General features: G+C 36.6%; 2 protein-coding genes across 2 annotated transcripts; one reads left to right on the forward strand and one right to left on the reverse strand.

The window, feature by feature from the left end:
• Positions 1-24,277: 24,277 nt before the first annotated feature.
• On the reverse strand, positions 24,278-114,653 carry LOC131050857 (phosphatidylinositol-3-phosphatase SAC1). The gene is made up of 16 exons (XM_057985156.2): positions 114,343-114,653; positions 114,005-114,209; positions 107,037-107,202; positions 105,524-105,746; positions 103,947-104,023; positions 65,506-65,693; positions 65,271-65,368; positions 48,407-48,540; positions 48,161-48,328; positions 29,080-29,404; positions 28,810-28,931; positions 28,389-28,502; positions 27,962-28,174; positions 25,324-25,515; positions 25,057-25,168; positions 24,278-24,964 (listed from the first exon to the last, which is right to left on the reverse strand). The coding sequence occupies exons 1-16, from the start codon at positions 114,439-114,441 to the stop codon at positions 24,716-24,718; spliced, it is 2,685 nt and encodes an 894-aa protein (XP_057841139.1). The 5' UTR covers positions 114,442-114,653; the 3' UTR covers positions 24,278-24,715.
• On the forward strand, positions 99,129-100,485 carry LOC131873863 (uncharacterized). Its single transcript, XM_059216952.1, has 2 exons — positions 99,129-99,985; positions 100,095-100,485. The coding sequence occupies exons 1-2, from the start codon at positions 99,724-99,726 to the stop codon at positions 100,175-100,177; spliced, it is 345 nt and encodes a 114-aa protein (XP_059072935.1). The 5' UTR covers positions 99,129-99,723; the 3' UTR covers positions 100,178-100,485.
• Positions 114,654-144,179: the final 29,526 nt, after the last annotated feature.

Genomic DNA, 144,179 nt, shown 5'->3' on the forward strand with positions numbered 1-144,179 from the left:
TCTTCTGGAGTTTTCTTCTTCACAACCACTATAGGAGACTGATTTAGAAGATGCACTGCAATGTTAACTGCTTCAGCCCAAAACTTCTTTGGAACACTCTTCTGTTCAAGCATAGACTAGGCCATTTCAATAATCGTGTTGTTTCTCCGCTCAACGACATCATTTTGTTGAGGGGTCTAAGGTGTAGTGATTTGGTGTTTTATGCCATGTTGTTCACAAAAATGGGAGAAGACTAAAGAATAGAATTCTACCCCATTATCAGTCTGAAGAGTAACAATACATTGACTAGACTCTTTTTCTACTAATGCTTTGAACTTTTAAAACACAACAAACACCTTTGATTTCTGATGAAGAAAATACACCCACATTTTTCTACTAAAATCATCAACAAAAAGTAAAAAATACCGCAAAAGAGAAGAAATCTATTGGAGACAAAAATCTAGAGAACTTTGGTTGAAAGAATGTGATAGGAACACAAAAAATTTCATGCATTTGCGAAAGCAAAAAGAGCAGCAGCTACTATATTTTGAATTAATGATGCTAAGATAGGTAAAGTCCTTACTAGTGCGAAGGAGTTACATTTTTCAAGTCCTTATTAGCTCCACTTTCCTTTGCAAATGCATGTTAATATGGCCAATGTCAATGATCAAGAAGTCTTAGCTCCCATTCCTCTTTTAGTATCACAACAAGATAATGATATCCTTATGAAACCTTTTAATTTAAAAGAAGTGTATAAGGTAGTTTTTTCACTATCTCCAGACAAAGCTCCGAGGCCTGATCGATTCACGACCCTTTTTTTTCAAAAATGTTGGGATGTAATTTGTTTTGACCTAGTGGCTACTCCGGAAGAATCAAGAAGAACCTCTTCAATTTTAAAAATGTTCAATATCACAAATATTGCAATCATTCCTAAGGTTAAGGATCCAAATACCTTTGTAGAATTTAGGCCTATTTCACTATGCAACACTATTTATAAAATTATCACTAAGGCCACTTATCTCAGACTGCATTATCTAATTCCAAAAATTATATCTCTAGAACAAGGAGGTTTTGTTCCTGGAAGGGAAACTTCTGAAGGTGCTTTAGTTGCTCATGAAGTTCTGCACTCAATTCATTCGTCTCAATTGACTTCTTTTATTGTTAAAATTGACATGATGAAAGCATATGATAAAGTGGATTGGAATTTCCTTTTGAAAGTACTTCACAAATTTGGCTTCTCAGAAAAATGGTGTAGATGGATCAAGGCACGTGTTTCAGGAGCAACTTTTTTAGTCATCATCAATGGGTCCCCAATGGGGTTTTTTTCAGGGACTCAAGACCTTAGACAAGGGGATCCTTTATCCCCTTTTCTATTCATAATCATGGTTGAAGCTTTTAGCAGATTGATCAACTCTAAGAATTTCAATGGAAATTGGTAGGGGATTCTAATTCCAAGAACTAATATTGCTGTCACCCATACTTTATTTGCATATGACACTCTTCTTTATGGTAAATCATCCATTTCTGAAGCTAAGCATATGACACAATCCTTGGAAGCTTATCTGTCAGTTTCAAATCAGAGGATTAATGCACACAAACCTAAAATATTCATATTCAATACAAGGACAGCTGTAAGGAAAAAAATTATTAAAATATTTGGCTTTAAGGTTGAGGAACTTCCCTGCACCTATTTAGGCATTCCTTTTTTTATGGGAGCTAATAGGTCTTCTTACTGGAAAAATTTAATAGATAGAATTAAAGACAAAATTGCAGCTTGGAAAGTTAGATGGCTCTCTCTTACGCAGAATACTCCTCATCAAAATTGTCTTAACTGCAATCCCTAATTATTACATCTTTGTACTCAAGGCTCCTAAATCTGTTATAACTCAGATAGAGAAAATTATTAGGAATTTTCTCTGGAAAGGAAACTTATCTCAAGGAAACAAGATTCCTCTTGCTTCTCTATCTAGCATGTCGAATGATAAGAACTCGGGAGGGGTAGGACTACATGATGTTTCTAAACGAAATTTGGCTTTTGGAGGTAAGTTGGTCTGGAAAATGTATGCTAAACCTAATACAAAATGGTGTCAAATTATGCAAGCGAAATGCCTTGACTCTTCACATCCCAATAGAATCTTTACAATTTCTAATCCTCCTAAAAGCTCTGTTATGTGGGACTTCATGATGTTATCCAGAGAAGTGATCACATCTTATATTTCTTGGCAAGTGAATAATGGTGAATCAATCCTTTTTTTGGAACGATTTCTGGAATGGGTATACTCCATTATCTCAACTGCAAATTCTACAAGGTCTAATACCATCTGCTTCTCAAAAGTGGGGAGATAAACTTATTGATTATGTAGATGCAGTTGAGTTATATTTATGTAAGGTAATTTGGAAAGTTTTTTTTGAAATAATTGATGATAACAATGCTTTGGGGTTAGTACTTCAGTCTTTAGCTCATTGAGTGATTTTTTTATCTAATAAGGAAGATAAAGTAATTTGGGCTCCTTCTAAAGATGGTTCTTATTCAGTTAAGCTTGCTTAAAAAGCTCTTCAACAAAAGGTGACTCAACAAATTAAACAAAGGCCTTTTTTCTTTTGTTGGAACAATATAGTTTTACCAAAAGAAGGATGTTTCTCATGGTTGGCCCTTCAGAAAAAAATTCTTAGTAGTGACAAATTGCATAAAATACAGATTGCTCAACCTTTTTTGTGTGTTTTATGTGGCCAAGCCAATGAGGATGTTGATCATTTGTTTCTCCAATGTACTTTTTCTCGTCAATGTTGGTGTTTCATCTTGAAAAAAATGGGTCTTTCTATGCCTCTTCCAAATTCCCTTTGGGAATTATTTCAATCATGGCCAATTTTATTTAGATCCTCCTTTTTTTCTTGCATCTGGTTGGTTATTCCAACGACAATTCTATGGTCAGTTTGGTGGGAGAGGAACACAAGAATATTCAGGAATCAATCATCTTCTATTGAGTCTTTTTTTGAGACTTTAGAATCAGCAATCTTAGAACTGGTTAACTCTTATGTGCAGAAGCATGCTTGTTCGCTATTCACCTCACGGGATGCAAACATTCTTAAGGAATGGAAACAAGTTTTTTTTCCTACTGCTACTCTACCATCATCAGATAATAAAATCAAAATTGATAGGGCCTCTATTATCTGACAACCTCCTTAGACAATCTTTGTTAAAATAAATTTTGATGGCTCTTCACGAGGGAACCCAGGTACCTCAGGTGTTGGATCTTGCATTAGAGATGATAAAGGGAGGCTAAGAGCTTAGAAATCATCTACATTGCCTCCAAGTACTAATAATTTGGTTGAATCTCAGGCTTTACTTCAAGGGTTGATTCTAGCGAAACAAATGGGATACGCTAGAATTCATGTTGAGGGGGATTCCTCTATTATTATTAATGCTTGTAAATGTAGGAATTCTTTTAATTGACACATTCATTATGTTCTTACTCAAGTTTGGAACTTATTAGATACTTTTGAAAAAATTCATTTGTCACACACATATAGGGAAGGAAATAGGCTCGTGGATAGACTACCTAACTTGGGTTGTGATGGTGTAGTCGCTGACTCAGCAAAAGATGGTTTTAATTTAAATTTCATCCTTTCTTACCTGGATGATAGCATAAAGTCAGATTTCGTCCTTGTGGAAAAGGTCTAGCCGTTAAAAGAATTTCCTAATCATTATTTCAAGTGTTTTGGTTTGCATTGATATGAGTTTTTCCAAGACATATATTACGTGTATTGTGATATTATAGATAAATCATACGACCGCATGTGCAAACAACTATTAATGGCCTTTTGGCGACTGCTTTCATGGTAATAAACTTGATTTTTCTCTTCAAGCATGCGAAAACATAACTCCATGTACCAATATTTACTGCCCTCAAAATTCAAGGCTTGAGCTGATAGATTGCTATTATTTATCTTCTCCATCAATTTATTGGCAGTTTTATCCTAGTCTTTAATCTACGAGATTTTCTTTTGGCAAGTTAATGTTTTCTTAATGTAGCTAGCTAGGGACCTTAAAGAGATAGGCGATATGCAGAATTCTTCAATTTTTCATACATGTCGTAGAGAGCACCTTGACTACATGCCTCGAAATTACAGGGTTAAATTTTTGTGCAAGAATGGGAGCAACCTTTTTCTGAACATCTCAGATGAACATCTTGGTTCGGTCTTTCTCTCTCATAGCTATCAGGTGTGGAAGAGTATTAAAAGGATTATCGGTGAGCATATTTTGTTTGCCTAATCAAGGATAATCATATTCCCTTCTCAATTGGTGTCAATATTTCTATCCAATGCTCTCGACCTTCTTCAATCCATGCCTCTTTTGGAGATTATTGCTGCTAAAGTGGTCAGAGATGTTTTTCTTCCAGACAATAAGCTATTGCTTGCAGTGCAAAGGTATGCTTTATGGGATGGCGCAACTTACATAGGTGGCATTTTCTCGTGGAAATTCCTCCTTAACATGCATGTTTTCCTCTCAATTTACAACAACATCAAATACTCACTAGAAATGCAGAATTATGCTTTTATTCAGAGGGTTTTAGACAGACATTATAGGGACATTGGGCATGAAATGATGGTTCTAATTAAACAAAAAGTTAACGCTCATCTTATTCTCCTTCATGCTCCTCATGTTGATACAAGAGATTCGAATGTTCAATCAGCTACTCTGCATGATCCCGTGCCAGACCTCAATATTCCTCCTCGGCGTGGTTCTATTCAGGATGGTGGTGAAATTGGCTCCACTTCGTTGCAGTAGGATACTGGTGGTATGAATTTGCCTGTCGATCAACATGATGACTTGGAGAGGTCTCCAGTGGTAATGGAAGAATAGCTCTCTAAAGGGTTCTGGTTTAAAATTTTGATGTGATAAAAATACGATGGTGCCTTCAGTGGGCTTTTTGTCATTTTTGATCAGCTAGCCTTCGAACCTTTTTGTAATCTATATTTGTCGGGATCACTTGGGCCTTTTTGGCTTTTTATGATAATGCATGATTATCAACTTTGTAAAAGGGTTATTGGCCATGTTTTGGTAATGAGCTTTCTTTATTTCTAATTTGATATTTAGATTTTAGGTTTTAGGCTTTAGTCCATAGTTTTTCAGGTTTTTTGTTGTGTCGAGTCGAGCTATAACTGAAGGTTTTCTCTCCTGGCTCTTTCCTGCTGGTATGCTCGTCGAACCAAATTTTTTGTAACTATTTTATTATTTTAATATATATAAGTGGTCTTCTACTTTTGCCAAAAAAAAGAGAGTAGAAAATACCTAGACCCAGTAACAAGAGTAGTCATAGGTTCACAGATATCAACATGGACCAATTGTAGTACCTTAGAAGCTCTCTAGGAGTCACCATCCAAAAATGGTGTTCGATGTTGCTTGCCAACTTGACATGCTCCACAAACTTGGAGGTTTTGGGTCTGGATCTCTGGTAGTCTGATGACAAGATCTTATCGAACAAGCTAAGAAAGATAGTGCACATTTAAGTGCCCATAACGCTAATACCAGAGTGTATTAACAAAGGAGCGCTTGGCTTACATGGCAAGCTCCTGAGAATCACCATAATCAACTAGTCTGAATAGACCATGATCCTCAAGACCCACAACAACAATTGACTGAGTCTCTCGATCAATGATACTGCACTGATGTGAACTGAAGGTCACGTCGAGCTAAGGATAATGTCTCAGAATTTGACTGATTGAGAGAAGGTTGAGTTCCATTCCTGGAACATAGTACATGTTGAGGAAAATCAATTTCCTCCCTCTAGACTAAAACTGGACATTTCCTTTTTTGACAATGGTGTACTCTTCCCCTCCTCCAAAAATGACAGAATCTGAGTAAGGTTGAAAATCAGTGAACCAATCTCGACGATGAGTGAAGTGGTCTGAGGTGCATGAATCAATATACCAGGTAGAAGATTTGACATGGTATGCAAGTCTTTTAGCCATGAAGGCATAAAAGGCAAACTCGCTTTGTTCAGTGTGCTTTGCTACATTTGCTTTCGACTGTGAACCACTTTGCTTAGCCTGTGCAACCAAGCATTTACAACATTCAAGCTTCATGTGACCAAATTTATGGTAGCAATTGAACTGAACATTTTTCTTCTTCAAGCCTTCTTATGATGGAGCATATGGTTTCTGCTAAGAAGACTATGATTTGTCTTTATCCTTATGAAAGGATTTGGCTGCAAATGCTTGTTCTGTAGAGGATGAGTTGGTACTATTGTCGAATTGTTGCTTCCACTGGTCCTGTTGTAGAAGTTTAGTGTAGAGATCAATGAACTTCATATCAACACCAATTGAGGTGATGTTGAGTGTTTCAACAAAATGCTCATAGGACTTTGGCAAACTTTTCAAGGTTATGACAACCATGTCCTCCTCCTCCATATTTCGACTGATGGCTTCTAATTGGTCATAGATGTCCTTGATCCATTTGAGATGCTCTTAAAGGGATTTTCTCTCATCCATGACAATAGAGAAGAGCATATTTTTCAGAAAGAAGGCTCTGCTCATATTAGAGGTCCCATGCAATGTCTTGAGATGCTCCCATATCTCGGTAGTTGTTTTGTCGGAAGGTATCTGAGGAAGTTGATCATCAGTCACTGAGAGCTTGATGAGCATGACAGGTTCACGATTTTGTTCATCAAACTTGGTCTAATCAGGACTGACTATAGAAGGACGTTTGGTCTTTCCAAGGACCAATTGATCGATGACACGATACTCAAATATTATGAGCATTTGCTACTTCCAAGTATTGTATTTTCCGTCATTGATTTTTTGGCTCCCCTCGAGCAGAATTCTCGTTAGAGATGCCATCGAGAAAAACTAAGGTCAAAGTTGATCGAATGCTGGCATGAATATTGAGGTAGAAGTTGGCAACACATGAAATCGCATAAACGTGGTGCACGCATAAAAATGGGACAAAAAAATTGACATAGATTTCAAGGTTGAACAAAAAAAATTCGGCATGGACCCCAATGTACGAATTATTGATGACCTAGAAAATTCTGAGAGATACCCAGATGAGATTTTGAAAACCCTGAAAAACCCAGATAATAATTTTTTGAGAAAATTTCCAGAAAACCCTACCCGTTGAAAAAATCACTGAGGGTTCGTAAAAACCCTAAGTAGTATGTACGAATTGAGAAAATCTACAGAGAACCTCACTGTTATCGATAGAAATAACACTAGGGCACAAAAAAAATGTTGTAGAAGGTTGTTGAAACATAGAAGCCGAGGCAAAAAATAATGTCCACCAAAAAAAACACAGAATACTTTTGTCACAGGTCGTATAGGCTGCAGATAATCGTGAAGTAAAACTTCACATGAGTGTAGAAAATACAGACGCGAAAATAAAAAATTGTGTGGAAAACAAAAAAATGTAGAGGCCGAAGTCGCGTGAGTGTAGATGGAATCACGCCACAGATTTGTAGACAGTCGCGGCGAACAGAGAAAACTCGGAAGCATGCCACGAAAAAGAATACAAAAGGAAAAAATCATGTTTTGAGCACCCACACAGATCGAATTTTTGACAAAAAAACCCTAGACGGGTTTGGGAGGAAAATGAGAATAATTTTGAAAAATTTCACTAAAAATTAGGATTACAAAGTTTTTGAAAAAAATCTCCCAAGTTTTGATACCATATTACAAGAGGTAATTGGTAAAAACTTAATTGAATTAATAAATGATCAAGCGATCATTATAAAGATTACAAGAGATCAGAGTTTCTAATAAGAAACGGCTGATAACAGATGCAAAATTAGAAACTACTAATATTTACAATATATTACAATATGGACCATTAAATAACTGAATAAAGATATTATTCTAATAGGAGATAGAGAGAAAAATAGAGATATAGATCAAGAGAGATAGAATAAATAGGAGAGGTAGAGATAATGAGATATACATATCGAGGGGGAGATAGAGATATATTGGGAAAGAGTGAGAGAGAAAAGGTGACAAAGACAAGTAATAGAGAGAGTGGTATCGAGAGAGAGAGGGAGAGAGAAGGGAAGATACATAGATTGAGATGTATATGGAGAAGTTGGGCGTGTGTGTGTGTGTGGAGAGAAATAGAGAGAGTATAAACATATTAGATATAAAAAGAGAGAGAGAGAGAGAGAGAGAGAGAGAGAGAGAGAGAGAGAGAGAGAGAGAGAGATAAAAAAGGTGGAGATGGGAATAGAAAGGAGAGGAAGAGATGGATGCAAATTGGGAAAGATAGAGGAGTGCAAATGGAGAGATGGGAGGAGAGAGGAAGAGGGAGAGAGAAATGGATATAGAAAGAGGTAGACAAGGAGAGAGAGGGAGATGAAGAGTTAGAAAGATAAAGGTATAAGAACTGATATACAAAGAGAGGTTGAGGGGGATATATAGGGAGAGAGAGAGAGTATGAGAGATAAAATGAATTAGAGATATATATAATGAGATATAGATAGAGACACGAAGGGAGAGATAGAGGGTGCAGTTGAGTGAGCGATCTAAAGATAAAGATAGAGAACAAAAACAAAGTGTGTGTGAGTAAGAGAGATATTGAGATAGAGATAAGGAAGGAGACACATGGAGTGTTGGTGTGTTTGAATGAGAGAGATATGGAGATAGAGAGGGAGAGGGAGGCAGAGATAAAGAATACATAGGAGTAGTGAGGCATGTAAAGAAATAGGGATAGGGAGAGATAGAGATAGAAAGAGGGAGAGATAGAGATATAAAGAGGGATAAGAAGTTAGAGATAGGGAGGAGAGAGAGAGAGATCAAATGAAACTATTTTTCTTCTCTGAACAATATTTTAGAATTTTCTTTGGATTATATCATTGATGTGTCCTTTTAGTTCACGTCATGAGTTAGTAACTTCTTATAGATAAGATAAACCTCAAATGTGCTACAAAGAGAACTAAGGTGAAAATTTAATATCTATATATTTGTATTATCTAATTATGAATCTACTCTATGTATTGAATACATGGTATAATTAAATTAATTGTTATACGACTAAAACTCTCTCTAAATAATTCTTCTAAATTTGTAAAGATTAATTTCAAATAATATCAAAATTTAATATCTCTATGTATATGATTAAATTAAGTAATATGTATTATATAATATAATAAATATAATTTATTAAAAATATTATTAATTATCAATTATATATTATATATATAATAATTTTGATTATAAAATATAATGTATAATAATAATAATTATTATAATATCATTTTAAAACTAAATTTAATAATTTGCACTATATAAAATATAGTAAAGACATAGCTTACATCATATCAAATATTATAAACAATAATAAGTATAATTATAGTATATATAATTTAATTCGTATTATATAAAAAATATTATATACTAATTTTATTAATAATTTTTATTATAAAATATAATATATAATATATAGTATCATTTTTTAAATAATTTTTTAAAAATTTCTTTTGTTTTTTCTAACTTATAAAAAGTATATAATTTTTTTAGAATATAAACAACAACGTGTTAAAACTTTAAGTGATAAATGAAATTACTTATTTTTATTTATGGTGGTGTAGGTATAAAAATAGTAGAGCCTCAAATGTCTACCACATTTGGCTTCCTGCTATATAAGGTTAATATCTATTTATTATTCATGTCAATTGAAGTTAAAAAGGTATGTAGAAAAACGGCGGGTGGAAGCAAACAGAACGAGAAAAACAAGACTGAAGTAAAATCCATGAATAGGGAAAAAAAAATCGACACTTACAAATCATTCAATCGTCTTGCACCGTATTTAGATAGTGTCAGTCATCGATTGACACAATGAGCTCGTTCCGTTCAAAATAGAGATGCCTTCAGCAAGTGATATCCTTAGGCACACCCCACTACACTAAGAGACGAACACAAAGGGATTCAAACACACTCACAAAAATAAGGGGTATGGAAACACTCACACAAAATACACATGCATAAAACAATAATACAACATACAAATGCACTATGCAATATTCACATGATACTCACAATACGATCGTGTAACAATATTGAATATAAAATCCAATGAAAGGCAAAGAGCACAAATCCTAGGCATAAGAAAAAGAGTGTCAACATGCTCACTCAATGGTGATGTAAAAAAAATTGGGATTAGATTATTCTCAATGAAGATACTCATGACATTTATCAACACCCAAAGTTGTGACATGTCCCTCATCACTAGATTGAACCTTCAAGAGTGCTTTGATCCTAGCACAAAAAAATCTAATTATTCATTCAATTAATACAAATGTTCATTATATTTTCACTTGGTTAAACTCTCCACATATTTACTCTTGCAATCTCTTTGTACCATGAAAATGGTGAAAGCCACTCCTTTCCTGCTTTAGACCTTAGCCCTAAAGGCTCAACATTCTGAACTTGTGATTTGAGTCTGACATGAAAATCTATACACAAATTCACAACATAATTATCAAAGATGCATAACTTCATTTTACATTAAAAACCATTCAATCTGCAAATTAAAACACTCAAATTAAATCTTAAATTGTAATTATATATATTTTAACAAAACGCCAAAAACCATAAAATTCATTCTTCCTCTATCCATTAATGAAGTGCACACAACCTTGAAATTTCTTATTTTTAATTAAAAGAAATATGAAAAATCTAAAAATACCCTCTTCTCCAATAAAAACAAACTTTCTTTATTTTTTATCTCTAAGCCATATGAAAAAACACATTCAAAAAAATACTTCATTAGAATCAATAACAAGAACAAAGAAAAGGCAATTCCCTTACATCCAAGCATATATTAGCAATCTTTCTCCAAATAATTTCCACACACTACAAACCACCACTTCAATCTTCAATCGTTTTTACTATTCAAGAACTTATCCTCTCAAATTGCCTAATAGAAAAAGGTTAGAGGGGGATTTTGAGAACAAGATTGAATAATGAATTTATTCTCTTTTTATTTATAGGTCTTTTTCCTTTATTTATTTTTCTATTTTTATTTTCTAAAATAGAAATTTAGAAGAATTTAAATAAAAGTATATTATTCATCAAATTTCAATTCTTTCTTTAATAGATAATAATTCATCTATTTCTTTGAGGCAATTAAATAAAAAAAGTTCTTTCATAAAAATAAATTAAGATCATATAAATTCTTTATTAGAAGTATAATTAGATATCATTTTCATAATTATAATAAACACACATTTTAATATAATATTGATATTTCATATATTAAAATAGAAACAAATGCATATAAAAATTCACATACATTTATATAAATTTTGAACAAAATTTTAATTTTATAATTGTCTGAGGTAACAAAGGGATACACAATATTTGTCTCATACTCGAATCAAGCGAAATAAGAGTTAACAAATAAACATGTAATAACCCAATTGTGAATTCTCATTTATAACCACCATTGGAGATTAACTTGTATCTACACATTGATCATGTCACATAATAGGTGTACTTGCTCATATATAAGGTAGTTAAAATAAAAAATAAATATCTACTATGGCATCACATCATATAAACCATCTAAATACAACATGTAGTGTGAACCACTTCCTTACAAGCATAATTAGATATAATTTTCAGAATTATAATAAACACACATTTTAATATAATTCTGGCATTCTAGATATTCAAATAGAAACAAATGCATATGAAATACTCATATTCACTTCACAAATTCTGTACAAGATTTGAATTTTAGAATTTCCTTCAATTCAAATATAATCTATCATAGGGATACACACAATTTATCTCATACTTGAATTAAGAAAAATAAGAGTTAACACAGACATATTATAACTCGATTGTGAAGTCTCATTTATAACCACCATCTGGGATTAACCTTGTATCTACACATTCATGTCACATAATAGGTGTACTTTCTCATATTTATGATAGCTAAGGAAAAATAAAGTACCTAAGATGACACCATGTCATATAAACCATCTAAACATTACATGTATGAATCATCAATTAAAACTGCAATGGTGCAATAACTAATAAATGGTTAATCACATATAATCCATTCATGATAAACACACATGCACAACATACATATATATAAATAAAAAATAGTGGAATGGTAATATTGAAAGATATCACCATAAAAGTCACAACGTAACATTCATAGGCCATTTTCTAAATAGCAATTCAAAATCTCATAAAAAATATCTCGATGGCACAAGAAAACATCATTGCTAATAAAAAATATAATCAAAGAAAAATAAATGAAGAACAAGGCATTAGCACCAAGACCATTACATCCTCCCCTCCTAGAATTAGGTGTTTCCTTGGAAGCCCCTAAAAAGATAAGGACAAAGCACTCTTAGTCATGTGACATCCTCCCAACTAGCTTCATAATCATCCAAAGGGTACCACTGAACCCATACCTGATCTAAATTGTGACCCCAAAGTGTCAACCTATGATGTTACAATATATAGGTAGGTTCTAAAGAAATTTTTCCACCCTCCTAAACCTACAAGGCACCCTAATCAAGCATGCGTCACATCTAGAATACATTGTCTAATACCTTAAACATGAAATACATAATGGATAAGTGAGAGACTAGGTGACAAGGCAAATTGATAAATGAGTAAACCAATCCTTTCAAGGATTTCAAAAGGCCCTACAAAGTGTAGTGTGCTCTTTTAGAATCTTCTTGATGTAGAGTCAAAAATTGCATACCCCTTTGCAATTCCACCTACACTTTTGTAGCCACTTTAGTGTCCATTCCCCTAGCATTTGAGTAGGCTCATTTCAGCGCTTGCATCAGCGTTTTCCCTCTCAGGATGCTCAAGACACCTTTCAACAACTATCCTTCAGCTTCTGTTTCATGTTAGCTACGTGTTTCTCTTTCCACTTGTTGTTTTTGAGCATGATTCATCTGGACACTAACGCATCGCGTGTTAGTCCCGCGACATCTTAACGTTCAAATGTCAATTTTGTGCATTCTAACACTTGTCACCTATCTTGGTCAATGGAAACGGCTTGGAATCTTCTAGAGGTCTCGTCGACCTCTTTTTTCCCCTCCCCTTCTCTCTTTTTAAATCAATATTTTCTCTCCGTTCAATCTTTCTGGTTCCTCCATGCATTCTCTCTTGTTCTCTTGGCTCTCAAAACTTTCTCTTGTTCTCTCGCTTGCTACAACAATCTCTATTTTGCTAAAACACTCTCAAGCTCTCACAATAATCTTTTGCAACTCCTTTGGCTTTCTCAAGCCTCTTTGGTAATATCTTTCTATCATTCTATCTATCTCATCTTTGAGTATCTTGGCATTTATCACATCTCCTATCTATTTAATCATTTAATCATTTTATCTATTTATCTTTTGATCTATCCATCTATCTGGGTTCACTGTGGAGGTGGAAACACCAAAACGGGGGTCTAACTGAGGCAAATTCCAAAACACAACCCCCAACATTTTCCCTCTTGCTTGTGTACAGATTCGCGATTGAAGAAAGGAGATTATCTTGCTGGAGGCTTCAATCGTGGACCGGTTGTAAGCTTCCTTCAACTTTCCTTTACCTTCTTTTAACTATTAGCATTCTATCCCTTTTATTTTATTTATCACAACGATTTTAATTTAGCTATATTATTGCATTTGCATCTGTTGTATAGATTTGCACTATGTCCATACAGGACAATAGTGCGCCATGCTGGTGTCCCATCTCTACGCGTTCATCCCAAAGATAGAGGCTTCACGGGATCATTTAGAGGTCTTCTCTGTGGCATGATCGCCTAGTTATGTTGTTTGTATCCCCTGGCTCACCTTTAGCGCCAGTTTAAATGAGGTGGCGGTGGATAGTTTGTTCTCTGAGATTCATCATCTTAGAGGTAACAAATTCCCACCTCTACACTTGAGAATGAATTGGGCTCCTATGAACTGTCACACTCACAAAAACACACAATCACCCATTGAAAAATCTTGATCCAATATCTTAACATCAACATACTTCTCTTGTCTATCTTAAGTGATTAATAAATACTATTTGATTTGAACTATTTGCTACTTCATATTTTAAAACATCTTAAGACTGAGAATAACTCAATCCTCTAGTCTCTCAACTCAAGGGAGTATCATATAGATGTCCATACAAAGCCTAAAATGGTGACATACCTAGAGAGCTATGTTAACCATTATAATAAGAAAACCAAGTACAAATAGTTCTTCCAATGGGACTACTGGTCCATTACATACATGTGAAGCATGTCTTCTAATGCTTAATTTATTCTTTCTATCTCACCATCAATTTTGGGTTGGTAAATGTAACTAAAATTAAGTCACACACCCAACACGTGCTGTAAAGATTTCCATAACAAGAAGAAATGATCCTATGAGGTACTCCATGCAAATGCATAATGTCCTCCATACATGTGTGTGCCACTAATGTAGCATTATAAAATGCCTTCATGGGTGAAAAAGGTTCAACCTTTTTCAACTTTCCTACTAATCACCATGATGACATCATGGTGATGAGAAGAAATAGGTAAACCAACAATAAAATATACTAAAATCATGTCTCATCTCCACTCAAAGAACCACGAGATTGCAAGAGACTTGTTGGATGTGTTGATGCTCAACTTTCACTTTTTGACATTCAAGACATCTAGCAACCAATTTGTGACGCCATGCCTAATTCTTGCCAAATAGAGCAATTGGCACATATTGGTGTACATTTTTATTTAAACCTAAATGTGTTACATAAAGAGCACCATGGGCCTCAACTATCACAACCTAATAAAGGCCAACTAAATCTACAACATAGATATGGCCAATATGTCATAATAATTGATTGGACTTCAAGGAATAACTTGAAAAAGTTTCCTCTAAGGACCCTTTGAGACTCTATCTCTTCTTTAACCTCTTGATACCATGAGTCATTTGGGATGCTTTCCAAAATATGCCCTCATAAATCCATGCTTAGTGATAAAGACGAGATCTTGTGCTACCTTCTTTAAAAATGATCAACAATAACATTCTCCTTTCCCATGATGTAGTAAACACCAAAATTATATTTGCACAAAACTACATCCATTGACATTGTCAAGCATTTAGGTTTGGTTGTGTGAACGTACTACAAGCTACGATGGCGAATATGAAACTCAAATTGATGACCCAAAACAAAATCTCCACTACAAAAGTACATGAACAATTACCGCTAACTCCAAATCATGGGTGGGCTAGTTATGATATTTAAGATTATGCGACTCATAGGGACCACCCACAAACTTTGTAATGACACATTTGTACAAACCACAAAATCAACTATAGGATCAAGCATTGTAAGGATTGGTGGACTAGTTAATTATTCTTTCGAACCCTAGAAGGATTTATCACACTATTTTTATCATACAAACCTCTTCTCTTTCCTTTATAAAAAAATAATTAACTAACCCAATTTAGAAAAGTCTAAGCAATATTAGTGGTAATAACTAGCCAACCTCATGAAACTGTAGACCTCAAAAACATTCATGGGTGGCAGTCAATCCACAATAGAATAGATGTTTAAGGGATCAACTAAAATACCCCCACGAAAGATGAGTGATCCATGTACCTCACCTCAAACGGTAAGAATTCACACTTTTCCAAGTTACCAAAAAGTTGGCTATCTCATATGCAATGTTAAAGAACCTACTGCAAGTGGACCTCATGCTCCTCTACTTTCCTCAATAAACTTAAATATCATAAATAAATATGAGAATAAATCATTCAAGGTAGGTATGAAACACTCCATTCATCAATCTCATAAACATAGAGGAAGCATTAATTAGTCCAAATGGAACTATAGTGAACTTTTAGTCTCTATAATAAGTACAAAATGTAGTGCAATGGATATCTGCCTCATGGATATGAAGTTGGTGATATCCAAACTTTAGATCAATCTTTGAAAACACTTAACTAAATTCATCAAATCAAATAGATCATTGATTTTCGAAAAGAGATATTCATTCTTCACCATCATCTTCTTCAACTACTAGTAATCAATACACAACCAAAGAGATCCATCCTTTTTCTTCACAAAGATAACTTGTGTACCCCAAGGGGACACATTGGGGTGAATATGCCATCTCTTTAACAAGTTTTAAAATTGCAATGAAAGCTCACTAAGATTCTAAGTAGTCATGTAGTATGGCACACATGAGATATGCTATCCTCCTAGGACTAGATATATGCAAAAGTCCATGGCATACAAAGAATCACACTAGGAAACACATAAGCAAAATCCCTTAAGAGAGGATGATTGTCTAGAGATACCACATGACACTCTCTAAAAGGTCATTAATTAAGATAACAAACATTTGACACCCCTTTTGTATATCTTGTTTTATATACATAGAAAAAATCATGCAAAGATATATGAGTCTAGGCACCCCTACTACCTCAACTAGATGGCCAAAGTCATCAACACAATTACAAATCTTATGATGACAATTGATACTCAGTGCGCTTCAAATCAATCCATACCCAATACAATTTGTAGGATCCCAATGTTAAAATTCACAAATTCATGGTGGCGGTGAAGACCCCAAGTTCCAATACATGACCACTTATGAGGGAATCTATAACCACCTTAACACCAGTAGCTAATTCATCATATCATTCATCACCTTGCCTTGTAGCCTCAAGCCTACCACCTCAACCAAGGATGGGAAAATGAAGCACTAGAATCAAATAAAACCAAATGTATCAACTACTATTTCTTGATGCTCCTCTACTTTCCTCAATAAACTTAAATATCATAAATAAATATGAGAATAAATCATTCAAGGTAGGTATGAAACACTCCATTCATCAATCTCATAAACATAGAGGAAGCATTAATTAGTCCAAATGGAACTATAGTGAACTTTTAGTCTCTATAATAAGTACAAAATGTAGTGCAATGGATATCTGCCTCATGGATATGAAGTTGGTGATATCCAAACTTTAGATCAATCTTTGAAAACACTTAACTAAATTCATCAAATCAAATAGATCATTGATTTTCGAAAAGAGATATTCATTCTTCACCATCATCTTCTTCAACTACTAGTAATCAATACACAACCAAAGAGATCCATCCTTTTTCTTCACAAAGATAACTTGTGTACCCCAAGGGGACACATTGGGGTGAATATGCCATCTCTTTAACAAGTTTTAAAATTGCAATGAAAGCTCACTAAGATTCTAAGTAGTCATGTAGTATGGCACACATGAGATATGCTATCCTCCTAGGACTAGATATATGCAAAAGTCCATGGCATACAAAGAATCACACTAGGAAACACATAAGCAAAATCCCTTAAGAGAGGATGATTGTCTAGAGATACCACATGACACTCTCTAAAAGGTCATTAATTAAGATAACAAACATTTGACACCCCTTTTGTATATCTTGTTTTATATACATAGAAAAAATCATGCAAAGATATATGAGTCTAGGCACCCCTACTACCTCAACTAGATGGCCAAAGTCATCAACACAATTACAAATCTTATGATGACAATTGATACTCAGTGCGCTTCAAATCAATCCATACCCAATACAATTTGTAGGATCCCAATGTTAAAATTCACAAATTCATGGTGGCGGTGAAGACCCCAAGTTCCAATACATGACCACTTATGAGGGAATCTATAACCACCTTAACACCAGTAGCTAATTCATCATATCATTCATCACCTTGCCTTGTAGCCTCAAGCCTACCACCTCAACCAAGGATGGGAAAATGAAGCACTAGAATCAAATAAAACCAAATGTATCAACTACTATTTCTTGATGCTCCTCTACTTTCCTCAATAAACTTAAATATCATAAATAAATATGAGAATAAATCATTCAAGGTAGGTATGAAACACTCCATTCATCAATCTCATAAACATAGAGGAAGCATTAATTAGTCCAAATGGAACTATAGTGAACTTTTAGTCTCTATAATAAGTACAAAATGTAGTGCAATGGATATCTGCCTCATGGATATGAAGTTGGTGATATCCAAACTTTAGATCAATCTTTGAAAACACTTAACTAAATTCATCAAATCAAATAGATCATTGATTTTCGAAAAGAGATATTCATTCTTCACCATCATCTTCTTCAACTACTAGTAATCAATACACAACCAAAGAGATCCATCCTTTTTCTTCACAAAGATAACTTGTGTACCCCAAGGGGACACATTGGGGTGAATATGCCATCTCTTTAACAAGTTTTAAAATTGCAATGAAAGCTCACTAAGATTCTAAGTAGTCATGTAGTATGGCACACATGAGATATGCTATCCTCCTAGGACTAGATATATGCAAAAGTCCATGGCATACAAAGAATCACACTAGGAAACACATAAGCAAAATCCCTTAAGAGAGGATGATTGTCTAGAGATACCACATGACACTCTCTAAAAGGTCATTAATTAAGATAACAAACATTTGACACCCCTTTTGTATATCTTGTTTTATATACATAGAAAAAATCATGCAAAGATATATGAGTCTAGGCACCCCTACTACCTCAACTAGATGGCCAAAGTCATCAACACAATTACAAATCTTATGATGACAATTGATACTCAGTGCGCTTCAAATCAATCCATACCCAATACAATTTGTAGGATCCCAATGTTAAAATTCACAAATTCATGGTGGCGGTGAAGACCCCAAGTTCCAATACATGACCACTTATGAGGGAATCTATAACCACCTTAACACCAGTAGCTAATTCATCATATCATTCATCACCTTGCCTTGTAGCCTCAAGCCTACCACCTCAACCAAGGATGGGAAAATGAAGCACTAGAATCAAATAAAACCAAATGTATCAACTACTATTTCTTGATGCTTTGCCTGGTGGTTTTCTATTGCTACAAACACTCTATGAGATTTTTCCACATCCCCCATTGTTGGCTCTAATGTTGTTGTATTCTAAACTCCAACGACTAATGCTCCAAAGGGTATGTTCTTGTATAGTGGCCTTCCTAACCACAATAATAACAAGGTCTGACAAATTGGGTGGGGGTTTCTTGAGGTGCACTAAACTATTGGCATGTTGAGAAGAAATTGTTCTATATTAAGGGAACCTATATTGAAGGAAATGATTAAGAAGAGATAGTAATGATGGTAGGAAGAAGATGTCTATCAAGTATTGTTACCCCACAAACTCTTAAGGTATTGGGTTCCCTTAAAAAATAAAAGGTAACAATATTGATTGACTCTGGGAGTGCTCGTTACTTCAATGTTGAGCAAACAATTAAATTGTTTTGTTTACCCAACCCCAAAATTTTAGGTTATAATTATAGATGAAACCTTGGAGGTATAATTAGTTATTCAAAGAAATGCCATAGTATTAAACTCATGATGGAAGACTACATGCTTGATTGTCCTATGTAATTTTTCCTAGTTGCTTCCCTCTTCATCCAAATCAAGAAACTCTGCACCTCAATTGGCTTCGGCATCTCCAGACACTCCTTTAGGAATTCTATCCCTACCAAAGCTTGCACCCTCCCATCATCTTCATTCATAGTGGTACCCAATATAAAAAAAGATTGCAGTGAGTTGTTAAATCAATAATGGAGTCGAGGCCAACACCTTTCCTCTAGCCTAAAACCCCCACCCTAAACTGCCCAATCAAGAAACATATTCATATCTGCTCAACATCTTGCCCAGACACTCTTCCATAACCCTCTGAACTTCCTCCTTGCCCTCAAATTCCAGCAACCATGCTAGGAAAATGGACGTGATGTATGAGTTAGAGTTAGTGCAGTACTTATAGTCTAAGCTCAAATACTTATCGCCCAAAATCACTTTGATTGCCTGCAACTTCATTGAGGATTGACAACAAAATGCATTCCCGAGTCTTCCGTTCGAAATTCTTCTCCTAAAAGCAATCTTCATCACCCGTGCTCTCAACCCAAATGTTGCTGCCATTTTTGATAGCCCACCTCACCTCGTTGAATCCTTTGTATGAGTGTGCACTTCATCACCAGATATGCACTTGATAACATAATTTTTGAAATATGAAAAGACCCTTTGGTGAGACGTTGAATCCTTTGTATGAGTGTGCACTTCATCACCAATATGCACTCGATAACATAATTTTTGAAATATTAAAAACCCATTGGTGAGGTGCACACTAGAGCACACCTATATGTTGTGATCTTTTGGAAAAAAATGAGTATTGAATTTCAAAATGAACTCTCCTTTTGGAACATATGCCAACATTTCATTTTGCATTTGAAAATTGATTTCTTTGTTTTTTATTAATAAAGCAACATTAATTAGGGCACTGACCTTTAACATAGTAAAAAACTATCAACTAAGAACAAACAACACCAAAAAACATGATGTTGGCAACAATAAAAACTGCCTGAAGGCAGTAAGAAACAAAACACAGACATATAGGCAAGGGAAGCCCAATCAAACAGGAGAACACTCAAAACCCCGATCAAGGAGGGGGAGAGACACCCAAACCCCTACAAAGGGGGGATTGGGGAGGGGGAGAAGACTTCCCCTTCCGTATGCGAGCAACCATAGTCTAGGCGATGTTGTCATTGGGACCATCAAAAGAGAGATCAATCGGGAGGGACCCCACAGGGTTATAGTCTGTGGAGTTAATAGAGTGCTACAACAAAACGAGTTGCTGCAGAACATCAATAGGCTGAGACGAAACAACACCAAAAGCAAGTCCAGTAGGAGTAAAACATGGTTGTAGAACTAGAGAAGTTGCAATGGGGACCTTGAGAAATGAGGCCACAAAGGGAGGATCAACATGAGCAATAGTACTCGTGAAGGGTACAACTATCCTCATGAGAAGAGTCAGGGGAAGTAGAGTCGGGACCATTGACTATTAAATGATTAGCAGTAGCATTCTTCCACCAAGTAGTAACACCTTTGTGGGGTGAAATAGAGCAGTTTGAAGCAAGATGACTCGTAAAAGAAGCATCTCCGACAACGAAAGGGGAGGCCCTCAAAGTCCAATAGTTGTGACCAAGGCCTATCCCCCACCATAAGAACCACATCTCCCAGGAGAGGCGAGGAGATGTCAATGTCCACAAGGATGCGGGAAAAGGTAGTGTGGTCCATAGAAGACATGGCTTCATTGACCTTCAAGAAATGGCCAACAAAGTTTCCAATAGCTTCATACCAAAAAATGAAAAGGGAGATTAATAAGGCGAACCCAAACTGGATGCACAATTAGCGGTTCAGTGAGAGGGCTAAAGGAGGTTGTCCAAGGCTTAACAGAGAGGGTGCACTCCCCAAGCCCATAACATGCCCAAAACCAAGTCTCGATCAGCTCAAGATGTGAAGGAAGCAACAAAAAAACCTTTAGCATGGGGAAAAAGCTCAATATTGTGAGCCACCAAAGGCCGCCAAGAGTCGCTTACCCAAAGATGAAGGTCTAGTAGTGAAGCCCAGAGCCTTGAAAATCTGCACACAAGAGCACAACGTTGGTAGAACTCAATGTTGTCCACCACATCCTGTCCACAAACCATCACAGGGGAGGATTTGGCACAAGGAAGAGGACGAACCCCCTTGGAGGGCTGGGCAGTAGGTTTGGCCACATGAGCAAAGCTACGATTGCCAACAAAGGAAGGTTTGGACTTAGCACCAACAATATCAACACCAGTCAACTAAGAAGCATCACAAGAAGCTAGAGAGCCAACACCAACATCACCCCCTAGAAGAACCAGTGGGGGTGGACATGAACTAGTGACACCCACCACGAAGGGCAAGTCCCCAACAAGAGAGTTCCCTCGGGTAGCACCACACAAACCAGCAACAGGCGCCGCGAAGGGAGCACCACTTGCAGTACCAACAACCTCAACACGAGGAGGAAGGGGCAGAAAGGCACCAACATCAAAGGAGACCACCACAGGAGTAGATACAACAGAAGGAGACCTACGCACAGGAGAGCCATTGCAAAAATTTGAAATCACCATGTGGGTGGAAGCTTCCAGAATTTGATTGCTTTGTTTTTGTCTATGTACCTTTACATGTATTTGTACATTGTTTGAGCACCCTCACATGCGTATTCATTCAAATGTTCTTTGTATAGGAGCATCATTGTAGATAGGCACACTCTTTTCTTTTTCTTTTTTGACTTAGATAGGCACACTCTTACAATTGTAATCAATACATTTTTGAAACTTGTTTTTCTTCAAGTGAGCACACTATATGCCATGCACACTTGACCATTAGATACCTTCGTTGTGTCGACACATCATTCTATCAAGTGTGCTTGAATACGAGTTGACAAAAAAAATCTTGTGTATTTGTGTTTGTTGGCAATATGCTGGATTTGGTTAAGTGTTGTCATTGATGTCAACAATGTATCCCGATTGGAGACTATCTTGGTTAGATCTATCCCGGTTAGTCTTGGTGATCCTTTTGATTATGGCTGTGATTCTGATCCGATATGATTAGACCTCTGGAATCGGTTTTGGATGCTTATTTTGATGGTTATATGCTTGCTATATTCTAGTGATTTCATGGTTTGGTTATCGTTTTTGGTATTTCTAGTTACCGACTCGTTCTTGGCTTTACCAGCTAGGTTTTGCCTTTACCGGCTTCTGCCGTTCCCGGTTAGCTTTAACGGTTTGCTGTTTTGGTGACTTGGTCAGTGGATTTTGGGTCCAGCTTATGGAATCAGTTTCTTTCATGTTGTTAGTGCTTCTTGATCATATCCTGAGTGTTTGGTGACTTTGCATTGGACGGTGTGCTTTTATGTTGGTCCTATTTGGATCCGGTTGAACTTTCACTGAGGGTTTCTACCGACAAGTGAAGCGTGTTGGATTTTGGTCTTAGCGGAAACGTTGGGGGATATAATTGTTTGGTTACTTGATTTAGGTTCAGGCTATGTAATGTAAATCATAATATTGGTTCGGTGGTATCATATGATGTAATTTTTGTAATTATGGGTTTAGGGTTTAGCCGACCTTGCAATAAGGTTGATGATCTATATTTATAGGTGACATATTCATGTTGATGGACATGCGATATCGATGGTTGGTTAAGTATGCATTATCTGAGAAGAATCAAGTGTGAATAAAATCATATCATTCAGGTGAAGATTGGAAAGGTTTTGTATTGCAGAGAAGACATTAGTGCTTAACCGAAACTGTATCAGGTATTAGTAGATGCTACTTCCACAGTTCATTGCTTTCCGGGTTGTAGTTCGATGATTTTGTAAGTCAACGAGACTTCCCTTTGTGATGAGTAGTGCGCTCTCGATTGTTAGTCTTTCTACATGTGCAGACCCCATTGTAATTATTCACAATACTATTACAGAGTATTCATCTGATTGTGGGTAGGGTTTCCCATCGTGGTTTTTCCCTTTCCGAGTTTTCCATGTCAAATATTGGTGTTATGTGTGTTGTGCTTTCATGTTATATTCTTCATTGGGTTGTGCTCCGGTTTAAGGTTTATAATTGAATTGATTGTTGTTATTGTTAGTCAACTGATTCACCCCCTCTCAGTTTACTGCCAGTATCAATGCATTCCAACAGTGTTTGCTTGTGGCTAGGCGCACACTTGTACACTAATGAAAGTTTTCTATTGGCCTATTCCCTTCTAAATTTTATTGTTTTTGGATTTTGCTAATTAAAAGCCCACTAGATACAAAAAAATTATCTAGTCAAAACAGTCCATTTTCCTAAAAAGGTTAATAATTAAATCAATTGTTCAACTTGATTGGTACCAATAGTACAAAATTCTTGGACATTTGTATACAAATATTGGATCAATTGTGCAATTTTTTTGGTTGTCAAAGCGAAGAGGTAATGAGGCAATAATAAATATGTTTTGGACAACACTTTATAATGATCACTTTTTGACCCTTGTGTATGTAATAGATCACACAACATTTGTCTTTACTACTTACAAGTTAGAACAATATTTAAATCTCATATGAAGACAACCAAGAAAAATCATTAGGCTTAGGGCATGCAAAGTTAGCTAGCACTCTTCCCTTTTGTTGTTGACTAGTACCCAAAAAAAACCCTACCCTATTGTTGTTGTTTGCAACTCAATAATTTTTCATAATAATTTATTTTTGTTGCCCTTAATATTTGTATCCTTTTTTTAATAACCTTTGCTTATTTAAATTATTTGTGCAAAATGAGGTGGAAATTGATATTAAAATAATAATTAATAACACTTCAAAACCTTTTGGTCATCAAATGGCCCTTTAGTGAAGTGTGCCTTTAGACCCTAGGTGCACGCCACCTTTGTATCAGCATGTTCTTGAACTCCCGCCTTCATGAAATTGGCCAATTTTTGGACTTCCGTCAAGACGGGCATCTTCAAGAGCCTTTCTTTTTCCATTATTTTGCAACATTCAAAAAATACAAAAGATGAGAACACAGTGTAGATTACAAAAGACTTCGACCATAACTTTGTCAGATAACTACAGACTTCACTTTTAAAAACTAGACACAATACATAAGAGATGATCAGTAGATTACACAAGACTTCGACCATAAGTTTGTGACATAACTACAGACTTTAGTTTTAAAAACTAGACACAATCCACAAAGAGATGATCATCCTTTCATCAAACGTTGGCCTTGACTTTTGATCCCAAACAGATCCCTTTTTCTCTATTTCCCTATGGCCTAGACTTCCATATTTACTTCTAAAATGTTGGGAAATTTTAAGGCTAATTGCCATTGGGAGTGTTTTTCGGAAATTTTGTTGTATTTCAAATGAGGCTAGAAACATAACTTGTTGCATTTATGTTAAGCTTCGACTTTACACATCTTCTCTTCCCCAAGAATCCATCGCGTTACACTGGTCGGGTCTTCCAAAACCAGTTTAGATGGAATGATGGTTCCAAGATCTCGGCCAATTTCATTATACTCATTAAGTGCAGCTTCCATCTCTGAAACTACAGATGTATCATTTACATCTTTAATCACCTGATGTAACGCCTCTGAATAGTATAGTTCTTTTTCAGCATCCTGCCCAAATGGATCCAATGCTGGGCCCTGATTTAAGACAAACAAGGAAAATTTTCGTGAGTTTACTAGAGACAATACCCTGAATAATCTTCATCTGTAAGGAATACAACAGAAATAACCTGACAACACTCAGCATAGTGTTTGTAAGCTTCACTATCTTCAACTGTATCAAATAGAAGCCCACTGCCATACCAGCTATCAACCTCAGTTGTTGACGCAATGGTAAGGTACCTTGAACAAAAATAAAATAAAAAAGTCAATTCTGACATAAATGCGAAGTCCTACAAAACCAATGTTCAAGGATCGAATATGTTGCGAGACAGATAACAGAAATAATCGGCCAAGATGTATTGGGTAAGACAGAGAAATCATTCATTCATCATTACCTTTCAAATATCTCCCGCTCACATGAGTCTCCGGAGGATGATAACCATTTGTACTTGTAGGAATCATCAACTGCCCCCTCTTGTCTTGTCTTGTCTTGTAAGCTACAGCATGCAACATTTCTTCGCATTTGCCCCGTCCCTTCAACTTTTCTCTGACCAAAGAGCCAGTTCGGACTTTTCAACTGTATTTCACTGTGTAAAGAATAACTATTAGACTTTAACTGAACGCTACCACTTTTTATTTCCTGAACAAGAGCCTGACCTGAACAGAAGTCCTTCATTCAAGGTTGATAAGCTAGATATTCAAATTGCATTAGAAAAATAAAATCAATTGCAAAAACTAGTTTCCACTTATAATGAGATACCTACCATTTCTTGCTATACAGACACTTTCTCTAATAATGATTGATTTCTGAAACTGTCCACATCTGTCTTTTTTTTTTGTGCTAATCATGGAATATTGACCTTCTTAAGAGACCTATACAATGAACACTATAAATGATCCATGAAGGGAACAGTTGGCTAATAGTCAATGAATCTTTTATTATACCAAGCCAGTCCTGCCTATTTTAAAATAATCTTCTGCTAGAAAATAAATTTGACTTTTGGGGATATTATAGAAAGCACGTTACATTTAGATGATATGTCCTTCGTGAAGAGTTGCTCACAAATAACCACTAGCCCAAATGCCCTATTTACCATAGACAATTTTTTGGTTCAGAAACACATTATTTACGGATATTAAATCCATTTTGAACTGGACTCAATTTTCAATACCGTAACTTTTATCTTTCCAAAGATAGGATAAACTCGTGGGTTTAATATGGTTAATTGGCTCTGAAAAAATGGAAATCTGTGGAAAACCTTTCAGATAGACTAGTCTAATACGGGCATTGTTTGTGGGTAGAAGTAGAATGGCTCTTGTGGATATCAAGTTGAAACAGCCTTAAAAGTACTAACTGCAAGCTTTATTGTTCTTGATTGGGATGAAAGTTGAAACAGGATTGTTAAGGAAGCATTTGTGATATTCATTTGTGATCAAGAGGCCATAATGTCAAAGTACAAATTGTTTTTTTATTGAGGTAAGAAGGGATTTTGAAAGGGCCCAAACCCTTGAACAAAACACGAGGAAACAAGGTTCCAACCCAATACAAAGGCAGCCAAAAGACTCGATGCAATAGGGCCTAACAGGCCATAAACAGCTGAGAAGCAGCACAATCAAGAGAAAGAAGAACAGCTGCAGCGAAGCTGCCAAACATGCCTACAAATGAATGCAGGGACCAACAGGGTCCCACTTAGACATGGCAGCTGCCAAACATGCCTACAAATGAATGCAGGGACCAACAGGGTCCCACTTAGACAATCCCATGTCAAGAGTGAGTTGACCTTTCACCCACAACTCGATTATGAATTTGGAAAGAGGAAAAGGAAATCCAAAAGACCTTTCCTCCATCTACTAACAATAGTCCAAGTGATACTATCATCCCAAATTACATTACAAGGGGGCACAGGAGAAACACCCACAGAGGGCCTGACAGCACACATGGAGTGAGGAAAAAGGCAGTCATCCACCTCATGAGAAATCAGGAGCTGAGCAGAAGCTACGGGCAAATCAAGTTGTGAGCACGGAGCAGGAGGTTCCCCAATAGGGTCCGTAGGGCACGATAAGGCCACACCCGAAGCTAAGGACTCATCATTATCCTAAGAGGAGTCATCTGACAGAGAATCAGGAGCCTAGACAGTCAAGTGATCACCATTAGCATTCTTCCACAAGTAGCAGTGCCTTTTCGATATGAGAACAATTTATAGCCAAGTAACCAATTGAGAAGCAATGACGATATCTAAAAGGGAGGCCCTCATAGTCAAGCAGTTGATTCCAAGGCCTATCCCAACCATTAGAACCACATCCCCATGAAAAGGTTTGGAGATGTCAATAAATTGTTGACTTCCTTATGCATAATTGTCTTACCAAAGTGGGAATATGTGGAAAGCCTCTGGGATGTAGCTGAAATCACTGAAAGAAAGTTTGAAGACTTGAAATGTCTTTGGGATCTCTTACTGAAAAAATATTACAGTGAGACCTTTGGATTTATTGCTTAACACTAGGTTTGGTATCATACTCCATTCCAGAATCTGCCTAATCTGAAAGGATAATTTGAAAATCACAGATGTCTATTAAACTGAAGACTGTTTTCCCAATTGGTCATTCTGGAATCTGAAATCGTAGAATATGCTTTTCTGGGAGGACCAAATAATAGTCATCTTTCTCAGATATAATACACTATACAGTAATGTTGTCATAGCCATTGGATTGAAGGAAAATATATAAATTGCATTGGTGCAGCACAAAGAGCAATGCTCTTAAGTTTTCATCCAGGCATCAACCATCAACCTGTACATGCTTAAAATTTAGGAATCTGCAGGTGACTGAGACAATATAGCCTACAGGTGAACCCTGCAAGAAGAAGCTTGGTTTGTATATGCCAAACTATGCAAGAATTTTAGCAACTGAAGTATGTCATATCTTATATCAAACTGAACATGAAGCTACAAGGAAAGAGACAAACGGAACCACTAAATCACAGAAATACTGCTGCTAAGAAGTTCTAAACTGAACATGATGGAATCGGATCATTACGCTGCATCTGGTGCTGTACCAGTGTTTCCTGCTGGAAGGCCCAGCTTGGAGTCAGGCTCACTAAAAATGCGGACATTCTTTATTGAACTGCAAGTAGCTTGCATTAGTTTATCAAATGAAGTCAACTTTATCCGTGAAGAATCTTCTTTGCAAGCTGGAATAGGAGCAAATGTATTTGATCGTTGCAACACTCCTGAGCTTTGGGTCTGTAACCTGCATAAAAGTGATTGACTTTTCTTATAATATAATGTTTTCTTCATACAAAGTTTGTTATGAAAAATTGTCAAGCTCTGAAACTCAATCTCGCCAACATTGGGAACTGGACATTAATATTTTATACTGTCTCTATAGTTAGAATATAAAAGAATATGATGACACTAGATTTGAAAACTGAACAGGGGTCTGAATGCCTAACATAAACACTCACAATGGACTATCAGTGAATGCCTCATCCCCATTTCCTCCAACATGAAGATAGTAATCAGAATCTAGCTCCCATAATGCTGGTTTTCCCTCTTGTGGCTGAAAGTAACCTAGGAATCTGTTTTTTAACACAGCAGAAACAAATGAGATTTAGACTACAGATATGCCTGGCCAGCGAAACCATGCTCACATCAATTTTCACAAATAAAAAATGGTTGAAATGGAAAACATGTGTGATCATGAGATACCAATGACCCAATAAATTTACAGTTCCATAGTTGTGGAGTAAACACAATACGTGCAAGAGCTTATAGGAAACCCACAAATGAAGAAATAATAAGTAGAAAAGGTGACTTTTCCAAATCCAGTTACAAAGTTCGAATTATTTGCTTTCAGAGAGCAGAACTTATAATGGTGTATCTTACAAATTTATGGCATCTTGCTTTTCACCATCAGTGTAAGCATTGCTGTAATAACGTTTGATCGATTTCAAAAACTCACGAGATTGTGTAGTAGCTTTCCATTTTCCTTGCCTCTCTGTGAAAACCTGAAAAGTAGACAAAAATCGTACACCCCAAAATTTTACTTTAGATCATACTCATTTTAAAACATCCATTATGTGCCACGGACAGCAAAAGAATACTTAGTCTTTAAAAAAGAAAAATTGCTAAGTACATTTCGGCAATTAAACATACAGTATTATGAGCTGCAGAACCACCATACTGAATTGCAAGAGCATCTCCCATACTCTGGTACATATCCATAAGAGCAGCAGCAATGCTGCTATCTGTATCCACTTTGGGTAAATTTGACAAACCCATAGCATGCAACTGATGGCCTAAAGCTGCTAGACCATATGCAAATTGGGCAACATTTGTGCGATCCAAACAATCAATGCAGTTTGTACGAAGTACACCACTCTGGAATCTGGGTTCTCTCGCATTTTCTTCATCTCTGGAATCTGGGTTCTCTGGATCCAGGATTGAGGAATTGCATCTGAAATCGCCTACAGAACCATCTCTGCAATTTACATGTCAGGCTTAGAATTTGGTAGAGATGGCATCTGAATTTGAGATGTGCATGAAAAAAACAGTAATTAGGTATTACTCTCTATTGAAGGAAATCTGAGCATGACTAGAAAGATAATAACTCAATAAACTTATCAAGAAAGCAGCTTCATACAAACTAGCCACACTGAAAAAATTGGATACTACGTTAGTTTTTGACCATGGTGCACTGCTTTACAGAAAGTTATCACAAATAGTTTAGGAGTACAAAAGTGCTATGATAGGCCTTCTTGAAAATAGTTTTGAACTTTTTAGAACACCAAGAATACCAGACAGCACTGATATGTCATACATACATTTGAATAAGGTTTTTCTAGTTAGACTTGTTAGAGTTGCTTAAATTGAAACTTGGGATTGTTGATGTTTTAAGATACAGATACATTTTCACTATCAGTTACACTCTGGAAATAGGTGGTGGAACATTGCATATAAATTATTTCTAGGGAGCATCATATGGCCAGGGATCACACTAATCAAAATAGGATGAGCACCAATTAGGAAGAGCATGTAGAGAAAATCAATATATATTTTCATCAAAAATGTTAAAGGGGAGCTCTTCTTGTGCCAGTAAACAATCAACTCTACTGAGCATCACATGGCCAGATACAACATTTGTCGAAATGAAACAAGCTCCAGTTAGGCAGAACCAGAAGTGATAACCGATATATATGCTCATCAAGAATATTAAAGGGCAACTTTTGTGCTGGTAACCATTTTGAATACAAGCTTAGGCACTTCATTAACATCATACTCCAAAATAAGAATTCCATCAAGATTGATTAACTTAGACATGAATTAATAATTTAATAACAAACAACGAATAAACCATTCTGATCTCAAAGTGAAACAGAAATCCTAGGGTGTAAAGGACAAAAGCAAGAAATCTTGCGCATCCCAAGACCTTAAGACATCTTCACATAAAATATGCAACTAAAACCTATGGAAACCCATAATATCTAAAGATCCAGAAAAAGGTTTAATGCAGAAACCCCTTCAATCATAGTGTGATGAGCAAGCAATTCACATGCTAGAGAAACTTACCTAAGTATTGCATCGCTTATTCATCCTTCCTCTCCCATTGAATCTCTATACCTTTTGGGGACCAAAAGATACCATATAGGAGAGATGTGATCTGTAAAAAGATCTAGTTTGTACTTCACGGCATGTTCCAGAGAGGTATTGAAACAGGGACAGACTCACAGAATTTGGAGAATGTGAAGAGTGATACAGAGAATCAAATGTGTAGGCTTTGGTGGGAGAGAAATGGTTAAACTAAGTATTTTTAGGCTCTACTGTGAAACTGTCAGTTGCAACAATTGGCAAAAGCAAGTTTTCTGCAGCCATTTCAAAAGCACCAAGAGATCACTGATCTACCAGTAGTGAAGAATTCATTCTGCCCAAAAAGACACATCCTGTGATGTTCCAATTTCTAGTTTCTCTTTGGTTTTCTTGATTTTTTCAACTTCCTAATGCTTTGAATGTTTGAAAGGCTATGTATAACCCATTGTAACATGAATTTAAGATCTAGAAGCATTTTGCGAGTATATAGAAGGAATTTAGAGTAGCAAATTGCAGGTTTTCTTCCTAAGTGACTGTTGCAAGTACAGTAGGGGAGTTAAATAGTGAGAGATTTTAGGGTCATTTGAGCTGATTCTAGAGCTCGATCATGCTTCATTATCAACCCCAAGAGGCTTGGACCAATTGTGAATGTCATTGAAGTATTTTTAAGTGAGATTGTACTCATACTTGATGTAGTTTCATTCTCAAATTGGCTTTCTCCAAGGTATATCAGTCTTATACTCTTTATGGTGATTGTTCTCTTGATTTTCCTACAATCCCTTGTGTTTCTTTCATGCTGCTTGATTTCAGTCTTATTCCTTTCTAGATTTAAAATATAGTTTTGAAGAACTAACATATGGCATAACTGAAAAATTGATTGAACAACTAAATTGGATAATTACATTGAATGATATACACACGTATATATAGAGGTTACAAGATGATGTTCTATAAATAGAACTAGTCGTTAAAGTGAAATCAAATTAGCTAAAAAGATTAAAAGGCTAAATAATAAAAAGCTAACTTAACAAAGCTAAATAAGTCGACTAAAAAGCTAAATAGCTAAATAAGTTGACAACTAAGATGACCGCTAAAAATAGAAGATGACCATTATAGAAGATATTAATACTATTTTAACACCCTCCCTAATGGTCATCGTACTCAATACCCTACAGTAGACATTGCAGGTGCTATGATCACAAATGCAAAGACCATCTGCTGCTACGGAGACCCTCCCAGGATCTGCAGAATGTAAATGACCAAGAGTACCAAAAGCCATCCAAGCTAATGTAGCCATCACACGCGAATTAGAGATCTGGCACACGTGAATTAGTGAAGCCTGAAACCATGATTTTGAGGAAGAAATCAGCAAACCCTTTTGCAAAAGATTACCAACTCCAAAACTGACTGCAAGTTACCACGGTTGTAGATGTTTGCCTTGGCAGGTTTGACCCAAATTGACTGCAACAAAGCACGATTTTTGAGGAGAAAAATCGATCAAAACCAGAGAACTTCCGGAATCACAAACCCCACGCGAACTTCGCGTATTACAAATGATTTTTGAGGAAAAAATCATAAAAACCAGCAAACAATTTTTGAAGAAAAAATTATGAAAACTTAGAAATTTCACACAAGCTTTGCGAATGACAGATAATAATTTTAAAGGAAAAAATTCTAAACCCTACGAACAATTTTTGAGGGAAAAAAAAGTGAAAACCAACCAAACAGGAAATTTGCTTATCACAAAGCATAGAAGGCTAAATCCTCTCCAGAATGCTCTGCAACATGAGCCTGCTCCTGTTCCTGAGACCCTCCCAACCTAGATTGCACGGATGCCAACAATTTCTTGCAATCTTTCTTCATATGGCCAAACTGGTGACAGTAGTTACACTATACATTTTTCTTCTTCGAAGACTGCGGATATTGACCTTGCCCCTTCTGCTGGAAGGACTGACCTTTACCCTTGTTCTTATCCAAAACTTCAGCTGTGAAGGCCTGTTCAGTGGACGAACTAGCTTTGCTTCCATTAATCCAGCTGTAGAAGTTTGTTGCAGAGATTAGGAAACTTCAGATCAACACTAGTAGATGAGATATTGAGAGTGTCAATGAAATGCTCGTAGGATCTGGGAAGGCTTTTCAGCATGATCACTACCATATCCTCTTCCAGCATGGTTCGGCCTATAGCTTCCAACTGGTCACGGATCTTCTTGATCTTCGTGAGATGTGCTTGAGCCTTGGATAGAAGACTTCTCATCCATCATGATAGAAAACAACATATTCTTCAAAAAGAAAGCTCAGCTCTTGTCGGATGTTTCATTGAAGTCCTTCAAAAGATCCCAAATCTCTTTAGTTGTTTTACCTGAAGGCACTTGAGGAAGTTGATCATCTGTGACTGAGAGTTTGATAAGCATGACAACCTCTTGATTTTTCATATCATGTTTGTCTTGATCTTCACCTGCTGCTGTAGGACGAGGAACCTTGCCAAGAACAATCTGATCAAGGCAACTGTTCACCCCAACAATAAGAATAATAACTCTAATTGAAGTCTCAATCCGAAGTTTGAACATTCATTTGGTAAAGTCACTATTTCCATAGCTAGTGTTCATTTGATTGTCAACCCAGGGACGTAGTACTTGAAATGGGTCTGCATTATATATGCACTAAGTTCCTATAACAGTTATTCTGCATTACTGTAGCAACTAACATTATGCGGAAAAAGGTAAAAGGCTACATGAAGAATTCTGCATAAATTCTTAAAAGCGATGCTGGATAAATTCAATATGGATAAACAGGAATTACTCTGTTCTGGTTTGGCTGCAGGAATAGTCAATGGATCTATTTCAAGTGGCTGCAGGGACAGTCAATGCAAAAACTTCTACTGCTGCCAAAGAAAGAAAACTAATTTTAACAAACACACAGGATCGCTCGCCAAGTGGGCTCCCTTGGATGATTGATACCAGGCTTCCCGAAAAACAACTCTTAACAGATCAAAATAACATAACTTTTATTCATCCTTTTCTGAAAGTGATTACATAGTTTTAAAAAGAAATTCAAGAATGACTATCAAAAATTCTTTGCTCTATTCTTCTCCTTTTCTGTCTAACTCTTGAGAAGAAGAAGAGCTCTTTATTAAAAAGAAATTAACTACAAAAGACCACACAAATCACGTCCAAAAGAAGAGGCGGATGATTGACTGATAAAGAAGATAACTGGAGCTAAGCTGCAGGAAACGTGGATCTAAACCACACCACAGTCTTTACATGCCGCAGCGGTATTTGCAAATTCAATGCCCACTAAAGTTAGACATTGGTAATGTCGCTTGACTACTCCGCTTACGTCGTACCTTGCGCTTGCTCAAGTCCTCTATAGTTTGATCTTCAGTTATCTCATACGTATCCTTTCCTTCATTAGGCACGATATGAGAACATCCACAGTGGTATCATTTATTACCTGCACTACAACAGAAATAACATACAAGGACATACATACGCATTTTATTTAATTAACACATCTATTAATTCACATATGATATTACCCTAAATAATCCGCATGGCTATAAGAATAAATCACATGGCTGCAGGAGTAAATGACTTGGCTGCAGGAATAGACTGGCAAAGGTAGAACATGATTTAATAAGTTCAAGCTTAACATATGGAATACATATAGTCAACTTCCAATACATTACTACTACAATGCAAACCAAAAGATAACAAAAACTCAAGAGTTCTGAGGATAAAAATATAACAAAGTATCAACTCATCATGCCCCCCAACTTTAAGAGCCTGCTGATCCTACAGCAAAAGGAAATTTTTTGACTCTTGCACTAACTCTCAAAACACCAATGGTGCCCTAACCTGTCCCTACTGAAGCCAAATTCCAATAAAATCCTTTCATTTTTTCCAGCCTGGACCATCTGTATGATTCTTCTGTGAGTGCATCATAGGGCTGATCTGTAGGCTGACATCCCAATAGTGGCCACATGAGAATAGGAGGCTGAAAGATCAGTGGTAGCTAGTTGTTGGTTTTCTCTCTGCCTAGCTGTATATATCTGGGGGCTCTTTGCATAGCTGCTTGAAAATTTTGCAATGAAACAGGTTCCCCCTGCTTTAATTGATCTGGTAAGTTATTCTAGTGTTGAGTTAACCCATCTATTGCAGTTGCTCTGTCGGTCTGAACTAGATGCTCATATGCCTGATAGATTTCTTCTCTCATTGGAAGCACTAGTTTTCTAACATCATCCCTCAACAGTAATTTTTGCCATTCATAATAAAGAATTCATGGTTCTTTTGATTCTTTCCTTAATGGCAATGGACAGTCAAACTCTAAATCCTTATATGCTCTGGCTTGTATCCCCATGCTGATCTCATTCTGGATCCATGACATTAAAGCTTTGATATGGATATCCCCAATATATAATAAAGGGTTCCACTCACTATCTGAGGATACAACATAGTTATGTAAATAGAATTCACATAGCAAATTCTTCACAGCTGGTGGAGAGGTTTGGTAAGCATAAAAGAACTCTTCAGGGGTTTCTAAAGAGGGGCTAAGATCCCTAACAATGCGGTTCAATTTGAAATTTAAATACCGCTCCTTCAAATGCACAGAATAAACCCTTGGAGGTGCCCTACATTGCATCAATTCGGGGACCATGCTAGCAATTGTTTCAACTTTGGCCTCTAATTCCTCAATTTTGCTATCCCTCTTTTCAATTTCTTTTTGCTGTTTATCATAATCCCTTGCAACCTAGCCCTCTCTATTTCCCATTGTCTATAAAATGTTAAAGCAATGGATAAACTGCTTCGGGATGAAGGAGGTCTAATAGGTGTTACCTCAGGTTGTGGGATTTCTTCAATAAATTCCTCAAGCTGTGCTGGAATCTCTCCAATATTTTCCTCAAACTGATGTGAAGTGTCTCCACCAGTTTCTTCAAACTATTCTGGAATCTCTCCAATTATTTCTTCAGGTTGCTGTGAAATATCTCCAACAGTTTCTTCAAACTGCTCTTGATTCTCTTCAATAGTTTCCTCAGAATGATGTGAAGTGTCTCCACCAGTTTCTTCATTAACCTCCTCAAGCTGTTGTGCCACAAAAGCAAGATTTGTCAATTTATCTTCATCAACTTCTACCTGGATTTCAGCATCCGCAAGGCTTCCTTCTTGTAATTCGATATTGGCGGGGCTTCCTTCTTCTGATGTTTCCACTGCAATAACCTCTTTTGGATCACCTGCTGGATGAGCCTTCTACGTCCTACTTTGTGTTCTTCTTACATAAACTTTTGGAGTGGCTGCAGGAATGGTTTCAGTTGCTGCAGGAGTTTTTCTTTTTGTCCTACGTCTCTTGGCTACAAGAGAAATTTGAGTTGCCTGCGACTGCATCATGGGTTCTTCATCTGTTTCATTCCTTTCCAACTCCTTCCCTTTTCTCCTAGAAATTGGTCTCTCTTTGAAGAGAGGTAGAGGGTTGTTCCACGTTCATTTCGGCTATCTCTTCCTCCACAATAACCGCAGCTCCTTCAGCAACAAGCAAATCATCCTCTGCAGCAACTATAGGAGAAGAGGGTTCTGAAACATTTTCTTCTTCAGCCGACGGATTCTCTGCAATAGGGGCATCTTCAACCCTAAACTGTAGTATATCCTCAAATACTCCCCATTCCATCTGTGAAACATCTCTAAGGGAACGTTCTACAAGCAGTTTAACCAATCCATGATGGCTAATGGAACGATTTCCATTTTTCCGTGTCTCCTTAGCGCTTGTAGAAATGAGGTGGTACAGAAAATTAGGGACATTCACCCTCCGGCCATGCCGTAAATGACTAAGTAATTTAAAATGCGGTGAATGTAAATTTGAATATCTCCCTTCACAAGTAATGTATTTCATAACATACAAAGCTACCTGAGGCCACTCTGCTGGCAGGGAAACCCTTCTAGTTCCTTGCTTGTCCACTATTAGAGGTCCATATGTGGGAATTGTGAACTCTGCTCTGGCGCTCCTTGCGTCTTTTGATTCCGGATATAGTTCCCCTTCCTATAGCAACCCTGTTACTTCTGCTATTCGCTGCTCCGTTGCAATAACCCTTAAGCCTTTAACCATAGCTTCTCCTTCATTGAAGGAATGCATAAATTCTGCAGCTATTTCTTCATTAAAGTCTCTGATTTTCAAGAAGTAATCCGGCCAGCCATGGTGTCTAAAATGATGCTCACAAAGAGCATCCTGCAGCAGCACCTCATGAACTATTGGCTCATGGCGGATTAGATCACCACCCATCTCTTACTTTGCTAGTATTGAACACTATGCAGCTGAGAAATAGAGAACCAAAATATCCGACAGACTTGCTAAATTGAAAATTCCATAATATTTCAATTCTAGCGGCAGAATTTATTATTTGCTTGCGTGAAATAATAACTTGATAAACAATGATGGCATGCAATCAATTCTAAGTACCAAAAAGGACGGATAATCAATAACTTTGGAAACCGAATCGTAAAGCACCCCTCCCAACTTAACCTAGCACGTGTCCACACAAGCTGACGAGATTTCGGGGAGTGTAGTGGATTTTTAAAAAGGAATAATCATAATGAAATAATAAATGCGTAATTAAAACAAAACACAATATGCACATACCTGCAGTCGTACAAAAAATGATGGCGAAATGAAGTGAAACTATAGATAAGAAAGTGGGATGGAATGACGTGGATGGAATTTTATTTACGGAGAAGAATATTCCCATAAGATATGGAAATATTTATTGTGAAATGATGCGAGAAGAATTATGAAGCGGCAAGCATGTTCACTGCAGTGGCTGCAAGAGGAACCTCACCGTTATTACTTTGCTCAATTGCAGCAGGAAGTTGATCAGTTGCTGCAGGATCCTCCGTAGTGGCTGCAGGAACCTTTGTTTCATCTTTTTGGTCAAATTGCTGTAGGAACTCCTCTTTAGTGGCCGGCTTATGATACAGCCGCAGTCGGTGACCATTCACTAAAAGCTTAAACCGAACAAGATCAATTGTGGTCAAACGAACTGCTCCATTATTGAAAACTTCTTCTATCTCATATGGACCTAACCACCTGGTTTGCAACTTCCCCATAGCATCTTTATATCTGGAATCATATAGCAGTGCCCACTCACCTGCTTTGAACTTCTTTTCTTTGATATACTTATCATGCCACTTTTCTCTCTGATTTTGAATTAGTTTTGTCTGCTGGACAACTATTTTCCTCCATTCATCCAGAGTATTCAATTGCTGAATACGTTCTTTTTGTGCTGTAGACAATGTCATATTTAATTGCAAAGCTGTCCTCAAAGTTTTATGCTCGAATTCAATAGGCATCATTGCTGTTTTTCCATAAACCATCTCAAAAGGTCTAAAACCAATTGGTGTTTTCCAAGTTGTTCTGTATGCCCAAATTGCTTTTGAAAGCCTATGAGACTAGTCTTTTTTATGAACTGATACTATTTTGGTAAGAATAGCCTCAAGCTCCCTATTTGTAACTTCTACCTGTCCATTAGCTTGTGGATGATACGGAGTAGATTTTCTGTGCCTTATATTGTATTCATTGACCAAAGCTGCTATTAATGTTGAAGTAAATTGAGGTCCGAGGCAACCTCTCTTGGCATTCCATATCTTGTAAATATCTCTTCATAAAGAAACTCAGCCACCTTATTGTCTCTTGCATGTGTCATGGCATGAGCTTCCACCCATTTTGTTACATAGTCTGTACATACCAAAATGTAGGATTTGCCATTAGAAGGTGGATCAATTGGGCCAACAAAATCTAAACCCCATTTATCAAATGGTGCTACTGATATTTGTGGATATAATGGCATTTCATCAGATTTTGTAGGTCTTCCCATATGTTGGCATCTGTCACATTTCCTTGTGTACTGTGTTGCATCCTTGTGTAATGTGGGCCAATAGTATCCTGTTTTTAGTACTTTCAGTGCTATTCTTTTGGCAGCAAAATGTCCTCCACATGGCTCATCATGACATGCACGCAGGATATCATATGTTTCATCTTCTCTCACACATCTTCTCATGACTTGGTCAGGCCCAATATAAAACAAACAATCAACAATCCATGAGAAGTTAAAACTTTTTTCAACTAACAATCTTCTTTCCTTAGGAGAGAAATGAATTGGCATTTTAGCAGCAACTAAATAATTGGCAATATCAGCATACCAGGGAGTATGAGCTTGGATAAGAAATACATGTTCATCTGGAAAAGCATCATCTATCACTGTAGAATTTTCTTGTAACTGAAGTCTTGAAAGATAGTTTGCAACCACATTAGACTTCCCTGACTTATCAACAACTGTGATATCAAATTCCTGCATCAACAATAACCAGCGAGCCAATCTACCAGTTATTAAAGGCTTATTCATGAGATATCTTATTGCAGTATGATCTGTATGCACAAATATAGGATATCCCGTGATATAGTGCCTGAATTTGTTGAGTGCATATATAATAGCTAACATTTCCTTTTCAATGACTGTGTAATTCAACTCAGGTCCCTGTAAGTTCTTGCTAATATAATATATTGCATTTTCCAATTTGTCAATCTTCTGTCCTAAGACTGCCCCTATTGCATAATCAGATGCATCGGTATGGATTTGGAATGGTAAAGACCAATTTGGACCTTTAAGAACTGGTGCTTGAGTCAAGGCATGCTTAAGCTTTAAGAAAGCTTCATTGCATGCTAAGATCCATTTAAATTCTATATCCTTGGTAAGTAGTGAATATAAGGGACTTGCAATTTTGCTGAAATCCTTGATAAACCTTCTGTAGTATCCAATATGACCAAGGAAACTTCTTACATCTTTTTGCTTCATAGGGGCATTCATATTCTGAATGACTTCAATCTTTGCTGGATCCACCTGTATTCCTTTTACAGAGATATGATGACCAAGGACTATTCCTTCTTGCATCATGATGAAGCATTTCTCACTATTTAATGACAAACTATAGTCTTCACATTGCTGCAAAACTTTTTTCAGGTTCCCTAATGCTTGTTCAAATTCAAAACCATAAGTTGTAAAGTCATCCATATAGATTTCCATAATGTCTTGAGAAATATCAGAAAAGACACTGATCCCTCTTTGAAAAGTGGCTAGAGCATTACACAACCCAAAACGAAGAACAAAATATGCATATGTGGCCCAAGGACAAGTGAATGTTGTCTTCTCTTGATCCTTCAGGGCTATCTGAATCTGATTGTAACCACTGAATCCATCAAGGAATGAAAAGTATCTTTTACCAGCCAAGGAATCCAATACCTGATCCACAAATGGTAATGGAAAATGATCTTTTCTTGTTGCTAAGTCCAAGGCTCTATAATCAACACATACCCTCTATTTTCCTCCTTTCTTAGGGACTATGACCAAAGGTGATACCCATTGGCTATCAGAGATAGGATAGATAAACCCGGCCTTTAACAACTTCTGCAATTCTTCTTTAACTATCTCCTTCAAGGCAGGATTAATTCTTCTTTGAGGCTGTCTGAGTGGGCAACACTCTTCTTTTATATAAATACAATGGGTGCAAACTATTGGATCTATTCCATGCATATCCTTGTAATCCCATGCAAAAGCGTTTTTATGACATTTCAACAAGTCCACAAGGGCCTCTTTTTGAGTATCTGAAAGATCTCTATTGATATTCAAACATTTATTCAAATCAACTTCTATCTTGATAGTAAGATCAATCTGGTTTATATCAGAAAAATGAGAAGATACTTCCTGTGGCAACAGAGTATGCAATATATCAGTGGCTGCAGGAAAGTCCAAACCTGCAATATTCGGAACCAACTCATGCAATTGTTGTTCTTGTATCAATTCATTTATCAGAATTTGATAAAGAATTGAGTCCTCATCATGTAATTGCATGAATGGCCCTCGATTAATCATCATATTCTGATAAATGATAAAGAATTGAGTCCAAAGATGATTAATAGAGTCAACTCCCTCAGATTCTTCTCCTAAAATAGGCCAAACGGCTTCTTGTTGATCAAGCTGGGGTTGTGTAGGAGAATACAAGGCTAATGTTTTTGTAGAATTCCCATCTGAAATAGTCATATCGCCTGATCTACATCCAATATATGCATCAATCGTGGCAAGCCAAGGTCTTCCCAAAATCATCGGATATCCTCCCAATGTTGCTTTTGGAGATAGAATCATAAAGTCTGCAGGGTATTCCCATGAATCCAAAATAACCACTACATCCTCAATGATACCATCAGGTCTTACTGTAGAACTATCAACAAGTTGTAGAACTGTGGGTGTAGGCCTTAGACTATTGATTTCAAGCTATTTCATTACTTCTCTTGTCATCACATTAATGGCTGCCCCTAAATCAATTAAAACATTTCTTATCTGGTTGCCATTAATGACTATACTTACAACAAGACTACCTGGATCATAATATTTTGGAATTGCAACCTTGCCTAACATAATATCTGCCAATTGACCCATAACATGCACTATTTGTGGATCCTTCTTCTTCCTACCAGGTTTTTTTAAACATGCTTCTCTCAGTGCCTTACCATATATGGGAACATCTTTTATTGCTTGCAACAATGGAATTTTAACACAAATATGCTTCAGTTGATCTACAATATCAAAGCCTTGCTCTTGTTCTGTGGGAACTTCCTTTTCTTGCAATCTCTGGGGAAATGGCGGTGATACCTGCTTCTGAGGGATCGCATTTGTTGGATCAGAGATTTCTTGTTCTTCTTGTACCTCAGTGATAACTGGAGGAGATGGATTAGGTAGAGTTGTCCCAGATCGAAGGTGAATATCACTTAGAGATAGAGAATAGGTTAAGTATTGATTAAGATCTGCTGAATAAGCTTGTTGTTGTTGCTGAGGCTTAATATTAGGATTTGGCAGTGGTTGAGTAGGCAACTGCGTTGGCTTAGGTGGGACTGCAGTGACTACAGGAGGAGGCATTATTGCAGGAGGTTGTGGCTGCTAAAGACTCCCCCTCCATTGAGAAGTAGGTTGCCAATTGCCTTGAAACTGACTTCCTTGGCTTTGAGGTGGATACCAATTCCCTTGTGGCTGCTGCCACTGTGGTATTTGATTACCAAAATGCTGCCCTTGGGCTTGAGAACCATACCAATTTTGATAATTACCAAGATTTTGAGCATAAGTTGGTTGCCATTGATTATTTGATACATAAGAATTTCCACTATAACCAAAAAAAGAAAGTGGATCCGAAGGCATACCTTGTCTTTGGAAATTTGGCCTTCTTTGAGCAACATAGAAGACTTGCTCAGTTTCATGTTGTATTGGCTTGAAGTCAGGAACTTCCACATTTGCAACCATTTTGCAACGACAATCCTTCTTTCGTTGTCTACAATTTGGGCAAAATTCTACAAGAAATGCATCAGATTCTTCATGCTTCTTCTTAGCTACAAGTGTATCCAACTGGGTAGCCATATTATTTATAATGTCCTCCTTAAAGTCCTTCAGTAAAAGGCTAAGTTCCAATCTAGAAACTCCAGTACCAAATGCTGATGATGGTGCTCCTGGTTTGAAACGCCTGTTCTTCTTAGAAGCAGATCTAGAATACTTCTTACGAATTTGTCCTATTTCAGCCCAAGTGGACTGTGTAATGTCACCTCCTCCCATTAGATCCAAAGAATCAGTGCATTCATCACTGATTCCCCTCAAAAATATCAACTTGAGGGAATCTTCATTGAGAGTACTATGTTTAGACTTTTTGACACTAAATAGGAATCTTTCCAGATAATCTTCAAGACTCTCATCTTCTTTTTGTGTCATTCTAAAGATGTCATCCCCATGACGATCAGTGCCTCTACAATAATCTTTGTATTTTGCAAGAAACAATCGTTTCATCTCATCCCATGTATTGATTGTGCTACCACCCAAGCTCATAAACCATCTCAAGGAAGACTCCTTCAAGGTGGCAGGAAAAACTTTGAGTCTATGGGCATCTGTGGTATAGTCAAAACTCCTACAAAGAACATCAAACTCAAACAGAAATGTGTTTGGGTCCTCTGTCACAAATCCATAGAATTTAGGGAGGGAAGAAGCTGGAATGTTCTTGAGATTGGCATTATCATGCTGATCAGACATGGGGAACTCAAACGTTGGGTCTGGTTGTGGTGGTGGATTATTTCCACCATGAGGTGGGTTTCCTTGCATTGGACTTGTGGGGGTTGTTACTATATGCAATTCTTCTTCTTAAGGTTCAAAGAGGAAATGAAGACTACCTTTTGGGAATTCAGATTCAGGGTTATTCAAATTCTCTGGGGTTTGATAAAGTTCAGCAAAAGGATTTATATCTGAGAAATTATTTTTTGCATGATTAGGATGACTGGGCAGAAATCTACCTAGAACATCTCTTTTTCGTTTCTGCATGCAAATTCATGAAATTCTTTTTCAAACAATCAAGTATGCCAAAAGAACAATTAACTAAAAACTGAAAAGATAATAACCATAACAGGTTCTTAGCTTGACACCATCCCCGGCAACGATGCCAAAAATGTTCACCCCAACAATAAGAATAATAACTCTAATTGAAGTCTCAATCCGAAGTTTGAACATTCATTTGGTAAAGTCACTATTTCCATAGTTAGTGTTCATTTGATTGTCAACCCAAGGATGTAGTACTTGAAATGAGTCTGCACTATATATGCACTAAGTTCCTGTAACAGCTATTCTGCATTACTGCAGCAACTAACATTATGCGGAAAAAGGTCAAAGGCTACATGAAGAATTCTGCATAAATTCTTAAAAGCAATGCTGGATAAATTCAATATGGATAAACAGGAATTACTCTATTCTGGTTTGGCTGCAGGAACAGTCGATGGATCTGTTTCCAGTGGCTGCAGGGACAGTCAATGCAAAAACTTCTACTGCTGCCAAAGAAAGAAAACTAATTTTAACAAACACACGGGATCACTCGCCAAGTGGGCCCCCTTGGATGAGTGATACCAAGCTTCTCGAAAAACAACTTTTAACAGATCAGAATAACATAACTTTTATTCATCCTTTTCTGAAAGTGATTACACAGTTTTAAAAAGAAACTCAAGAATGACTATCAAAAATTCTTTGCTCTATTCTTCTCCTTTTCTGTCTAACTCTTGAGAAGAAGAAGAGCTCTTTATTAAAAAGAAATTAACTACAAAAGACCACACAAATCACGCCCAGAAGAAGAGGCGGATGATTGACTGATAAAGAAGATAATTGGAGCTAAGCTGCAGGAAACGTGGATCTAAACCACACCATAGTCTTTACATGCCGCGGCGGTATTTGCAAATTCAATGCCCACTGAAGTTAGACATTGGTAATGTTTCTTGACTGCTCCGCTTACGCCGTACCTTGCGCTTGCTCAAGTCCTCTATAGTTTGATCTTTAGTTATCTCATACATATCCTTTCCTTAATCAGGCGCGATAGGAGAACATCCATCGTGGTATCATTTATTACCTGCACTACAACAGAAATAACATACAAGGACATACATACGCATTTTATTTAATTAACACATCTATTAATTCACATATGATATTACCCTAAATAATCTGCATGGCTACAGGAATAAATCACATGGCTGCAGGAATAAATGACTTGGCTGCAGGAATAGACTGGCAAAAGTAGAACATGATTTAATAAGTTCAAGCTTAACATATGGAATACATATAGTCAACTTCCAATACATTACTACTACTATGCAAACCAAAAGATAACAAAAACTCGAGTTCTGAGGATAAAAATATAAGAAAGTATCAACTCATCAGCAACGATATTCAAATATCGATAACATGCATTGTTTCCAGGTGTTGTAGTTGAGGCCGTTGAACTTTTGACTGTGTTCCAACATGATGTTGGTCAAAGACGCCATCACGAAAACCGAGGTTGAACGAGGTCAACCGAGTGAAAGCAAGAGATAGAAGAATCCGATTTTTTTAAAAATCAGAATAGAAGCAGCTGCAAAAAAAATTTGAAACTTTGGAGTGGAATTCTTGGCATGAATCCCAATGCACAAATTGCTGAAAACTCAAAAATTTTCTTGCAAACCCTAGGTCACAGAAAAATAATCAGCAAAAAAATTGGCACATATCCCGAGGAATGTATGCTGGCACGGATTCCCAGGCACAAAATTCCGAAAAATCAGAGACTTACTGAGAGCCCAAAAAAGAATCCGCTAAAAACCCCTACTATAGATTTATAGTAGAAAACAACTCAGATTTTTCTGAAACCAGAACCCTAGATTCAGATCTGTAAGCCCCCCCCCCCCACCCACCCCCCAAAAAAATATCGTGCCCTACCCGCTTGAGGTAAAAATACAAAACCAAAAACTTCTACAGTGCAATCGCGAAAAATGTTACGAAATAGCGCAGAAATCGCGGCTCAAGAAAAGAGGGTTTACAAGCCACAGAAGAACCCAGAAGTCGCTACTAAACAACACAAAAAAATCACGCTGTCCTGCAGACACGTCCTATCAAAAAGAACACGAATTTTGCCGAAATCGCGTAGGTAACAGACGCGAAAAAGTCGTGTAGATGCAAAAGCCCATAACAAGAAAAAAAAGTGCAAAAATCGCCAAAATATGCCCACAAAAATCGTGGAATACATAGACAAAAAATGTGGAATATTTGTAGCCGTGAAAAAGAAGAAAGAAGAATCGCGAAAATCGCGAGTTGAGCAGAAACCCACGATGATTGCCCTGCAAAAAAAACGACCCTAAAAATCCACGATCTACCAAAAAAAACTTCAAATCTTCCAGCAAATTTCAATGAAACCCTAGCCCAAAGCCCTGCCAAAAAAAAGAACCAAAAAGAGCCTTTGAATCTGCAAATCGCTCAAAAAATATTTTTTATAAAAAAACTCTTGGATCCAACTCGCCCAGGAAAAAAAACTTTAGAAAAAATTCCACAAAAAAATTTCAATATGAAATTATAAATTTTGCAATTTTTTTTAAATCATGCTTTGATACCATGAAAAAATGATCGAACAACTAAATTGGATAATTACATTGAACGATATACACGTATATATAGAGGTTACAAGACGATGTTCTATAAATAGAACTAGTCATTAAAGTGAAATCAAATAAGCTAAAAAGCTTAAAAAGCTAAATAGAACTAGTCGTTAAAGTGAAATTAAAGTGAAATCAAATAAGCTAAAAAGCTTAACAAGCTAAATAAGTCAACTAAAAAGCTAAATAGCTAAATAAGTCGACAACTAAGATGACCGCTAAAAATAGAAGATGACAATTATAGAAGATATTAATATTATTTTATCAATAACCATCATAGTATATGGATCATTGAAATTGGTTTAAAGATTAATTCCAAGCATATCCTATATATTATATTGAATTCATTGCTGAATTTATCAAATATTGTGTATGTCTTTACTTCTTTGAAATATATAGGTTGCAATTTGAACATCTTAGATGTCTTGTGATTTGTTTGAGTCGTGTACCTGTTGTACCTGCATTTCATGGCTGTTTTACATCACATTGGGATTCTTTTTGGCATGGAGCATTATTTATGCTTTGAATATGCTATCATTTCTAGCACATGTATTCATTTCTTAAGCTCTTCCCATAGTTAATCTTTATTTTTTATGGTATTATCTCTAAGAGCTTTCTCAGATCTGCTAATTATATTGAGGACTCTTGAGTTTTCTTGAGTTAACTTGCAATGCTTTGCATTTGCTGTAAGGTCTCATAATAAAAATAATGAGAACAGGTTCCTTTCTCATATTTTTGTTAACTTTGCAACTAGGCTTGGGTTTTGCGTGTTATTTGAATGAATTTAGGTTAGTTTAATGATTAAATTACACACCTTGCTGCTTTTCCATTTCATTGTCTGCGGTAGAGCTCAAAGATTTTGTTAAATTTCTTGTATTAAATTTCAGTTATGCTTCCTTGAGTGATTTGTAAAGTGGTGTTGTTTAATTTGCATTAGTTTAGACTTCACTTTTCAAGTATTAAGATGAGATTTCAAAAGGCATACCCTATCTTGAGCACAAGTTTGCTTTCTTTCCTTTTTGTTTCAGTGTATTCTTCTAACCTTCTCTCTAATAGGTTTTGCCCAGAGCATGCCTATTTTTCTTCTTTCCACCCAATCATTTGATTGCACCACACCCAGTTAGGATCAACCAACGTTAAGAGGGTTTTGCATGTTATGCAACCTAGCTTTGCAGCCTCAAACCAACAAGTGTTGAGTACTGAGTCCATGAACTTGTCTCTCATTCCACACCTTGCTCTCACCTCCTAGTTCCCCAATTTTAGGCTCTCAACATACAATATGATGCAGATAAGTAATTATGGGAATACAGCCCATAAACAACTCCTCCAACAACAAGAAGCCAATTATGCTAATTGTCCATGCTATCTATGCCCTTGACCTCAAACCTTGACTCCCTATCACTTACCAATTTCATCACCATAACTTCATGGAACACAATGTTGTGCAAAACATGGCTGAAGTACAAATGGTCTAGCCATATCAATTAGCTCTAGTTGACTTTATTGAAACTACCAATTTGCATCCCTAGCCTTAATATGTTTTCACATTAAGTGGGATCGATCTTGACGGAAACTCCATGAAGCAAGCTTGAGTCAAAACAGTGCTGGGATGGGTGACCTCCTTGGAAGTCCCAAAGTTTAACCTTTGTGAGCGTCACCTAGATGCAATGAGTGCTAGGTAGACCACCCATGCTCATGAAAGATGGATCAATGAGCTTGACACAAAACATTCAATTTAATACAAATAAAACAGCATACTGTTTACACATTTACTACTAGGTTCTACTATATTTCAAATGTGTCAACTAAAAGTCTAAAAAGAAAACAATATTAATGAAGTGTCCCATCTGCTGCTGCAACCTGCACTAATGCACATGATAATATTTCCTCACAGGAAAAATTATATTGTTTATCTAGTTCTTCAAACATCTTGCCAACAACATTAGAAAAGAAGAAGCTCATTTTGCCATCTCTTTCACATATCTAACATATCCTGATATTCATAATCTTGCCACGTGTATGAGGCTAGGTTAATGGACACGCAACATGGTATACAGACAAGCTCTTTCACACCAATAGAACCTCATAAAAGGCTAATTCATAACATAGAAAGTGTGTGTCAATCTCAAAAGAAAAAAGGTCAGCTCGCCCCTTCCTAAACCCCAACTTGGCAATATGTAAGACCAAGGTAAGGCAGGTTTAATTTTATTTTTCAAAAATGATCATTGTTATATTCAGGACATTACCATTAATAAGGTCATAAATATCTATTTTAGTCCTAATGCAAACAAATTTATCATGATTGCTCATGTGCATACTAGCAATCACATATTTGATATTTCCGGCCATATATCCATCAGTAACTTATGAATCCAAAGTAGTAGATGAATAAAATGTCAACCAAAAAAATAGGGGTAAAATAAAGTGGAAATGATCTCAACATTTTTAATTACAGGTAGCCAGCTTCTCGCAGAAATATAAATTACTGACAAAACCACACTTAGACTCACATAGGTTAAACCATATAACAAAGAAAAGGCATTCTACCATAAATACAACAATTCTCATGAATATTTAACTTTCTTTTACATATGTCAACTACTAGTTTCTTCTGCAGAATGAAATGCAAGAGTGAGCTGTGAACCTTGCAGTATTAGTTCGATTCAGCTGATTCACTCTCTGCTTGATTGCAGAAGGCTTCCCACTGACTCTCTTTTTGGCACGAGAGGGCTTTCCACTGTAATAGAATCCTGTCAACTCAAGTGCTTCACTGGCCACACCGCCCAAAACTGCAAGGACATTTGCAGATTTACTGTAGCAGAATATAATTAGTAACAGCCTAATCAGATATGGAACTCAAGTAAAAATTTGTATTAGTTCAATTCAAGACCTTTTAGCAAATTTATGGAAATCCCAGTGGATAAACTTGAGACGACTTTCTTCCAAAAGAATTTGGTTCAGATATCCAACGGCATTGGCAAACTCCCTACGTAGCATCATTTCCCGAGGCCTCTTCTCAACTGTCTGTCAATATGATGTAGGGTCTAAGAAACATGAAAATGAAAAAAATAGCCATGGACACCATACCTGAGTGGTCATGATGTCTAATTTTAAAGTTTTCTAGCATTTAACATAACATGTTGCTCAAATCACATCATGCATTTGCGTGAAAGATATGTTTCATGGAAACTTGAACTATAAAATGTTCATAGAGCACCTCATACCATCCACTCGAGGACACAAATTTAAATAAACAGAAAAGAACATACTTACATCTTACAAAGCATACTTGCAACATACTTGATATCTTACAAAGCATACTTGCAACATGTAACCAGGTCTTAAACTTCCTTTTATGTCCATTACGGAATGCTTTAGTCAAGTCTCATGAACTTCAAAGTTCAAACATCAACTTCTTAAAACTAAGAACCACAAATACAGTGCTCGGTAAAGTTTTGTTATTACATTTTGAGTAGTAAAATTAAATAGGTTACCTATATGTCACCTAACACAACAACTAAGCTCTGACAAATCATTTCATTCTTTTATCAGGATCTTTCAATCTGTGAACTGTGGAACTGATCAGAAAGAATATAGACTGTGGGTCTGCCATTTCCTTTGGTGTTTCTATGGGGCTAGCATCAATTGCTAACCTATTATTGATGAGAATGGTAAGAGTATCATGTAGCATGTTAAATCATAAAGTTTTCTATGAGATGGCATACTGCTATCCCTATTTTCAGAACTGTAAAACTGAATCTGTGAAATTTCCTATCCATATTACTGCAATACTTATGGTTTGAATCAATACAAGTACTCCAATATAGAAACACCTAGTTTTTGCATATAAATTTGGAGAGGGACCACACCATAATATCCAAGAATCAGCTGTAACACGTGTCTAGATATCATTTAACTGAAATTCAATTACACAGTGATAGAACCACCCCATATGAATGCCCGGCGAGTCTGAAATCTACCTTTGGGCTGATTAAAGATGTTCATCAGTGATGTAAACCTAGGATTATCTAGAGAATGAATGATGTGGAATTAATAGTTCTTTTAGTGAATGCGACTCGATGGTTTCCACATATGTAGTTTAATGTATATATTATCACAGAAAAATCTCATGAAACATTGTATAATAAAGACGCAATGTCCCCTTCTCAAGCATATTCAGTTCAAGAACAATTAGCCTTCTAATTGAGTTTTCCCATAGGCTAATTGGTAGGCAAAGGAGAACTCCAACTTTCTTGGAGAGCACAGGATTGATTTAGCAGTGGTTTTGTTCATGGTAGTAAGTTAGGTAATCTCAGTGAGCCTCGTGATACTTTCAAAATGCAATTCCGTCCTTCTAGGAGGTCTCCAAACTTCTTGGAGAAGCATGCTACTTTTAGAAAATATTAAAAAGGCAACTAAGGCATAATTATTTGTTAAAAAGTGTGTTAAGTTGTGCCTTTAGGGGGGATGCCTAGGCACATGGGGAACATTGCTCTCGTAAAAGGTTTATTATTTAATTTGAAAAAAGAAAAAGAGCTTTTGGAGGGAAAAGAGGAAATTACAATTTTATTTCCTCCAGAAGGTTATAAAAGGAGGTTGTGAGCACATTGTTGGAGTTAGACATGATATAATATTGCTCCTACATTTGAGAGAACCTGTGTTCATCCCTAATTTTCCTGTGAATGAAAACCCTTTCTAAAATACTAGTTTTAGGGACAAAAACCCCCTAGCTGGTTAGAGTGATTTCATACAGGAATCAACAGTGAGCTGCAAAGTGAATTTTCCAGTTGTTGCAAGAATGGACAATTTTGATGTGTTTTGATTAAATTGTTGTTTGCTGGAGTTTACTAGTGGTGTTTACAGTGTTTGAACAGCAATTGGAAGATAATATGATGTTGGTTGTACATCTCTAAGCAGGCCATACTCCTTGCCTAGACAGAGTATTCACAGTTATATATACATACATACATATATATATATATATATATATATATATATATATATATATATATATATATATATATATATATATATATATATAACACCGTGTAATCTGCTAAATGCGCCCCTTGAAAAGTGCAAAGAAAACATCTTGGAGGAGGTCATACCATGTTGAATGAGGTGTGGGAATGCCAGTGGATGAAATGCCTCACTTTGGGTGTCCATTTATTCCAGTTTAGGTTGGACATATGTTACCAAACGTTTACCAGGTGAACTTGCTTGTTATTGGTGAGTTTTGTTGGAATTTATATCTGCTGTTCATGTTTTATCAGCAACTCAATGAGCTGTTACAGACCCGATGATAGCTTTTTGGTATCAGTTTGATAATCTATCCTTTCCAATGTGTTTAGAAGTGTTGCAGAGGAGTTTTGGTGCATGTTCTCAATGCTTTGCAGTTGGGTGGTTTTGGTGTGCTTTTAATCAACAGTTTACATTGTGATCAGTTCTAATTTGACAGTTTATCAGAGAAACAGAGTGATATCAAACCCGCAATCAGCTCTAATGTCATCTATCAAAGGTATACCTTTGTTGGTTACTTGAGTATTTTATTTATCCATGTTATTTGGTTCATACTGGGTTGTTGTAAGTTTGTAACAATCAAGTTTTGTGATCAGATGTAATGTCCCTTTATAGAACATTTCTATTTTTTATTTTAAACAATATTTCTAATTCTAAAATGATAATTGCCTTTATATTTATAAATATAACTTAAATAAAAAGCATAAATTTTACTATAATATTTAAATAATTTTGAAAATAATTTTACCTTGATTTTCTGCTATGTTTCTTCTTCCAATTTGCAGCTATTTTCTTTAAATGTCTGTCGTTGGTATCTAGAGAAGTTATGAGTTTTTGTCCAATAACTTGATAGGAGAAATTAAGGATTTTCATCCTTAAATATCTTAGTTTTTCCTTGGAGGGCTTGTGTTCTCTTTGGCAATAATATTTACTTGCAAGTCACATGATAATTTCTTCCAATTGATTGATGTCCTCTCCACAATGAAATGATCTCCATTTATATCTTATTATTGAGAGAATCACAACCTTTCACATACAACTACTGCCCTTTGAAGGAGTCACAACCTTTCTTATTCAACCACTGCCCTCTCATAACTTTTAATTTTAATTGTATTCTTCTTTATTCTAAATCACTAGTATGTAAACTAGTGCGCCACCTTATTAGAATTTTACCTTTGGCACCTCTTTTTAATAGCCTAATCGCTGGAAATAGGCAGCTATCTATGCTGCGGTTGGTAACAATTTGGTAGGGGCATGGCAGTCTACCCTTCCCAAAATTGTTTGTCCTTGAGAAATCACAAGCTAGGATACACTTAGAATCACCGGGATCCCAAATCAACCTTGTAGCTTTGTCTTTCCTAGACATTTATTCTCCTTGCAAAATAATTGTTTCTGTTGTGACACTTTGGCATAATTAGATATTGAAAAATTTACACCAAGTAACGCTTCTCTCATTGTCTTGGTTATTTCTGACTTTGTACTACAATGATGTTCTTGGAGAACTATTGTTACAATACCTGTCTCAACCAGATTACCATTATACGCCTTTAATATCATAAGGCTGATACCATCCTCAAAAGTTTGTGGAAAATTTATTGTCTAGTACTCTTCAGGCTTATGTATTGGTATTTCCCAATAATTCTCAACAATAAAACCAAGAGTTGGAAATCAGCAAGGTCAGTAATTTGAGATAAGTTTTCTCTAATCCTTAGAGAGAAGAAATGAAAAGACATCTTGCAATTTCAGCATAGTTTGGAACCAAGTAGAGGAAACATCAATCTGAAAATCAATTCTCTTTTTGGCAACAATTGTATTTGCAAAGAACCAATTTGGTTGGCCCATCATTTGCACAGTGTCATGGCTATCTCTTTGATTCAAAGCAAAGGAATGAGCTTCTCATTTATTAAGATGAGGATTAGAAGCATGATGCACATCTATAACCTTAAATGTAATGTCCTTTTTCTGAAATGATTTAATATTCTTTTGGTCCACTTTTGAGGTTCTCATATGCTGTAACTAACCCAACAAGAGAGTTTCTAGAAATATTACAGAGTTCTCACATTTCATTTTCACTATGGATCCTAGGTAATGAATACAAACTCTTGATTGTCACAGCTTACATAAAAAATGATAGCAAAATGTTGCATCCTCTGTCACAATGAATTATGGGAGAGTTGTGAATACTGAGATCCCATTCCTTTATGCAAAGCTGATTTTGTATTTGGGTAAAAGAGATCTAGGTGTCCTTCACTACAAGTTATATCTTTTACTTCAATTAGCATCAAGCTCCCCAAGGTGAATATATCCATTTTAACTTCAAGTGTTATGGGATGACAATGTGGTGAATGCATCCATTCTTCTTAAATGAGGTAAACCAAAAGTCTCATTCTCATGACTACAAACTAACCCATAAACAAGCTCATCAGTCTTGGAACAAGGGAGTTCAATGTCCCATGGTCAACTTCCATGTTGTCAATATGTATCATCATGGAATTTTCAATTTATTTTCTTGATAAAATTGCAATTTCTCCTTATGAGGGTCAATCTTAGACAAATCATTCCTCACAACAGCATAACTAATATCTTGCACATTATCATCATGTGGTCCAATCGTTTCCATATTGTTATCACAAAAGCTTGCACCCTTGCTCAGCTATCAACTCAGCAACCTTGTGAAACATGGAAACAACCCCGAAGTGTGGGAGCTTGCGCAAGGGGGTTGAATCTCCGGAGAAGGCCGGCTTCCTTCTCATTCCAAGTGCAGGTGTTGAACCAACTCAACACTTCAAAACTTACTACTAAGCCTATCCTAACAACTTGCAAAGGCAAAAGGAAGAGGGAATTGCTTGAAATAAAAGGAGGTGATGCACCAAGATGAGATTGTTTCTCTCCCTACCGAAATGACACAAGTAATTAACTGAAACACCCTAAAGGTGCACAACTTTTCAGTTGTATGAGTGACCCCAATGCATATATGAAGTTTAGAATTCACTGAATGCCAAGAGGGGAGAAGGATTCCCACAAGTCACACTCAGAAAAACCAGTTAACATAACATATATGAAGAGAAAAAACCACAAAACATACACCTATGATGGAGGTAAGAAAGCATACACAACATACATAAGTTGAAAAGAGGCAAGAATGGTGATTTTCAATTAATCATAAGGCCAAAAGCCAATCTTACACATGCAGAAATGCAAAAATTTACAAGTCTTCAAGAGAAGAGAAGAGCATAAGAAAGCTCAAGGCAACAGGAAGAGAACCCTTTACAATGAGGCCTAAAAGCCATTATATAGAAAAATGGGTTACAATGGTGATCATGACCCCTGCATGTCAGTCTGGAAGTGCAGGGAAGTGCATGCACTTGACTTGTACATGCAAGCAACCTAGCCATACCTCCAAAGGCAATTTTGAGGAAGATAGATTGACTGACCTTCCAAAGTCAGACATGACACAAGTCACCCAGCATGGCCCCGTACCTCCCTTGATGGAAATCCTGCCAAAAACATTAAATGCACCCCTGTGGCTCCACAAAAAAGTGCATAAGTCACCAAAACTGTCGGAGCATTTAAAGCCTTGAGTGTCGATCACGCCATCCGGAAGTGTCGCCAGTCAAAAGGAAGCCTGGAGACTTCGGAAGTTTGGACTCCTGAAGTGAGGAAGACAAGAGAAGGAGCAAGGAACCTCGGAACCTCGGGGTTCCGGAGTTCCGGGATAGGAGAAAGGAGGGCTAGGAAAGGAACTTCTGAACCTCGGGGTTCCAGAGTTCCGGAGGAACTAGGGAGAGAAGGCAAAAGGAGAAGGAACTTTGGAACCTCGGGTTCCGGAGTTCCGGGGAACTGCTCAAAGGAACTTCGGAACCTCGGGGTTCTGGAGTTCCGAGATAGAGAGGGAGAGGGGTAAAGAGAGAAGGGGAACTTCAGAGACCGGAGTCACCATAGTTGGGGAACTTTCGGGGACCGGAGTCACCGTAGTTGGACAAGGAACTTCGGAACCTGGGGGTTCCGGAGTTTCGGGGTTGAAGAACAAGGAACTTCGGAACCTGGGGGTTCCGGAGTTCCGGGGTTAAAGACTAGGGAACTTTGGAACCTGGGGGTTCCAAAGTTCCGGGGAGAAGAACAGAAGAAAAGCTAAGGGAAGGAAGGGAACTTCGGAAACTTGGAGTTCCGGAGTTCCGGAGCAGGAAAGAAAGAGGCTAAGGCAAAGAAACTCGAAACCTTGAGGTTCCGAAGTTCTGGAGAAGAGAAAGAGAGGGCCAAGGAACTTCCGACAAGGCAACACTTCAAACCATGATTTCACTGCTTTTCTCCTTGATCAACTGGGCAGCGCTGGTCGATGGAACATATCTCTGATCGGTTCTCACTGATGGACCAAGGGTGTCATAAAATGACAACATTTTTGGCGATTTCTGCGGGATGCTTGCCTGCTAAGCATGAAGTCTAGAAGCCTTAAGCATCCATTGGGCACTGAGTCATGGAAGACCCAAACATGTGTGTGCCATCACTTGGAGGAAAACTGAAAACTAGAGCATACACCCTCTTAAGGAGAATGCGGCATGTGCATAAGCACTTATGAAAGCAAAACAAACTCTAGTCTAATATTTACATAGTCATCAACACCCTCTTTAGAAGCAGGGCTTGAGATGAATCCCATTCACTGGGATTGGAAGAACTTCGCCATCAAGCTTGGAGAGATGAAATGCATTGGCCTCCTTGCAACTAGTGATGACATATGGGCCACTCCAGATAGCATCAAACTTGGAGTGTCGCCCAACTTTAGCTCAATCTGCATCCCACTTGAGAACTAGATCTCCTTCCCTGAAGACCCTATTAGTATCCTTTTTGTCAAAAACCTTCTTAACCTGCTCTTGATGAGTCTTAAGTGTATGCATAGCCTGACTTGTAACCTCCTCTAGCTCCATCAGCTCTGCTGCCTTACTGTCATGGCATCATTTTCTATCAATTCCAGCTGATGTGCTAGTTCAAGAGAGGGTAACTCCAGGGAAGTTGGGAGTCTTGCTTCCTTCCCATATACTAGCATGAAAGGGGAGTTACCAATCGCCCTCTTGGGTGTGATCCTGTCAGCCCATAAGACTGTCCTCAACTTAGTGTGCCATGCCCTCTGATTGTCTTCAATTGTCCTTTTAATTATCTTGATGAGGTTCTTGTTGGAAGATTCAGCTAAGCCATTACCCTGAGGGTAATAGTTGGATGATGTCTTCAAGTATACACCATGCTTAATTGCCAAGAACTGATTCGGGTTCCAACAAATGCCCTGGCATTGTCTGATATGATGGTGGAGGGGACACCGAATCTTGTCACAATTCCCTCAAGGAATTCTAATACTGAGGCCTCAGTAGCATCCCTCAATGCAACTGCCTCTGTCCACCTAGTGAAGTAATCTGTTACGGCCAAGACCCACTTATGGCCAGCACTAGAAGGTGGGTTTATCATGCCAATGAAGTCTAAACCCCATTGGGCGAATGGTTGATCTGCTTGGATGGGATGAAGGGGTAGGGCAGCTAGTCTTTGCTTCCCAGAGAAGAGAGCGCATTTCTTGCAATTCTTCACCCATCTATGTGAGTCACTAAATAAGGATGGCCAGTAATAACCAGCCCTCATTATCTTGATAGCTGTAGTCCTTGCAGAGAAGTGGCCCCCTGAAGAGCCATCATGAAATTCCTCTAACAGTCTGCTGACTTGGTTTTGCTCGATGCATGTTAGTAAGACTCCTTTGGAGTCTTTTCGGAAAAGAGTGCCATTCGCTAGGGTATAGGGAATGGATTGCAACCTGAAGTGTCTTCTTTTGGTCCGGTCCAAACCTTGGGGGCATCTACCTTCCATTAAGAAGGCGGTCATGCCACTTACCCAACTGAATTGAGTGTTGTTGTCAGTTGATCAATCTTCTTGTAACACAAGGGCGACCTCTGAAGTAGTCTCAGAAGATGAGACAAGCTGTTCACATAGTCCCCTGCCTCTTACAAGCTTGGTGATCTTGATGTTGATGTCATACTCCATGACCCTAGTTATCCACCCAGCCCTCTTCTCACTAATATCCTTGTTTAGAAGGAAATCCTTGACACTTGCATGCGAAACTAAGAGCTGGATCCTATTGTTGGACAACATGTGCCTGAACTTTTTTAATGCCCTTACCACAATGAGGACTTGCTTCTCTACATAGCTATATCTAAGTTCATAGTCCTTTAGCCCCTCACTAAAGAAAGCAATAGGTTGCTCCAACCTGTCATCGTTCAGCTGTGTTAGGACAGCTGAAATGCTGGATTCTCCTCCGAAGGTATAGAGGATAAAATCCCTTTCATAATTAGGATTGACGAGGGTAGGGGCCTGAGCAATTGCTTGTTTGATCTCTTCGAAACCGGCCCTTCCTTCCTTGGTCCAATTGAAAGCCAAGCTTTTCTTCAACATGGAAATGAGGGGTTTTACCATGGTGGCAAGGTTGGGAATGAACCTCCTCACAAAGTTGATCCTACCAAGGAAACTTTGCAATCTTTTTTTGTGACTGGGGAGTGGAAGAGAAAGAATATCCTCCACTCGCTCTGGATCAATGGTCAAACCCTCCTTGGATACGATGTGTCCTAGCAATCTTCCTTGATCAGTAGCAAATACACACTTGTTAGGGTTCAAGGACACACCATACTCCCTGCATTTCATGAACACTTGCTCAAGATGACAAAGATGGTCAGCTGCATGCTTCGAATAAACAGTTATGTCATCAAGGTATACAAGTACAAACTTTGCTAATACACCCTTGAAGGTCATGTCCATTGCTCTTTGGAACGTGGCACCTACATTGGTTAGCCCAAAGGGCATTTTACAATAAGCATAGGTGCCCCACTTAGTAGTAAATGCAGTCTTGTATTGGTTTGATTCTTGGACCAAGATTTGATTGTAGCCTGAATACCCATCCAAGAATGAAAGTCTTTCTGAGCTACTGACCTTTTGGAGAATCTGCTCCATAGAGGGAAGGGGATAGTGATCCTTGAGGGAGGCTCTATTGAGATCCCTAAAGTCTACACATAGTCTAATTTCCCCATTCTTCTTCCTTATAGGGACAAGGTTGGCCACCTAGGAGGAGTGCTTGATAGGGAAGATGATATTGGCTTCTATTAGCTTGGTCAACTCCTTCCTCATTAGTGGCTCAATCTTGGGATTTATTGGCCTTTGCTTTTGTCTTACTGGCTTTGCATCCAGGTTTAGCTCTATGGTATGCTGGGCTAGGCTAGGATCAAAACCCTTCAAGTCTTCATACGTCCAAGCAACTATGTCATCATATTGTTGGCAGAGCTCAACGAAGGCCTCTTGCTCGGTTGAGAAACACACCTTGCCCAAGTTCAAGGACCTACCCTTAGTAACAACAACTGGCTTGTAATCACCCCTCTTTGCAGCCAAGATCATCCTTTTCTTCAACTGATCGTTTGAGTTGAAAATGCCCTCCAAGGTAACTAGACCTTTAGGCAACTTGTTGGAGTTGAGCTACACGATTTGGTCTCCATATTGGTCTTGCAACCTAGACTGATTTTTGGCAGAAAACTCTGCTTCATTTTGCAAGAAGTTGACGATCCATTGGTCGCTTTCAAACACTTGCCAATTCACTTGGTTGTCTGGGACAGCAGGCCTCACAACAAGCCTGATGTTTTGCTCCCTCTCACTTGCAACATGCGCTGGTACGTCGAATTGAGCACCAACTGCTGCAAGCCTATCAGCATGTTTGTTCTGACCCCTAGGAATGCTTTGGATATTCAAGGCCTCAAATCCTTCAATTAAATCCCAAACCCTGTGTTTGTATGATTTGAGTAGGTTGTTTTTTGCTACACTTTGGGCTCAGATGTGATTAACAACCAACTCACTATCTCCAAATACTTGCAAAGATCGGATCTTTCTGCTTTGTGCAAGTTGGAGACATTGGATCAAGGCTTCATACTCAGCAACATTGTTAGTGCAATCAAATTGAAGCCTAAAGGAGAAGAAATATTTCTCCTGCTCAGGAGAAACAAGCATCACACTGGCACCTACACCATTCTTGTTTCTTGAACCATCAAAAAACATGTTCCATAACCCCTCTGAATCTCCTTGCATCTTGATGAGGTTAGGGATAGGAGTATCCTCTTCATGGATACAATAGGTGCCAAGCCCAGTCTCTTCAGTCTCAACTAATGGATCAAACTGAAAAGCATTGGCCCATTCGTCCAGCAAGCAATTAGGAACCTCTTGGAAGAGAGTAGCAAGCTCACGGACAGCACACTCCTCCCCTTCTTCATGCAAAGTGCAATTCATGTTTATAGGGCTAGGGGTGTAGGGCTCAATGTGGTTTTGGGCAATGGGCTCTGCCCTTATGGTGACCTTGGTATCATACCTTGTTCAAAATAGCATATGGGACCAGTCAGAAGACAGGTACCCACCTATCTTGGCTGTGAAGTCTCTAGACAGGCAGATGGCGAAGAAGGCAGGGAGGTCGATGATGGATACGTCTTGCAAGACAGTGCAACCAGGGCATGCATGCAATGTTAATTTCAAATTTTTTACCACCCCTACTGTCTTAATAGAAGTGCCATCTAACTGGACCACCCCTTTGGTCACGGGTTCATATTCTATGCCAAGAAGATCAGCTACCTTCTTAGGCATGACTAAGCTACTAGCTCCTAGATCTATCATGCAGTTGTGAACCAAGTTGTCTCCTATGATTAAGGAGAGATAGAAAGGGGGAGGCTTGCTGATCTTGCTTGAATCTTCTTCCTCCTTGGGCTGCACCAAGCTGGTGGAGGCTGCCTTTTCGCTAACTGCTGCCTCACCACCTGACTGATTGACATCCTTTAATGCCTCTTTAAGCAAATCCCTTTGGGATGGGATTGAAAGGGCCTCCCACATAGTGACGTTGAGGTTGGCCTTCTTCATATAATCAACTATGTTGAAAGGAACACCAACTGACTTTAGAGGCCCCTTTGAGGCTACAAGGTCTACTTTTGTTCTTTGGACGACTTGGACCTCTTCCTGCCTCTTGTTCCCTTGCATGGTACTTTGGCTTGTATCATGGACAGCTACATTGGGTGTTGGAGCTTGGACTGATGTTGAAGTTGAGGTAGCCTCCATGGCTCTCTTCTTTGACCTCGCATACTGCAGCATGGACTCACCATTTGTTTGGTTCAAACCACAAAATTCTGCCTCCTGCCAATTGACAAAGGTAGAATCCCCTTGTAAGTGAGCCTGAGTGCCAACACTAGTCTAATTTGGGTCATATTGATGGTCAGAAGTGGTCGGCTCATCTTTCACTACTAAAGTTTGGACAAACCCTCCACTTTTGCATACACCTTGGTTGTATGGCTGATTACATGGTTGACACCAATCTTGCTCTTGGGCAAGGTTATTTTGCATTGGAACTATCGCCTTTGAGTTGCTTGCGATTGTGGGGTTCACACTATTCAGAGGCCTCGCATTGCTTCATTGGTTTTGCCCTTGAAAGGGTGGCCTGTTTTGCTGATAATTCTGACCTTGTGCTTGGTAAGGTCTGTTATACTGAGTTTGTTGTCTTTTTAGTGCCACCAATTCATTGCCAAAGTTTTGTAATAGAGCCTTGACCTCATGGAGCTCATTTGAAGACGTAGATGGCGTGGATGGTTGACTTGCAGGTGCCATGGGAATAGGAGCCAAGGTTGGTTGTTGAGTAGGAGCTTCTGGGAAGAGAGGGATTGGAGGCCTTGGAGCTATCTCCCCAGCCTGGATCAAACAATTTTCTGCTCTTATGGCTATGTCATATGCACCCGGTAGAGAGGCTCCACCCATCGATTGTACCATGACAGCTATATCGTTGTTGAGAGCTCTAAGATAATACAAGAAGGCATGATTTGGGGATGGCTTCACTAGAGCAGGAATCCTATTCCATGTCTTATGGAATCTGAAGTTGAAGTCTCCCATGAACTCGTGGGGTGCCCTCTTGATCGTAGTTAACTGCTCCATAAGTGATAGGTGATCACTTTTGTCTTCAAAATGGTTGCACAATTTCTCCCCCAATTCGTCCCAATTGTGGATGGAGCTAGACAATAACACTCTATACCACTACAAGGCTTTGCCTTTCAAAGATGTGGCTAAGAGTCTGACAGCAACATCATCCTGAATGACGTTATGGACGGAGCAGATGTTTGCAATGTCTTGAATGTGCTCAATGGGTATAGTAGCTGTTTCACCAGTGAAGTATGGTATACTCTTCAACGCAGCCACTGGTATGTCATTCCATTGAGTCAAAACAAGGGGACTCCCCCCATTGAAGGTAACAAAGACTTGATTTCTTGCCATGTGAAACAATGGTCTATTGATATGAGTGGTGGGAGCCCTTGATAGAAAAGCTCTTGTAAATGGAGTAGAACAAGACCTGGGAGATGGAGTGTTTACAACCTCGTCACCCCTGACTGGTGATAATGAAGGTCTACCTCTCCTCCTTCTAGAGCCTGCAGATGGAAGCTCTATGAATTGGAAACTGGCCCCAGAAGATGCCCTTGTATGAATTCTGGGCATGAAATCTGCAACCGCCCTCAGGACTCTCGGAGGTCTGGAGTTGTGGAGTGTGACCACTTCGGCACCTCGAGAGCTCGGATGTCCGAAGTGAGGAAGCTCAGGAGTTCGGAACCTGGGGGTTCCGAGCTTCTGGGTCTGAACACTTCGGAACCTGGGGGTTCCGAAGTTCCGGAGTAAGATGGCTTTACTGACTTCGGAACCTGGGGGGGTTCCGGGGTTCCGAAGTAAGTAGAGTTACGATGACTTGGGAACCTGGGGGTTCCGGGGTCCCAAAGTTATGAACTTTGTGTGAGCATGAACTGGTCCTTGAGCAGAGTCACCAAGTGCTTGGGAGATGACTGCCTCTAAAGGCCAAAACACTAAGAATAACACTAAATCCTTAGCATGTGAATTGAATAAGTCCCACCGGGCGTGCCAAAAACTGTTATCACAAAAGCTTGCACCCTTGCTCACCTATCAACTCAGCAACCTTGTGAAACATGGAAACAACCCCAAAGTGTGGCAAGGCCAGCTTCCTTCTCATTCCAGGTGCAGGTGTTGAACCAACTCAACACTTCAAAACTTACTACTAAGCCTATCCTAACAACTTGCAGAGGCAAAAGGAAGAGGGAATTGGTTGAAATAAAAGGAGGTGATGCACCAAGAAGAGATTGTTTCTCTCCCTACTGAAATGACACAAGTAATTAATTGAAACAGCCTAAAGGTGCACAACTTTTCAATTGTATGAGTGACCACAATGCATATATGAAGTTTAGAATTCACTGAATGCAAAGAGGGGAGAAGGATTCCCACAAGTCACACTCTAGAAAAACCAGTTAACATAACATATATGAAGAGAAAAAACCACAAGACATACACCTATGATGGAGGTAAGAAAGCATACACAGCATACATAAGTTGAAAAGAGGCAAAAATGGTGATTTTCAATTCATCATGAGGTCAAAAGCCAATCTTACAATTGCAAAAATGCAAAAATTTACGAGTCTTCAAGAGAAGAGAAGAGCATAAGAAAGCTCAAGGCAGCAGGAAGAGAACCCTTTACAATGAGGCCTAAAAGCCATTATATAGAAAAATGGGTTACAATGGTGATCATGACCCTTGCATGTCAGTCTAGAAGTGTAGGGAAGTGCATGCACTTGGCTTGTACATGCAAGCAATCTAGCCATACCTCCAAAGGCAATTCTGAGGAAGATAGATTGACTGACCTTCCAAAGTCAGACATGACACAAGTCACCCAGCATGGCCCCGTACCTCCCTTGATGGAAATCCTGCCAAAAACATTAAATGCACCCCTATGGCTCCACAAAAAAGTGCATAAGTCACCAAAACTGTCGGAGCATTTAAAGCCTTGAGTATCGATCACGCCATCCGGAAGTGTCACCAGTCGGAAGGAAGCTCGGAGACTTCGAAAGTTCGGACTCCCGAAGTGAGTAAGACAAGAGAAGGAGCAAGGAACCTCGGAACCTCGGGGTTTCGGAGTTCCGGGATAGGAGAAAGGAGGGCTAGGAAAGGAACTTCGGAACCTCGGGGTTTCGGAGTTTCGGGGAACTGATCAAAGGAACTTCAGAACCTCGGGTTTCCGAAGTTCCGAGATAGAGAGAGAAAGGGGTAAAGAGAGAAGGGGAACTTCGGAGACCGGAGTCACCGTAGTTGGGGAACTTCGGGGACCGGAGTCACCGTAGTTGGACAAGGAACTTGGGAACCTAGGGGTTCCGGAGTTTCGGTGTTGAAGAACAAGGAACTTCGGAACCTGGGGGTTCCGGGGTTGAAGAACAAGGAACTTCGAAACCTGGGGGTTCCGGAGTTCTGGGGTTAAAGACTAGGGAACTTCAGAACCTGGGGGTTCCAGAGTTCTGGGGTTAAAGAACAGAAGAAAAGCTAAGGGAAGGAAGGGAACTTCGGAAACTTGGAGTTCCAGAGTTCCGGAGTAGGAAAGAAAGAGGCTAAGGCAAATAAACTCGAAACCTCGGGGTTCCGGAGTTCTGGAGAAGAGAAAGAGAGGGCCAAGGCACTTCCGACAAGGCAACACTTCAAACCATGATTTCACTGCTTTTCTCCTTGATCAACTAGGCAACGCTGGTCCATGGAACATATCTCTGATCAATTCTCACTGATGGACCAAGGGTGTCATAAAATGACAACACATACCTTGCAAATCATTTTTACATGGATCAATTACTTCTCAAATTTTTAAACTTTTACATGGATCAATTACTTGCCAAGTGATTGTCGAGTTTGAGTTTTACAACTATGGTCCTTGCTTTCTAGACAAGTTATGGGTTTTCATCCAATAACTTGATAGGAGAAACTAAGGTTTTTCGTCCTTATATCTCTTAGTTTTTGCTTGGATGGTTTGCATCCAATTCGGCTGTAATATTTATTTGCTAGTCACAAAATATTTTCTTCTAATTGATTGATATTCTCTCCACAATGAAATGATCTCCCTTTATATCTTATTATTGAGGGAGTCACAACCTTTCACATACAACTAGTACCCTTTGAAGGAGTCACAACCTTTCTTATTCAACTGTTGCCCTTTGATAACTTTTAATTTTAATTTAATTCTTCTTTATTCTAAATCGCTAGTATGAAAACTAGTGCCACCTTATTAGCATTATCTTTGGCACCACCTTTTAATAGCCTAGTCGTTGGAAATGGGCAGCTATATATGCTGCGATTGGTTGCCATTTGGCAGAGGCATGACAAAAGACTTTATATCAGCATAAATCAGCAAGCTTATATTCTCTAATGATGATTTGTAATGCATTTCATATTATCTTGTAATACCTTGGATGGTAGTACTGCGATTGGTTTTTTCTTGCACTTTATGTATTTGCAAACCCCACAGAATAAGTGGAAGAAGTTGTGCAGTGTAATTGCATTCCATTGACTAGATGAGAAGTGACTATGTTGTGTAATTGCACTCTTTTGAATAAAAGAGAAATGATTGTGCCCATGGTAATTGCACAATCCACTGAATAAGTGTAGAAGTGTTTCCTTTCAGTTCAAACACCCTCCATTGAAGAAGTGCAGACTTGGTTGGTTATGCCCCCTGGTGTGCTTAGTTGATGAGTAAGAGAGAAATGATTGTGCTCATTGTAATTGAGCACTCCACTGAATAAGCGTAGAAGTCTTTCCTTTCAGTTCTTGCATCAAACACACTCCACTGAAGAAGTGTAGACTTGGCTGGCTATGCCACCTGGTGTGCTTAGTTGATGATATTACTTCATGTTTCTGCAATTTATTTAATTTGGTGTGGTTCTATACACCGTATGCTCTCACCTTGCCCATCTTGGGAACTAGGTGATCAGAAAGCAACAAGGACATTGCATTGTAAATTTAATCCAGTTGAAAAAAATTCAATAAAATAAATATGGGATGGTTATTACAAAAGAAAAACATCTTTTTGTCTTATGACTGATTGGATTTTAATATACATTGCAACAAAAAATAAAAAATAAAAATTGCTCAGAATAAATTAAGAAGGTTATCATTTTGAGATTTTCTTATGTGATCTTTTGAAAAATTTCAACATCTCACTGTCAAATTAATACTAAATTTTTTAATAAAGTAACACCTAGTTTTTGCATATAAATTTGCAGAGGAAATGCACCATAAGCTCCAAGAATTAGCAGTAACGTGTGTATAAGTTTCATTTTACTAAAATTAGATTGCATGGTACCACCCCATAAGAATGTCTAAACTCTTAAGAGTCTGAAAACTTTGGCCTTAATTATAGATGTGCATCCTGATGTCAACCCAGGACAACAATCGAGAGAATAAATGAGATTGGTTAATGCAACGAGACACTTTATAGATGATGGATCACAAGTGTGATCCAAAATGTTGATGCTTAAAACCACTACACAGTTTAATCCAGAAGCACTCCTAAGCAAGCTACTTTCCATTTATACAGTGCAATGTATATAATATTTATTATCATAGAAACATCGCATAGAGCATTGTATAAACAAGGAATAAATCTTTTTGTCTTCTAACTGATCGGATTTAAATACATGTTGCAGCAAAACAAACAGTATTCAGCATAAATTAAAATGATTATCAATCTGTCATTCTCTTATGTTGTCTTTTGATCTACTTCCAACATCTCATTGTCATATTAACATAACAAAATTTCAAAATTTTAGATAATAAAACCAGGAACGTATACACAATTAAAAATTAAAAAACAAGAGTAGAGCAGATACCTTGATCAAGTTCAGGACAATTATCGGATTGCCATATCGCCTAGCAAGATCCTCAAAGTGCAGCTTTGTTGCCTGATAAGTTGGATCATATCTCTGTACTGTAGCATTAAAAGCATTGAATTAAGACTTCTACCAGACACGAGTAATTGAAAGTATCCTTCAAGTATTCCTTTATGAGAACTGAAAAGCTATGAACCATAGTTCTTGAAAGAAAAACCACGATATATTCACCTACATATAATGTCAGGTTTTGGACTCAGACGTGAAGCTTCTTGAGACCAGAAAAGTGGTATTGATCCCCTCATCTGGACGACAGAACTCATTTTCCCTTTCCCAGTCCCTGCATCCTCATCAAGAACAATTTGTTCCGTCTCCACATCATTTGCTACCCTACCCAAATCATTGACTCCTCTTTTCAGGTACCTGTATCATGAGTAGAAACAGAAAAATTAAAAAAATAGGACACAGCTAAAAAGAATGAAAAACAATGTCCTCAACAAATGTGTTACCCAGGTTTGACATACAATTAAAAGAAAAGAGCATTAATATAGGAATGATCACTTTCCTATATTATCTTGTACTAAGCATAGGTTAATTAAATTTATGTGGGTAATTTGAACATTGTGACCAACCATCACACCTACTCATATTTTCTAACTGTATGGGCTATATCAAGTTGATCTGAGCTCACCGCAATTAAGTACCTTGTCATATCTACCAAGAATCAAGCCTACATGTAGGAGACCATGTGTATCATGACTATATTAACTTGGCATGTCAGTACTTTGAATTCCAAAACGTCAGAAGAATATTAGCAAGAAGCTGAATGTCATGTCTCTATTTCACATATTCTGTCAAGCTGGTTTGAAGACAAACCAAAACAAGACGAGAGCGATTCTTCAAGAAAGATGCCTCCGAGAACACATGTTATAAAAACTTTCCTTGGTCATGTGGGGTGTTAAAGGAATTCATTACAAAAAAAAACTTGCAAAAACATCATATTCCTTAATCTGGAAGGAAGAAAGGCTCACAAATTTTAGGTCATGGAATCAAGAATCACATACTCTGGCCCAGTCAAATTGCAATAAAGAGTTTTATGTGCATGTCAATGCTTTTGAGTACAACATAAGATGTATGCTATCCAAAAAAGAAACTCACATGTTCAGCCATCCTATGCATTCCACAAGAAAACTCATACAACGAACAAAAGTCAACTGCATCACAACCGAGAGAGAGGCCTTAATATGTAATACTCAGTCTAAAAGTTGAAGCACTACCTATTTTACAAAGCTCTTAATCTTTATGTTGTTAATCAAGCTTTGTGATGCTTGGTGAATAGAGCTAGTAATCCGTCACTTTTTAAGAGAATCATGTAATGGCAAGTTTGTTCTCAATAATAAAGCCTTGAGAACTCTCCTGAAGAGTCCCTAATGACCTGCTTGAAGCCCAACCATTTTACCAGGTAGTTTCTCCATCTTAAATGAAAAGATGGGGCATTTCTTGTAAAAAGCCAATTTCTGTAAGCTATAAGCTAGACAGGGCAGACAAAAAGAATAAATAAGTCCCAGATGTGATAGTTGACATACCAAGTCCTCCAACTTTGTGTCACATGGAAGTCAAGGTATTTCTCATAGAAATCTTGGGATAATTGCTGGGAAGTCACATTGAACTAGATGCCACTGCTAGGAAAGTATTATCAACAGGTGTTTGGATGTTTACCCTTTCCAATTAGGATATGGTATGGGTCGTATAAATACAATAAATGTCAAAGAAATACGAAGTTGTTGGCTAGGAACTTCATAACTTTGTATCCATGCAATGTCAAGAATTGTTGAAAGAGGTAGATTGGACCTTTAAGTCCTTTAATGAATTTAAGTGGGCTGAAAAGATGCATGTTTATTAAAGTGGTTACAGATCACCCTACCAAGGGTCAAAAGCTCAATCTCTACCTAACAAAACAACCACTTGCATGACCAAGCTCTTGTATAAGAAAAAATTAACAAGGTCCAGATACTTCTGGCCTCACACTGCAAATGAGATCATTAGAATCTGATTGAAGAGTTCAAGATATTTCATTGTTTCTTGACTATAATGTCAGTTACACAAGCATGAGGCAGATGATCATTCAAAATTGAGAATGCTTTTTACATTGTTTTGTCATCTAATTTTGAAGCTATTGAACTAATTGGATGGATCACTAATAATGAAACTACAAAACAAGTGATGCCAAAATCAACCTTAATCTTTGAAGGCAAGATCTAGAAGCAAACTGAAGGTATAGCCATCAGCACTCTATGTTCATTGAAAATTTATTTATGAGAAGATTTCGAGAAGAAAGTTCTTGATGCATATCCATTAGAAATTGGCATGATTAAGGAGGCCATCATAATTTCCTTTAACATCTCAATAATCTTTCACAACATATTAAAATTCACAGTTGAATCAGAGTAAGATGGTTTTATTCCTTTTCTTGGCATTCTTTTAGGTGGGAATGATAATAACAGAGAATGCTTATGCATCAGCCATGTAGAGTTTTTTTGCATCAATGTTTCAAATCACATTTCATGATCCACCATCAAGATGAGGAAAAACACTGGAAATATATTCTCTTGGGAATGATGATGGCACTTCCAAACATCAAGTATATAGAAGTAAAATGCACATGGATCTTTACTTGCAAGCTAACTCCCGTCATCACTCTATGCAAATAGCTGGGGCGCTAAAAGCATTGGCAACTAAAGCCTTTTAATGATATCAAATTTCCACAATCCATAGTAAATTAATCTAGAGCTTCTGGATTCAATTGCATTAGCAAGTAAAAAACTCGTTAACACAATTAAAACCAGAAGCTCTACATTAATTAACTAAAGCCTTCATGAATTTTAGATTATAGACATTTTAATCAAGAAAATCTGAAAGAGACTACCTTTAGAAAGAGCTGAAGAAGAATAGGTAAAAAGAGAGGAATGGACTCTAAGTTGCTCGTTTGGGTTCGGGTTTGGGCACCAGTTCGGATCGAGAACCCGGTTAGCCGATTCGACAAATTTTTTTAAAGGGGTTTGGGTTCGTTAGTACAAAAACAATGTAACACACACACACACACACACACACATATATATATATATATTATATATATTATTTATTAATATATATTATTCTAATATAATATAGTATCTATTATATTATACTATATAATAATATATATAATAATCAATGAATTTATCAAAAAAATTAAATGAATTTATAAATAAAAAATGAATATATAATATTATTATATAATCTATTAAATTATATTATAATAATATAATATATAATAATCAATAAATTTATTTATAAAATTAATTGAATTTATAAATAAATTAATAATCTCACCACGAATTAATATAGGAAAAATAAAGCTTATGAATTCCGGTGAACCAAACCCCGTACCGAACACAGATCCGGTCCTGGAGCAGACCAGACCCGCATCCGGGCTCCAGGGCTTGAACCCAGTAACTAAGAATGGATTGCCATTGCATTTTAAACCATTAAAAGGAACCAAGCCTACAAAAAGAAGATGAGGGACAACCACATAAATAGGTCTTTTTAATATGAACACAACAAACATTATGTCAAAAATTTTAAAGAGAAAAGGAATTGTAATAGAATTGTAACAACTTTTAGACTAGTCAACATTCTAACAAATCAAGCTAAGATCTGCTAACAGAAATTGATTCACCTTCCAAGGAAGTGAAGGAGAAGCAGCTATGAAAGATCCTCAAAAATGTTTCCGAAGACATGGAATGAAGTCAATGATAGAGGAAACCATTGTAGTCTTTCTATACGACTGTAATAAAGTGTTTCAGAAGGAATGAAAAGGTCCTTAATTTCAATCATGAGTTTTTCATCCTTGTCAATCATGAGTTTTTCACCCTTGTCGATGTTTGATCACTTAAGCTTCAGTTATTTATTTCTTGTGGTTGTTTAACTTCCCACAAAAACTCATAAAACTATAATTTTCTTGTCCTTCCAATTGTGATTTTTTCTTTATCTGAGTAAAACAAAAAGATCTGTTTGACAATTTGAGATAAAGCAAAGGATAGCCGATTATCCATACAGATGAAAAGTCATGTGAGAAAGGATTGATAGCCTCAAGCTTGTTTGAAGCTCTCTCCCTTTGAACCTTGTATTGCAACTACACACGTTAGCATTATCAACCACTGACATTATAATTATGAACTTTCATTTCACAAGTATAAAGATGGATGGTTGAATTATAAGTGCTAACTATAAATTTTTCCCTTCCACTAATGATCATTCATTTTCTTAAAGTATTTAACATTTAAAACTTCAAAACAATTTATCTTCTAAAGTCATCTTGGTGATAGATCACAAAGTGATCTGAAATGTTGATGTTAAAAATTCTTCCATAGGTTTCTCCAAAAATCATTTGTAAATTTCGATGAGCACATAGTTATACTGAGAGGGGGCAGAGGGAAGGGGAACCAATATAGCAATATTGTTTGGGGGGAGGGGAATCAATATGTAATGTCCTAAATTGTACTCCCTTACAATTTTGTCCTCACTTGGGCCCTCACCTTGGCCTTCATCCCCTAAGGCTTGATTGAAGCCCCGATTCTGCTCACACCATGTATTTCACTCAAATTTTCATTATCTGCATTTCCTTCCCCAAGATCTTGGGTCTCTGATATCCAGGACCAGGGTGTTGGGCGCCCTCGTTCTCTACAAAAGGGCACATTTTGGGGCCTCACAATGGTAACATGATTTGAGCGGGAACCTAGATCCCGTGTCGTCTCATGTTGAAAAATTAATTTGTTTTTTGACTAGCATGTATAAAAGGAGGTCTACCCCTCTCATTTTGAGATACATCCGATCAATCAATCAAGCATTCATGACTCAAATTCAAGTGCAAGCAATCAGTCATCTTTCAAGCATTGGAGATGACATTCATGTTCTATGTTTTATGAAAACTATCTACATGAAACCCTAATTCCTTGTGAAGACAAACAAAACTTAATTAAAAAGTATATCATTAGTGTTTTAGAAATTTTCAGCATTTCCCTCAAAAAGAAATCATTTCTATTAGAGTACTTCATTTACATTTCAATTCTATTTCATGGTTAATTCCAAAACTGGGGTTTGACCTGTTGACAACTGTTTTGACACACTCGCCAACAGTCAGGTAGTCAATGTGAACACTCACCACCTCTCCTGAAAAGTAATAACTGATTACTCCAAGGTATCTATAGTCGGGTCTCAACAGTGATGGGCAGCTCAATGGTTGATGCGGTTGTACTTGTTAAGGGGCCTACTGGTTGAAACTAAATCCCAATAATCTTTAATAACTTAACTTCCTTTTTTTTTTTTTGTATTTTATGATTTAAGATTCTCCTAGAAATAAATTGCAAAAGATAGGGAAACAAGAAAATAACAATGAAACCAATTCAATAACAACTTAATGAACTACTTAATTAGTACCCTGCAATCCAAAAATCATCAAATATTATCCAAATCAGCATTCAATAACAGACCTCTAGTAAACCTGCAAAGTCAGCAACCTCACAAATTCATGGAAAGAATATCACCACAATATCGTTTACCCTAGTAATTCTCATACACCACTTGTGTGCGCAGTATGATTCATAAAGCAATAAACAAAAGATCAGAACAAGTTGTTGATTTCAAACAATAGACATTAACGGACTGCAAAGAATAAACTCATAGCACATATGCATAGACCAGACAATCTATAAGCTGCTTCTTGTATTAACTCCAAAGAATGTATCACAAAAATAACTCAAGTTCATAACAATCTGCAAAAATAATCTAAAATCTCTAAGTGGGCCTCAAATCATCAATTTGTGGACCCTTACAAATGAACCAAACTTCTCAATTTATAGAGTTTTCTGCCCTACTTTCTAGGAAATAACCCTAATCTAAATTAAGAACTCAAAAGCTAGGAGTCACAATTGACTTGTAAGTCTCTGCCTATATACTCCAGTTAACTATTACGAAATGGAGACTGGGTGAGCACTACGAAGACCATGCTGCATGAGCCAGACTTTCGTAGTCATGCAAAATTTTGCTCAAAACTGAAGCATGAGTTGGAGGCGCAGTTGAAATCCCAGTGGGATGATCATGCAAAAACTCCTTTTAAAAGTCATGCTATCATTAGCAACGACATGTTTATCTTTCACTTCTTTTTATAGGATTTATAATTGTTGATGATACATGCAATTACTTCGGTAGGAGGATCAGTAACATGCTTAATTCCGAACTTGTACTTTTTCAAAATTTCCTCCACATTCTTTATTTCCCTTTCTAACTCCTCTATTGTCTCTACAGCTTGTTGACACTGGGTTATCAAATATGCCATCAATGCAACACTAAACTGAGCCGGAGGTGCAAAATGTTGTGCCTCATAAGCATCCCACTGGCGGAGTACCTGATCTTCCTCAATAGCTCCCACATTGGTTATTCCAAGCCCAAACACTCCTAATAACCGTCCTACAAAATTCTCGTACGTTTCCACTATCTTGAGGAGGGGAGACCAAATATCTGTTATATCCTTCACATATTGTTGAAGCATTTCCATCTTCAACTCCAAAATGTATGTGTAAGATTGCAAATTTTTACAGCTGTCTACACCCAAGAGGTCCTCCTTTACTATCTCTTCTTTGCCAAGACTCAAAACTTTATTCAAGACCCGAAACTGCTTACTAAAAATGTTGAGCTTCCTATATTCCTTCATGGTGTTCTGCAAAAATAATCTAATTTTAGAGGCATTTATTTGTGCCCATGACTTTGCCATGGCAGCCACCTGCCTTACCTCAACCAATGCTTTTATCTCTCCCTCTAGGAGTGACGAGGTTGAAGGTAAATTATCACTTACACAAGTATCCAAAGGCTTGCCCATCTCTACGAACAGCTGCTTGTATTGTTCCAGCTGTGCTTTGACCTCTGAATCGGAGGTATGTTCTTTTTCCATTCACCCCCTGATGACGCTAGTAGCCAATTCTAAGGTATCTAATTCTCCCCACTTAGTCTGCTTACCCAGTTTCACCTGTGTTACTTGGTACTTCGGGGAGCTTTGACCTTCTGCTTGTGTAGGAACTGCTATATCTGCGATCACCTCACCAGAACCTGTTCTTGATAAATGATGTACGGTCTTGGCCTTCTTAGTTTTCCTTGGTTCTTCAGTGATTGACTGTTGTAGTGTAACTTTTGGTAGCACTACTTACCTTTTCTTTTTCTCGAAGGTGAAATTCAACCATTGCAGCACATCTTTATCTTTTTCACCTTCATGGGGCATGATGTCAGCGATCACTACATGCACGTCTAACTGCTCTTCTGCTTCATCTTTCTCCTCTTCTTCTGTATGCTTAGGGTCTTGGGATGAAGCAACTTGACAAGCCAAACTAGTTTGGAGAGTAGTATCAACATTCAACAGTTGTTGCTTATGTAACTCTCCTAACTCATCACTGACCTCTTCTTCAAATGTCTTGCCATCTTTATCCATTTCACCCATACCTTGCTCGGCGGCTATCTCTTTCAGTAAATGTTCTTGGTCCTGTGGAGTTAAGACCAACCTTTCCTCCTGTGAATCTTCAGCCTCATTTCATTCCTTCTCTCCCCCAAGTGGTTGTTGTTCCAAAGGTTGCTCGTCCTCTTGGTCAGAGTCTGATTCGATGTTATGGACACTTACTGTTTCCGTGGTAGGTCTCAACACCTGTGTCATGGGAGGCAATGTTGTTGTATCAGTTGGTACTGGCATAGGGGCGGTAGCAACTGAGGTCAAAATTGGAGCTTGCACTGCGACAGTAGATGGAGACTGAGTGGGTACACTTGTCGTATCAGGAGGAGGTTGTGCACTTTCATCTGTTTTCCCTTGTTCATCTTTCTCCTGAGTGCCCTCTCCTGGCGTTTGTCCAATTGCCGTCGTCACAGGAAGTACTTCTGCCAGTGGCACAACTCCCAGCCCTTCTCTTACTCCAAAATCTGCAGCGTTTTTCAAAAGTTTAGATCTCCTCATTTGTTCTTTGACTTTCTTCAACAATTCCTCAGTACTCTCTTCGGGTTCAGCAGTTTTATCCGGGTTAGTTGATGTGTTCTTTCGAGAGCTGGACCTTGTCTTATGAGCATACTCTTTATAACCCCTTGACTAGGGAACACCTAAAGTAGATTCTTTTTGCTTCCCTTTCGAAGTGCTTGGCCTAACCCTCAAACTTAACCATTGTCTAGTTCTATCTACAACAGCCTGAGTTACTCTGTCTATATCTATATCCTCCTGTGCTGACCACCTTATCGGAGAAAGAGGCTTCCAATCAATTTCTTGCTCCTTATATACAGAGTCTAATAATTCACCATAATCCCTTAGTTCTTTGGGGAGATTGGTCTCTATTTCAAAATTTCTAATTTGAGGTACTGACAGCCTACAATAATTCTTTTCTCTAACTTCAAAACTATCTTGGAGGTTTGCCCAAAAATCCTCCAATCTAGACTTATGCCCCTCATATGCTTTTGGCATGATTTGCTTTAGCTTGCCGTAGGGATCATAGTACTCCCTTGCATAATTAAATTCTTTAAGATTCAAATCCTGAAGTTCCTGTTGTGCTGTCTTCGCTACCTGAATCTTAGAACAAGAGAAATAACCAATAGAAACTGAAAAATCTATACCCGTTTTGTGTTTTGAGGACAAATGGGATTGAAGGCCGAGCATCTGCCTGACATATTCCAACAATATAATGCGATCATTGTGGTATCGCGGCAGCAACATAGGGTTCCCTGTGAATCCACTAACCCTGATATAAGTTGAGCGTTGGTTCTGAATAAACCAACATGCCCACTCTCTAATGATTGCCATTGCTTCTAGGCTTATCCTATAACCTGTATCCCCTGTGAGTTTGAAGATAACAGGGAAAAGGAAAGCATCATTTATTCTTTTAAAATGTGCCTTTGCGTTGTTCAGAGGGAGTTGTGAGTAATACTCCCACACCTTCTGCCCTTCCTCATCGCCTAGTTGGCCCTCTACTTGCAATCCTAGGAATTTACCTGCTTGGGCAGCCACCCAGATAACATAGGAGGTAAAGAAGAATTTCTTCGTTTGATGCACCTCCATCTGCTTATGTATGTTGTCCGAAAGAATTTGGGCCCAATCAAAGTATTGCTTCCCTATTAGTATAGTTGTCATAAAATGAAACATCCAGGAATGGAAGTGCCGACAATCTGACTAGCCGAAGGCCTTGCTCAACATGATGATTAAGTCTCGTTGTGGCTCCTTGAAATCTGCCCTCAAAAATAGTTGTGGCTTTTAGCCCTGTCTTCCTCTCCTCTTCCAACCAGTTCTCATTCATATGCCTCTTGTTTGAAGCAGTATTGTTATTCCATACTCCGGCGGCTTCTTCCTCTGTTGTCAGGATTACTTCATCCCTCGCAGGGATGCCAAACTCAAATCCCAACATATCCGCTGATAAATCAATTACAGTTCTACCTTGATCATCTATGCACTTTATGGTATCTGCATTATAGAACTGTGCAACGGTCATAATGAATTCGGGTGCCTAGAACGATTGCGGGAAAATGGTTGCCTCCACCAGACCTGATCTCTTAATTCTCCTCAGCGGGGCCTCTAGCTTTGGTCTGTCCAATTGTGTTTTGATGTCTTCCAACTCGATATGCCCCACCTTTGTATTTGTCACCCATTTGATTTGGTCATCAACTTCGAAACATAGACCTGCCCTTGATATTGATATTTCATGGTTATACGAAGCTTGTCCAACACCTTGCCTCTCTTGCTAGAACTTGCATCAATCTAAATGCTCTGATCTACGAGAAAGAATCACAAATAAGTCCATTGCATACTTAAAAAATATCAATAAAATCATACACCTCGGGACTCCGGGGTGAATAACTCCCTTTTAAAACGACTGACTTTGGAACTCCGGGGTTCCGAGGTTAGCATAGGCTTGAAAAACTAAGTCTGGAACTCCGGGGTTCTGGGGTGGATAAAACAAATGGAGTCTGGAACTCCGGAGTTCTGGGATGAATGGGAAAAGCTGACTTCGGGGTTCCGGAGTCCCAAGGTAGTTCAATCGAGTGCCAAAAAGATGTTCGGAACTCCAGGACTCCAGGGTTCCGAGGTCAAAACAGTGGCCAGATAGGAAAGAACTTCAAGACTCCGGGGTTTCGAGGTTGGGGATAGTTCACTCGTAGGTTTTGAGATGATCCAGAACTCTGGGGATACAAGGTTCCGAGGTGAAAGAACGACCCAAAAGGAATCAACCTCGAGACTCCAGGGTTCCGAGGTGAAGAAAACTACCCAACCTAAAACTCTGAGGGTTCGAGGTTCCGAGGTTAGGAAAATCTAGGGCACACGGGAAGAACAAGACACGCAAAACGAGGAACACCAAAAAAAGAAAATCTAAACTAAAAAAACTAAAAGATATAAACATGAAAACATAAGGAAGGAATAAAATCTACCAACCTGGTGGGAGAAAACACACGAAAACTCAGCAACACGAAGGCGCGAAGTCGGGAGGTCACAACTAGAAGGTTTGGAAAACTTGAATGGACAAATGAACTTAGAAAAGTTCATTCCTCCTATTTATAACCCCCCAGAACTTCGTCTCTACGATCGCCTTAAACAAGACCTCAGGAGTCCGAGGTTTCAAACTTCCGAGGTGAAAGCAAAAAAAAAAACAGGCAAGATACCTCAAGACTCTGGGGTTCCGACGTTAAAAGACAAAAAGAAAGCAAAATTCACCTCGAGACTCCAAGGTTTCGAGATGAAAGCCAAAAACACTGATAGACCTCGGGACTCCGAGGTTTCGAGGTGAAAAAAGGAAAGCAAGCAAAACAACCTTGGGACTCTAGGGTTGCCAAAACAACACAACTTTGGGACTCCGAGGTTCCAAAGTGACTAACAACAAAACATGAAGAACTCAAGATTTCGAGGTTTTGAAGTCCCGAGGCTTCAACGACAAAAAAGAGACAAGGCAACTTCGACACTCCGGGGACCTGGGATTCTGAGGTCGTGACAAACATAACAAACAAAAACCAACCTCAGAACTCCGAGGTAGATAAACAAACGAAATAAACGCCTACTTCGGGACTCTGGGGTTCCGGGGTAGGACTTCAAAAACAAACAAAGGACTCCTCGAGACTCCGGGGTGTCCAAGCAGAAACTAAAAAAAAACAAAGCCACAAAAAGCAAAAAAAAGAGAGGGACCCATATTTTTAAGACAAGGAAACTAATGGGTTAGGTATGCAGAGCATAACAAATGGCGACTATATGGGAAAAATGACTCCTGGCATTTTAAAACTTCAGAATCTCTGGTGTAACCTAATGCCTAAGGCTACTATCATTCAAAAGGATGTATAAGAGAGAAAAAGATGAGCGAACCAATGAACAAACAACCAAGTCCAGAACTGAACAGGATTAACTCTTAAGTGTGTGCGCGTGATTTATTACTCCATCGTTTTCAATAATGAAGACAAACAAAGGAAATTGAGCCCAAGCTACGTAGGTGAAATCAACCAATGTGTTTCGTGCAAGGTTATCCTAGCCATAGCTCTGCTACCAGTCAGGCGTTCATAGCCCCAACAGAGATACCTCTGGCTCCCATCAAGCAATGCTCCACTACCAGCCAAGCGTCCATTGCCCCGGTGTAGATTACTTGAAACACCCAAGTTTAGTTGCTTTAAGTGGATCGTTTCTTTTTCTTTCTATCTTCTTTTTTAAAACATCATGGAATATAGGACTATCTCTTTCGTAATCTTTAAACAACTTTCAAACATTGAAGCCCGATTACTGGGTTGGGAACCACGGTGGACAACTTGAAACATCTTGACTTCTGATTTTTCACTTGGAAACAAGTTCATCTGATATCTTACAAAAAAGTTTGATGTATCTTAGTGTGATGGTAGTGCTAAGTAATCAAGCTAGCCTTTTTCAATTGAGAGTCAAAAACTCAAATCATATTTAAACCATAATATACCACCTTTGGACGAGTGTAGACAATGGGTTCAAGATTAACCAAACAGTAATGAAATTATAAAGAGCAAAGAGTCGAAGTCTCTCAAAATTTGGCAACCTGTCATGCAAAGAACACCCATCCTTTAGAATCTTTGAGGATAAACATGTATCCCGACACAACAAAACGGAAGTGAACGAAATGAAACAAACAAACAAAAACAAAAAGGGAAAACGGGCATGCAGCAAAGCAAAAACACGCCAACAACATGCAAACCCAAACAAGCAACAAAGCAAACAAAACAAACAAAACAACTAATCTACTAAAGTACAATAGGTCAAGCTCCACTGTAGATTAATCAAAATAGTGTTTGAGGAACTGGCCATTGAAGAGCAATGGTACAAGTTCTCCAGTCAAAAAGCTTAACCTAAAAGTGTTCTCTCCTAAAATTTCGGCAATCTGGTAAGGAGCTAACCACAACCTTTCAAACTTATGGTGATCACCCTTCTTCTCCTTGGCCTTATCCCATAACAGAACTATGTCAGAGATCAGAAAGGCTATCACCTTGGCTCTTTTGTCAAACCATCGCTTAACAACGGCTTGATGCTTAGCAAAGTGTTGTAAGGTATTAACCCTTTTCACATCAAGTTTTAATAGATTTAGGAGACGAACTTCTACCTGGCCCTCAATTTCAGGTTCTTTCATTAGCTAGAGGACAGGTATTTGTAAATTGATCGGGAAAACAGGAGTTTGGCCATAAACAAGGTAATATGGGGAAGTTCCCAGGGCGGCTTTAACTCTAGTTCGATCAGCCCATAATGCGTATCTCAACTGATTGTGCCAATCCCTGGGATTTTTCTCAAGTAGCTTTTTAATAACATCTAGGATATTCTTATTCGTGGATTCAGCTACTCCATTACCTTGCGGATAGTAATTGGACGAGAATTTCAATATCACCTTATACTCATATGACCATTGCATCAATTATGCAAAAGTAAAAGCAGGGCCGTTGTCACATACCAGAGCGAATGGAATACCAAACCTGGTGACGATGTTCTTCAATGAATTTCAGAACAACCTCCGCAATAGCATTTCGACATGCTATGGCCTTCATCCATCAGGTGCAGTAATCCGTTGCTATAAGAATGAACTAATTTCCTACAGATGGATTAGGATTAATGACACCCACGAAATCCAATGCCCATTGGGAACGGTCTTACCTCAAACACTAGTTGGAGAGGCATGGCGGGATTCCTCTCTCTGGAAGCTACAGTTTGGCATGTATGACAATGACGAACAAGCTCAGGAGTATCTTTAAAAATACTAGGCCAGTAATATCTAGCCTTCAAAATCTGATGTGCAGTGGCATCTGCTGACCCATGACTTGTACCATACTTCCCATGGAATTCTTCAATCATTTTACGGGTCTCTTGATGATCAAGACATCAAAGGTAAATACCTTCGTAGTTCTTCCTATAAAGTGTCGAATCCTTGATCATATAATTGGCACTTTTGAGCCTTAAAGCTCGTCTTTGCGTGGCTGTCAACCCCTTAGGACACTTGTTATTCAGCAAGATAAAAACCAAATCCATGTACCATGGGTCCTGAGTGAATGACTGCAACGTATACTGCTAACATTGGATTTGAGGGATATCAGTCGCCATAGCTTGAGACAAACCCTGGCCTCTAAATAACTTCATTGGATGCATCTCCAGATCAAACTCTTGTAAAATAGCCATCAATTTCCCTCGGCGTTCTCCCAGCTCTGATTGCATAAGTAGTGACTTAACTGCTTGATCAGGTACATTTGCGTAGATTTTACTCCTTAAGATATAATGTTTGAATTTCTTGACTATTCTTACTAAAGCAAAAGCCTGTTTCTCAAGAGCAGAATATCTCACCTCAGCACTCTTGAAAGGGGAGCTCATGAATGCGATGGGTTTCTCGTCCCCTGCTTGCCTCTGTGTGAGAACAGTTGCGCCTGAGTGCAATGAAGCAAAAGAACATATATAAAATAGCAAAGTATAGTCAGGACTAGTTAATACAGGAGCTTCAGTGATGGACTTCTTGATCTGGGCGAAAGCCTCTTTTGCTTCAGTAGTCCATTCAATCTTAGCATCCTTCTTCATCATTTCATGTAGTGGCTTGACTATCTCTGCAAACCCAATGATAAATTTCCTGACAAAATTGATCTTCCCGAAGAAAGATCTCATCTCCTTTTTACTTCCAGGCATCTGTAATTTTAACAATGCATCTACTCGATATGGGTCTATAGATATCCCTCTTTCAGAAATTACATGACCGAGGAGCTTCCCTTTAGCCACCCCAAATACACAATTCTTGGGGTTAAGAGATATCCCATATCTTCGACACCTTTCCAGAACTTTACGGAGGTGGTTCGGGTGATCTCCTCTGACTTTGGAAAATATAGTCAGGTCATCCATATATATAATAATACATTTGCCAATCAGGTCTTTGAAAGTCGTATCCATTGCTCTTTGGAATGTTGCTCCAGCATTGATTAACCCAAACAGCATCCTTCGGTATGCATAAGTTCCCCACTTCGTAGTAAATGTTGTTTTCATGTGGTCTTCATGCTTCACCAAAACTTGGTTATATCCAGAATAACCATCTAGGAATGACATCATCTGTGAACCATTAACGATTTGTAATACCTCATCTAAGGAAGGGAGCGGGTAATTATCCTTTTCTGACGCCTTATTGAGGTTGCAAAAATCAACACAAAGCCGGATTTCCCCATTCTTTTTCCTTACTGGCACCAAGTTGGCAACCCAAGTGGAGTGATGTACTGGGAAAATAATCCTCGCACCAAGCAGCTTTTGAACTTCCTTGAAAATCAAGGGTTCTATCAATGAATTCGCCGATCGTTGCTTCTGTCTGAACGACTTTATATTGGGTTTCAAAGGTATAACATGAGTGATGATTGATGTATCGAAAGTTTTCAAATCTCCGTATCCCCATGCTATAACATCAATGTACTCCTTTAAGATTTGCAGAATTTTCTCTCTTTCATTGGGAGTACAAATCTTCCCAATGTACACTATCTTCTCTTGACCTTCTGGACCAATATTATGTGGTTCATATTTCCCAGCATCTGAATACGTTGTCAATCTCTCTTTTACCCTGGGATAGGAATCAAAAAGCCTCTCTAGAGTGACCATACCTTTGGGAATGACGTTTGTAGGCAAATTTACAATTTCTTCGTCACCCCCTTCATCAAGATCATCTGATCTACCCTTCTCATCAATGATTTGTTCTTCAAAAGCCCCCGAATTAAAAAGAAAAGCTAGAATGTGTGTATCATCCTCGAAAACCTGAAAGTGTTTGATGTTATCGGGCACAGCAGGTGTGGAGACCAACTCTACGGAAAATCTCTTCAAAGGAGATTGACTCACTGGTTCTAGTGTACTTGCTGCTACAGCCAATGCATCTGATATCCCATTGACTTTCCTGGGCACCAACTGGATATTGAAAGCATCAAAATCCTCAACCCCCTACTCTATTCCTATATGCTGCTAACCTTTTGTCATGATGTGCATATTGGCTTCTCACTTGCTTAACCACCAATTCAAAATCTCCTTGCACTCTTAAGCATTTGGCTCCCTTCTTATGAGCAAAGAGTAGTCCTCTAATTAGGGCCTCATATTCAGTCGTATTATTAGTGCAAGGGAATTGGAGTCGATAGGAGGCTAGAAAGGTTTTCCCTTTGGGACTTGTTAACTCAACGCCTGCTCTACTACCTTGCTTGGATCTAGACCCATTAAATTTTAGAAACCATATTTCATCTTTCAGTTTCTTTACATTCTCGCCTTAGTATCAGTGATCAGATTAGTTTCTGAAGGTGGTAGTTGTCCCTTGAGTTCAAGGTCTTGCAACACATGAGGTTGTTCAATTACAGGTTCTAAGAGTACTTCAAGAGTATTGGGAGTGGACTGCTCTACTTGAAGTTGCACTTGAGATTGAGTCTCTTCATTTTCTTGTTTGGGTGGAGTCTCTTCCTCCTCTTGTTTGGCAATCTCTACTATAAGGATTTCTTGTCTACATGGCTTCAACTGGGGTGTTTCTATTGCAGCTTTCTCCCTTTGAAGAACTATCTTCTCACAACTTGGCGTTTGAATATCCTCGACCGTAATATCACAATCAATATATTCGCATGGGATCAGACTCATCAATTTTGTAACTTCGTTTTGACACGGGATACAGGACATCTCCGAGTGCTCCTCATGATGTATTCGACTCCATTTTGGGAGCAGCAAATCTTGTACTTTCATGGTATCCCCCAGCAAATACATCCCTTGTTTTATTGTTGTAATGAAGTCCTTCACCCACCCTCTATGTTCAGTCATATCTGCTTGACGTAACTGGGGAATGACAGCTGTGGAGAAAGTGAGAATTTCATTTACTCTATAGCCTCCTGGATTCACTTCAGCATATGCCACCTCATTGGGAGCTCCATAATCTGTGACCAACTTCTTCAACTTGGGTTCACTGTCAATTCGGATCTGGTTACTCACTCCCTTCCATGGAAGCCATAAATATGTAAAACAGGTTGAGAAGTAGCCTCCCAAAGTTTTTGACCAATCTCTATTGAGAAGCATCCCATAAGCCTTTGGAATATCAACTACTTGAATGTCGATGTAACGGGATATGCGAGGATCGGCACCCAACTGGATGTACACATCTTTTAATTCTCCAATTACATTGACCTCAGTCTTGTCCAATTGTACAACCTTACTGTTTGCACGCACCGGATTGAGACCAAGCTTCTGACATATAGAGTATGGCATTACATTACCGAAAGCACCTGAATCTACCAAACAGTTATGCAGATTCTTTCCACATATTTTCAAACTAAGTAAAAATGGTGGGTTCTCGATGGCATCGTTACTGACATTGGCATTGACTTCATTCAAATCAACCATCTTAGCCTCGTTGCTCTGAGACTCCAGTAGTTCCAACTTCTTAAGGAGAGCCTTCTTTTGTTCAAGGCAATATTTCAGTACCTCCATTAGGGACATAGTGGTGGCAGTCCTCTCAATCTCCTAGGTAGCATCAAAAGACCCTTTCTAAACATATTCTTGCCCTTGAGTTTATCTAGGACGTGCTCCTTGAAAAGCTTGAGGAGGAGGATTGTTACTCGCGTTCGCATCGGGAGGTACAAATCCACCCTTTGGAGGAGTTGGTTTTGTTAATGGAGCCTTGCCTTGACTCCCAAGGTTGTAATTATTTCTGGTCTGAAAGGCTTGAGCATCATAAACATACGGTTCACCTTCAGCTTCTGCTTGAAACTCCTTGCATAGGAACGTGTCAACCAACATTGCGGTATTAACTTTCTCAAGTTCCTCATTAGAGCAATCCTTTGGTTGAAAATCAGCTTGAGCGATCCTTATGATCTTTTCGAACTGGGTGCAATTAACCTCGGAATGCAATGTTGTATCATGCAACCTACACCAATTAGTCAGTAAATTCATATCAGCAAGGTTAACATTTTGTGTATTATTTGGGTTATCTCGTGCATTAGGATGATCATGGTTCACCCCACCGTTGTTTGGACCCGTGTTCCATTGCCTATTGTCTGGCTTGCTGTTATACCTTTGGTTTTGGTTTTGATTGTTATAATTTCGCTGATTATTGCATGATTGGGGTTGGTTGTACCCTCCCGGATGATTCATCTTCAATTGACTCAAATCTGCAGTAACTTGTGAAATCATCTTCTTTAATGCTTCTACTTCAGTGGATATGTGTGATCCCTGACTCTCAGGCATCGTAGTTGGGGGTTGGTTTGCTGCGTGGGAATTACCAAATTGTTGACTCGCCCCTTGTTCTTGACCAGCATATTGTGTTTGAGTGGTAGCGGTATTGGTATTAGTCTGCCAAGTTAAAGCTTGAGCAGCAAACTGTTGATTAGACTGAGGCTGAGAGGCATAGATTGGAACCGGGTTCATTATTGGGGCTCCTATAGGTAAAGGCGATGGTACCCCAAGGAGTTGGTTATAGTTCCCTTGATTCAATCCTATGGGTAAGTTGTATCCAATTTCCCCTGGTGTTTGGTTCAACTTGTGATTCATGCTGATTGCCAATGCATAGACCTTCGCCAGTGTATTCCTTTGATCTTCGGGGACACTCTTTTTGATAAACATAGCGGTCCATGGGTCAATAGCTCTCAGATATGAGTCAATTGCTACGTTGAGTGCTACTTGGTAAGGAGCCTGTAACCTCTTATATGCCCTTTGAAAGCTGCTATTAAAAGTTGTCAGAGGTTCATTCGATGACTTCTTAAGAGAGGCAAATTGATGGTACAATGTTCCAGGATCAACATACACTCGGAATTGATCAATAAAAGATTTCTCCAAAACATCCCAGCCAGTGATGGAATTTGTTGGTAGAGTCAAATACCAATTATATTCATTCTCCCCAAGTGAATATGGTAAGTCTGCATACCACATCTTGGTGTTCAATGTTGTCACGAACGATTGCATCTTTGAACGCTTCAATATGCTCATCAGCTGTCCTAGCCCCCAAATAGTAGAATTTACTACAAAATTTAGTTGTCCTAGAATTTATGCTTTTAAAAGAATAAATGAGGGGCATAAGTCTACATTGGAGGATTTTTGGGCAAACCTCCAAGATAGTTTTGAAGTTAGAGAAAAGAATTATTGTAGGCTGTTAGCACCTCAAATTAGAAATTTTGAATTATTTCAGCTAAATTTTGCAGTAAATATGTAAGGAGTTTCGGGTCTTGAATAAAGTTTTGAGTCTTGGCAAAGAAGAGATAGTAAAGGAGGACCTCTTGGGTGTAGACAGCTGTAAAAATTTGCAATCTTACACATACATTTTGGAGTTGAAGATGGAAATGCTTCAACAATATGTGAAGGATATAACAGATATTTGGTCTCCCCTCCTCAAGATAGTGGAAACGTACGAGAATTTTGTAGGACGGTTATTAGGAGTGTTTGGGCTTGGAATAACCAATGTGGGAGCTATTGAGGAAGATCAGGTACTCCGCCAGTGGGATGCTTATGAGGCACAACATTTTGCACCTCCGGCTCAGTTTAGTGTTGCATTGATGGACATATATACATATTTGATAACCCAGTGTCAACAAGCTGTAGAGACAATAGAGGAGTTAGAAAGGGAAATAAAGAATGTGGAGGAAATTTTGAAAAAGTACAAGTTCGGAATTAAGCATGTTACTGATCCTCCTACCGAAGTAATTGCATGTATCATCAACAATTATAAATCCTATAAAAAGAAGTGAAAGATAAACATGTCGTTGCTAATGATAGCATGACTTTTAAAAGGAGTTTTTGCATGATCATCCCACTGGGATTTCAACTGCGCCTCCAACTCATGCTTCAGTTTTGAGCAAAATTTTGCATGACTACGAAAGTCTGGCTCATGCAGCATGGTCTTCGTAGTGCTCACCCAGTCTCCATTTCGTAATAGTTAACTGGAGTATATAGGCAGAGACTTACAAGTCAATTGTGACTCCTAGCTTTTGAGTTCTTGATTTAGATTAGGGTTATTTCCTAGAAAGTAGGGCAGAAAACTCTATAAATTGAGAAGTTTGGTTCATTTGTAAGGGTCCACAAATTGATGATTTGAGGCCCACTTAGAGATTTTAGATTATTTTTGCAGATTGTTATGAACTTGAGTTATTTTTGTGATACATTCTTTGGAGTTAATACAAGAAGCAGCTTATAGATTGTCTGATATATGCATATGTTCTATGAGTTTGTTCTTTGCAGTCTGTTAATGTCTATTGTTTGAAATCAACAGCTTGTTCTGATCTTCTATTTATTGCTTTATGAATCATACTGCGCATGCAAGTGGTGTATGAGAATTACTGGGGTAGACGATATTGTGGTGATATTCTTTCCATGAATTTGTAAGGTTGCTGACTTTGCAGGTTTATTGGAGGTTTGTTATTGAATGCTGATTTGGATAATATTTGATGATTTTTGGATTGCAGAGTACTAATTAAGTAGTTCATTAAGTTGTTATTGAAATGGTTTCATTGTTATTTTCTTGTTTTCCTATCTTTTGCAATTTATTTCCAGGAGAATCTTAAATCATAAAATACAAAAAAAAAGGAAGTTAAGTTATTAAAGATTATTGGGATTTAGTTTCAACCAGCAAGCCCCTTAACAGGTACAACCGCATCAACCATTGAGCTGCCCATCACCGTTGAGACCCGACTATAGAGACCTTGGAGTGATCAGTTCCCCAGAACTTATTGCTTTTCAGGAGAGGTGGTGAGTGTTCACATTGACTACCTGACTGTTGGCAAGTGTGTCAAAACAGTCGTCAACATGACCTAAGGCAAGCCCCCTATTCCCAACCATTTTCCTTTCTCTATTGTGTGTAGGAACAAGTACAGTACTGCAATTTTCAAGATCAACATTATTCGCAGAGACGAACAGGTTCCCTTTTGGATGGCAAAATGTTCAAAGGACCAAAGCAACCGGCATTCTGGTCCCAACAATTCAAGTCAACCTTTTGGGAAGATATCCGAACATTCACATATTGCTCAGATCCAAGTTCATGACGACTGTAGCTCATTGTTTATGCATAATTGCTTCAATTTACATACATTTGCCCTAGTTTCAGCATCATTAATTAAATCAATTCAATTTAAAGAGAAAGAAGAGGCACATCTAAAACCCCTGGAATTTGATGAGAATCTTGATCCTTAAGGCTTAGATCTATCAAATTCCATCTTTCCCTAATGTAATGGTCCCTAAGTAAAAATTAGTGGTTTTACAGTTTTACTACATATTGGGTGAAACCCTAAATTTTCACCTTTACATTTTGGTGAACCCGACATCTTACACCTTGATTTCTGATTTATGTTCTCGAATCTGATTGTTTATGCATTTTCAAATTCAAATTTACATTTACAAGTTTAATTTTCAATTGAATTACAGAAATTTAGAGGTTAAATTCACAAACCCTAATTTAAATTATAAAATTGAACTTGCGGGTTGCCTAGTTTGGATTAATTATTTTAGATCTGATTGCTTATGCAATTTAAAATTCAAACTTGCACTCATAGATCTAATCTTCAATTGAATTATATAAATTTAGTGGTTAAATTAACAAAAACCCTAATTTATAATTTTTAAATTTACTTGTGGGTTGCATACTTTTTCAAATCTATTTTCAGATCTAATCTTTAAGATATGCTATGTTATAATTTAGACGCATTTATCTTTCAAATTCACAAATCAAATTGCTTAATTAGTTGGTTAATCAATCACTTTTACAAAATTTGGCATTGTTTAATCACAATTTGAAATTTCCCTCTTTTGTGCATGAGTTTTGTTACCATTAGTCCTACCTACATTATTCCCGTGAGAAGAAGTTATAGAATTAAGGCTTCCCAAGGTTTAATTACTAAGGATATAGAGCCTAATTTGGATAACTTATTTCAGAAGAATGTTGGTGGTTCCTCTAATCCAACAAATAATGTCATATATCCTCATTCTTTTCATAATTCTCATGATGTGGATGAATCACTAACTAGGGTTTCAATTGACCAATTGGAGAAGATTGACAATGAATTTGAAAATCTTCAACAATGGATGAGTAAACAATACCCGGAAAGTGAGACAATTCCATTGATTGAAGGATTAAAAAGAATGGTTCAAAGTGATAAAATTGGTGTTGATTTGTTGTGTGACTTTGCTCATATTGTTGACACTAATATCATGCCTATCAATAGTTGTGCTGAAGTCCTTGGTTACACTCAAGCTACTAGTCAAGTCAACCATTCTATTCCTATGCCTACATCCTTGCGTAGTGTGCCTACATTTACATCTTCTATCATGACTACATCCACTCAAAATGTTAATCCTACACATGTTAGTCCAGGGGGCAACCTTGTTAATCAAAATTCTTTTATACCTCTTTCCATGAGTCTTCCATTTGTGACCCAATCATCTCCCATACCTACATATCATAGTGTTCCACCTCCTTACTTTCAACCTCCACCTACATACAACAATGTTACTCCATCCCAATCCAATATGTCCAATTTCAATCTATCCACCAAAACAACTATCAATAACTTAGCCCAAAATTCTTTTATACCTCTTTCCATGAGTCTTCCATTTGTGACCCAATCATCTCCCATACCTACATATCATAGTGTTCCACGTCCTTACTTTCAACCTCCACCTACACGCAACAATGTTACTCCATCCCAATCCAATATGTCCAATTTCAATCCATCCACCAAAACAACTATCAGTAGCTTCGCCCAAACTGTCTCATCCTTACAGCAACAGTTAGCTTCCATTACCCAATCCAAGTCTAATGTGCCCACATTTGATATGGCAAGCCCATTATCCGATGACATTGTTCGGGTTGTCCCTCCTAAACATATGGAAGTATCTCAATTGGAGCTTTACAATGGAAAAAGTGATCCCTTGACTCATGTGAAAACCTTCCAAACTTTGTGTACTAACTTTGCTCATGATCAAAGACTTATGGCTAAATTGTTTACTCGAACCTTTAGGGATAAAGCTTTGCAATGGTATTGTTCTTTACCTCATTCTATTGCATCATTTCGACAATTAGCTAATGCTTTCATTCAACAATTTCACAATGATATTGGTCCTAAGATTACTTTGACTGATTTGATTCATTGTAAGCAAGGTGTTAAAGAAAAAGTGACTGATTTTATTGGTAGATATAAACATTTATATTCTCAAATTGCTTATCCTATGCCTGATCAAGATGTTCAAAGAGTTTTTATTGCTAATTTACACAAAGACATTAGGGATAAGCTTCTCTTTTCTGAGTTTACTTCATTTACGCAGTTGTGCATAGTGCTTCATAATTATAATTATCAGCTTCAAGTGAGTCAATTTGAATCATCTCCTTCAATGGCTCGAGTTGATAAGAATGAAAGTGCTCAACAATCTTTTGCGAAGTTTAAACTGAACAAGGAATACATCAAGATCAACAACATCAATACTCAAGTGGCAGCCACGACATCAAATGTGGCCCCTTTATCCAAATACTTTAGAAAAGAATTTACTCCTCTTTCTGAGTCTTTAAATAGCATAATGACAAAATTGATAAATAAAAATGTGTTGAAACATTCTCCCATCAAGCCAATTGATACCTCCAAACATTTGCCACCTTTTGAAACTTCCTCCCAAAGCCTTTTGCCAATTTCATCGTCAACCCAATCATGATACTGAGAAGTGTTATACACTAAGGAGTAGAATCCAAGACTTTATTGATAACAATACCATATCTATAGCTGGTGTGAATGACAAAGGAAACAAATCCGTAGCTCCTAATCAAAACCTCCAAATCTTTAATAATCCTTTGCCTTCCCATTCTACTAATGTGGTTGAGTCTGAGCCTCTTGCATATTCTCCTAATGACCTTGGCATTGAGTCTAGTAATGTGGTGAATCTTGTTGACAAACCTATACCTCCTAAGGACCTATACATTACCTTTGATCATAGTGAGACTATTGTTGGCACCTGATGGCCCACTATATATCACTGCGAAGATCAAAGGCAAACTCTCACGAGGGGTGCTCATTGATCCAGTGTGTATGGTGAATGTGATCAATAAAGAATATATTTAAGCTTTACAATTGCATCAAGTAACATATGATAAATCTGATGTAGTAGTAAAGGTGTATGATAGTTTCTCTTGCCCTACTATCGGTTCTATTACTCTTCCCGTTGAGTTTGGTACTAAGTGCTTAGATGTCATTTTTGCTATCATTCCTACATCGGTTCGATTTTGTGTGGAGTTGGGACATCCTTGGCTCTCCTAAATTAAAGTGATCCCTTCTACTATTCATAAATGTTTAAAATTCCCTCATAATAACAAACTCATAACAATTAATCATAGCATGTATCAACCCATGGTGAGGCGTGGAGATGTCAACCTTGATTACTATTGGCCTAAACAATTTGAGCCTCTTAAGCCTCAAAGTGATGCTCTTTTTCAATCGTATCAAAAGTGGAAGAATGAGATGATCTTATCTTTGACTAAGTCTAAAGATCCTAGACCTATTCCTCCTCCTCAGGATGGACTTGATATCCTTCCTACACCTTCTATTCCTCCTAAATATGCCGCAGTTCTACCTCCTACATCTTATGACCCCTAGGTGTCATATTGATCCTAAGCCTTCACAAACCTAGTAGACCTCCCATTCCTCCTCCTTAAAAGGAAGAGAAAAAGCCTGTCTATTGATCCTAAGCCTTCACAACCCTCGGCTAAAACTAAAAAAAATTGTTGTGCAAGATAACATCGATGGAGACGTCATGCTAAAGCTCATGAACTTGCTTCTCAACCCATTTCTTCTCCAAAGACACCAAATGTTGACTTGGTCCCATTTGTTCAACCTTCGCCTAACCCTAGGGAGGAAGTTTAACCTAAATCACCAAGATTAAAAATGCCTAAGAAAAATGATGGTTCATGTTCTATTCGTATAAGAGATCCTATTTTTATTAATCTTGATGAAGAAATGGATGAAAATGATGTTCATGATAACAATGTTGATGATAATGATTCTAATGATATGTACGACCTTGTTGATGTTGACAATGATTTATCTAAACAATTTTCAAAAACATTAATCCTAGCTCCTAGTGACAGACAAAGTGACTCATCATTAGAGCATGGTCCTTGTTTGGAACTTGTTGTAGCTCCATCTACCATGCTCGAAGTTGCTCCTCTTGCATCTTGTCCACCTTCCCAAAACAATGTTCAACAAGATTGGGAGGCGGATGATTTGCTTGATTAGCTACATTTGTGTTGTAGATTCTCTCTCCTCTTTTGCTTGTTTCCCTGTGATGTGTTAGGGTCTCTTTGGATGACCTTTGTCACTCCATTGGTGCAAGGTAATAAAGAGACTAAATTTGTTGTGACATTCTTCTATTAGTACCTCAATTCTTCTATTTGTTATCCCTTGTCTACTTGGGGACGATGCAAAGCGTTGAGATCTCTTTTGGTCTCTTCCATGTTGACTCAAAAGACACACGTTCCCTTCTTCCATTGTGCTTGTGGTTCCACTTCCTTTGGGGGATGAGATCAATTTAATACAAATATTTTCATGATATACATTATTTATCATAAGAGCATACTGAGCCCATGGTTAGTGGATCCCTTATGCGTTTTTATGTTTTGTGACCATTATCCTTTGATTTGTCATTTCTTGGGAGCATATCATTGTGATAACGTGCTTGTCTTTGGATGCATGCTACTTTAAAGCAATTGCTCCCGATGAGGCTATGCAATTGCTTTAACATGGGGGCATACACTACGTTCAATGTTTCACTTTACGCACACACTATCACATGTCTTGATACTCAAGTTACTTTGCAAACTAAGCCTTTTGCTTTGTAATTTAATATTTTTCTTTTTCTTGACTCATAGTAAGCGAACCTTACTAGGCTAGTAGTCATGATTCTCTTTCTCCTTCCTCTTTCTTTTGATGTCCCTTTTGTCTCGATATTGTAGTAGTAAGAGCCTAAAGTACCCTGGGGGCTTAGTGTGTCTTGTCTCTTTGATATCTTGATAAAAGTTTTTCAATGCAAACCTTTGTACTTTATTGAGAGTATGCTTAGTCTCATACTCTCACTAAAGTGGGGGCTAAATGTAGTGTCCTAAATTGTACTCCCTTACAATTTTGTCGTCACTTGGGACCTCACCTTGTCGTTTGTTCCCTAAGGCCTGATTGAAGCCCTAATTCTACTCACACCATGTATTTCACTCAAATTTTCATAATCTACATTTCCTTTCCCAATATCCTAGGCCTCTAGGTGCCCTGGTCCTCTCCAAAAGGGCCCATTTTGAGACCTCACAACGGTAACATGATTTGAGCAGGAACCTAGATCACGTGTCGGCTCATGTCGGAAAATTAATTTGTTTTTCGACTAGCATGTATAAAAGGAGGTCTACCTCTCTCATTTTGAGATACATCTGATCAATCAATCAAGCATTCATGATTCAAATTCAAGTGAGCAAGCAATCAGTCTTCTTTCAAGCATTGGAGCAGAAGTAAAGTCAAGATTCAAGCACTGGAGATGACATTCATGTTCTATGTTTTGTGAAGACTATCTAAATGAAACCCTAATTCCTTGTGAAGACAAACAAAATTTCATTAAAAGGTATATCATTAGTGTTTTAGACATTTTCAACATTTCTCTCAAAAAGAAATCATTTCTATTACAATACTTCATTTACATTTCAATTCTATTTCATGGTTAATTCCATACTAGGGTTTGACCTCAGGCAAACGTCTATTCCCAACTATTTTCCCTTCTCTACTGTGTAGAGGGAGAGGTATAGAGCTGCAATTTTCAAGATCGACGCTATTCACAAAGATGAACAGGCTCCTTTTTGGACGATGAAAAGTTTAGAAGACCCAAGTGACTGCCATTCGGGTTTCGACAATTCAGGTTGACCTTTTGGGCATAGATCTGAACATTCACATATTGGATGATTCAAAATTTCTAGATTAGATTGTGTAATAGTTTTTGAATCAATATTTTGGATCACACTCTGTGATCCATCATTAGGATAAAGAGAGTCGTGAAACATAAAATGATAAGCTATAGACTAGAACCACACATATTGCTCAGATCCAAGTTCATGACTCAGATCTGAACATTCACATATTGCTCAGATCTAGGTTTGTGGCTCTGTTTGACGACTGTAATTCACTGTTTATGCATAATTACTTCAATTTACATACATTTACCCTAATTTCAGCATCATTAATTAAATCAATTCAATTTAAATGGAAAGAAGAGGCACATCTAAAACCCCTGGAATCTGATCAAATCTTGGTCTTTGAGGCTTAGATCTATCAAATTCCATCTTTCCCTAATGTAATGGTTCCTAAGTAAACATTAATGGTTTTACTACATCATGGGGTGAAACCCTAAATTTTCACCTTTAGACAATATAACAATATTGTTTTTCCTTTTAAAACTTATTTAATCAAATTAGCACATGTAAAATAAAATAATGAGCAACACAATTTACTTGAAAACCCTTGCAAGAGAAAACAATGGCAAAAATATTGCTTTTATTAATCTTCTTTTTACAAATTTTGTAGGCACCAACCCCTCATTCAATTTGTGAGCACCAACTCCCACTTATGAATTTGTAGGCACCAACCCCTACACTATGAGCCACTAACCTCGCCAATATGAAGCACTCTTCTAAAATCTGCTATAACTTTGATCACCAATCTGCAATAATTCTGATTACAAATCTTAGCAAAAGTCTGATCACAAATCTCCTATGAGATTTTTCACTCTCTTCTTTTGCTATTATGCTGGTCATAAAATTGATTGCTATATCCTTGCAAATCTGTCAACAATCCTCTTAATACTTGCTGTTTATTTGCTGGCGTATATGATATGTTTAATCTCTTTTACTCCACAGCACACCTTTTCATCAGCCTACTGGTGTATATCAGATATGTCTTCTTATTCCGCACACTCTACACACATTCTTCACATCTAAACAAACTTCTTTTTATATCTTCCTTCTCTATTTGAAAAGGTGTGACTTTCCTTGAGAGAGGTGTATTCACAAAGGACAGACCCTTTTAAGAATCGCACATTTTGGTTTATTAACCTTTTAAAAAACAAATCGCACCCCTTAAATATCTAATTGCTTTATCGCTGCACATTATATTATAATGAATTGCTGTCTTTAAAGATATTAATCTCTAACAAATATATTAGTAGTTGGCCATATTGATCATTGTTTCTTATGAATTCGCTGCTCATTATGTCAGCCTCATGAAACATATCAAACACAAAAAATACATCATGAAGTCAGCCACCATATTTTCCAATATGAAAGAGATGGAGGTCGGCCCGTATTAACATGTTGGGTGCTTGACAAGGATCTGATTTTGATGATTGTTGTGTATTATTAGTAATATCTCGTGGGAGTTGGCCAAAACTAGTAAGTTTAAATCTTTAATTTAAACTTCAATATCTCCATTCATATCTCTATTTATAACTTTGCATATTTTGACAATGGCATTTGACATCAATGACATTTTGTCCAGCAAATTCATCATTGTAAATAATGAAACTACGTGGGCAATCTTTATGCATTTTTCCTTTTTGGCTTAAGTTCTTAGTAATATTCCCAATGCTGATTTAGGCTTCCTATGGAAGCATTTGCCAAAGATTTGTTTCTATGTCTTGACATTAGCATCCTTATTTCCACAATTTGCATTTTCTTAGTTTCATGTCCCTGATTCTGATGCTTGGTTCAACAGAGGTCAAATTTTAGAGATAAATGCAGTGCGCAATTTAAATTTCAAAGAATTTCTCTTTAATTCAAATGAAAAATTTAAAACCAAAATGTGTTGTTTCTGTAAAAGTGTACACAGTTACCATTCTATTGAAAAAGCCAAAGTTTTTTCTAGGCAGTTTAGGTCAAGGCAAGGTTCAATATTTCACAAAGTAATATATATAGTCAGATAAGACTCCATAATCTCAATATAGTACCTTAGAAGTTTGCAAAAACAAGGTATTCAATGTTATGGTTTCCTTTTCACCTTAGCTCAGTGTTGGAAAAGTATCAAAGCCTTCATCAAGTTCCATTGTCTTCTATTTTGTGTTTTTCTCTTTTCTCTCTCACTTGTGTGCCACTGCCTGTTGCTGTGTTTTTTTATGCACAATCAAACACATAATAAAATACCAAAAGTATTCTATCCTCTCTTGATCAAAATCTTCCTGGGTGCTAAATTGAATGATCAACCAAGATGACTCCAAGGTTTCTCTAGTCAGGTCTTGACGTGTAGATAGCTCAATTGGTTGATGTGATTGCTGCTAATCCAAGGGGACTTATGTTGAATACTTGAATGTTGAACGTTTGGATGTTGTTGGAACTTAGATTCTAACTACTTGCTTGGAAAATAAAATTGCAAAAGATATAAGGTTTGAGGAGTCTAATCTAATCCAAAGAATGCAAGAGACAATGAACGATTGAGTGAACTTTAACTAAGCTCTTCTTCGCCATCAAAGAATAACTCCACAAAGCTAGTACGATCTTCTAAGGAGAGCAAAATGATGTTCAAATTGCTATCAACAAGGATACCATCAAGGCAATGCATATTTAAGTGTGAATAGGAATTGGAGTTAAGTTCATTTAAGAATTCCATTTGACCACACAAGGAAAACTTGCAATCAGCAAATTGCTAGTGGTATGGATATATGAATTTCACTGTTGATCACGCACATAGTTCTTTCATTCATCTAAACAACATGAAAATGAATTGAGAAGTAGAGACCATGCAACTTGTTGAAATAACACATCAAATTCACCGTAGCTTCAATGAAATCATATGCTCTTTACAACAAAGTCTTGGCAACAATCTTTGCCTTCTCCTAATCTAACTTCTATTATAATTGCTAACTATTGATTGCTATCTATGAACTGTTATCTATTTCTCTACTATTATTGTCTTAATCTTCTACAAATGAGAAAACTGAGCCTTTTATAGATAGCTCTTTACAATGAATGGCTCAGATTGATTCACAATCAATGGCTGAGATTACAAGATCAAAACCCTAATTAGGGTTTGTTATAACAACTCCCTTTGACCAATGAGAAAATTACTTTTAATTTGACGTGTTCCATATTGAATGTGAACCAATGATATATAAGGTTAGGTATCTCGAAGTTTGTTCCTCCTTTGAATGAGCCAGATACATTGCATTTGGACATGTTGATGTGGGACCCTTTGATTGGTTGAGTGGTGACAAGGATGACACCTCAACTTGCACTGTAGACTTGATACATCATCATGAAGGAATGTTGAGCAATATCTCTTGATAGTCAGCATTATTCAACTTGCTCAATGCAATGATGATGGGAAGTGTATCTTTATGATCTAGCCAACTTTGATTAACTCTTCTGAAACTATCTGCTCCCTTGATCATGTTTGATGTAGACTGTGTGATGACCTTGGTTGATCTTCCCTTATTCATGATTTTACCTTGATGAATGATATACTTAGTTGGATTTAACTCCTCAATGTACTGGCTATGATTCTTGGATTCCCGAAGGGAATTCAAGATTGTAAAACATACTTTCATTATGTAAGTTATCTTTCCTTCATGCTCCAAGGTCTTGACTCCTATGTCGAGATGATGTCTTGATCAAGTAGAGACCTTGATAATGTAAGTTAGATGTGAGGCAGGCTTTGAATAGATCCTTTCAAGTTGTAATGCTAGCCTTGAGTGTCCTCTTGTTGTAGAACTTAAGTCCGATCTATTCAAGTTGTAATGCTAGCCTTGAGTGTCCTCTTGTTGTAGAACTTAAGTCCTTCATACTGATGTTGTTCGCCTCCATCTTGACCTTTGATGTCGATCTTTGATAACTTGAAGTCCTAATAATAGGGATGATATGATGAACCCTTGGATGTAATGAACTCCTCACAATGCCGATTTGCCTTGATATGATTGTATGATCTTTCCTTTATACTTTTGACTTCTTCATGTCGCCGTGATACTATGAAAGTTTTGAAACCCTTGAGTACAACATTGTTTCTCCCTCGCATGTTTAAGTGTAATCTCCTTTTTACTTATTGAAATCTTGACTTCTTTACGTTGTATCAGACCTGCAAGAACAAGGAAAATTCCTTAAATAATAATTGCAAATGAGAAGCAATACTTGAAAACCTCTAAAGAATATATATATATATATAACAGCCCTTGTTCAATGATTACTAATCCTGGAAGAGACTATCTTGGGTATGATTTTGATGCTTGAAGGTCAAATTTTATTGATCAAAGTCTGACTTACAAATTTGATTTTGACTGATTTGATCAATTCTTAAGATCTGATTATTATCACTTAGGTCTGGGTTTAACTTCTAGGTCTGACTCTGAGTTTAAGGACTGTGAATTAGGATCAATCCTCTGACTTGTAGTACTGATTTGTGAATTAGGTTTGCATCTCTGATTTTGACTGGCTTTAAGGTCTTGTCTGCAAGTCGGTATTTCCATCTTCATTTGTACTATTACATGCTGGTGGCATTTTAACTCTCATTTGCACCATCCAATCGGTATTGAACCCTTTGTTTGCACGGTGAACTTTGGCGGCCTTCTACCTCTCTTATGCAAAAAAAAAACATGTTGAGTTGGCATTCTGTGATTTGATTGCATAAATGATCAGCCTTTAGGTCTTCATTTGCATTTCGGTATTTTGCTCTTCATTTGTATTTGCTTGAGCGGTGAAAGACTTTTCATTTGCACAATTCAATTTGCCCAAATCAAACTTGAGGTGGTGGCTTTTGTAGGTTCATTTGCACAATATGATCCTGTTGGCATTTTCCTTTTGAGCTGCACAATGCTTGGCGGCATTTCTCCTTTCATTTGCATAAATCTTTACATTCTTGGTGCCAATGTCACGTTAGCTTGCACAAACTGAATTCATTTAGGTGGCATTTTGTATTTCATTTGCATAAAAGTGGCGGCTTTTGTCATATCTTTTGCACACTTGCTTGGCCGGCCTGAATTGCTTCATTTGCATGCTATGCTTTAGGCGGTATTTTTCCCTTGAATTGCACAACCAAGTCGGTATCTTGACCTTCATTTGCATAAGCATAAGTGATCCATTCACATTCTCCATCAATTCGGCCTTAGACTCTTTATACACATATGATGGACCTTGCTTGGGCGGTGTTTCATCTTTCATTTGCATGATCAATTTGGCCTTCATGGCTGGGTTTCATTTGATTGCCTCATTCATGTTTCATCTTTCATTTGCGTGATCAATTCGGCCTTCATGGCTGGGTTTCATTTGATTGCCTCATTCACCAAAATAGATCGGCCTTTCATGCCTCATTTGCATGAGCAGGTTGGATTGATCAACTTTTGGTCACTTAGTTGCCTTTTAGGTGAATTGGCCTTTAAGGCTTCATTCGCATACCAAGTTTAATTGATCAAGCCTTGATCCCTTTGGTTGTTCCTAGTCAAATCAGTCTTTAGGGCTTGGTTTTTGCATAAACAAAATTGATGAAAGCATGTCTTACCTTTGTTTGAACGAAGACCTCTTATTGCCAAATCGTCCCTTGGGGTTTCATTTGCACAAGGTTGGCGGTATAGGACTCTTTATTTGCACAAACTTGCCCAAATCAAACTTAGGGTGGCGGCATTTGTAGGTTCATTTGCATAACAAAGTCTTTGAGAGCAAGCTCATAACAAGACCACCTCTCAAGCAAAATCTTGCCTTAACCAAATTTTCGTCTCAAAACCCCAATGAGCCCAATGCTATGATACTTCACCATTTGTTTATCACTGTGAGCGACTTTGGTGACCATTTTCTCAATCTGACCTATGCCACTCTAAAACCCTAACTCTCACCATCTCAAACTCTAAGACCTTTTTGCTTGCAAACTGACAACTCTCTTGCCTCTTGACAATAATAGCAACTACTCGACCTGACCTTAACTACTCATCCTAGGCTGGCAGAACCAAGAAACTACCAAGCAAGACACTAAGCAAAGCAAAAAGTGGGAGTCCCCATTTGCAATGGAGCGACGTATGATTACATCACAACAGTGCCCAGCTTTATGTTTGCTGCAACATTTAATAACTTGGACTTCGCAATTGCTCGGCAAAACCAAAAAAATTAAAAACTTGGGACTTTGCAAACCCAAAAATATTTAAAACTCAGGACTCAGCCAGCTCAAGAATTTTAAAAAACTCAGGACTTGGCAAATTTATTGAACATTTAATAATATATTAACTTTTAAAAATAAGATTTAAAAACATGCATATTACTAAATTTATAAACCATATTACTGATTTACTTCATATATAGATCAAAATTAAAGTTCAATGCACTTCATAGATGAAAGCATAGATGACAAACTCGCCGAATACTCGGCGAGTCACAAAAACTAGCCGAGTTTTTGGCCCTAGCGAGTAGTAATGACTTCTACTCACCAGGAAACTAGCCGAGTTTTTGGCAAAAACTCGCCGAGTTTTTGGCGAGTTTTTGCCAAAAACTCGGCGAGTTTTTGCCAAAAGCTCGCCCGTGTTTTCTATACAGCCGAAAACGGCTTAAAAACTCATTTGTTTTTTGTTTTCCAATTATGTTTTGGGCTGAGAAGGGGGAAACTCATTTGGAAGGCTTGGAAGGTGATTTGGGGTGGTTATTGAGTGATTCCAAGTGGATTTGAAGGGGATTTGAAGGAGATTTGAAGGGAAAATCAGATTCCAAGTAAGTTTTTTAATTTTTTTTTCTATGCTTTTTTAAAACAATTTGTTTTTTTTTTGTTGCATTTAGATTGATTACAAATGATTCCTAGGTAGTCTAAATCATTTCTAAGTTATTTACACAAGATTTAACACAATTCTTGTTGAATTTTCACAATTTTTTTGAAGAATCTAGTTTTCAAAAAAAAATTCAAACCCTACTTTTTTTTTAAAAAAACTTCGAATGATGTCTAAATTTATTTAAACTAATGTAGATAGTTTGCTTAGTGCTAAATTGTTTAACTAAAATGTTAATTTTTTTTTGCACTTTGTATGTGTAGGTTAAGTAAGCATTAATCATGGCAAGGGAGCAATGGCCACTAGATCCATGCCCATCTGGATTTATAGGCACCCGTCCTAGAGGTGCTAGAGATGGGGCATGGAGGTATGCCTATGAGGGACCCGATCCTGGGTCAATTATATGCATAAAGTGTGAGAGAATACTTCATGGAGGCATCAACCGCCTCAAATACCACCTTGCAGGAATAGATAGGCATGATGCTAGAGCATGCCCTGGGACCAATGAAAAAATAAAAAGACAAATGAATGCCTTACTTGCAGCTGGGGAAGAGAAGAAACTACAAAGGGAGAGGGCAAAACTAGCCATGAGATCAGCCATAGCTGAATCTCAAGGTGTTTCTATTGACCTTGAAGAGGAAGAAGAAGCACTTGAGGGCATAGTGGGCTCTCGGCGTGGCCCACGTATCCGCAAACCGACCATCAGCTCGCCCATTGCTTCTGCTTCCTCTAGTAGAGTACTTGGCCGGGGCCCTGTTCCACTTCCATCACAACGATCAGGTTCGATAGGTGATTATTTTGTGCCCAGAAACACACCTGGAGGACAACCATCATTAGAGGCTAGTGGATGGAATAAGGAGGTACATGAGAAAACTGACATTGCAGTTGCTGATTTTTGGTACTTCAACAACATTGCATTCAATGTGGCGGAGAATGCTTATTGGTTGAATTTGGTGACTGCTATGATAGTTTCAGGAAAGGGGTACAAGGCCCCTTCTCGCAGGGATTTGAGTGGGAGGTTAGTAAATTACTACATAGTCCACTTGATTTCATTTTTAATTATTTTTTAGATTTCTTGTTTATTAAATCAAAATTGTGTACTAATACCTAATTTCACTTTGCACTTACAGGTTGCTCACAAATGCAGTTGCTAGGGCAAGAAAAGTGATGGAGGATCAAAAAATTGATTGGGCAAATTATGGCTGCACCATTCTTTCTGATGGGTGGACAGATGGCAAGAACCGCACCATCATCAATTTTTTGGTCGCTTGCAAGGACAATGTAGTGTTCTTGAAATCTGTCGATGCCTCCAACAAGGTGAAAAATGCAGAAACATTGGCTGGAATGTTGGAGCGTGTCATCATGGAGGTGGGGGTAGAGAATGTGGTGCAAATCATCACAGATAATGCAGCAGCATATGTGTCAGCAGGTAGAATCCTCTTGAATTATCACCTTTAGGCATTAGCAATATTCTCATTTGTTGTGGGCTTTGTTTTACTTGGTTGCATATTTCTTAAGAATAAATTCTTCTTTTGCAGGAAGAATCCTCCAAGAGAGGCACCCCACTCTTTTTGGACACCTTGTGCAGCACATGTCCTTGACCTTCTTTTGGAGGACATAGGAAAACTTGAGTGGGTGACTCCAGTTGTGGAAGATGCAAGGAGGATCACCAAATATATCTACAATCACCCTTGGGTCCTAAATTTGATGAGACAACACACGCAAGGGAAAGATTTGGTGAGAGCTGGTGTCACAAGGTTTGCAACGATTTTCTTGACGTTGCAAAGCATTCTTGCTGCATTGACTTCTTTGAAACAAATGTTTGTGAGTGGAGAATGGCTTAACTCACCTTATTCAAAGAAGCCTGAAGGAGAGGCTGTCACATGCATAGTCTTCGACAACCAATTTGCACAAAGGGCTGCAGAGATTGTGAAGGTTGTTACTTCAAAACTTTAATTTTTAAATTTTAGTTATTCTTAATTCAAGTCTCTCATTACTAATTTGTAACTTCATTATTTAAATTTTGATCTTTTTGTAATTTGTATTTTTCAATTGTAGGTGTCAGAGCCCTTGGTTCGAGTTCTTCGCTTGGTGGATGGGGATAAAACCCCAATGGGATATCTTTATGAGGCCATGGATAGGGCCAAAGAGTATCAAAAATTACTACAAGGGGGATAGGCTCAAATTTGATCCCATTTGGGAAATTGTTGATAGGAGGTGGAACAATCAGCTCCACCAACCCATTCATGCAGCAGGGTACTTCCTCAACCCTCGTTTTAGGTTCGGGGGTTCTTACTCAGATTCGAATGGAGAAGTCATGGAGGGCCTCAGTACATGCATTGAGAGGATGGTACCTGATGTTGAGGAGAGAGACCTCATTGTGAGTGAGCTCCAAAATTATGAGGGAGGAAGGGGTAAGCTATTCTCTTCAGAGCTGGCTAAGAGAGGAAGAACCACTCAAACCCCAGGTATAACATTTGCCATTTGGATTTTGGGATCTAAAGACTAAAATGATTGATAAATTATGTTTTCTCTTTTCTCTTTGCTTTCTAACTTTTCCATTTTATTTATTTTGCAGATGCTTGGTGGCAAAATTGGGGTGGAAACACCCCAAATCTCAAAAAATTTGCCCTCAGAGTCTTATGTCAGCCTTGCAGTTCATCCAATTGTGAGTGCAATTGGAGCTTGTTTGAAGCAATCCACACGAAGAAGAGGAGCAAGTTAGCGCAAAAACGGCTCAATGACCTTGTCTACGTGCAATATAATCTTCGATTGCACGTAAAGAAGGTAGAGGAACTAGAAGGTGGTCCAATTGACTTGGATGATATAGATCCTTACATTGATTGGACATCACAGGAGCAGCCTCCATTGTTTTCCGACACTGACATCACTGATTTGGAGAGGCAGGCTATGGAGGAGGGGGGTGGATTTGGTTTCAGGCTGGATGACATTGAGGAGGATGAGGATGAGGATGAGGATGAGGATTCATTGCCAGTGCCAGAGGCAGGTGGAGACATAGCTTCATCCAGGATGGAGGATGAGTCTCAATCAACCATACCGAGCGAGGAGGCACAGTCACGCCCAGTCCCACAGCAGACTTATACGACTAGACAGTCTAGACCCTCTAGTTCTACCTCTCCCCATGTTTTTGCTAGAGCTGGGAAGAGGAAGTTGTAATTGTAATTTGTAATGATGTATTTACTTTTGGTTTTACAAAAACTATTTAGTAATTTACTATTTTGCTTCAGGCTTCCAGCCATCAACATTCCTCATGAGGATGCGATTTTGTAGACACTTTGCATTTAAATATATCTAGAATCAGCTTGTTTCTTTTGTGTTATCATTTATTGACTCTTTGGATGCATCTTCTCATTAAAAATTGCAAAAAAAATGCATTTTTTACTAAGTTTAAGCGTGTTTTTAAGTTGCCGAGTTTTTCGCCGAGTTTTTCCGAGTTTTTCCCGAGTTTTCGCCAAGTTTTTTTCCCAGGGGCTTGGCGAGTCGAGCCGAGTCGCGAGTAGTTCAACTATGGATGAAAGTATCAGTAAAATTTCAATACATATAAACTTCCAGTTTCAATATCAACAAAAATTACAGGTCATAAATTTCTTCTATGACTAAAGCTCAGAAAAGTCTGTTGCTGCTATGTGAGTGTCATGGAAGTGGATGGTATAACTGCTACCCTCAACAAGAGCCATAACAGGAGCCTCAAGCATAGGACTAAGTTGTGTGCACAGTGAACCCAACCTTAACGACATAAACTCGCCTTCTAAAGCCTCACATGCTACCACATTTGCTTGCCATTCGGCTTCATCCCTCCAAATCGACAATCTCATTAGTAGCAAATAGTGGATTCACATCATCAAGCTCAGCAACCCAATTTGAACATGAATCAATGTCATCAAGGTCGAGCACATGTGTATCCCATCCCCATACCTTCTTTTCATGCATTTGAAGGTTGTTTACACAAACACAAGGTCATTCAAATGCTTTTGAGTCAATTTGTTGCACTTTTTTGTGTGAATGACCTCAACAAGCACTCACAACCAAAAGTGCTACAGGGATGGGGATAGATTGTGGATGGTAAGCTTTTGAAGATAAGTTTTTGTGGCACCAAAGTCTTCACACCACAAATCTGCAAGGACAACATTTATAACTTTGTAAGATTTTAAGAATTTTAGTAAACATAAAAGTTAAAATAAGTTTTAAAGTAAAATTAAACATAATGTTTATTTTACTTGGCTATATAATGCCCTCTCCACCCTCTTATAACTATGCCTTGTGTACAAGATCTCAAAGGTTGTCATCAGGGATCAACCTTTGAATACGTGTTGAGGCCAAGCATAACCTTTGCATTTTCTCTAAATGAAGAAGAGAAGAAAAACATAAGAGAAAATAGTAGGCAGCAACATGAATATGTTGGTGGAGTTGTCGGTTTAAAATCAATAATGCACCAAACGGCTTCATATTTGGCTCTATTCAAACCATACAAATGTTGAATTGGAAGTCGAAAGACTGAACCTCGCAGCATCTGAAGATTGAAATGGAAGCTGGATGGTTGAAGTCACAATGTCTAAAACAAGTCACAATCATGGCATTTGCAATTTCAAAACCCTCAGGCAGTGGTGTCAAAAAAATATGTAGGTTAAATAATGAAATCGTGTGAACTTTTATCAAATTTTTGGGGGCCAAGTTAAACCATAGAATCACAAATTTTTGACAGGTTTTGCGAGTTTTACAGTTAAAATGGCAGGCAGCAAGTTTTTTCAAAAACTCAGCATCAAGTTTCTTGCGATTCACTCAGTGGCAATTTAGAGTAATCACCAATTTTTTAATTTATGTTTTGTAACTTTGTTGTATTAAAAGGGCCATCAAAACATGTGAGAACAATAGATTTGATCCAATGATAACCCAATTACAGGACACTTTCAGTTCTAAGATTACAGTGCCAAGGACTAGCATGTATCCATTTGGTCATCCTTGTCACACAACTGAAAGTACTCGTGCCCAACAAAGAAATTTTTTGATAGGTTCAAACACAATATAGATAAATTTACCTACATAACCTAAAAGCACAATAGATGAAATTGAAACATATACTAACCTGCTAATCCATAGCTGTGAAGAATAAAGCATTATGGACAATAAAAAAGAGTTCACTTTATAAGGAACAGGGTTGAAAACAAAGACATATTTGTTTCAATCCGATCCATCCTTGATTTCACACAAATTGAAACCATAGAGATACATCTATACAAGAGGAAACGAGGGAGGGAGAAAAAATATTCCTCAAATTTCAAAGTTCCTCAGTATGACATACAAGGCATATATATCTAGGCAAAAGAAAATTAAAATGAATTTTCTTTTCAAATGTGGGATATAAATTGCACCTGGTTCCTGCAAAGTGCCGGGAACGTCTTGAAATGAGTGTAACAACAAATACACGACCAAAAATTGATAACTTAACCTGCCAATGGAACAAGATCATAGTCCTATTATTTTGTTATCATAATCAAGGAAAATATATTGCTGAAAGTAAAATTCTATAAACTAACATGTGCAATGATCTACAGTTCTAGCCATATTGACATGCAAATGCCTTTTTTACCCAACTCTGGAGATTATATACAGATAATCATTATTTCACATTAATAAGATGGTATGGATAGAACAATCTAGAATATTAAATAAAAAAATTTAAAGATGTGAAAGATCATGCAAAGGAGTGGAACTATGAGGTATATGTTTTGAGCCAAAGCACCTGGACTTTACATACTCCAAAGTTCCAAACACGTGGGAAAGGGGATTTATATTTAATAACCATGTTGGTGTGCACGTGATTCAACCCTATGTTGCAGATCTCCTAGTTGTGCCTACTTTGTAGTGCACATGTTGGCACATATTTTGTAGGCTTAGTTTGCATGTAATGTATATTAATGAGTGGTGCATGTTACATATTATAAAAAAAATTGTCTATGTTGAATTAAGGGTGCACACCTTTCCCTGGGTGTAACAACATTTAGGATGATATGGTACCTTTGTTGCATTAAGGTTGCATAGCTTTTCTTGGGTGTCACAACATTTAGGATGATATGGTACCTTCGTTGCATGAAGGGTGCATACCTCAGATGTCACAACATTTAGGATGAGATCAAAATAGTGCAGTGTGTTTAGCCCTAGTCTCCACCACAGTTTCCAGCTTTGGCCTTCATTGTCACCTTGTTTCTCTTTAGCGGTCCCCTATTACATGGCTATTTGTATTTGTACTTGAATAACACTGTTAGGGTTTACCGACTCCATATTTAAAACTCTAGATTCCTTTACATTATTTTAGTTGTTAGTTGCTTTTCAGTTCTTGGGTTTCTTTTTTCCCTGGTACTTTTTCGAGTATAACTTGATATGTGTTTGAGTCTCCTTAACCTACTTCAGTCAATCATGCAAATTAATATAATTTCATTATTTCTTGATTTCTTAATGTTTAATATGGAACACCATACCTAATTTGGCATACTTTTCTCTTTCTCACAACTTGGGTTAACTGTTATGCATGTCATGGATCAAGGTTATCATCATGATAATGACTCTAGACTTATATCCTAAAATATTAATGTACAAAGGTTTTTATTTTAGATACCATGGGTCTTTCCTGAACAAGCATATAAGAGTGATCCTGGGAAATTCCTTTACAAAACTTCCAAGCACTTTGAATTATTGTCTTCCGATGTTGATAAGGAACACAAATGGAAACATAAGTTATGAGAACATAGTACTAGATAACTAAGAGAACATGCAGAAAATAACAGCATTGTAAACCAAGACATTCTAAAAGTCAAAATGAAACTATTTTGAAATGCTGAAGCAAACACCCCCAAGTATTTTTATTCATTTCCTTTATCACAAAAAGGCCATGTTTTATCGAATGTATATATTGCAAGAGAGAGAACCACAAATTTCTAGTATTCTGTACCTGTCTGAAATTTCCATGAACTAGAGCAACAGTCCATCGTGTGTTATTGCATTTTTGGCGAATTGTACGAGTCAGAAAAGCGTTCCAAACAAATAAATTCTCATATTGCATTCCCGCCATATCATTAGCAAGAACATTTTTTTGTAAACTTTGCATAATTGGATATGTGTAACTATAAAAGAAATCTTTCGTGAGATCAACACTAGAAAGCAGCTTCTTATATCTGCAACAATAGAAGAAATTAGTGTGCCTTATAGAGTTTGACACTTTAAAGATGCATTTATAATTTAAAATATACAAATTATCCTCCAAAATGAGTGGACTGACAAACAAACTTAACTAAATTAAATATAGCATTTGAAAGATAAAACTTGAATCTTCAAAGAATTCTGTATCGGTAGAATCCAATTTGAATTCGCTATGGTAGGTGTATTCAAGAAAGGTCTAAATCTAAATAAGACAGTAACCATTCATTTTGTATTCAATCTATTGATTAGCAGACATACATCCTGATCTGACAACACGAACACGGAGAGGTTCTTTAAGAACTCAAGTAAATCAAATTGTCAGTATAATTTAAACATAGTTAAGGCTAAAGTCGTCCTTTTGAACTGAAATTAAAAGGATATTAACCACAATATCTTATGCAAGAGAAAAGTTAAAGGTAATCATCAGTTGGATGTATAATGAAATACACTGCACAAACCATTTATATAGTAAGGAATCCCAAAAAAATATCAAAGTAGAGACACAGAAAATCTTCACACTAAAAAATAAATGCAAGGTTTTGAAATCTGAGAATAGTCAAGAGAATTCTCCTATCAAACAATTATACTGTAGTAATGAACTTTTTAGAGGATGAATCCTAACAAAAATATATATAATTTATTGACTATCAATCTGATAAGACTTTTATGGTTTTCTGAACCCTTACACTTGATATTTAATTTTCATATTTTTCTGATGACATTATTCTATGCGATGCATATGTTGATATTATTGCACTAAACAATGCAACCTTTGTGATGCGGATGTTAAGAGTCTCCATTTTTTCCCTTTGTGAGCATGGTTAGAAAGCTTGAGAGCTCAGAACATTTTCTATGCCCTGTTGTGGAAGTGAAGTAAGATTTGATGAGAGCAGATGAATCCACTCAAACTGTAAATAGTCCATTGCTGGAGAATCAATTCCAGAAATGAAAGCTATCAAGTAAAGTCCTTAACCCTCGTGGATTAATGGCCCGACAAAAACAATCGACAAAACCTAGGGTTTCAAAGGGTGATTGACAACCAACCATATTGACTCTTAATACTTTGCATATATCATATCCAATTTTAATATAAATTCCCTTTTTTACACCAGGAAAAGGAAAGAAACTAGTGATTCTTTCTCTGGTTACAAGGGAAGACAAAGGCATACATGTCAATTCAACATGGTTTTAACCTTATCTCATTTCAAAATGGTTCAATTAGAATATCACTGAGATTCTTAATCAGTAAATGTAAAGAAACAAACCTTAGTTCTGTCTTAGAATGTGCCAAATCAGTCTGTACTGAACTGTGGGGGATAGTTATTAGTTGAGAGTCTTCAATGCCATAAATGGCATGTCCACAGATACAGCCTATCTGGCGACGTTTTGTCACAAGAATGAGATAATATGACTCCAGAAACTTGATACATCCTGCAGGAAAAGCCTGTTATATTTAGTAAATGCTTTTTTATAAACATTCAATACAATTGGATGTCACAAAGAGATTAATGTAATCAAACCAGAATATTGGAGCAAAACTCAATTTAAAATTATGTTTAAAGGAGTACCAATAATAATCACGATCAAAGAAATACCATATTGACATATTACGAATGTTTTTCATTAATAATTTTATATACCCCAGTTTATATGAAGTTTTCACTTCTGGCTCTAAATAATTTGAATACAACAGCGTACAAATCATTGCTTACAATTTATATTGACAAACCTAACACAAAAATAAAATCAACACAAAATGCTGTCCACATAAACTTGTTTAAATTAAAAGAATGGGTCACATATTCAAGTGGCAAAACACATAACAGTTCAACTATGTGCTAAATTCATCAAGAGCAATATCAATCTCCAAGAATTGATGCAGGAATTGAAATAGTTTCCTATGACTACTGATTCATAAACTGCTTTTCCTGATTGGTTTGATAAAGTGAAGTTGTAAATTTGTCACTCTAGCATGAACATTCAATTCAATCCAAGACGGTTTCCCTGACTACGTTGCAAACATTACATCATGAAATATTACTCAAACAGTATTCCAGAAAGTAAAGTGAATTATATCGAGTAATTATTATTATGAAATAGGCAAATGCAACTTTGATAATTTACATTTTTCAATGTGTGCAAGATTACCCTGTGTGTAAATTTTTCCTCGAAAAAATATGATTTCCACATGCTACCTTTTATTGCACCATATTTCTAGTACTTTTATTGCACCATATTTCTAGTACATGTAGCCATCACCTATTTATGCTTTGTTCAAAAATATGCCATCCTCTTGGTTCCCAAGGTACTCCAAAACTTTTATAGCATTCAAAGTAAGACTCTTGTCATGTCCCCTTTCTCAAAATAAGTATTTGAGAGTCCTCTAGCCTATTACTTTATCTCTCATATAGGCTAAAGGAGCAAGGTGAGGGAAACAAGATAAGAACATAACTTAAGTTGTTCCAGTAACTTTATGTTGTAATTATAAAAAGGAACTTATGTTTTCGTTATTTGGGGATGTGTCCCCGGGCTAAAATCCCCCGGTTTAGGGGACTAGGGGATGGCCAGGGGATGTCCCCCCGCCGTCCCCAAAACTGCAAAATCTGTAGGAAACGTCCTGGAAACTTGGGGACGGCAATGATTCTCAAAGGGGACATCCCCCGTCCCCAATATGATTGGGGACGTCTGTGACGTCCCCTAACCGTCCTGGGGACGTCCCCCTTTTCCCAGCACATTTAAAAAAAAAAAGACTCAACTGCTCAAAAAAAAACATTTTTTAATTTTATTATAGATCTGCAAAACTGGATTTTCACTAATATGACAAGTAAACATGTCTGAATCACTTCCAAAATCACTTAGAAATAATGAGCAGCAGCCTGATAATAAATTTCACAAACACTTAGAACTCAGTAGTGCATAAAAAAGTAGTTGCAGGTCTACAATATAGGACTTTTCATTGATATGAAAGGTAAACAGGTCTGAATCATAGCCAAAAGCACTTAGAAATATGAATAACAGCTTGGTAATGAATTTCACAAACACCCAAAACTTTGTAGTGCATAAAGAAGCAGTTGTAGGTCATAATTGTAATGGAAGACTATCATAATTGTAATGGAAGACTATCAAAATATCCTCCAACCAGAAAAAAACAATGAACTACATGCAAACAAGTGTTGGCATATTGACAATGGATTCTGAATTATGAATGCATGTTGAGTATTGACAATGAATTCTAAACACAAATGTGGTATGATAAGGTTCTATAATGTACATATACCTGCTTTATCCATGTTTTCATAAATATAATGTATATATACTTGCTTTATCTATTTTCATATGAACATTTAAATTTCCCTATATATTTTAAATTTTCCCTATTTTTTATATAGCTGTCCCCCACCGTCCCCAAAATTGGCAAAAAAATTTGCCATCTCAGAAACTTGTCCCACCATCCCCTGCCATCCCTGTCCTGGAAACTCGGGGTAACATAGGAATCCAACATTAAAAGGTGTTTCTAGAAAAGATGGCCAGTATAATATTAAAAAGGTATTTTCTAGTCACTTCCAAAATAAAGTGGAAAATGTTTTTAAATTAAAAGGAGGGTTATATAAGGAGAGACTAGGCAAAAAAATTCTAGGTATTTGGATTTTAGGACAAAACGCCTCCAATTACTCATGATGGTTTCATTCAAAAATCACAATCGTGCTGAAAGTATATAGAAGTATTACTAGTGACAATGGTTTGTTTTTATTTCCTCATTTTTGAGAGTGAAGCTGCAGTTTGGTTTTCAGATTTGAAAAGGATATCAATTATACTTCATTTTCTGAAAATAGCCTAAGTTGCTGATATTCAGGGGGAGATGCATTATTCAGGGGGAGCTCATCACTGCATTATCTTACAGCTCCGAGGATTCCTTTGCCATTGATGTCAAAGGGGTAGAAGTAGAGAAAGGGGGAGCATTAAAGTCAGAGAAAGCATTATATATTCACAAATTATTTCCATGAAAGGTTGCCATTAATGACAAAGGGGAATTGTTAAAATGTTATCATTAATGTCAAAGAAGAAATCAGTTTGCTAATACCTAGAAGCTGTTAATGAGAGTTGAAGGTGACAAAGGGGGGAGCATTATATCTAGAAGCTGTTAATGAGAGTTGAAGGTGACAAAGGAGGGGAGCATTATATATTCACAAATTATTTCCATGAAAGGTTGCCACCAATGACAAAGGAGGAGATTGTTAAAATGTTATCATTGATGTCAAAGAAGAAATCAGTTTGCTAATATCTAGAAGCTGTTAATCTACATCGAAAGGCAAAATTTATCCTATCAGTGGCAGCAATAACATTAGATAAAATTCCTTATTTTATGCCGGCTGACCCTCCTAAATGTGGTGCCCTTGCTTGGGATTTGATAAATTAAATCAATTAATATTTAAATCCTATTTGGGCCGACCCATGTCTAGAGCCCATATTTTTGTTATGGAGTTTATGGAGTTGCCTCCCTTGGTAATGTACATGTATTTCCATGTGTTGCCCTCTTTGGAGAAGATATAAGAAGAGTTTGTGAAGAGTTTTGAAGGCAAGCAATTCACGATTATCCTTTCATATATGAGCAGATCTAAAGCAAGTAAAAACAGATTTTAATAACAGATCTAAGAGGAGATTTTGTTGCAGATTTAAGGCAGATTTTGTGAAAAATTGATTTATAGCAGATCTAAAAGAAAATTATAGCAGATTTTAACAGACCTTTTAAGGAGATTTTGTTTGCAGATGTAAAGCAAATCTTAAGAAGAATTTGTTGCAGATGTAAGGCAACCCTTGCGGATATTTTGTTGCAGATGTAAGGCAAACCTTAAGGAGACTTATTCTTCAAGAAGTCTAAGATTTTGTTCAAGAGATTGGTGCCTCTTCGTAGAAAAGATTGGTGTCTCTTTTTAGGTTGGTGCTCAGTTGTGGGAATTGATGTCTCCAATGGGTTGATGCCTACAAATATAAGTGGGAATTAGAGAGAATTGGTGTCTCCACTGGGTTAATGCCTACAAATTTAAGTGACAATTGGTATCTCCAGTGGGTTAATGCCTACAAATATAAGTGGCAATTGGTGCCTACAAAGTTTTTATATAAAAGTGGGAATTGGTGTCTCCAATAGGTTGGTGCCTACAAAGTTGTAAGAGAAACTTTTATATATAAGCAAATATTTTTGCCGCTGTTTTCTCCTGAAAGGGGGGTTTCCACGTAAATCGTGTGTTCATAATTGTTGATATTTTGAAATTGTTATTTTTGTGGTTGTTGATTTGAAAAGGTTAGAAGAATTGTCTTATACTGTTTCACACCCGCCCCCAGGCCACCCCCCCCTCTCAGTTTAAGCTTGTGCTCAACCCCTCATGGAAGCGTCTATAGGTTGGGCAAAGTGGCTGTGCCAAAGGCATAACAATTTCTACTCATGAGGGAGGCACATACTAGCAGGTCATTTTGGTGTTGATAAGATGGTGGCCTATTTGGAAAGGTATGTGTATTGACTCAAAATGCAAGTGGAAGTAGTGAAATTCATTAGAGGATGCAAGTTATATTGGACTTTTAAATCCAAAGATAGAAAGGAAGGATCATATATGCCTCTTTTAGTGCAAACTAGACCTCGGTAAGGTATTTCCATGGATCCTGTAGGTGGGTTGCCAATGAGCAAGCATGGAAATGATTATCTTTTTGTTGTTGTTGATAGATTTAGCAAGATGTGCATTCTATCCTCATGTAAGAAGACATGACTATATCGCTAAACAAGATAACTGATTTGTTCTTCGCTAATATTTGGGTACATAATGAGTTGCTAGGATCCATTGTTTTAGGCAGTGATTTCTTGGTTTGTTGGCACATTTTGGTACACTTTGTGGGAGAAAATGAACAAAAAGCTCGAAAAGAGTACTTCTTTCCATCCTCAAATGGATGGGCAAAAGAAAGGTTGTGAGTAGAACACTAGTGCAGCTCATAAGAGGCTATAACTCCAGGTTCTCAAAGGCATGGGATGAATCATTGCCATATACACAGCTTCCATATAATAAAGCAACCCATTCCTCTACTGATCGGTCACCATTTAAAGTGTGTTTGGGGTACTTGCCTACTAGTCCACTGGACTTCATTTTGGAAAAGCGGGATCAGCAAGAAGGATTCGGCGCAAGAAGGATTTGGCACAGAGGTGGCTAAAGCAAACAAATTCATTGAGAGAATTCATACGAATCCGTGCCTCAAAATTAAAGGGCAACTAGGAAAGACCTAGTTGAAGTATAAACCAAGTGTAATAGAGCATGTGTTTTGAATTCTGAGTCGAAAAACCTTGGTGAGCAATGTTGCTGGAGTCTAGTGCTCCAATCCAGCCTCACAATGAAAAAATAGTTACAAAACTTTAGGGCACCAACCCAAGGAGCTACAACCCCTACCTGATTTATGGGCTACAACCCAAAGGAGCTACAAACCCTGCAACGAGCTACAATTCAGTGTTCACCATGAAAACATCAAATACAAAGGCAGTAATCTAGTTACAAATGAATCTTGTAACAACTCAACACAATCTTCCCTACCGATAAGGTATCTCCTCAGCCTTACCAGTTCTCTGCTCACTCTGACTGAATCTTCACCAACTCTGTCACTATCCTGCTGGATCTTCTCTTCTTACTCACTTCTCTCTCTTCTCACTGTTGTTGCTTACCGGTTCACCTTTCTCTCTACCGATTCTCACTTCCTTCATCTCTCTACTTCTCTCCATCGGTACTAGGTCACCATTTTTGGACACATGACAAATTCTGCATGTAATAGAGCATGTGTTTTGAATTCTCCACCTATTTCCCCTGCTCTGCTTTTGACTCTTTATCTCTACCCTGTTCAGTTTTGTCTTAATCAGGTTCTTAAGCTATTATCTAGTATCACGAACCAAAAATTACAGCTGATCATCTCAATTACCATAGATTACAATGAGTTTTAGGATCCAATTCTGATCCATGTTGATTTCGAAGTGAACTTGACGAAAGAAAGTCATATCAACTCCAAGAGACATGAATCAAAGAATCAGAACACATACCAAAGAGAGTAAACCTAGCGTAGGAAAACTTTATAAGAGTGACACTATGCTTCCTCATCTCATCTTGCAAAGTCATAAAAGCCAATTATTCAATTGGAGACTTCACTTGCATGGTAGCTTTTGCTAGCACTTCTGCGATGTTCTCCCAAATTATTTTGTTGTGCATTTCTTGCTTATTAAAAATACTACTTCCCTCATCTATTTCAACTGTGCAATCATCTTCTGTCTCATAATTTCCGAATTAAAGCCTTGATTACCTCTTGAACTCAGCAACCAACCATTGAAAGCCTTGACAAGATCCTAAGTGGGTATATATGCTAATGGATGAGCAAATGAGTTGTTCATAGGTTTTTAAATATTTACCATAGGAAGAGATGGAACAACCAATCCAACTGTGCTTTGAACAAACAGTTCAGCCATCTTTCCTATATGAAATGGTTTCGTAAGCAGCCAAAATCTTCTTAATGACTCTGTTCCATCATGACAATCTCGTACCTAGAAGAAATATTGCGTAATTTTTATCACTAGCCAAAGCTATCACTTGTGACCTTTTGGTCAATCAGTGTGGCCCCATGATGTTTGAAATTAAACTTTGATTCATCTCTAAACCCAAGTGCACCTGTTTCTCTTGCTCTGCCTTTGACTCCACATCTCTGCCTTGTTTAGTTGTCTTAATGAGGTTAAAAAAATATCTTAAGCGATTTTTTAGTCTTACGAACAAAAAGTAAAGCTGATCAACGTAATTATAATGAGTTTCAAAACCCAATTCTGATCCATATGCACGGATGAAGTGAAAGCGACCCAAGTTGTTTGGCTCTGCATCTCTGCCTTGCTCAATTTTGTCTGAATGAGGTTAAAAGCGTGTCTTAAGCAATTCTTTGGTCTTACGAACTAAGACGTACGGCTGATCAACTCAATTATAGTAAATTTAGGGATCCAATTATGATCTAAGTGAACTCAAGACCGTATAGAATCATGGCAGCTACATGAAAAGTTACCTCAAAGAAAAGAATTTACTGAATTAAAGAAAATAGAGAAATTTACAAACATTTTTTATTTTTGATTCCACTGTGTTGGCATTCTTGTTTTGGACATTGCATGTCTAAATTATAACCTCCTAACTAGGGCATTGGATCAATATGAACATTCTAATCATAATATATCAACCTGCAATGCCATAAGCCTTGGTAACGAGGGTAAGTCCGCCAGTGGAACGATTGCCCTCGCTGATCCTCTGCAGCAAATTGTTAACCTCCTGCCCCGTGTAAACCACAGGATCTTCGCTTATATGGAGCTCCGACGCTTCAGTCCGGTGAATCTTCAGCACTCTGAAATGCCTCTTGTACTTATCGCTCCCTATCAAATAAAACCTCTGAGAACAAACACAATACAGAAAATTCAAATTCAACTCTAATTAACATCAAAAGATCAAAAAAAATAAAAAATTAACATTAAAAGATGACAAAAATTACAGCTAAAATTAGATGTATAACGTTTTCTCGTACCGAGCGTGTCTCGTAAAGTTTGAATTTCTGCAGAGAACAATTGTTCGGATCGGCTTCGGCCTCCGCTGCATCTGCGCGATTAGAAGCGGCTGACGCCATGGCATCAGTTGGCGTAAAACCTGATTAACAGACAAAATTGTCCTCAGCAGACATTATTGTTAAGCGATCTGGCGTCTGAATAGCAGCCTGTGAATTTTTCTGGTTATCCGTGGAAATGAAATCGATTTATGTCCGTAATGTTTTGAGAACAGTGATCCATTACACATTACGCTGTTTGTGATGATCGTTCAGCTGAGGATCTCGTACAGACAATCTGGGCCGTTAAATAGGCACAAAGTGCTTGCTTAAAATGGAAGCTAATTCCACGTTTATTAAATTGTTTTCAACATTTGTCAAAGCACGTTGTAACTGATTTGGTACGCGTCATTGTCCAAAGGGTTAGCTGAAACAATTCCACGTTTGGACTCTTCGAATATTTTTTTAATTTGATTAATTATTTTTATTTAGGATTTTTCATTTATTGCTTTTATCCAGAATTCTATAGATTAATTGGATTGGCATATCTATATTACATTATATAATTTAGACTATAATAAATGAGATAAGATTCGATGACAAAAGTATTTTTAACCTTTTTTAAATGTAAAATTTGTGAAGTGAAATAAATACTTTATTAATAAACTAATAAATATATAATATATAGTATTATAGAGAGTTGAGATAAAATAAATAAAATATTGAGACATGAGTAACTAGCATACATATATTAAATATTAATATATCAAATATGTCACGAAATATATTTCTTAGGCATCAAGAGAATGCCTAAGATATCTTAATTTTATTTTTCAATCTTAATTATGCCTATGGGCATTCCTATTTAGTTTCGCACATCCATGTTAAAACAACAGAATTAGCAGTTACAATCGCAATTGGCATATTGAATTTAAATAAAAAATGTATGGAATTAAAAGATTCATGCCATTTCATTTCCATAACGATAGTCATTTCATCTGCATAAAGATGAAACAAATGGTCTTCCACCACCGTTGCAAATGAAATGACTAAATAGGAATGCCCCTAGGCATAGTTAAGAAGCAATAAGTTTATGTAGATTGTGGTCTCATGTAAGTTTTGCTTTTGTTAGTTAATTAATATATTGTGATGAAAGCTTGGAATTTGAAAGTTAGGTAGACAACACAAATCAAGATCCTAAATAAGATATGTATCATTTATTTGTTGTTGGGGAAAATATATGTCAAGTAGCATTTTTTTGGACTAGATCATTGATGCACGAGCATATGTACTTTTTGCATTTTTTTATGTGTGTTTGAGTTGAATCCAGGAGCATATTGTGAAGTTTAATAAAGATTAAAAAAAATTATCAAACCTTGACTTCCATTTCAAAAAGAAAAGGCAATTAAGTTATTTAATGTGATTATATTGCACAATTTCATGGTTTCGGTGGTTGAAGGGGTCCATTGGCATGGTATACAAAACTTGTAAAGTAAAATTAATTTACTCAAGTTGGATGCCTACAGAAGTGTGCATAAAGGCAAGTGGCCTTTGGTATTCCATTCTTGTTTTATTCTTTCAATTTATGAAGAAAAAGCAAGTGATTTTTGAAAAAATAATTAATGAATTTCTAGTTTCTAATATGGGTGAATGAGCACGACTTGATTTATGACTTTATTCATTTAATAAAAGAATATATAGTAGCAAGGCATGCAATATAGTGTAGCAACCTTAGCACCACATTTGGAAGCAATAACTATGTTTTATTTCATTGTTTTTGAAGGAATCCCATAGGTCAATTTGATAGAAATGAAAGGGAAGATTTGGATGTGACTTTCTAGTGTCTCATATGCTAAAAACCCTTAATAAAATACAACATTTAATTGTGTTAAGAAATAGCAGTCAACAACAACCAGATTGAAGAAAGGATTTGCAAGTTCCTCTAAAGGATTGAATGGGGGAATTGTAGGAAATCAACTTGTCAAGAGGAGAGGAATAAAAGAAGAGAAAATTAAGTTGCGAGTGTGTCGTAGGTGTTCAAGATATCCATCAAAGTTGTAGGATGAAGGGAAAAAACAAATTTGAAAAAAAAGGAGTGCAGCTAAGAAGGCATTAAGGATTTGAAGAACTAAAGACAAGAGGTGCTCAAAAACCCTTGAAAAAAAAAAATACTTTCTTATTGAAATTCTTCCACATATATGTGTATGTGTGTGTGTGTGTGTGTGTGTGTGTGTGTGTGTGTGTGTGTGTGTGTCTATATACATATACATATATATGTATCTGTGTATACATATATACATGTATATATGTACATGTATATATGTATGTATGTATATTTATATGTGTGTGTGTATGTATGTATGTGTGTGTATATATCTATATTCATATACATATATATGTATCTGTGTATACATATATACATGTATATATGTACATGTATGTATGTATATATATTTATATATGTACATATATATACATGTGTGTGTGTGTGTGTGTTTGAGGAATTTTGTTGTATGAATGTACATATAAAAAATTGTATTAAAGATATTTTTTAGATTTTATTGTATTTATATATGTTATGTGGGTTAGATGCCATGTTAAGGTTGCAAGATTGGCTAGTTAGATAATACCCCACTGACCTTGTCTACATTAATTAATATAAGAGCATGCATGATATTGGAATGTGTATGAGGAAAGGGGTTTCATACTTGAGGTATGTTTTTGTGTCATGTATGAGAAGAGCTCTAAAAAAAAAATTTGGTGTAGGTAAAAAAAATGTTTCTTATATCTATAAAGAGCTAGGGTTTGATGAGTGGTGTTTAATTGAGATTGGGAGGATATGTTTTGTGTAATTATTTTGGGTTGTTCTCTAATAAAGGAGGTGTTGGGTAGAAGATGCGCTGACAACCTCCACTATGTGAATGGAGTTAGACAAAGTCTTGATATTGTGCATTTTCCACTAATTTTATGGGTAGATAGTAGTTGATGACAATTTGTTGAAGTTTGTTGCAAGTGGAAGTCTTGCAGCTACAGAGTGTTATTTGAGGGGGAAAAAAAATTGTAGTTGTTATTTGGTGTTTTTGTTGCAAGAATTTTTTAATCTCCAAGATTGGCAAGTTGCGGTGTAAATTGTATAATAGAAATATCTTAATGAAAGAGGACTAGAGTGGCCTTAGAGTTATAATGGAAAGTGTTTTTGAAGAATCGAGTAAAATCTAAACAAGGCTGAAAATGGAATGTTGAAAGAATAAAATGTGTTCACATCTAGAGTCAATAACATCATGGCATAATCATATCCATCGCATAATCATATCTATAAGTATAACCATAATCCATAAGAAAATCATATCCATCACATAATAACATCATCATCATATAGTCATATCCATAACATAGCAATAACCACATCCATCATCATTATCATCACAAATCACATCATAACATCTTAATAAAATCATAAGAATTATAACATCATTTATCAACATACATCACATGAATCATAAATTAATACACATCACAACAAATGAATCATCATAAAAATTATGACTATCTCATAAATAATCTATCAAAATACACCATGATACAATGTTTCATAAAAAAGTATAAAACATTTCTAAGGAGCTGAGAGGAATATATACATAAAAAATATGTTTGATCAATACAAAACAAGGGATATCTTTAGTTGGAACCCTCATCCAGCCCACTAAGATGTATATAGAAGGCTCTTCCACAAACATAGAACCTACCCTCCTAAATTTAGTAGATTGAGTGGTTCTAGTCGATACTGATGATTCCCTACCATCTAGGGGAACTACCTAAACATATAACTTATGGTAACTTTTCCTCCTACAATACATATTATCATTGAAGCTTGCACCCTTGCTAAGCTATCAACTTAGCAACCAAGTGAAACATGGGATCATTCCTAGGTTGTCGATAGCGTATAGTGGAAATGAACCTCTAGAGAGGGATGGTTCCAATGGATCTCACCTAATCTGACTTAAAATAACAAAAAAATTGAGGGAAGGGGGGAGAAATGTTGAAAAATAAAACCTATATGTTATTGAGGTGGTACACCAAATGATTATGTTACTTGTACTTGTTTGAAATAAATGCAATGTGATCATTAACTTTAAGTTTCAACATACACAAATCAAAAAATTAATATGTTTTTGTATAAATGTTTCATAACTAAGTTCAATATGTCAAGGACAAAGTTTAGGAGCTAGCAATGTTGTCACAACTTAAATCCTACCCTTAATTGATTAAACATAAGCCATGACCTACAAAATAAATATCATTATGCATAAAGACAATGAAAATAGGACAATAATAAAGGATAAAAAGACATCAACACAAGATTACATCAAATATCTTAAGATTTTGCACAATACAAAAACTATAAGAAGGTAAAATAGTCTATCTTTATTGATCAAAAGGTGTTGCAAACAACATACAAGTCTGAAAATTAGTCTCCTTTCCATTACAAGATCATAAAGAACTATTTTTTAAATTAAAATCTTAGCCTAAATAGCTAGAACTAACTAAAAAAATAAAGCCTAAGGCTTTGTTTTATGTTGTGCAACAGCTTGTCAAGAAATAGGAACATGTGTGTGAGAGAAAAAGATAAAATTGTTATATTACTTTTCTTGGTCAAATCCTCCTTGGGCATCCATCTAACGTGTCTTTTCTTTTGAGGTAGTTAAAATGTTGAAAAATGATGGTTTCATGAAGAAAAGTCTCTTTCATTGATGGTGCCCCTTAATCAGCTCCTACATGCTCTCAATCAGTCTAAAAATAGGTCACAAATGCTTTCTTAAATTCTTCAATTTATTCGATAATTCATTAAACTATCTTATATGCTCTCAATTGTTCAACATATGACCATTACACCTTCTTGACTACTGCAACCTTCCATTTATAGGGTCATAGAGCATGTGAGAGAACTTTTGGAAACAATTAAATACTCTTAAGGGTTTAGGAGATCAATCATAGGTAGAAAATACTAAATGTTTCACTTTCATCAAGACCTCTACTTTTCACTATGTCAAATGTACACATTTGGACTAACCTTGATGGAGGCTTCAATAAAATTATGCCTTCCCTAGTGACTATCTTCTTAAAGTACATTTTCCTTTCCGTCTTTCACAATTGACAATTATTTACTCTTCTTTGATTCTTCTTTCTGTATAGACTTTATACTATCATTATGAGACATGATTATTGTAACTTCTCTTCCATATGATTCTCTTTTTTCTAATGATTAGTATACCCTATCTATCTATTCATGCTACATGTTTTTTAATAGCTCAATATAATCACTTAATTCTACAATTTCATGAATGTAACGAGTTGTAAGACAAATTTCACTATTCTTTTAATTGTCATGATAAAAACTCACAACCTTGCAAGTTATTTTGGCTATTTCACACTTTGTCACCATCTCTTTATTTTAGCTTTAACAAATGAGTCCACTTTACCCTACAAGCCTACTCCTTCTCTTTTATTGTCCACTATTATTCACACACAAGCCATTGTTTTGTCCTCTTCATTCAACTCTCTCTTTACATGATTTCAATGTACTTTTACCCATGAACTACTTAGGTCTTCAATTCATAGATTATTCATCATATAAAACAATTGGAAAGAAACAATATATATGCTCAAATGGCTATGAGGACTTGTTCACTTTCACCATAAACAATAATATTATGGGTCATTTCGTATTTTAACAATCTTATTGTCATGTATGAGTGTTTTGGATTGTTTCTACATTGCTCCTAACTACCATAGTAAGCTTGAGTGTAGGTATTATTTCCTTAGAGTCATCCATGATCTCTTTGAGCCCTTTCATTGACATTTTCCTTTGATCATTTAATCTATTATAACCCTATCAATTTTGTTCATGATTATTGTCATTTTATTTAGCAAAATAATACATTTTTATCTTCTCAAATGATATTTGTCTTCCATCACCATATCTCACACTCTTCAATATGGTCTCATCATGACTAAAAACCTTCCTCTTACCAACTCTACCGCTATCTTTTTGCATACCCTATCACTTCTATGTTGATTGTCCCAATCACGCTCATCTCTATCATGAATAGTGTATTGGTGTTTCTACTATTATATATGAGAATATCAATGGTAGACTTCCATGCTCTCATTTAGCTAATTGTGTTTAGGATTCATATGCATGATATTAAACTTTCAAACGGCCATGAAAAAGAGGACTAATCCCCTTTCAACACTGACTTTAGATGTGAAATCCTTCTCACTACTACAACAACTATAACCACTTGACATTGCTAGTTTCTTTATAATATCTTGTAAATAATCATTGCATACCATGAATAGTTCTCAAAAGATTCAATTAAAGTTTCAACAAGGCTCTCTACCCCTATCGCCGTGATATAAATTGAGCTCTTAAAATGTAGATTATGTTCCATATTTTGTTCTACCTACTAATTGTTCCTAATGATTATCATTGTCCTTATTTTTCCTTTATTCTCTAGGACCACCCCTCTTTCTTCCTTGCTATTACATACTATTAGCCCTTCCTATATATAGGATTGTCATGTTAACTTGGATTTGAGGACTAGAAATGTTTAACAACCTATTTATTATCTCACTATGCCTCTAATGGACTACTCTTTTGTACCTCAAAACCATCCTTATTAGCATACCCACTATTAGCAACTTCATCAAAGTCTTCATTACTATCAATTGTCATATTCTCTCTTCTTGATCATCTTAGTCTTCCTTTTCCTTTTGCACTTAACATTGAAAGGAAATTTCCTAGTCTTTGTTCTCTTCTTCCTTGCATGGCCTTCAACATCCTTATAACCTTGCTAGATCTGCTAGGTGTACCTCTTTTCATTGTGTTAATATTGTTCTCAAACTTCACTATGTTTGACTTTAAATATCTCATGACCAGTATCCCTTATTCACAATCTTCCTCTCTTCATTATTCTCTATTCCTCCATCTTCTATCCCTTGTAGCACTATGTATTTACCTTGTCTTTCTTTTTGTGTTTCTCATTATCACTTACACGGTGACTACCCCTTCACTCTTGACTATCATTTATATTAATGAATCATATATTCTTCAACATACAACCTTTCCATATAACATTTACCTTGAAAGATTGAATATGTCACAAGCTTTAAGGTGATATAAGCTCTTTTATTCCAACAACTCTATGATATAGCTATGAGATCTTAAAGCTTAATAGCCCATAGATCATCAAGGTTATTACGATGTGCACAAACTAATTATGTGAATATTATAGTAGATAAGTTATGACTCATGCCCCTTTCTGAATTGAGCACCTTGATGTGATGGAAAAGGATTTTGTAAGAAATGTCCACACCAACAATGTGTACTAAATCAATTTCTTGACCTAAAAGAGCACCAAACAAACTCCCCAACTCACAAACTTTAAATCAATCAAGTACTTTGCTGAATTATCTATCAAAAAGTTAAGGGGATACTCCATTCTCTATTTTGATAAAGGTGAACTAAATAAATCCCACTTCATCTTCTCTTCCATGAGTTCAATCAAACTTAAAATATCAACATTGTACTCTACATGAGATGCACCTAAATGAGGAATTTTCTTGGCAATAAATCATGCTACACATCTTCACTAGTATTTCATCTACAATCTTCGTTTGCTCCTATATCTTCATGTTCATTGTGGCTTTGTGGACTACTCTTTATGTAATTCTAATTCACCATTTAGTTGTCCCACTACATATGAACATTCTCTCTTTTCAATCTTCACATTTTTCCACTTCCTTTGAAGTTACATCAATATGCATAATTTCTTTTTGTCATTGTGTTCAAATCATGGACTTGAAAGAATACATGAATGTTCTCTTTTGATTTGATGATTATACTATAACAATCCTTACCTTCTTGTGTCTATCAATGAGATCACTATCTTTAGTTGTCCACAAACCCATTATGTCTTCTATTAATCCATAAGCCCTTAATGGTCATTTTTACACCCTTTGGGATCCCATCTATATTTTTTTCTTATTGAATAACATAAATGATTTCATCCTATGATTGCAGAAAACTTCTCTTCAAAAAACTTAGCAGAGGATGACTAAAGGATGTCAATGAATGATATTTGAACTAAAGACTTAAAATAATTAATGTTTCAAAATAAGGACCATCTCTAATAAATAAATACCCTACAACTATCTTATAACGCCATCTAGTGACTATAAAATGGTTTTTCATTATTATATTTTTATACAATCCAGTATGAAAATATTGAGAATCAAATACATAAGAAGGTGGTGAAAAATATCTATGTTATGAAAGATTAATGTGATGCCTCCTCAAAAAAATATAAGGGATTTGTAGAAAAGAAATAAAAAGACATTTTCTTCCTTTGTCTTTCATGTGCATGCTTCTCCATAAGCTGGAGATCGTGACCTTTAGGTTTCTTTCAATTTTTTTCATGAGTTTATAACCTTATATGCATCTTCGTAAGTGTCTTGGATACCATTACAACCCACAAACAAAGAGTTTGAAGAAACTAGATTTTCTCAAACAAAACCTAAGTCTCTAATTCAGTAGTCAAACTAACCCGAGTTAATTGAATTCTACCTTACTACTCAACCCCTTTCATCTAGAAATGGTAGTAAGTGTGTTTTTTCAATAATGTAAACAAACTTTTCTCTCATTCCAACATGCCTTTTGGAGCTTTTAATGAAGGAGGACATGGGAAGAAAATCGTTTTGAGCTTTGACTATCATAATGTGGCTATGCAATGTGGATAATCATTAATAGAGACCAAATGGACACGAATAAAAGATTTGTACACCTTTAAAATGATTTTAATGTCCATTTATAATGTAAGGGGTGTTTCTTTAAAATAAAGTAAAGAAACATAATGCACTAATCCATGGCTCATGACTATCACATGGCCTTTAGACCATGTAAAACACATTAAGGTATTTGAATAATACTTGAAAATCGGGGAAGCCTGAAATAACCATTCTTTTTGGACAAATAAGGCAAAGAATGGTAACATTCTTGATGACATACTAATTTTTTTCATGCTAAAACTTGTAAAACTAGTATCATTGGCCTATTAATTGTGTATTTGGTTAAGAGTAACCTGAAACAAACTCAAAACCATACCTTATTTTTTTGTTATTTACACCTTAAAAAGGTGACAAAAGATTGAAACCTAAAAACAAACTACCAAAACAACTCACCAAATGACTAATTGACCATGCCTTAACACTTGGAAGGAAAACAAGACTCAAGCAATGAACGTAACCTATTGCAGACTAACTAACACGAAAGCTTCATAAATAAAACCATTAACTAGTTCTTTGAAGTAGGTGTCATTTCTCATTAACCTGCAATGCTTCATATGGTCATAAATCTTAACTCTACACTCTATAAACTATAAGGCAGATTTCTATTTAGGTTTGGGATCGATAAAAAAACACATTATGGCTCCAGCTTTAATATAGTCTCGTTTAGAGAGAAATATGAAGTGAACATACCTGGTATGTGCCCAAAAAGTAACAGAGACCAAAAGCTCCTCTATTTTTTTCTCTGCCAAATTTTGATGATCCCCTCTTCACCCGATCTTTGCTAAAATATACCTGCTCTTTTTTTATCCCGTGCCTTTGCCTTCTCATCAAAATCATTTATATATGCTTCTTCTTTTTCTTTACGTGGATGGATCCGCCAATTTTGATAATGCTCCCTTTTGCATGTAAGATTTTTTGTTTTTAAAAAAAATAAAAATTGAAGAGCCGCTATCTTTAGCCTCTAAATTTCTTTCTTAAAAATAACATTCACCACCGACGAAAGCAAACTGTGTTTTTTTCCTTACCCAAAACTGCCGTTTCCGCTTTCATTTCATGCATTTCTATTCACCTTCCACATGCAGGAGATAATATTCTTTTAAAAAAATACATATGATAACTTTTCATTTTGGTTTATGTTTAAGTAACACTTACTAGAAGGCATCGAGTCTAATAAAGTAGGCTTATTTAATTCCTAAAATAAGCTTCCTCTTTTTTTTAAGAGTTTACTCTTACTTTATAAAAAGTATTTTTATTTTTTTAATCTTAACAAATATCACGGAGTAGTATTGTAATGTTTGCAAATATTGTAATAAAATTGTTTCTTGTGAATTTATAGATATGTCCAAAAATTATAATAAGATAAAATATAATATAATATAAATAGTATTTTGAGAATATACTCGTTTATATCATAATAATTGAGAAATCAAATTGTGTATATAATTTTAATTATCATAAAAACTAAAATAATTATAATAAATTATAATTTTGTTTTGTGTATTTAGTTAATTAGGTAGTTAAGGATGGAAATCTTGAACAATTTAAACAAATGAAGAATTTTGTTATTTCATTAAAAAAACTATATTGCATTGGAAATCTTATGTCATAGAAAAAGAATGTAAGAGAGTTGCATGTTTAGGTTGAACTTTGTAAAATTCTATTGTAAAGCTTTCAATCTATATATTTATGTATTCAATGTTATATAATATTTTTTGAAATATTATAGAATGAAATGTATAAGTATATTGCAAATATTGAATGTATGAATTTTATTGAAACTATGGTGTAAATATACTTGATAGAGATGCTTAGACCTTCACAAAAATCTACAATTTAGAATAATATTAATAAATCAGTATAATATAATTATTGTTATAAGTTGTGGTTTAACATAATTGCTTAACAAATTTTGTAATTATTATTCAAAAGTGTGAATTGTAAAATAGAATAGAATTAACATATTTAAGAAGAATGGTAAAAAAATATTACAAGACATAATTTACATTTTTTAAACGATTCTCCTAATTTGATATGATAGATTGCTTATAAATTTGTTAGATCTAAAAATACGATTCATGCATTACCTCCATTTCATTCATTGAAGTTATTTTCATCAATCACGAAATGAACTTGTTAGATCTAACGATATGATTCCATTTCATTCATTAAAGTTATTTCCATTCATTGTGTGTTTTTTTGTTTGGTTTAACAATATAGCTTATTCCAAAAAAGAATTATTTGGCTGGTCTGAATGCTTGATGGTGGTGATTGTAGCAGTGAAGGGTTAAACACAACTATTGCATGTTGGTTTTGTTGTTGGATTTTAAGCAGATACTATTAAGCCAATTCATTCATTATTAAGTAATGTAATACTTTTTATTTTTTTCTTCTAAGATTAATTAAAGTTTGAATAGAGTTACAATTGTTTCTTTCTAATTGATAGATTTTTTCCTTTGATCCAATGTCCAAACACCATTATAATTTATGTAGTAGGATTAAATTTTAGATAAATAAAGATTATTATTAGTTTTTAAAGAATGAGAACAAAATTTAGAATTTCACTTAAAACTTGTTTCATCAAAGAGCTATTAAATTATAAGAAATATTTGTGTGTCATCATCTATAGCTAAGTATGGAAAACAAATGAATTACTTCCTGAAAAAAAACTCTACCAATTCATATAGATTGGTTTTGGGAACCTAAGAGGAAAGGCTATTAAGAATTGAAGAATTAATATAACTACAAACATAACTTTCGTGAATTTTTCAAATTTGTGCATTTTATGTTATTGACAATGAAAACATGATTAACATATAATTATTGCCTTCCTCTATACTTAACAACCCTCCAACAAGCTGTCCCATTTGTAGCAGAAATAGAATGGCGAAATCTTCCAATACAAAATGAATCAATTTTTAAAATATCCCAAAAAATTTGCTTCATGAGAAAAAACAAAACTAAATAGCAGCCAAAATAAAATCATTAAATTTTCAGTAGTCCATGGTTAAAGGTAAGGCATAGAGAATCTTCAAACCCCACCAATAACAGTCATGTTAATTCACATTATCAGGTGAATCGTAATGGAATAGATAACCTCAACTAGTGCTTTTAAGCCAAATCCAATTCTGGCTCAATTTGTAAATTCCCTCATGGGTGTGAATGATTAGTGATTTATGAGGCAAAAATAAACAAAAGAACTTGAAATAAATGAAACAGAAATTGTTATTTTTCAGATGAGCTTTTGGGCACTGATTTCACATCTTACCACTTTCCTTTTTGTTTTCTCTATCTCTTTCAAGGGTAGAACATAACATACTCAAAAGGTCTCAGTCCAAGATCAAATAATCTATCTCACCTTGTAGTTGTCATCAAAGATATAAAGATCACCAAGGATAATGGGTTCCATTTCCTTCTATAGATAGTTGCTCCTCATATTGCGAATTTCTTTTCATTCAAGATAACGCTCACGACTCAAACAACACATACTTACTAGGATACTCAAGTTCAAAGTATGAGTGTTGAGAAATTCTTCAACTAGTGTAAGAATCAAATAGCTAAAGAGCAAGTAATATCAGTGGTCTAAGGATTACACCTAATTACATGAGGAATCACCGCAGGCTCAGGCTTCCTAATGCTACCTTGTGGAAGTGTTTTAACATAGCAGATGAAACATTGCATGTACTACATAATACTTGAAAAAACCCATCGCGTAACTAAAAAAATCTCAAAACGAAGCATTGCTATCACTTGAGCATCCTTAGTTTTGAAAAAAGCCATTACTACATCATCATCGATGAAAACTCGCACACAATAGAAAAACAAGCCCAAAAATTAAAAAAAAATATTATAATAATTTTAATAACAAAATCTTAAAAATTGCACGAAATTTGTTGATGTTAGAAATGCCAATAAAAATGGCTCTTATAACATCAATTTCTTTAAATCAATTATATTAGAGATAAATAATTTTTATAATATATTAATTTAAAACATAGAAGTCTCAACTTTATAAAAAATTGAGTTTATTTTGAATAGAAAAATAATAATCATTTTTTATTGGTGCAAAACAATTTTAATTGAGCTTTAGTGAATGCAATAGTATTGCCTACGACAAGTACTAATAATAAGAAACTTTACTTTAGTTATAAGAAAATTAGTTCTTTTTTTAATTTTTTTTTAATAGTTTCTTCTTTTTTAAAAGAAAGCATACTATATATATATATCACAAAGAAGATATTTTATTTAATATATACATTTTATTTTTCCTAATAAGAAATTAATTTATTTTTTAAATCATATTACAAAAAATATATATAAAGAATTTCAATTTATTTAAATATAACAAAATAAGATAAAATAAGGGTTGTGACATTTCTTAAGCATTTTGGTATCTTTCCCAAAATCCTCTCTCCCTTGAATGAAATAACATTTTGGCTTCCTTTCTCCCCCTTTGACATCAATAGAAAAGGGCCACACTAGTTCTTTTACTATGGGTATAGCTCCCCCTATGATAAATAATTTGTGCATTGATACTCTTTACAAGACAACCAAGTCTTTTTGCGGAAGGGAGTCAACACTGCCTCTCAACTTGTAATTCCTCTTGATTCAAAAGGATGGAGTTACTAATTCCAATTTTTTCTTGAGGTACTCGAATGTCTTCTTTGGAAGGAATTTTGTAAAGATGTCAGCAATTTTGTCCTTTGTCTCAACATATTCTAACTTCACTTCTTTGTCTACTACCTTATCTCTCAAAAAGTGATAATTGAAATATGTTTTGTCCTATAGTTCATCATTAGATTCTTTGAGATGTTTATGACACTCGTATCATCACAAATAATAGGAATGGTCTCTCGAAACTCAATTTTTGTCTCTTTCATATTTTGTTCTATAGTGTCGTAAATTGTCACCGGGCTAATTTTACACCTCATGTTTGTGCCCCTACTTTAGTGTGTCCTCTCCTTATCTCCTATCTAGGTTTGTTATGTGTCTTATCTTCAGTTCTGATGCCATGTACACCCACTAATTGATCTCATAGAGGGGTGTCCTTCTCCATGGGGCTTAATGATGATCCCTAACTGAGAAGGACTAAGGCGCCCATGCCCTAGTCCCTCTAAGTAGTTGGGTCCTATTTTAAAATGGGGCAAGGTCCCTACATCTCCAGTGGGAATTCAACTTTGTGGCTTTGCATGACAGTTGGAGGTTGGCCTAATTGGTAATTGACCTAGATACCCCTTATATAAAGACATTTGATCAACCTAATTTCATCCAAGCATCACAAGTTGACATATCCTAACATTCTTGCATCCGTGAAACATTCACCATCAAGCATTTTCAGAGATCTTCAAGGCTATATATTCTTCATTCAAACATTGTGGAAAAAAATTATATCATTCATATGCAAGTGTGTGTGTGTGTGTGTGTGATTAGGGTTTTGTCATGTTCATGCCATTTCATACAACATATGTGATTACATTCAATAAGTAAAGCATCATCATCAACAATTGTAGATCTGAGGTATATCTTTCCATTATTTATTTTAGTTTTTGCATTATTTCATTCAAGGTTAATTCCTAAACCAAGGTTTGACTTAGGCAAACCCCTATTCCCAACTATTTTCCCTTCTCTACTATGTGCAGGAATGAATACATAGTTGTAACTTTTAGGATCAACATAATTTATAGAGATGAACAGGTTCCCCTTTGGATGACAAAAAGTGTGGAGGACTAGAGCGACGGACATTCTAGTCCTGACAATTTAGGTTGACCTTTTGGGATCAAGTCCAAACACTCACATATTGCTCAAATCTAGGTTTGTGGCTCAATTTGACAACTGTAGCTCACTGTTTATGCATAATTACTTTAATTTACACACATTTTCCCTAATTTCAATATTTTTACCATTCAACTTAAAAAGAGGGAATCAAATCAATTTATAGTGAATCTAATCAAAATTCTTAGCTCTATCTTTGTTGGATTGAGGCTAGATCTATTGGATTCACCCCTCTTTAATGTAGTGGTTCCTAGGAAAAAATATTAGGTGTTTTACTACATCATTGGGTGAAACCCTAATAATTTTCACCACACTATAGTTCCATCCATAAAATCTAAGTGCAATAAGAAACTATTATAATATATTCTAATTTTGTTGTAGAAAGGGACACTAAATCCTATTTTTTATCAACCATGACACAATACTATCACTAAGAAAGAAATATCTGACATTTGTACTCTTTTGGTCATCAATGCTTCTGGCCCAATTTGCATCTATGTATATTGTCAAACTAAAATTTTCACTCTGGGGATACCACAATCCAAATTCCAATGTAGCTTTTAGATATTTGAATATTCTTTTCACCGCCTTTACACGGTTTCCCAAGGTTTTGCCTAAAACCTAGCCACCATACCCACAACTTGTATTATATCTAGTGTAGATGTCATTACATACAACAAACTACTAAGCATTGACCTATACAAAGTCTAATTTGTTAAAGGGAACTCATCATCTTTGTTCAATTGACATCCAATCACCATCGGCGTACTAACTAGTTTGCAATATTTCATTTAAAACTTGTTTAACATTTCTTTTATATACTTGGTTTGAGATATGAATATGCCTTCTTTTTATTGAGAGATTTGTAAACCAAGAAAGAAAGATAACTCACCAAGAATTGAAATTTTAAATTCTTTTTACATAGCATCCCATAATTTCTTGCACATTGCATAACTAATATGTCCAAACATAATATAATCCACATAAACAAAAACAATCACTAGTTGATCACCTTAATTTTTATGTATAGGTTACTATCTCTGCTACTTCTCTTGAATTCTTGTTGTTGTAGATACTTATCCAATCTCGAGTACCAAGCTCTAGGAGCTTGCTTGAATCTATAAAGAACCTTCTTAAGTCTACATATTAAATTTTCTTTGAAAGTTTAAAACCTTTTGGTTGCTTAATGTATACTTCTTCATCCAACTCTTCATTTAGAAATGTTGATTTGACATCCGTCTGATATACTTTAAAATTATTGAATGCTGACAATTCTAGAATCATTTTGATTGCCTTCAATCTTTCTATTGGAGAAAATGTCTCCTAAAAATCAACTACTTCCACTTGAGCATAACCTTTGCATACAAGTCTAGCCTTATTTTTATCATTTTTTCATCTTCATTCAATTTGTTTCTAAATACCCATTTTGTGCCAATAACATTTTTGTCCTCGGGTCTTGGAACAAATTACCAAGTTTCATTCTTCTCAATTTGATTTATCTCTTCTTCCATCACCTCTGACTATCTATCATATTTTCTACCATCTACAAAAGTACTTGTTCAATTCATGATAATAAATAAAAGTGTACATATTCATTTGTTTTCTCAATCCTTCTCCAATTTAAACTCCACTAATTTTATCTCTAATAATCTGATCTTCAGAGTAATTTTTTTGAAGGTATTTGGCTGAAGTCTTTGCAACTATATTTTTTGATTTAATTTTGGTTAACTCATCACCACTGCAAAATGATTCATAAGTGTCATCTTTATCTAGATCTTCATTTGACTATATTATCTCATCAATACTCACATTAACACTTTCTAAAATCCTACAAAACCTTTTATTATAACATTTGTAAGCCTTTCTTCTCACAGTTTGACTGGGAAAAATTCCTTCATCATATATAGAATTAAACTTACCCAAATTGTATTCATTCCTTCTGATATAATACTTACTTTCAAATATCCTAAAATACCTAATTGATCTCAGTCTCCCTTTCCATAGCTTGTTGGCATTGAGTTGTCATTGATGTCAACTTGCATAGATGTAGAGCCGATCTGGTTATGTTTGCAAGGGGAGATGAGTTGCAAAAGTGTTGGTTCAGATTCGACATTAATGCATGTGAGATCCTTCATGTCAACTACATAGTGGCTGCATGTCTTATTTTATCGTTCAAGCATCAGAAATGGTTGTGGCAAACCCAAAGTAATCTGCAGCTTAGCAATAAGGAATTTTGATGTAAGTATGCCTTTTGGTAAGACCATTTTTGGTCTTAGTTGACCCATGGTGTCTCTCCGATATTCCTATCTTGTTGAAGCATTTCAGTGTGAGATCTTTCACATCTCTGCAAAACCCTTTGCTTTATCGGCTTATTGCCTTATCACCACCTAATGGAAGTATAACTCAATAGTTTTTATTGTCATCAAGCCTCATTCCACTTGATTCTTGATCTTCGATAGTGGAGCCCACTCCTTGCTTTATCGGTTAGTCGCTCTTCAATGGAAGTGTAGCCTCCAATTTTTGTGGTCATTGAGTCTTGTTCCACCCAATCTCTGATCTTTGATAGTGACATGTCAATGGGCCCCTCACAAGTCTCATATCAGCCAATCTCACGTTGAGGACTTTTGCGCACATATGTTTTGTTGTTTCATATTTCTTGAGGCACCTGATAGCCTGACTCTCCAATAGTTGGCAACTTGTGTGGTCAGGAAGAAACAAGTGGACCCCACCTTGGTCAAGTTGGTGACTATTGAGTGATACAAATCTTTTCGATGTGACATTAAATGTGTCTTGTCAATAATGTTTCTTTTTTGGTGTGACTTTGCTTTTTGGTAAAGATCAATCTTCCTCTTGCTGACCCCTTGGAGATAGAGCGATATGATTCCTTTTCACTATGATGCATGCAGAGTCTTGGAGAAATACCTCTAACAATCGGGATAGGTCAAACAAGTGTTCATGTGGACTATTGACCAAGTTTGACCTGATGGCATAAAGGATGATGCTGAGAACGTGACTTGTACAAGATGAATCAGATGTTGCTAATTGTGATCTTTTGATGCTCATTTGTTCATATATAATCACCTAAGAAGAAGAATTCAAGGAAGGTGGTTGCATTTAACGGAGAACCAAGAGAAAATCATTGTGAGGCTTGAGAAGATTAGAAGATCTCTAGTCGACATGACACCAAAGCTGTGGGGAGGTGAAGATCACTAAGTATAGTAATTTGAACACAGAGAGCCAACCTGAAGACAAAGTAGGTGCAATTAATGTTGGTGTCCAATTAGTTTGAAGGGTAGATGCAGTAGATCAAATCCGCTTGACGAAGAGATTTTTAAATGAGATATCAGACCTAAGATTACTAAGAATAATAATTTGAACACAAAAGAATAATTTGCAGATGGAGGCTATTGTAATACCCTAAAAATTGTCATCTAAACCATGGGCCCCTAATCTTGATAACATCACCAAGGTCCTAACCAAAGGCAATTAAATCAACCTTGAGCACCTAATTATTTAATTCTTCAATCATTAAGGTTACATGGCAAATAAATCTCTATATTAATTAAATATTTATTTAATTAATTAATCATTTCAAGTAAATCATTTTAATCAATTATCTTATGTATTTAATTAAATATCCTAGCATATTTAATTAATAAATAAATTTGCCATTTAACTCACAAAAAGAGGAATTAATTTACAAAAAGAGATCAATCACAAAAAAAGGAATTAATCTGCAAAAGAAAGAATTAAATTGAGAGAAGAAATCAAACTTAAGATATTTCTTTTTCTAAAATCAAGATAACTTGAGAAATTTCATAAAGCATTTAAATTGAATTAATCATTTTCTCTAAAATTAGAACTCAAAGCTTTCTTGAGGAAAGAGGTTCAATTACATTGAAAAGGCTTTTTTCTAAATAAAAATCTTGAGCAAATTAAAGAAATGTGCATGGAATAGACTATTTTTATCTCAAGTGCATGGAATAAACTAATTTTATCTCCAATGCAAACTCAAACTTATAATCTGAATGCATTCAATCAAGCTATAATTGGAATCTATCTCAAGGTTAACTTAATCTGATCTCTCAATTATTTCAATTAACCTGGATTGTGCTTTTTCTTGAGGAATCTCAACCACTTATTGTTAATTGATCTTGACCGTTGGTCTCTCTTTTGAGAAATTCATCCTTCATCTCTTATTCAAGACACCCTGGAGATTTATTGTTATTGTGCAGTTTTTGCTCTAGAGTCATTGAAAATATTGTGCTTTGAGATTATTGCATCTTAGTTTAGCTTTTTGCATATTTAGTTTAGTTGCGATTGCTTGAATTCATCTAGCTTATCTTGCATACATTTAGCTTAATCTTGTGCTCATATAGATTAAATCCTTCATCTTGGTGTAGTCTAGTCACTGGTATTGCCTAGACAAATATGAGAGCAAGTCTATACTCACATCTTTTAGAAGGCAATAGGTCGATTTGTTACGATTTTTTATATTCATGATTATATCTGTCTAACCATGGATGCAATGACTTAATTGAAGAGTTGTGTCTTACAGCTTGTAGACTTTTCCACTTTTCACAAACACATTTTTGGCGCCCGTCGTGGGGCCCAAAGACTATAATTTTCAACCTTGCAGATTAGCTTATTTTTATTTTTCGGATTTTTTTCATATAGTTACTGCAAAAACTCGCATGAGTTTTCACAAAGGCTAGAATGATATCTGCAAGTCTCATATGGTCCGTGGTGAATTATCATACAACTAGGTGAGAATATTCGTACAATTTTTTGGTTTCTCGTATCATAACAAACTACATTTTTAGGGTTTTTCTTATTCAATTTTTAAGGTACTAATGCTAAGCCTGGCTTGTTTTCTGTTTGCCTGAGAGATTTTTTTAACAGCCTAACCAGTTTTTGTAGAATGTTTGTCGAAGAACACACCTGTCACACAAAAACAATATGACTACTGATTCGTTGTTTTTGTAGGTTGCCTGAGGAGATTCAAGTGAATATTATGTATTCTTTAAATTCATTTTTAGGCACTTAAATTGCTATCTGGTTATTGAACAAATTTGTCTTTTGTGTTTTAAGAAAAATCTAGGAGGTAGGAGAGTATGCTCTTGTCCGCATAGACAATCAGAAATCTAGACCCTCAAAGCTTTTTCTAAGTTTTGAGATTTGTGTACCTTTTAGCGGGCCTGTTATAGTGGGAAAAAGTAATCACCCAGTGAGAACGACCCAAGTGAGTATAGTTGGACCTGAGCATTCCAACTCACTATAATAAATAGGCCTCTGGTGATTAAAGTCTCAAAGGATTGGATTATTTGATTTTTCTCTTTGAGATCTCTCATATAGGGCATTTTGTAGGGCCTCATGGTCTCAATCACGTTTACGTGACTACATCTTGTTTTGGTACCTTGTCGGGCTATAGACCTTAATCATGCTTGCGTGACTTCAAGGGGTAATTTTGAACAAAATTCCTTACTAAGAACTATAAGATAGAGGTTACCTGATTCACCTCCGAAAGGGGGATAATCAAAGTGCAAGAGAGATAGTAACTCTCCCAAGATACTTGCCATTTTGTGCCCCCACTAGTGTTTGGAGTCGCCTAATACGGTGTTGAGAATCCATTGTGTGAGACTCAACGACCGAATTCTGATTATCTATTGGGTGTGTACCTGAGTCTGCAAGCAAAGGTTTTCTTCTCTCAACCAACTTCCATAGGGTTAGCGTAGTGTTCTTGAATTCATTATACATCTTGCATGTTTTCTGTGTTTTCATCCTTGAAACTGAAATACTAAAAATGGAGAAAACAATAAAAAACGTTGAAAACCCAGTGATCAAAACTTTGTTCATGTCAGAAACTAGTCTTTGTCCAATCTACTATCGTATGAGTCTTCTTTTTTGTTGTCTGGCTATACTTATACTATCGTATGAGTTTGTTTTTTTGTTGTCTGGCTATATACCTATTATCATACGAGTCTAGATTTATCCTGTCATTTTGTCATTCGGTTTTGTCAGAATTATCATTCTGGTCCTTACGAATTGTCATTTGACCTTGTAAAAATTATCGTACGAGTAATCATTAGCCTCATTATATTGTCATCTAGAGAACATTAAATTGTCGTCTGGGTCAGAATACTCTGTCGTACGAATTTATGATTTTGTCAGTATAGAACTTGTCTATTTGGATACTTTTCTAGAACTGTCATACTTGCCTAATCAGTCTACAGTGAGTGTATATCTAGTCTTTTTCATCTTGAGCATAAACAATCTTGATAGTGTACCCCTATCGTTGTGTTGCACAATTTTGTTGATCATCTTTCAGCTAGTTCAATCAACTACTTATCAAACTTAATCAACCTAAGTTACTTAGATCACCTCTTATACAGGATAGATCGTTCTTGAAACCAGATTGAGTCTTAGTCACTTCTCTCAAATCACTACGTTAAATGAACAACTAGCTTCAATTTGATCTTGACATCTGCATCATTTATATCTCCCAGTCACATCAGTTATAAATGCCTATTCAAACTAGAAGTACTCGTAAGAAAACTGCCAAGGGTAAAGGACAATCCTTTTCATTCTAGACTAATCCATTCTTTGTAGAAGACCCTCTTTCTGAAGAAATTTCATCATCAAGTATACCAATTTTTTATCAACCCTTATCTCCCACCATGTTTGGAGAAAGGCAAGAAAGAGAAGCTACTAAACACAATACTCATGAAAATGACAACACCCATGCTAATGACAGTTATTCCTCATCTAATGAGTCTAAAGCTTTCAAACCTATAGAAGTTGTTATAAATAACTGTCAAAATGATAAAGATTTCCACAAAATGATGAAAATTATCATGGCTAGAGAAAAAGAAGAGCATTTTCTAGAGCTAGCAAAATAAGGCGCTAAACTTCCCACTGATTATAATGTTGAAAACCTTATCACTAAAGAGGAAGAAACACCACTAGTGTTGGTAAACAAACAATCGCAAACATTATAGACTAAAATCAAAGAAATGAAAAACAAGGATAAATTATCTATGCAATATTCTTTGGACACGATCTGCCCATTCCCATTTGACAAGAACCTTCACAAGCTTCTATTTCCTTCAAGAGTGGAGATTCCTAAGCTTGACAAATATGATGCTAATGCAGACCCTCAAGACCATGTCAGAGAATTTTGTGCTTTATGTATGGAGTTTATGCACAAACAAACATATCTCATGCACCTTTTCCCGAGAAGTTTAGGAGGACAAGCTATGGAATGGTTTTCAAGCCTACCTATGGGAATTAAATCTTTTGAGGAATTAGTCAAATTGTTTCTCCAACAATACTCCTATAACATTCATCATCTAGTCACTATGATCAAGCTTTGCAATACCAAACAGAAAACGGGAGAACCTTTTCTCACTTTCCTTCAACATTGGAGAAAGATGTTCTCTAGATATTCACGACCTATTCTAGATTCTGAGAAGATGGACATCTTTGTCAATAACCTGATCCCTAAATTGAAATACAATATTCAAATGCAAGTATACCTTTCATTCAACAAAATGGTAGATAGTGCCCTCAAAATGGAAGATGTGCTTATAAGGAAAGGAGATATATCACTTTGGAAAGAAACATAACAAGGTTCTAGTTCCAAAGAGAAGAATAAATACTAGAAATACGACAAAGATAACAACAAAAATGTTGATAATGATGGAGTGGTGGATACTATTAAACCAAAATCAAAACCCGCAATATTTAATCTGGCTAGCGGCACACAAGCCCTCAAAGCAACTGAAACTATTGCGGAAAAGCCTCCTAAGAAATCAAAAGAGTGGTTTAAAGAGAGGCCTTGGCTTTCAAAGCCTAAACGCGATTTCACTCCTTTGGAAGAATCATATGAATCAACTCTTAAGACTTTATTGGCAAACGATTTGATCACATTGCCTGACAACTCTAGACCATATGATCTAGAAGTTAAACCCAAATGGTGGAGGGAAAATGACTACCGTGAATATCATCGAAACGAGGGTCATACAATAAACAACTGCATGAAACTCAAACACGAGATTCAAGACATCATCGATGTTGGCAAAATTGTTGTTGGAAACCACACAACTAATGTTGATCACAAAGCTTTTAAATATCCCTTGCCTACTTATGAGCAAGGAGAATCCTCTAAATCTAAGGGAGGTGCCAAAGTCAATTATACTTATACCAACAATGATAATATGATCAACATGATTGAATCTTCCCAATCTGAGTATTGCAATGTGACCATAGTCAAAGATAAACAAAATAAAACACAAACTGCAAATGTTGTAACCCATGCTCAAAAGAAGGTTACTCTCAAAGGAGCTAGTTCCTCAACTCCTAACCAAACAAAATCAAACCCACCAACATCTTCAAACAGACAACCATATATGATCACGACTAAATCTAAGCAGATGGCTTCATCATCCTCTCCTAGTTACAGCATTGTCAAACAATTAAAATGGACCACCACTCAAATCTCCATTTTTGAACTACTTAAGATCTCTTCTGCTCACTAACATCCCTAAAGATTTAGATGTAGATCGGTTTTAATCTATGGTGGGTCACCTGACTTTGCCTCGTTACCTCCTGAATCACCCACATAACCAACCATTACACATCAAAGCCATGACCCATAAACACTAATTCAAACGTGTTTTGATAGATGGAGGCACTGGGTTGAATATTTGTACCTATAATTTACAGATACAGTTGGAATTTTCTAAAAATATCATTGATCCAACAAAGAAAATAACAATAAAAGCTTATGATGAGAAAGAGAGAACCTCTAAAGGTCTGATACTATTACCGATCAGGGTAGGACCTGTGGAAAGAGATGTTATTTTTTAGGTGCTTGACCTTCCTCTTTCCTACAACATCTTGCTAGGCAGGCCATGGATTCACAAAATGCAAGAAGTACCATCTACATATCATCAGTGCTTGATTTTTTCTTATAATGGGTTTGAAGTCAGTATTCCTGTTGATACAAGCTACACCTGTAATGCATTGAAATGGTGTGTTGATACCTTTGTTCCTCATAGCAGAGCAACCTCTGCAGCTAAAAGTTCAGAAACTTTGATGAAAGACTTAGAAAATAAATTTAAAATCACAGGTACTGGCATGGATGGATACAAGATTAAACCTTTATTTTCACTAATGTCTCTTCCTCCATCGCCAAGACAGTTTGGAAAACCATCAGAGGCTATGAAGCCACAAAATTCAACTCCAAATGTCATTTACGATGGTATTTTTGTATAGTCCTCTACTTCCCTTGCAGATGAAACAAAAGAGGAGGCTATTCTCAAATGGCTTTTCAAAGAAGAAAGTGAAAATAAAGAAGTGCAACACTATGAAATTTCCCCTGAACAATATGGTCCAGGCTATAAGATGATTCAACGCATGAGATATTTAGGTACTAGTCCTTTGGGAAAGCGTCAAGAAGGAATCACTAAATGTATTAAGCTACAAACTAAGTCTACAAATGATAAACCTGGACTTGGATACCATTTAGAGGATTCATCATATCAAAGACATACTTCTCATCATCAGTCTAAGTGGAGGAAAAAGATATTACATCAAACATCATAGGAAGTAAATACTTAGCAAACTCGAGAAGATTATGAAAAAGAATAAGAAGAATTGGCATTAAAGAGAGAAGAAGCATCTTGTAATCAAGTTCCAACTGTATCAGTAGTAACACTACAAGGAGTAGAAATCCTAGAAGATACGAGAGAAGAGATGGAAGGAATTAAAGAATTGTTTGCACCGTTGAACATTCCTGTCACATACACTGGAATAATGCAAGTAGATGATTCATAAATAGACTAGAATGAGTATGAATGGGGTCTAGAGCCTCTCTCAGATGCATCTACTAAAGAAACTCTTGAAGAACCTAGTGATATCATAGATGAAGCACAAGAGATAGTGTGCTTAAAACTGCAAAAGGAAATAGAGGAAATCAAACTAAAAAGACAAGAAGACTATGAACAACAGCTGAAAGAAGGATCAACACAAGAAAATTATTCTCCTACTATATCTCCCTCTAATGAGATAGAGAAAATCAGGTATGGGACTACAAATGAATAATTGGAGGCTACAAAAGCAGAGTTGATCATTAGTCTAGAGGAAGTTGAATGGAAAAGATGACAGAGACTAACAGAGTCATCAAGGTTATGTCAAAATGTATGTCAACTACAAGTGATCATTGAACCAAATCACGAAGGATCTTAGAGCATCAAAGATGTAGATATTGATCACTCTGAAATAAGATCTATTTATGACATTACCTATTCGACACCAAACTATGATTACTTCGTCATGAATGTTGAAACTCTATCTGATGAACTTGTTACTGTCAAACCACAATATGTAGTCCAGTCTGAAGTAGAGGACGATGCTAGTGGTAGGTATGTTGGGTTAGGTTCCCTAAATACTAACATAAACTTCAATAATTGTGTTCTAACTCTTCCTGGTCTTGAGACACTTACGCAAGGTAGTCTTCTAGAACTCAACTTGTCGGTCTGAGGTTGTGGTGACAATACCGTGAATTCCCTTGAACCTGTTAAATCTTTATCCCTGGTACATCTTGAGCTTATTGACTATACTCTCCAAGATAAACCTTTGAATATACCTACCTTTGCCAACAACTATACATTAGCCTGTTATCTTAATGCAGTTGAACAAATGGACTCTTCCACCAGTGAACAAAGTGAGAACATGACAACAACAGATGTCAAGTATCTTAGTCACAAAAATCAAAAAAAAGAAAAATAAGTGTTCTGATGGTGGAAACCACACTATGGCGGTGTCAGAATAAAAAATAGTAAAAATAAAGGACGTACCTAACAGTGAAAACCTCTCTGAGGCGCTTGAAGGTGAGATACTTGACATTCTACCTGATCTCTTGGAAGAGTGATCATCAGTGCTAATTGAACCTACACAACCAGTAAACATTGGAATAGAAGAAGCTCAACACGCCATACATGTAGCTCAATCCTTGTCAACCGAAGAACTAAACAAAATTGTTGATTTCTTCATGGAAAAGAAGATCAATTTCGCATGGATATATGCTGATATGCTAGTTTTGGATCCTGATCTCATAATGCATCATCTTTCTATCACTCCCAGAGTTAAATCTGTTAAGCAAAAACTCCAAAAAATGCATCCTCATGTTGCATTACTTGTTAAAGTTGAGCTAAAAAAATTACTAAAAGCTGGATTCGTCAGAGCAATTGATTATGGAGTGGATATCTAATATTGTACCTATTTCCAAACCTAACAAATCAATACATGTTTGCACAAATTTCAAAGATTTAAACAAAGCTTGTCCAAAAGATGATTTTCCACTACCCAACATAGACATGATCGTGGATATGACTGTTGTCTATGAAATGTACTCTTTAATGGATGGTTTTTCTGGATACACTCAGATCAAAATTTCACCCGAGGATCAAAACAAAACAACATTCACCTGTGCATGGGGAACATTTTGCTAGAATGTAATGCCCTTTGACTTAAAGAATGCAGGCACTACTTATCAAAGAGTTGTAACAACAATTTTTCATGATATGATGCACAAAAACATGGAGGACTATGTTGATGATACTCTAGTCAAATCTATGAAAATATAAACACATCTATCAGAACTAGGTCCAATATTAGACAGGATGGAAAAATTCAAATTCAGATTAAATCCCAAGAAATGTGCATTTGAAGTCACATATGGCAAGCTCCTCAGATACATTGTTTCAGCAAAAGGGATTGAAGTGGATCCATAAAAAGTTAAGGCCATCATGGAAATGCCACCTCCAAAGAATGTCAATCAAATGAGAAGTTTACGAGGGCGGCTCCAATCAATAAGATTTTTCATCTCTCGGCTCGCAGACAAAGCTCAACCATTCACAAAGGCCTTATGGAAAGGAGTTACATACAACTAGGATGAAGATTGTGAACATCACCTGAAGAAGATCAAGGAATATCTTTCCAATCCACCTATATTGATGCCAACAATTCAAGGCAAGCCATTGATTCTCTATATATCAGCTACTGATACATCATTGGGGGCACTTCTAGCACAACAAGATGAGAATTAAAAGGAAAGAGCTATATATTATATCAGCAGGACCTTGGTGTCCTATGAGATGAACTATACTATCATAGAGAAAGCTTGTTTGGAATTGGTATTTGCATCACAAAAATTAAGACACTACATGCTAGCACATTCTATCAAGCTGGTGCTAAGATTGATCCGCTCAAATATCTTCTTAGCAAAGCAACACTTACAGGAAGATTGGCTAAATGGGTCATGATTCCAATAGAATTTGACATTGAATATATAGAACGCAAAGCTATCAAATGACAGGTCATTGTAGATTAACTTGATGATTCTCTGCTTGAAGACAATCAACCTTTGTACATAGAATTTCTAGATGAATCCATCATGCACCTTACTCAGCGATCCTAGAAAATGTTCTTTGATGGGTCCTTCACTCAACAAGGTTCTGGTGCCAGAATAATTTTTATCACTCCTCAAAGATATTCAATCCCAAAGGCATACAAGATCCTCTTTCCTTGTACAAACAATATTGCAAAACATGAAGCTTTGGTAAATATAATCAAGCTAGCTATTAAGTGGAAGGTTGTTGAGTTACACATCTATGGAGTCACTCAGCTGATTATCAACCAGATCAATGATATATATCAAACTCAGGATGAGAAACTAATGCCCTATAAAATAATGGTTGATGACCTAAAGAAATACTTTATCTTTGAATCGTTTCAGCAGATTCCTAGATCAACAAACATAGTAATAGATGCTATGGCTACCTTGACATCTATACCACAACTACAAGAATCAGAGTTCCACTATGAATTCTTGGTGGAAGAGTTACATTATCCTACTTATGATTCTCCTAATTCCCAGATGGTTTGTTCTATCATTGGACATGATTCATCTCGCTATAGCCACATTTACTCTTACTTTCATGACCAAATTATTCTTGATAATCTTACCCCTAATGAGAAAAGAAACCTTATTCAAAATGCTTCACAGTATGTCATCATAGCTAACGATTTGTATAGGCGAGGTTTGGATAGTACTTTGCTTAGGTGTCTAGAAACTGAACAGTCCCAATGTGCGTTATCTAAAGTCCATGAAGGTATTTGTGGATCTCATTCAAATGGTCTAACTTTAGCTTGAAAACTTCTAAGGGCTGGCTACTACTGGTCAAATATGGAAAAAGATGCTATAAAATTTGCTAAAAATTGTGAGAAGTGTCAGCTACATGGGAATCTCATACATGCTCCAACAAGAGATCTAATACCTTTTATCACACATTGGGCTTTTCAGCTATGGGTGTTTGACTTCATCGACCAAATCTATCCTGCATCATCTAATGGATACAAGTTTATCATAACTGCCACTGAGTACTTCACTAAGTGGGTTGAAGTGGTTCCACTAATCAAAGCAACTAGTAGACAAGTGGCAATGTTCATCCTTAACTATATCATCTGCAAGTATGGAATACCTTCTTCAATTGTGACAGACAATGGAGGGAAGTTCAAAAACAAAGATATAGATGAGATCTATGAAAAGTTCAAAATCAAACAACACTGGTCATCCATATACTACCCTCAAGGTAATGGACAAGCTGAAGCATCTAACAAAAATTTGCTGACTATCTTGCACAAAACAGTAAACAAATCTGGAAAGGATTGGCATCTGCAACTCAATCCTGCACTATGGGCTTATAGAACAAGCATCAAAACACCTACTGGAGCTACACCTTTTTCTTTGGTGTATAGATCCGAAGCAGTCTTGCCTATTGAGGTGGAAATACCTTCTTTGAGAGTTTCTTTGCAAGGTCTTATTATTGATGAAGACTACAGAATATCTAGATTGCAAGAGCTTGAGCTGCTTGATGAACGTCGGTAAGTGGCGTTTGATCATCGAAGAGATTACCAAAAGAGAATGTCTAGAGGTTATAACAAGAAAGTTAGACAATGAGAGTTTGAAGTTGGTGACCTTGTTTTGAGAGAGAATCCTAACAATCAACAGTTTTGAGACAACAAAGGGAAGTTTGAACCCAACTGGCTAGGTCCCTACATTGTTACTGCAGTCTTTGGCTCTGGTGCTTATCAACTCTCAACATCGGAAGGAGAATAGCTCCATGAACCGATCAACACCATCCACTTGAAGAAATTATTCACTTAGTATTCTCTCCTCTGGCAATCTGTATAGCGAAAAAGTCCTGAAAAAATCCTTAAAAATTGGAACAAAATTTTTTTTTAAAAAGAAAAAAGAAAAAAAGAAAAAAATCAAATGCCTTGGTGAAAACCTGGTAAACATGTACCTTGGTAGTAAATAAAAAAAAGAAAGAATCTTTGCCAAGAAGGTGAAAACTTGGTAAACAGGCACCTCTTGTACTTACAACACTCCATCTATCAATGCAAATTTGGCATTTCACATTTTCATTCCTACTTTCCCGAATCCTTTCTTTAGCTTGTACATATATTTTAGTCACTTTTGTGACATCCAGGTTCTTTTGGAATCCTCATGGCTTGAAACTGATCAATGTCCTAGTCTTAGGGTAATTGACCGATCAATCTAAATGTCCTAAGTAGTTTAACCAAGTCATCTTTTTGTCGGTAGTACCAGGTCATCCAATGCAAGTCAGTCACCTATCTCCACACCACCGCCGAGTTTTATCACTGAGTAAACAAGCAAAACAAGGACTACTGAAAATAATCATTAAACTATTTGAGATATGATTGAAATTTTCTTTGTGTGTTGTCTTTTAAATTAGTTTTTGATTATTATTCCCTCTGAGTAACTCGAGGAAGTCTATCTTGACTAAGAGGAGCAATGATTGGGGGCGTAATACTTTTTTTTGTTTTCTGCTTGTAGGAATGATTCCGATGATCTGGAAACATCTAATTATCTGGGTGTTTGTTATAAGTGCCTTCACATCAAGGTGAAATCACCACACATACCTCGACTCCACTTATTTGTATGCTATAGGTAGGTTGGAGTCATTTCATTGTCTATTTGGAGGGAATTTCTTTAATGTTCAATCCAGATGCATGTGTAATCTGTCCAAGGATATGAACATAAAAAGGGTCATTGCAGACAAGATAATCAATAGTTGCATATGAAAAGGAAGGAACTCTATTTTTCCAGCTGTGTTTGT

This window comes from Cryptomeria japonica, chromosome 1 (assembly GCF_030272615.1).
Source record: "Cryptomeria japonica chromosome 1, Sugi_1.0, whole genome shotgun sequence".
NCBI classification, from domain to species: Eukaryota; Viridiplantae; Streptophyta; class Pinopsida; order Cupressales; family Cupressaceae; genus Cryptomeria; species Cryptomeria japonica.

Coding starts and splice junctions, on each gene's coding strand:
- LOC131873863 (XM_059216952.1), top strand. CDS start 99,724: ATGGAGGATCAAAAAATTGATTGGGCAAATTATGGCTGCACCATTCTT. Junction 99,986..100,094: donor AGCAGCATATGTGTCAGCAG/GTAGAATCCTCT, acceptor CTTCTTTTGCAG/GAAGAATCCTCCAAGAGAGG.
- LOC131050857 (XM_057985156.2), bottom strand. CDS start 114,441: ATGGCGTCAGCCGCTTCTAATCGCGCAGATGCAGCGGAGGCCGAAGCC. Junction 107,203..114,004: donor CAAGGCTTATGGCATTGCAG/GTTGATATATTA, acceptor CTTTTCCTGCAG/GATGTATCAAGTTTCTGGAG. Junction 65,369..65,505: donor TCCAAAACCTGACATTATAT/GTAGGTGAATAT, acceptor TTAATGCTACAG/TACAGAGATATGATCCAACT.